We start from the raw sequence: 144,179 nt of genomic DNA, 5'->3' as shown, positions 1-144,179 counted from the left end.
ACACACACACACACACACACACACTTGGAAGTTAAACCACTTGGGCTAATAGTACTTCCCAAAAAAATCATAGGCTAACAAAAACTTCTTTTTGCAGGGTTAGTCAGGGTAGTTCAAATGACTTCCAAAACAATGTAGATTATCAGCAATCAATGTAGCCTTTGGTTGCCTCTTTGAGGTTGAAGGCAGGTCCTTATTGCTAAAAACACTGCACATTTAGCACCACACAGGACTCTAATGACTTGAGCTGGATCTGACCTGAAAGCCTCTTCCCTGTGGTCTAGCTTCTATGGTTCCTGAAAATACTATGCAAGCTGCCAAGGGAGGGAAGCAATTAAACAGTCCTACCCAAATGCAACACCTATGAACCATGACAATTTCCAGCATGGCAAGAGATGCACAACAGTGTAAGAAGCAACAATTGTATATTGTTGGCAACCAACAGCTATATAATTGGATTAAAGGCCAATTTAACAGGAGGGAAATCATTTCTGGTACTGGAAATCTAGCCAGATTCCCCAGGTTCGTGAGTCCATGGACTTAGAAACCAATCCAACTTTGCTAGACCAGATTAATTACTTACCACTTTCTAAATCTTACCTGTATACTCACAGATAAGTGTAGCTGTCACCCCTTCATCAAAGAAGCTTCTCTTTACAGCAAATGGAGATCGTTGTAGAAAGCCAAAACTGGACACAACACAGAGTGTAGGGAGCCCACCCCCAATGGACACCTATACATTATGGTTCCTGTATTTTTGATTTAGGGAACATCACAGAAGAGTGGGTGGAACGATTGTGAGATCCAGACTACCAGGAAGTCTGCTGTGGAACAGTCTCTCCTAGAAATGGCTGTGTAAACAAGACTGAGAAACTAGCAATATCAAAGGACATGTTAGCACATAAGAGAGAAATTTTCATTGGGTCCCACCTTTAGACAAGGAACTACAGGCAACTACTGACTTCTGGGAGGAGAGTTTCCTCTCTCAGGAATGAGCATCCTTATTAGTTGTCCAATGCAGAATGGTCAGACTTGAAACCAAATACACACAAAGAAGAAAAAATGGACTTAGCAAACAGGCAGACACACAGACACACAGACACAGACACACACACAGACACACAGACACACACACACACACACACACACACACACACACACACACACACACAAACTACTGCCACCACCACCAAACACATATGTTACAAATATAATCAAAGAAAATGTGGCCATCAACTTGAGAGTAGAGGGCATGGAGGGGCTTGGGGTTTGAGGGAGAGTATCGGGGAAGGGCTAGAGGGAGGAAGTGATGCAGTCTTATTTCAGTTAAAAACATAAAACATATTGCCTCTCTAGTATTCTACATGTAGGCTGGTCCCGACAAGCTCCTGATCCCAACTTGGGTCTTACCTGAATGTGGCATATCAGAGAGCTTCCTAAACTACTATTTCAAAGTCCCTAGAAGACTACTCCAGGGACTGCTCTCTACCCATGTTATACTTATTAACTTTGTGTTTGAATATTTAGTTAATGAAACTCCAGATTCTATCTAAACCATTACTCTTCTTCCATGCATAGAACAGTGTATGCCAGCCATATAGGATGATGTTGGATGAAAAGTATCTGCCTTCCATGCCAAAGTGTGCTAGAAACTGCAAGCAAAATATGATCTGAGCCTGAGGCTGAATTGGGCAGACAAAGAGAAGGACAGACAAATTCATGTTTTCTCACTGCCAGTGTGGACCTTCTTGTCCATGCAAGAGATTGTCTGCATTTATTTAAAAAGTGGATGAGGTCTATAATCCCCCAGGCATTTGGACTGACTCCACACATGTATATTCATTCTTCTTTGTCTTTCCATTCATATTTTAAAACATTGTACTAAAGCAAGATCAATAGAACAAAAATGAAAGAAGAGAAGTTTGGAGCCAGTTTTAGTTTTATATGAATTTTTAGCATTTTTGTTAATGTGCTATTTCAGTTCATGAATAACAGGTTGGCTATTCAACAAATGATGCCAAGAAAACTAGTTAGCCTTTGGTGGTCGGGGGGATCATAATGAAAATCCATACTTCACTGAAATCAATTGCAGCGAGATCAATGCATTTCATATTAAAAAGTAAAATTGCAACAACAGTTGAAGAAAATAGAAGGGAATATTTTAGAATCTTTGATAGATGACAGCTTTTCTATGCATGATATAACCCCCCCCCCCAAAAAAAAAAACTATGAAGAAAAAGGTTGGCAGAGTTTTCAAAGAAAACTAAAACACCCAAAAAATAGCTTAGAGAAGTCTAGGGAGATGGCTCAGTAGTAAGGGCCCTTGTTAGTCTCACAGAGGACCTGAGTCCAGTTCCCAGCACCCACATGGTGGGCCAACTGTCTATAATTCCAGTTCCAGGGGATCTGACACCTTTCTGTGCCCTCCATGAGCACCAGATACCACTTGGTGTGCATACATATATTCAGGAAAAGTATTCATACACATAACATAAAAAATAAAGCTTAGAAAAGAAAACCAAAATACCCTCGGTATTTTTATGAATATTTTATATACACGTACAGCACACACACACTCATCATCCTTTACAATTCCAGCTCTCCTGAAGTAGTTTATCCTGGTGACTCATTCATTAGTCATTCACCTTTTCCCTCCCATTTCCTCTTTAACACTATCACCAAGTTCCCTGTACAAAGGCAGAGTTGTCCCCAGAAACATGCCTGAAGCATCCTTGAGGCAAGGGCAACAGCATGTGACTCAATCATGGTCACTGAGATCTGACTCTCAGCCTGCTGAGTCTCCTGGGAAGTACCTTCCCCTCTAATTAAAAGAGGCTTTGTTGTAAGAAATACTACATTTTAGACCATATTTCATGATACTTATCTGGGAGCAGCATTTTGCTATGGTTGAACACTAAGCCCAAAGCTGGAAGCTTTCAGACCAAGCTTACATGCCAAAAGTTCAACTCTGTATTTAAATTAATCATGCATAAAGAGAATATAATCCCATACTTTTATTTCTTTGAAATCCATGTACCTGCTTTCTTTTCTACCCCTGACGTCTAGGTAGATCAAATACAGTTGATCATCATCCAGAAAGCTTAGTAAATGAGTCCATCATTTGTGTTCTAATAGGCCCTATGGAATGTGCATTTGATGGTGTCTGAGTTTCCATAAACAAACCATATGATATGTAGTGTCCTAGACATCTAGGATGCTTATCAACCATGCCAAATGATAAAAAAAACAAGTACACACCTGAGCAAGACTATTATTTTTACTACTGAACACTGCCAATTATGTTTTCATAAGCTAAAGATCTTTCTGTCTGCTCCCTGGCCATCTCAGACCCCATGGTCTCAGACCCCATGTCCTCCAGGCTGATCTGCACTGAATGCCTAGGCTACACTACTACTCTAATAAACCATTTACTGTAAATCTGCTTCTCTATCCTTGGCAGCCTCTACTTTGAGTTCAACCTTTTGATCCAGAGTTTCTTCAGCCTTGTTTGAATCAACAACTGCCTCCTTCCTGGGACACCACTGGTACCCACGTCTCCTTTTTCTCTCCTGACATAACTGAAGACCAGGAGTCAATATCCCCTTTACTTTTTCATGTTCTCTTAACAAACATTAACCATCTCAGCTCAAACTGATTTGTTGGGGACTTGCTGCTTGATACTCTCCTGTCATTTGTGCATCTTCAGAGCTCATGGAAGGGACAACTCTGGGGTACCCTGACTTCTCACACTGTACCCTGCATTTCTCCTGATGCCCTCCTGCACTTTAAAAGACAGTTTGTAACATCATGCCATCGATTGTAATTTCTTTTTCCGCCAGAAATGTATACATCAAGCCTCGGACTCCACCACATCTTTTGTGTGTTCAGCTTACTCAATCACCTTTTTTGCAGCTGTCCAATACCATTTGTGTCAGTTCTCATTCTCTGTCCATCCAACTTGTTGTCGACAGCTACCTTTGACTCCTCTTTTAGTGAAATTAATTCCATATCCATCATTGCAAGGGCATTCCTGCCAATATCTTAAATTTCCTTTCTTTTTGCTTTCCTCTATTATAGTAACTCAAGTGTGTCCTAAACGCAGATCAACTGTCAGTATAATTTGCTTTTTTCCTTAACTGTGTCAGCCCTTGCCCCTTCCTAGACTCCTGCCATCTTGCTTAACTCTGTCTTAACTTACCAACATGATTGTCTGAAATTCTCCATCTTATTGTTCCCAATTTACTCATCAATTTGGTCCCGTCAGGATTCTGACTTCATCTTTCCACTGAAACAATAACAGCAAAACTGTAAATGTCCCTTGTCTTCCTAAATACTTTAAACAGTTAGCAGTGGTTTTCTTGAAATTTGGGGAGGATGCTGTCCCTACTGAACCTTCTTGGTTCCTGCATCATTACATTCTTCTCTGGCCACTTGTTCTTGGTCACTTTCTTGGGATTTGCTATTCCCTCCCTACCTGATAAACACTGGCTTGAATTGAAGTAATTTTCTTTTCTTGTTTTATACTACATACACTGCCCTGCATCCACATCTGCTGATTAAATTACTCTCGTTATGCAAATGAGCCAGGTTTATATGTTTTCCAGGGTCCAGATCAGTATATACAACTTAAACTTGATGCTTGCCTTCAGGGACTGGGAAAAAGCATCATAAAGTAAATAAAGCCAATAAAATAAATGATTTCTAGTCATTTCCCCAAGAAAATTAAAAAAATATAACATCACACACAGCAGCTCAGGATGGAGATGATGGACGTGGGGACAGGCAATGCGAAGAGATTTCACAAATGTCTTGGGGTGAAAACTTAGCCTATTGCTTGGAGAGTTTCTTCTTCCTAGAAGGAAAAGGAAACTCCTAGTCAGAATATGCTCTCTTGATATGTGTGGTGATGGAGAGCCAACCCAAGGCTACACAAATTCTGAGAACTTCTTCTAATAGTACTTATTTGAGGAAGCTCAAATACGGTCAGACTTATGCACCTCTATTCCATGGATATCTGTTGAACTGAGTAGGACTCCTGAAGGAGAAAGGAGTTTGGAACAGGAGATGAGAGAGAGAGAGAGAGAGAGAGAGAGAGAGAGAGAGAGAGAGAGAGAGAGAGAGAGAGAGAGAGAGAGAGAAAGGCGGGGGATATGATGTAGGTAAAAACAGTGGCACAGATCTTCTATTAGGATATATGAACTAGTGTCAGCTCCTAATTTTTAGAACAAGGAAGAGTTATTACAACATGAAGGATACTTTTGTTCTGGGCCTTGAGTAGGTCTGTGTGCCGTAAATACTGTCGTATGATCTGGGTAGGAAAATTCTACTTTTTACTCTTTGCTGTAACATGGTTTCCAGAAAACCCCAAGAACAGTGATTATACTGCATTGGAGAATTAGATTCTGACGTGCTCCCCCAAGAGTACTCTCAGCTGTGATCCTGAGACATGTTTTTATGAACTCCCAGCAATGGATGTGGACAGAAGAAACCAGACAGGCAATGGAGAACTGGACAGACAGCACCGTGACTTTGCTTTAAATTATTTTGCTTTGTATTTCCAGTTTCTGCCATTTTCAGAAGTGTCTATGGAGACCTAGGGAGACTTGTGACAGCTTGAAATCAGGGGTGCAGAGTGGAGATGGAGCTTAGAGACACTGCCATGGGGGCTTCCTATGTGAGTGAACTTTCATTTGTACTCACTGGTTCATAAGGCAATCGGAAGTTAATCACTCTCTCACGTGGAGTAGTGTGTGGTGTTGAGTTCTAGAGACACATACAGCATACCTATTGGGGGCTAGTTAGTCAACTCGTATCTTGTCATAAGACAATTTCAGTTGGTGGTGATTGGAAGCCCACTTCCTTTGTACTCCATGCATATAATCTGAGTACTAGCCAACGTGTTTTCCCAAGGTCCATTAATGGAAACACAGTCCATTTTACTGCACTGCTAAAGCACATCTCGAAAGCACATCCCATAGTCCTATCTGAGGAGTTAATGCTGCTCAGGGTTACCGTGTCCTCGGAATGTCTGTGTGGACTCCCATTAGCGTTTAATAGAAGCTGGGCATGTGTATCAAGGAGATAACACGAAGAGCACCTGAGACTGTGAAAAGAACTCATAATATTAGGGCTTTCTTGTGGAATGGACATAAAAATGATTGAAATCCTGGTTTAAGGGGTAAAAAATCCCTGTATTCATTTTAACTGTCTTCTTTGGTGGTATTTATAGAAACAGTTTTTATTCCTTTTTCCAGCAGTTTCTTTAACCGTGGAAAAAAATAAATGATCTCAGTATGATTTACTGTAATATATGAGCGCCCGCTCTGCAGCTGTTCCCAGTGCTCCTCAGCTATAATAATATTCCCTGGAATCCGGAAGACTGGTTATAGTGGACTACCAAAACTTGCTTTGAGTTGACAGGACTAAAAGATTCCTGTATATGTCTTTGTACATATATTAGTACATATAATGATTCCTCTGTATGTCTCTGTACAGGTATTGGTATATATAAGTGCAAAATACTCTTGTAGAATATTCAGATATGTACATAAAATAAATTGCCTAATTCAGTTAGAAAATGTTGAATATTCTACATTCTGGTTTGTTCTCTTTTCAAGGTTGGCTTAGAAAAATGCCTTGTGTTTTTTTCTTTTTTAAATTTCATCTTCTGGTTCCAGTGACATTACAAAAATAGTTTAATTTTCAGGAAACATTCTAATAAATCTGCAGAGGACTAAAGAAATTATTTTAAAATTCTGTCTCTCTGCAGTTATGGAACCCACTGTGATGAAACCTAATGGCTTCCGTTTCGTTTTTAAAGGCACATACCCCCAAACCTCACATTCAAATTCAGTGAAGAATCCCTTGAAGAACTCTTACTAGAGGCTGTTTCTCTGAGTGAGATCTGTGAAAACTGCAAGGATTTCCTTTCTTTTGACTCCAAAAAGGCCCTATGTACGAGGCCCGGCCTGGCTGTGGACCCAGGTGTTGAGCCATGTTTCAGAGAGTTGGGAACACTCACCTGAGGAACCAGCCTTTCAGAATTCAGGTCTTTAGAGACTCCAGGCACTCTGTTGGAAGCTGTCTTGTTAAGTTCAGATAAATCAACACTTGCTTCTTGTGAGGATTTTGTCTTTTCATTTTATTCTGTACTGAGCTCAAGGTAATTAAAATTTTAAAATTTAATTTTCTTTTTCAAACACCATATGTGCTGTTTTGAATGTGTTTCTGAGATGGAATTTCATTTCTAAAAGTCAACCCTATTATTATTTAAATCTATTTAAATTGCACATCTCTTGCTCCTCATATTGGAGTCCCTTTTAGTGAATCCTGAATCAATGTGACATTGGCTACTTACATCTTCTGGAATTTTGAAGTAATCTATTTTTTTTTTTTTTTTTTTTTGGTTTTTCGAGACAGGGTTTCTCTGTGTAGCTTTGCGCCTTTCCTGGAGCTCACTTGGTAGCCAGCTGCCTCGAACTCACAGCGATCCACCTGGCTCTGCTTCCCGAGTGCTGGGATTAAAGGTGTGCGCCACCAACGCCCGGCTCAATCTATCTTAACTCATGATTTAATTTTCATGTAAAGTTATCTCGGGAGGATTTTTATTTTAAAGATTTCCCACAAAACATGCTAAAAGTGCCTAAATTTTAAGTATCTCACGCACACAAAAAAAGTCATATCAGTCTAAATCCTATTTATTCCTGTCTTGACCCATTTTCCCTCTTTCGTTCATTTTTTAACCAAACTCCAAAATATGAAAACTTTCTTTTCTTTGGATGGGTTTCTTGTTTGTTCCAATTATTAGAAAATTAATTAATTATTTGATTGATTTATTGTACGTGTTATTAAAATCTCCAGGTAATTGTTTCTGAGTTTAGGAAAGAAGAGTAAGTTCGATTTCTTCACCTCTTGCTTTCAAAGACTTTTCCAGGAGGTGGCAGTAAAGCATCATATAAAGGTTGTGTCATGCTTATCAATTTTAAAATTACACCCACCTGGAAGAAAAAAAAAAAACCATTTCAGCAAGGTCAAGAGGCTGTGGTATGCAAAGAAGGTCTGTTTGCAAACAAACAAACTACCAAAAATAAAAAACACTTTTCACTTGGAAAATCTTAACACCTTAACATTAGGTGAACAGATTAAAAATGGTTCCGATATTTAAGTAAACCTTTTCTTCTGAATAAAAGAAATGAATATTATACAGAAACGAGGATTTTGTAAAAATATGTGTCTCCTCTGGTAGGAATTAATAGAGGCAATCTTTGTCTGCAAAGAGTTTGCTAAGTGTTGTATAAAATATCACATGAAATCTGCATAAAATTGGAATTAAAAATGTATTTATTAGTATCCATATGGTTATGGACTCATTTCAACACAAGGGAATTGGCGCACACACTCCAACTCCTATTAGTGTTAATGGGAATTATATGTGTGAATCCCCAACTCCCAGTACTCGGAGACCGAAGTCTCCAAAAGGATTTTTAAAGTCTGTATTTGTATTGCTTTTGGTTATGGTGAAACTAAAACCAAGGTAGGTGTTTTTAACATCTCTAAACTTAGTAGGGATGGCTTGCACCTGAAGCAACAGCCCCAGAGTGTTATTTATTCCAGTTGAACATTCAGTCTCCTGATGATCAGTTCAGAGCCAAAAGCTAGAGCAGTTTCTTGGATTGCCAGGCCTGAGTTCTGGAACAGAGCCATCCTCAAAGAGCTACCACAGCTGTTCCCTCAGTAGCCAAGGTTGCTCCGGGTTTAGCTTCCAAGAAAAGACATCTTTTCGAAGCAAATGGGAGAGAGCAAAGCGGTTTCTTCCCTCCTGACCCTTTCTTCTGCACCATCTTCGTTTCACACAGCAGGACTGCCGGGCATTACTGATTGCTTTCTGGTCCTTCTTACTCTACTTGGACCTGAAGCTGGTAGGCAGTGGCCCCGTGGAAATAGGTTCTTCCTAGAATGCCCCAGTCCCAGAAGCCAAAGGTGGATGAGAACTATACTATAGCAAGGAGCAGGTTCTGACTGACATTTCTGGTTTGCACGTACCCAGGAAAGCCAAGAAAGAGTTTTGACAGCTGGAAGATCCCCTGCCATACAGACCTAGAAGATTCTTGTGTGGGTAAAGAACCCTTCTACCTAGGACTGCAATAAGCTAGCCAGTCAGTCTTTCCCTCAACCAAGGTGTCTTCTGGGCCTGCTTCTCTGAGCTCTGCCATCCTAGATGACTAATAAATATGGAAGGCTGGGAGACTGCGTGTGGCCTCCACGCAGTGGCATCTCCTGCCTCACTGGGTCCCATAGGCTTTCTGGCCACAGGTAAAAGCCTATCTGCTCTTGAGTATGTATGTCCAGTAGCCAGTCTTCAGCTTTCTGTCGCTAGATCAGACAATTAACCAGTGTTTACTGAGCAGTTCCAGGATGGCCGCTGTTGGTGCCGCTAATATACCGGCTGGGTTAAAAAAGTCCCACTCCTTTCCATTTTTTCTTCTTCTCCTCAAGCCTCTTGGTTTTATTTGGCTTTGAAATAAAATTTAAAAAAAGAAAATTTATTTCTTCTCTTCTAGGTGGGTTGTATCAACCGCTTTGAACACTACTGGTTATAATTGCCAAAATGATTACCTTCGGTTTTTGGATTTCATAAGTAGGTTTCAGAAGGGTACGACTGAGTACATTCTATAGAGACAGAGTTCTCTTTGGTTTTAGGAAATGAGTTTTTTAAGTCCTTTGTGTTAACTCAAAGATTCACTCTCCTTTATCTCTTTCAGGTTTTTTTAATTTCTAAAGAAAAGAAAATAGCTGCCTGCCTGCTTGTCTGTCTATCTATCTATCTATCTATCTATCTATCTATCTATCTATCTATCTATCTACCTACCTACCTAGCTATCTATCTATCTAATCACCTAACTATCATCTACCTTCCTACCTGTTTGTAGGTATCTATCTTATATCGATGTCTATCTGCTGTCCTTTTTTTCACTTCATATTCAAGGTGGGAGTGAAAGCTGCAGGCCTGTATTATGTGTGCAGTGATGATTTGCTTCACTGATAGAGCAAGTGACCTGTTGACAGTGTTGACTGCAGCTGACATTGCCTAATAAAGGATGGAGGCTTTTTATTGATCACAGCCTAAAAATACCCAAACTGAGCTTTGTCCCTTTACATTTATTGACCCTGTAAAATGGAGAACTTGTGCCTCTTCAGTTTAAATTTACTCTGATATTACAATTACTTTTTACTATCTCTCTATTCACACTCTCTGAAAGGACATACACATTTATTCAAAGAAAGAAAGAGACAATACTATTCCTTAGCAGGCTCTTTGCTTAGGAACACAGTCCCCCAAGCAGAGAAAATCCAAAGAAAAAGATGAATATATTTTAAGTTTAAGGGACATTTTAAGGTCCTTGCTGAAATGTTTTGATTTAATGTCATTTTTTACAAGTTGAATATAAAATAGTATTTCTGTAGCAAAGGATCTGCAATCCATATCTCATTTACCACATTTAAATACCTAATCCTCTAATACCAATTCAAATAGCAGTCCACTTACTAAATGCCAGCTTTGGGTCACCATTCAATGAGAAATGACAGGCAGTGAGATCAGAAGAACTCACTACCAAGTAGATAACAGGTATCAAAGAAAGCCTGGATGACTCACAAATGGCCAGAGTTTATAAATTACCCAATAAATAAGAATTTTCCAATCATTGTGCTAGGCAGTGACCGAGGCAGTCACCATTCTCAAGAAAGCCTTGCTGTTTCCAGGGGTGTCTGGGCTTTGGGGAGGGAAGGTGTGGGATGGCTGCAGGTACAAATAACAGTATAACCCTCCTTACTCTTAATGCCTCATGCCCGCTAAGCACCCAACATCTGCCATCTCCCTAACCTTCAGAACCACCTCAGGAAATATACATCCCCATCTCCATTTTACCAATGAGGTAATTAAGGCTTAGAGAGGTTACATTGCATGGCTAAGGAGTCCCTTAGTAAGTGACAAAGGCATCATTGTAACCAGAGATCGTCAGACATCTGAGATGGAGACCTTTCTCCACACCTTGCTAGCTCCTGCCCTTGGAAACGCAAATGAATAAATGAGATTTCCCTCCAGGAACACTGAACACTGTGAAACGGGTGAGGCTTCACAGAGCAGGTATCACTCGGGACTGAGGAATACATTTTCATTTTCTTGGCACATTTCAATAGCTAATTAAAAAAAAAAGAAGTGCTAGAGTAGTTATATTTTATTCCATTTCAAGTTGGGAAAATACCTTGCTTAAAAGCTTTGTTTTTTTTGTGTTGTGTTGTGTTGTGTGTGTGTGTGTGTGTGTGTGTGTGTGTGTGTGTGTGTATTTAGAGGGGTAGATCATATTGTTGGCAATTTGAAGGAAATGTTTGTAGATATACAGGCTGGGAGTCTGGTCTTTCCCCAACACATATTTTAACATACAGCAAAACACAGCCACAATATAGTCCTGCTGTTCAGAGCTTGATTCTGGGCCATATAAACTGGAATGTGACTTTGGGAGGCAGGAGTTAATTCTCTGTCTTTGGCATTTGTAAAGTCTTTATCAGAGCTTCACGCTGACCAGCTGAAGCAATTTAAACAAGATATGTAGACCCTAAGAAAACCCAGAGGGGAGGGGGAGGACTAAACAAGTCTTTCATCAACTTCATTTGAAAGATTTTATTCATCAAATATTTCAGCATCTGGGAATCTCCAGAAAGACACAGCCCCAAGGGCTGGGTCCAGATCTGGTTTACCGATTGAAACTACTATAGTTGTGAGCCTTGCTGTGGATACAAAGACTACTCAGGTCTACACATAGGAGAAGAAAGGGATTCAACAAATTCACAAAGGAAAAAGTGGTTCATTCTATTGTTCCCTGAGCAGCCATGGATGATTCTGGTAGGGTTGAACTCTTGCGGGAGTTTTCTCTAGGTTAGTGGGAGAATTTCTTGTGGGGTTAGTCTATAAAAGCAGACCAGGACTCTATGCTGTGTTCATGGGAGGCAGATGGAACAATAGCAATGTGAAGCTCAGGAAGTGAGCCTGGAGGAAGAGGGTCAAAATTGAAGGTGATCTCAAGCATGGAAGGTTTGAATGTTATGCTAAGAAGTTCTTGGGCTTTCTTTTCTTTAATCTGTGAAAAACAGAACTAAAATTTACTAAACTGTGATAGGATCACAGTTCATAAGAAGAAATATGTAACTTATAAAAATATTCTTTCTTAATCCTTAAAACTGTGCAGAGTCATAGGAAGTTTAAGCAATATTCTTGTTACCTATCATGAAAAGAACATGTCTGTCTGAATCTGTGTCTGCTTGCCCTGGGTCCGGGCAGGGCAGCAACTGTTAAGTCAGAATGCTTTGTTATCAGTCAGTGCTGGGGAAAGAACTCATGCTATTGGAATCATATTATCAATCTGAAGGATGCCTTAGAAATACAGAAAAGCAGAGATAGTAAAATCAATAAGATCATTGCAATAGTCCAAGGAAGCATCATTTAAAGATGCAGACATAGAAACAGTGGCTGAAATGAAGATTTGACTGAGATACAAAGGTAATCTAATAAGACTCAGTTGGATGATAGAGTATTTCTAATGCTATTAGGAAAATAGTTTTAATCTTCTCTTAACATTGGAGGTACGCTGTCTTTTTGTGATTGGATGGGGTCATGCAATTAATTTGCAATAAGAAGTAGGAAGAAGTAAAGTGTCTTAACTCTTACCTGCATGTTTAACCTCCAGTGCATGGCTTTTTAAGAGTCCATATCCCCTCTTTCTCTTTAATATTGGAGAAGGTGAATTTACTTTCAGCCTAGTCCTTCAGTGCCTATAGGGAGTAGAGCCCTGCTGGCCCACAAGAGACTTAAATGACATAAAAACGACCAACCAACCAACCAACAAACAAATCCCCCCATATCAATGCCTGAGGTATGTGGGAGAGCTAGCCCTGAGGTCATAAGAGTGGGAGAGCTGTCCCTGTCCTCTACCAGCTACAACATTCTGGAGAGCAGGCCTTACACCTTGCCTGGGTATCACAATAGAGCTGTCCCCGTAGGTATAGATATGGGAGAATGACCCTGAGGACATGGAAGCTGGAGAACTGGTCCTATCCCTTGTTGACCTCTGCAAGAGGTGAACTAGCCAGGGCAATGCTGAAGAGCTCACCCTGGTGGGGAAGACAGGGGAGAGCTGGTGGGCTGACCAACCCTGCAACTAACCAGATCCAGAACCAGGGTTATGTGTTGGCCCACCCCAACACCCACCCTATCTGTGATCTGTGATCTGCTGGAGCACAGGGCATGGGGGCCAGTTTTTTGGACTCTGGGCTACAGGATCTCCACAACACACAGCAGCAAGAGGATGTCCAGGAAGAGTCCCAGTGAGGGCCCGGCATCAAGCCAGACCAGTGATACATTGTGGTAAACACCTGCATGTAAAAATTTATGGATAAAGCAGTTTACTGTGTAACTGACTCACTGTGTCACACTGAGGCTTCCATGATGAGATTTTCTCCTTCCATTTTTTTCTTTCTTCCCCACCCCATTTATTCTCTCAAATTTTGTTTTATTTTTTTGGGGGAGGGAGATGGGCAGGATTGGGAGGCATGATGTGAAAGACACAAAGAATAAATAATAAATAAATAGAAAGAAAAAAGAAAAACAAAGAACAACAACAAAAACAAAAACCCACCCTCCAACCAGACAAAATCTGTTACAACACACTCCAGTGCTTATTTGTTTCTATGGCAAACCTAACATGTTGTGTCATATAGAAAATGAGGACAATAGCTACAAGTTATTAAATACTCACTGTGTCCCTCCCAAAGGCAACTGGTATCATTATTACTCCTATGTTAAGATGAGGATCTGAGATGTGCTGTTGTTAAAAGAACTTGGCTAGTGGATACTTAAATACATAGCCCAGAATATGGACCTAGATAATTTACCCCAAAGGCTCACTTTTTTGAACACTGTCTTCTCTGTGTATCACATGTCCTTGTCTTGAAGACTGGGGTAATGGCCATGCATATTTACTTGAAATAGAAAGAGCAGGACTCCTCACTGTGTGTGCAGAGGTGTATTTTAAATGTTTTTAAGTAAGGTTGAAAATTGAAGCCACAGAATCTTGGACAACTTTATATAATTTACTACTTGGGAGAAAAATTAAGATTAGTTTGTTAGACAGAATAATGCTTTTCAAAGGTATTCCACTGTAATCACAAGATCTGTATATTTATTTAAATGACACAATAATTTGTAGGTGTGATTAAGTTAAAAACTTGATAGATTTTCTTAGATTATTTGAACATTTCCAGAAATCAACTGAAGAGTCTCTATAAGGGAAAGAAAGAAGAAAGAAACACAAAGATCAAAAAAGGCAGAATGTTGAAAGTCAGAGGGAAACCTGAGGAAGCTCTCCCGCTGACTTTGAAGGTAGAGGACAGGGTCATGAGCCAAGGGAAGCAGACAGCCTCCAAGTTCTCCTCTATAGTCTGAGAAAAGAATACAGCTATGTCAACCTACTTCTGACTTCAGACCCTAAACTCAAACAATTCACTCTTGTTGCTTTAAGCCATTTACTTTAGAGATGGTTTATAGTTATCGAACAACAGTAGATTTGGGTGGTTTTCCTAAGGAGACAGATACTGAAACTGATTGCTGGTGAGACTGTCTGGAGAGGAATGCAAAGGGAAATGGGAAGTGCCGAAGGTTGGGCCAAGGTCAACTATAAATATTTTCAAGAAGAAATCTATAGAGGCAGACTCAGGCCATGACAAAGATAGGCCACCACATCTATGTGAGATGTGTATCCAGCTACCTACACATCTGCTGTAAAGTAAGTACTGCTTACCCCTCTATGGATGGATTTTCTATGGGTGCTGGAGGTGGAACTCAGTCTTTATGCTTTCAAGGATGGCACTTGATGGAATACCATCTCCTCAGCCCCTAAAATAAGCTGTTAATAATACTCCAATAGATGTAGCCACCACAGGTGCACTCTTATTGATCTTGATGGTTTCAGACAATACAAAGCAAACCCAAAAAGTGTGACCGACCAACCTCATTGCACTACAAGAGAAAAGGCAGACTCACTAGAAGTGTGGTGGTGTTTCTCAGTGTAGAAACAAGCGAGAGAATTCTGGGAAAGTACAGAAACCAAAGACTGTCTGGAAATCCCAGCCAAGTGAGTGCCATCAACACGCACTCAGGATCTGGCTCTTTTATGTCTCTGTTAGCATGTATTTGCCATCTCCTACAGTGGAAGGACCGCCTCCACTCACTACTGATCAGGTTGTTTGGACTTTGTCAGTGCTTCCCGCCACCTCACGAGTGCACACTCATCACATGGGCAGCCTAGCAATGTTTCTCAAAACTCACTTCCTTCCAGTCTTCCAAATGCTCCTCCAGGCAGCCACAGTGCTCGGTCGGTTCTTCATTGTACCTTCCAGGAACACTCCTACAACAGGCTCCTGGCCCATCACCCCACCCCCAGATGAAAACATCAGCAGCCAAGTATTATCCATTACATTCAGACATTGTTCTGTAGACTTTACTGACTAACTCCTTTCATATTCATCCACAAAACTCAAAAAAAGACAGTGTTTTAAATCCAACATCATAACTAATTCAAGGAAAGGTATTTCACCACCCCCCAAAATCACATAATTAATCAATTTCATAGACAGATTCAAGTCATAGCTTGAACATGGCTGTAGGGTCTGAGATTTTAGATCTTACTTTCTATTTTTATCAACTCTTTTTAACTACTCTTTTCTTCAATACCAGACCAGCTTACCTAAACTACAGTCTTCACCAATCTCTATCTTCTTCCCATACTCTGGTATTTCTAAATATTTGGAATTATAGTGTGTGTTTACTGGTTACTGCCTGTACTCTGCAAGGCCCATGGAAACATAGCCTTGATCTATTTGTCTAACAACCTGGTATGTAGTGACATACACAGCTTTGATTGACTCAATGATTAAATTATTGGGTACTTACTGCAGATACTTGTCAGAGGATTTGAAGGGAAGGGAGAGGACAGTAATTATGACATCATAAGAAAATGTTTTAGTATGGTCCATGATGATAAATTATATGAGATCACCAGGCTTTAGAGTAATGAAGAGACTATCAGAAAATGAAGGAAAGAGCCCCCTATGGATGAATGTGGGCTGAGGTCATGCAGCAAGGCTAAGGCCCTGATGCTGTGCTCAGCTGCAGAGTGATTTTCTACTACGATCAAGGGAAGGGAAGAGGATGTTAGAGTGAAAAGCTGAGTGAGGAGATAGAAGGGAAAGAGAAGAAAAATGGGTCATCAAGAGCCTTGGTATTGTAAATTAGCAGGGTTTGCTTAGGGAGGTGACTTGAGTATGGTGGATGAATAAATGAATCAATGATGATTTAAGAAGTCCCAAGTCTCCATTGTTGATGGTCATGTTTAAAAACATGCAAGAGTGACTAAGTATCTGGACCCGTCGCTATTTGTGAACCAATCCATACTTATTTCTGGGGGAACAAGAGTAGATCAAATGTGCTCAGTTCTTGTCCTCAAATTTTGTTTTGTCTATTTAGATAATTTTTTAATAGTTTTATTTGTACCATTTGACTATTTTGGAAAAGAACAGTTATTTCCTCAATGGTCAGAAGACAATTTCAGGTATGGTCTAGGATAATAAATTTTAACAAGGGACTACTAGGCAAACAGTGGATTCTAATTACATTATCACACTCTTTTATCTCTTTTAGTCAGTGGGAAACATTCCTTTGGCACTTGTGGCCTCAGCCTTAGATTATCTTTCATTAAAGTCACTGTTCCAGGCATTGGGAACATAAAATTAATTGACCAAGACATGCCCTCAAGAAGCTCATAGTCTAGTCAAACAAAATATAAACAAATCACATTAATACGACGTGCTGTTTGGCATAGTGGAGACACACTGCTTGCTATGGGGGCATGCTGGCTGGATCACTTAGCTCATTTTCACGACTCAGAGCATCCCACAGCCTTGTTCACAGACTGCCTTTACCATACTCTCCATAAAAATGTGTGTGTGTGTGTGTGTGTGTGTGTGTGTGTGTGTGTGTGTGTGTACACGTGTGTGCTAACGTACAGACGCCCAGCCCAGGCCAGGTCTGTGCATTCGGCATCTCTACAGATCAGGTTCAGGGCGCTCTTTAACAAGACTCCAAAGGACTTCCACCCACACTAGCATTGTTGAACTACTGCCATTGTTTTCTCTCTCCTCAGGTGCTGCCTGGTAACAGGGCTGAGCACTGCACCTGTTGAAATGAGCTGGTTTTTCAGCTCAGCTGAGTCAGGGGAGTTCAGAAGGTAGTCAGTCTGCTGCAAGCTGCACAGACCTGAAACTCTAGAACTGAAAACAGGATAACACAGGCCCCCAAGCTACTCTTCAGACCAAGCCATTGCTGTGGTTACCCGTGTGGAGAGCCCAAATAAGTGCTGTGGATGATGTTCTTGCCCATTGTGACTTAATTATTTTGGAAAAATAATTGGTGTTTGAGAAAGTCCTTCTCTGACCACTGATACGCTGAATGCAGTTTTCCTTAGGGTCAAATAGATGCATTTATCAGAGTTAACCTGATGATCTGATTAGGGACAGAGAGGTTGATAATTTAGCTGATACATTTTGTGCAATCTGCCTGGGAAGAAAGGCAATCAATAGCTCTACTTAGCTGCAAAGCCTCTGAACCACAACAATGACCAGCATGGCAAGATATACCCAACAGTGGAATAGTAGCCTTTGCATTTTCAGTGGTAACCAACGGCTGTCTGACTGGACTCAAGGACTGCTCAATAGGAGGGAATTCATACCAGTACTGCCAACCTCACCAACGACCTGTGGTTGGAATGGTCATAGCCCATAACACAGAATCTGCTTCTGCTATTTCTACATCAATATGGTTTCTAATTACTTTCCAAATGCTTATTCTTATGCCTACAGATAAGTGTAGCGTGTAGCTCCCATTTCCTCATAAAAAGCTTCCCCCCCCCCAGAGGCTATTCCAGAGAGCCATAACTGATCAAAATATATAGAACAAGTGATTATGGGGTGCCCAGCCCCTGGTGATACATCTGCAGTGCAACCCCTGTAACCTAAGACTCAGAGCATCACAGGAGAAGGGTTGAACAGACTGACTGTAAGGCTTGAGGAACAGGCTGCCTCCTATGAGGTAGTGTCTTCTAGACATGAGAGGGATGATACACCCATGAAACAGCAATGTGTTTTACTAAATAAGACCCACATCATGACTGCACCACTGACATGCCAGGTCTGGATGGGGGAAAGCTCACAAGCTCCCATTCGTCAATGAAGAGCTGCAGGAAATCAATGGATGCTGAAAGAGGAGGAATCGGTTTTGTCCAGCAATAAGTTACAACTGGTCACCTCTAAACACGGGCACACATGAGCTACACTAAACAGACTCAGTAGGCTTGGGGTATGTGTGCATGCATGTATGTGTGTGTAGTGTATGAACACAGACATATAAGCATTTGCTCAGAGGTCAGGGGAAGATGCATGATATCTTATTCTTTTTAGTCATGGTCTCTGGCTGAACTGGCAGTCAGCAAGCCCTAGTTGGCCCGTGTGTCTCAGTCCACACAGTGTTGGAATTGCAAGCTTATACGATTGTGTGTGTGTGTGTGTGGGGGCACTAGGGAATTGAACTCGGGGTGTCATGATTGTGTAGCAATCACTCTGTCCTACTGAACCACTTCCTTAGCCCCTAGAAGGTTTCTTGAAGCAGAGAATTTAGCTGAAGAAAAGAAGTAGGAAGGAAGAAGCATATGAGGAGGAAATAAAGTTCAAACAAAACTGTGACAATGAGACTATCTATGATTTGATCCTAAGCTCACTCTCATTGTATTAGAGCTTTTACCGATGCCAGGCACTCCCACCTCCTTACCAGGAAGCTAAGAACTGATTTCTTCATGACTGTTTTATCTCTAATAGCAATGGCTTTTATTATGTCCTCATTAGACATTTGAAGAAGCTCAGGCTAAATAGAAAATAGTAGTTTTTTTTTTATTTTTTATTTTTTTATAGACGTCCTTCTTCAGAGTATCTTAAAGAAAGCCAAATACTCATAGGAATACATGCATAAAAAATAAAATGTGTGTATGTGCATGTGTGTGTGTGTGTGTGTGTGTGTGTGTGTGTGTATGTGTGTGTTGTTGTTTAATGGTCTAGCTATACCATCTAGTAAGTGGGTTACTAGCGGACAAAAAATTTCAAAGACTTAGTGGTGAAGGCAAAATAAGGTCAAATGTGACTTCCTTACTTGAGCCACAAATAAATTGATCTTATTTTACCTTCCTTGACAAGACTCCTTACCACGTGAGAGAATGGTAACACCTAATGTACCCTGCTAAATTACATTCTGGTCGCCTTAGGGACTTATTCCAGGTTATCTGCATAAAAGTTTCTGTCATTCCAGGGAGCTCATCATATTTCTTGCCTTCTGGACTTCCTTGATTGCATGCTATCCCTCAATACACATTTTCTTTCAAGTCTTACTGTGCTAATGTGACAAAGTTAGGTGGACTTTACCACGTCAGAGGACTTCACTATGCTGATGGAAACTCAAGCCTGATCACCACTCCTCAATGTGGACCACTTGTCTTGGATATCTTGCAAGTAAGAACAGATCTTGTTTCAAGAGCTTTAGAAGCTGAGGCTATAATCATATCACCAGCTATTTTTCTTCCTCACTTGATACTGCTTTGTGAGGTATATCCATTTAATTTTTTTCTCCCCTGCATTAGTTTATCATATTTATAGGCAGAGTTTTCCAAGTCCAATTACCAAGTAGCAAAATTATGTGCTGATACCTAGATATTCATTATGTACCTAGGAGCCACAAAGTAAGAAGCTCATGCTACATCCTTTGTCTACATAGAGATACTCTGTTTATAGTCCTGGGCAACCCAGGGTTGAACAATCCCTGGTACCAGCCATGGGAAGACATAAGCTATTCTAGAAGTATACTCTGTAGCCTCAGTTTTTGCAACCTGATCAGCTGTGTGGCTGATATATGAGACTCTGGGCATAAAAAGAAGACAAGTTTCACTACCAGGCCCTACTAGAACTTCTGGATCCCAATGGTGGCAACTTTGAAATAGAAGTGGCTATATGCTACTAAGTTTAAGTCATTTTCCTATGGATCAAGAGAAAGCCACAGCATACTCTGTGCTCCAAGTTCTCAGCATGTATTCTTACACACGGCAAAGAATGTTTTCTCTGTCATCTAAAATACAATTACTCCAAGTGAGAAACAGATACCCTGAAAATAATATTTTAAAATAATGTATTACCTTTTCTCCACTGTCCTCAATAACACTGTTAATGGTATTTTAAAATAATGAATTTGGAAGTTCTAACATGGGTAAAACAATATGAATCAATGCAAAACAAAATCTAGATGCAAAGAGCTCAGCAATGAGTTCAAATATCGAAGAACAAGAAGAAATTTGGTTGATCATGACACATGAGAAATAATAGAGAAGGATTTTAGTGCAGCAGCAAAGTAGTGGGGGTCCTAGCTTGCTCTCTGCTGCAGTGGTAAAGTGCAGACCAAAGCTACCTAGGAGATGAAACATATCCACATCACAGTCCATTACTGGAGGAAGTCAGGGCAGGAATTCAAGCAAGGACCTAGAAGCAGGAACTGAAGTAGAGAGTTCAAAGGATGTTGATTATTGGCTGACTCCCTCTGATTTGCTCTTCTCACAAAACCTAGCACCACATGTCCAGGAATGGGACCTTCCAGAGTGGGCTGGGGCTGTCTCAATTAATTAGCAATCAAGAAAGTGTCCGTAGACATGTCCACAGATCCGTCTGATGGAGGCAATTTCTCACCAGAGGTTCTTTCTTGCTTGTTGTTGACAACAAAAGCTACCATGAGATAGGGTCTAAGTTTATGACTAAATAATAACTAATAAAGTGAGTACTTATTTTGTTGTTGTTGTCAGGGAAGTTAGGTATCAGGTGCTGCAAACATGGCCAACAGGAAAGAAGCAATAAAAGGAACCATCACATCTTGCAGTGATCAGTGTCCACTAGAACAAAGGCCATTGGATAAATGTAGAAATGTTAGAAGCATGAGACAATTTTGTAGTCAACTGTACTTAAAGATTAATAACACAGTTTTTTCTCCTACAGACAAATAATTTCCACATTCATTCCAAGCACCTCAATTGTTAAGGAAGAACAACCAGAAAAACAAGGTTATGCTGAGGAACTTTCAAGAACTAGTTGCAAGAAATTTTGTTGTCAAAACTAGTTAGAGACATAAAGATACTTTCACATGACTTTTAAAAATGAATTTTGCTTTCCCCCATTAATCACAGTTCTCAAACAGATTAATAGAATGTTTTCTACCTGATGTAGCAGAATGTTGGTTTAGGGCTTCAAATTTCCAGTTAATATCATATGATTAGCAGCTGCTAGCATGGTATGAACTCAGTCTCATGTAAGGTAACCACTATTTCACTATATTTATGGGAGAATGTGATGAGTAAACAGAATGTTTGGCATACTGTAAAGTGGTGTGAAGACAGAATAGCATCACTATGAAACTACTCAGTCAGCTTTGGGGGATTCAGAAGAATTTATCAGAACTTTTCAGTTAAATCAAGGGGATGGCTATGGGAAAGGGGACATCAAAACTGGTCTGGCTTCCAGATTTTACATGTAGTGATTAAGAGAGGCATGTTTCAGCATAGCTTGAATATTGGGAATTCTATCAAGTATTACAATAGAGCAGACCAACAGCTATACAGGAGCCAATGATGGGCATAAAGATTTCAAGCTATAGGTAGAAATTATGTTGAACTCAATGGTGAGAATTAGTGAGTCAGTGAAGAACAGTTAGTAAACCTGACTTACATAATTGAAAGGAAATTCAGAGAAACCTGTGAGTGCCAGAAACTGAGAAACACTGGTACAGTTAATTTGTTTTATCTGTGTTCTGCTGATGTGAGCATTCATCCAGGAGTTTAGTGCAAAATTTACTTAAAGTTAAGATTTATGTAACGTTTCTTTAGTGGTTTTAATTCTCAAGATTGCTGTGTCTGATACTTTGTAATAGTTACAGTCTAGTCAATGTAGTCAAATGTGGGGCTGTATTCTAAGATCCTTCAATTTCCTAAATAATCTTTAATTTTGAATGCATTACTGTTTGCTCTGCATAATCATTTTTTTATGGGTTTTAACATATAGTCTTGTAGCCATTATTACAACATAATACAGAATAGTCAGTGAATTAACAATCCCTCATGTTTCACCTAGTCCTAGACCCATCTCCCCACTGCTGTCCTCTGGGAACTGCTGAACTATTTTTGGTCTTTGAAGGCTTGCATTTTGCAGAATGCAATATGAAGGAACTTGACAGTATGTATTTTTCTCTAGAGCAGATTCATCCACTTAGCAATATGTTCTGAAGGGTCACCTATGTCTTTTCTGGCTCCATAACACATTAATTGCAGACATCAAATATCCATCATGTGGCTGTACTGCAGTTGTTCACCCATCCACCTATTGAGGGACATTTTTGTGATTATGAATAAAGCCTATATAAACATTCATGAGCAGGTCTGTGTAGACATTAATTTTCAAATCAGTTGGATAAATACTTAGGAACAGAATGGCTGGATCATACGGTAAGACTGTATTTAGCTTTGTAAAAAGCTGCCAGGATTTCTCAGAGTAGAAGCTTAGTATTTCCACCAGCATGGGGTGAAAATTGATGAATTTCATTCCTGAAATATTGTTGTTTAGCTTTAATATTTGGCCCTATAATCTATTGTGAGTTACTTTTTTATGTATGAGATAGCACGTGCTTCTAGTTTCTTTCTGTTGTTGTCTTTTACCTCCAATTGTTCAGTAACATTTGTTGAAACTGTTGTCTTCTCTCTCTTGAATTATCTTTGAACCTTTGTCAAGGATTAGTTCAATATATTTATGTGGGTCTATCTGTACTTTAACCAATTATGTAGTAAGTGAACATGATCCTCACAAGACCTTTCTTACTAGCTACAAGTTCCAGACCTCGCTTTCTCAGCTCAGATGTCTACTGTGATTATCAGGATTTTTAAAACTAAAAGTATTGGTTATGTATACATGTGTATCTGTGTATGGTTATGTGCAAATGACTGTTGGTGCTTGTAGAGGCTCAGCATCTGATCCCTCTGAAGCTAGAGTTATGGGCGATTGTGAACCAACAGAATTAGGTGGAGGTCCAAACTTGTGTCCAGTCTTAACCACTGAGCCATCTCTTCAGCCTTGTGACTATTAGTTTTATGTATCATCTTGTCTAGGCTAGAGTACTCAGATATTTAATCAAATGCAAGTCTGGATGTTACCATGAGGGCATTTTGTAGAGGAGGTTGATCTCTCCAATAAAGTGACTTTGAAGAGAGATTGCCCTATCTAATGTGGCTAAAATACTACCAATCTGTTTAAGACTCCAGAGCAAACACTGAATTCTCTCCTTGAGGAAAAGAAACATCTGCTGAAGACTGAAACACCAGCACTTTTTGAATTTCTAGTTTGCTGGACTCTTCTACAGATTCAGGCTTCTAATCCACCTTATAAATTTAGCTTTATCAGATGCTGCATTGTGTTATAGAATTCTTTAAAATGAGTATCATATTTGAATGCATTTATATGATCACATATTATATATAATCTCTTTATCATATACATAGAGTTACAATGTTAGTGTTCTCGAGAAATATATCATATAATAATATATCATTTATGTATATGATAGACAGATAAAAATATCCAGAAAGAGTCCACTCTGCACCTGGTCCTCGGTCTCAGGGGTGGTATGCAGATCTTTGTGAAGACCCTGACAGGCAAGACCATCACCCTGGAGGTGGAACCCAGTGACACCAAGGAAGTCAAACAGGAAGATGGATGCACCTTTCTCACTACAGTGTCTAGAAAGAGCCCTCCTTGTGCTTGTTCTTGGGCTTGAGGGGAGGTGTCTTAGTTTCCTGTCTCTTAAGCTGTTAACAGGTTTCATTGCACTTTGAATAAAATTCTTGCATTCCCCCCAAAAAATACCCTTAAGTTTAATAATGCAATAGAAAAACTACAGTTGAGGAACACAGTATACTTAACATTGTTTATTCTCATTGTTATTATTATTAATTATTTGAAACAGGCTCTACTATATATTCTGTGAAGGCCTTGAACTTGCATTCTTCTCTTCCTGCCTTAGATTCCTGAGAGCTGGAATCACAGGTTTTTGCCATTGTGTCTGGAATGTTTTCAGATTTATTATGGTGAAACTGTAGGGATTAAAATTAGCCAGAAAAAGCACCATCTATGTGATGAAGCCCAAGATGGGCCTTCAGTGCAATGCTAGCCAGCCTGTTCCTGTAGTATCAGAGTACCCCAAAAGATATAGAACATGTGGACTATTAGGGAAACTCCCATGATCGATTAGTACATACAGCTTCAATAAGGGTATGCAATCTCCTGTCTCTCTCAGAGGTTGTTAGGTCAATGTTCTTAGCTTCTAGTTCCTTTGGTGATCAAAACCAATATGGCCTGGCCAAATTTTCAAATGCAAATCACGTTGTTTGATTGTTTCATGGCCAAAGACCCAATGCCATCAAAGACCTTCTAGTCAGAGAAGAAACACCTTCAACAAGTTGCTGGCAAAAGTTAGACTCTTACTTGAACCAGTTTAATTCTTCATTAAACATCATTTAATGTAAGAAAAATATACAATTTTGAAATGTTAGGAAACTGAATTTAATTATGTATGGTATCTATGATATTTACTAGTATTCAAAAAACATATTTTGAGCCTTAATTTTTCTACCTTTCCACCAGAAAGAAAGCCAAAAATTATGTAGGATAAGAAAGACCTCCATGCCTACTCTATTATTTTGACAGATGTATAATGAACATTAACTACTAGACTTTGTTTATAAAGTGATTATTGGTGTGCGTGTGTGTGTGTGTGTGTGTGTGTGTGTGCGCGCGCGTGTGTGTGTGCGCGTGTGCGTGTGCGTTTGTGTGTGTGTGTGTGTTTTATACAGTGATTGGACTATCATAATGTGTAAAGATCTTTCATTGGTTCATTGGGGTAAATTCTGAAAGATCAGAGAGACAGAACAAGCCACAGCCAACCTCAAGAGTAGCTGTCTGTCTTCATTTCATCAGGTTCACACCTGTAGTGTTACCACTTGCCATCAGCTGTTACGTTGAGATCCAACATTATGAGAAAGTGAGTTAGCCTAATTAGCCTAAATTAAATGGGTTAAGTTATTGTAGTGTTTTATTTTCCCTTCAAGTGAGAGACATAAGCTCCAGCTAAGGCTGTGTGATATGAGGGGCAGTGCTCACAATCGGTGTTGTTTGGGAGGTTTCAGAGGAAAACATTTTGAACATGTAATTTCTCACTCTTCCTCTATTCTCTCCAGCTACCCCTGCTGGGTGCATGGTATGATTACATCTGATTCAGTAGTCTGTAATGCTCTCATTTCACTTGGAAGTGTTGCATACAAATCATCCATTAAAAGGACAAGCTGGAAGACATTACTGAATGCTGTTTTAAGATTCCAAAGATACCACTTCCATTTTGTGTGGCTTTAGGGGAGGCATCCCTATAAAGGACTTTTGTTTAAAACTCATTGGTATCATCACTAATTCATAAAATCACTTTTCTGTAAATGCCTCTTCATCAGCTTTTTTCCTGTTTTGTGCAAAGTAATAATGAGAGAGGGATCTGAGAGCTCTTTATGTCAGGAGCAATATATGTGTTTTTCAGATTACTGTTCTATCTAGCCTTAGTGTTTAACTTTTAGGTTACAACCTTGGACACATTAGTTATGGAACAAAAAGAGAATGACATAAATTAAGTTACAGTCTTATTTTTTGTCTCAATCAATATATTGAAATGTGAAATCCATTCCTACATGTATAAGCTTTTCTCATATTAAATGTTTGCATTCTGATTTCTCTTGTTTCTAGTCAGACAAGTATTTTGAAAATATTATTTTATAAGAAGCACCTGCTTCCCAGAGCAGTGTCAGAATGGTATGTGATTATATAATACTTAAATGTGCTTATAATGAATATTAGTTAACTCAGAGTAGAATATATGTATATACATATATATGTATATATATAATTTGTGTATTCAATTAGGTGTATTCAATTCAAAAGGTAAAGTGTTCATATTTTTACTAGTTTTAACCTTTATTTTATTATAGCACTGATTTTTTCATTAGCTCAGCTTATGTCATAGAATCTAGTTACTCACCTTTATAAATGCCTAGATCTCATTTGTAATGCAATACTTAAAAAATGATTTTTGTCTTCTTATTCTTTTGTTCCTATGTGTATGTGTGTATAGTATGTATGCATGTGTGTACACATTTTTCCTGTGTATGTAGGCATACATGTGTGCAGTTGTACATGTGTGTGAGAATGTGTGTGGAGGCCTCAAGTTGTAGTCGGGAGTCTTCCTGGATTTCATTCTACCTTATTCAATGAGTCAAAGCCTCTCAATCAAGCCTGGAACTCACTGATAGGGGCTGTGTACTATTAGTTGACCCAGAGCTCATTGATAGATACTGTAGGGATTCCTTATCTCTGCCTTCAGAGTTCAGGCATAACAGAGAAGCCTTCATGCACACTGGCATTATGTAGGTGCTAGGGATTTCTAGCTCTAGTCTTCTGAAGTGAGAGTTAGTTCTTTCAATGATATATCTAATCTTGAATGATGCTGTGTTTTCTCCAATGTTTTAAGTGACCTACTTCTTACAACAACACTATGCCATAGGTTCTATTGTCAATATTCCATAGACCACTGAGACACTGGACTGTGACTTGCTAACAGTTGCAGAAAGGAGATGCCAATGGGGCTGTTTGACCACAGTCCTGGCTGGATCCAAAGCACTGAGACACCTTGAGGAAAGAGAAGTTCTAAGATGCGCAAGGCTATTGTTTATTTTCACCGTCCTTCAGGAAAATCTGTGAAACTGACCTGAGTGTGAAGATGGACTTGGGGAGCATTCAGTGGCTCTGCAGAGAAGCCTTCACTGGAAGAGCAAGCAGCAAGACTATTTTGAATAATTACTTCCCTTGGGTCACACAAGGTCTCTCTGAAAAGCCTTCTGCATTAGACTGAGTGAAAGATGTAGTTGTCATGATTGCCGAGTGGGTTGAAGTGACAGAATAAATGACCTCCTCAGCACAGTGCCTCTCTCCGGGAGCCAAGATGCACACAAAAACAGGGGAATTTTAGGGTAATTTGAGCAATATTTGCAGTAGTTGCAACACATGACTGTTTCCTCACAGCAGGCTGTGGTAGCAGGGAGTCTTTTTCAGGGCTCTGTCTTATAGCCTAAAACCTCCAAAGCTTAACTGACTGCCAGGATAATTAACCCTCCTGCATCCCGAAGGTTCCTTTAGATCCACTTCCAATACATTAAGGAAAAGAAAGAAAACAATCATTTTCAGGTTGATCAGCCTGGCCCTTGGATGCTGATACATGGCAAATTGCAGCCCAACAGGAAACAAAACCATATTTCTCAAGGACAATATTGAAAGAAACCTATTATTTTTTCTCTTATTTTGAGTGCATGAAATTGTAATATACTTTATAGATTTTATTATTTGCAGTGCCTCTAGGTGGGTGGTTGAAACCAGAAGCATAGTATCCTGGCACCGAAGAGATCTGTTGTAGTTAGCCCTCTCATTTCATATTAATCATAGCTCTGCCACAAACCTACCATGTATACTCTCTGAATAAATACTAAGCAAAAGATCCACACCTTCAGATTTCCCACTGATCTTAATCCTTACACAAACCAACAATCCATGATGAATAACACCCATTTTTCCCTAAAATGAAAATGCCTATGAGCTTTGCAGGTCTCAACTCATAACAGTTTTCACGCAATAATTGCAAGAACAAGTGATCTTTGCTTAGGGGAGAGGGTTATTAGGTTAGTCAGTTTTCTGCTACTATATCAAAATACTGGACAGATAGTTAATGGTAAAAAGAAGAAAAGTTTATCTTGGTCCATTCTTTCAGATTTGGGCTACATGACCCACTGGCCCTGCTGTGTTGCTCCTGTGGTGAGGATGGCATTACATCATGGTTATGAATACATGGTGCATCTACCTGTTAACCTCATGACAGCCAGGGAGTAAATTTAAAAGAAAAGGGGGGAAATAGACTCCCACAATCTCCTTCGGTGGTGTCTCCAATGGACTAACTTCCTTCCATTTGGATGTACTGTCTGAAGGCTTTGCTTCCTTCTGATAATTCAGACCCACCAAGGAAATAAATTGTTAGCTTAGTATTTTTAGCACCACTGCTGAGCCATATGGTATAGGTAATTTTATTTCTGAAAAATACTGGAGTCCTGCAAATGTATTATTGCACAATTCCAGACTGGATACCAGCTGTGTGGGTTTATGGTTCAACCTTAATATGGAATATGATTCAGCCACTAAAAAGAATGAATGAGCTATTAGGTAATAAAAACAAGCCATATAGATAATTTTATATCAAGAGCTCATATGAATGAGTTCAGTATGATGATGTGAATAGGATAGGAAATATGGCAGAATAAAACAGTCTGTTAAAATGAAGTGCTGTCTGATGTGTGAGTGGGTGACAGAAAGTGTGGGAAAAGACAAAGAGAAAAGCAAATACTTCCTCTGAGGCTTATGCTGTGCACTGGTTTCAAGTTGAAAGAGTGTTGGAATCCTGTTGGGGAGAAAGGGATGTGATGCTTCTGCCAATGGAGACACAAGTTTACAGCTGTGGCTGGAAGGTGCTCTGGGAAGGCAGGAAGCAATGAGTGGCCTGGGTCCAGCCTTTTTAGTTCACTGCCCAAGCACTCTGTCTCCTTCCACTTCACTCAAACAGGTAAGGGAGAGCTTGAGTGGGAAGGTAAAATTTTCCGGGCTTAGGGTCCAAACACAACAGTGACTTTCTGCATTGTGAACAGCAATAGGACACACCCAGGTTACTGTGAAAATTAAACATGGTGGCAGAATCTAGCAAAAAATTGTCCATGTCCCTTTCAGTGACAAAGTGATTTTTCTATAAACACCATTATTAGATCCAGTCTCTAACTTCTGTCATCTAATACTTATGGGTTTTAGGCTTGAGCACTGACTACTTCACAATGAATCTCAGAAGTGCTGTATTATTATGCACAGTACGTACAGTCATACATTTGTAACTCAGAACCGGGAGGTGGAGGCAGAGCGTCCTTTGAGATACAATGGGTTCACGCCCAGGCTTGGATGCAAGAGATCCTGTCTTAAAAGATAATTACAAACTAAAGCTGTAATGACTGTGGAAATAAATAAGAACCAACTTGAGGCTTTGTAGAAGTTGGCCTTGAGTGATAGATGTACTTTGCTTGCTAGAAAGCATTCCAGGTTGAAGAAAACCCTGCCCCAAAGGGGTGCTCTTTTTGGCCATTCTGAATTCATAATTCATGACTTCCTCAAAGGTTCCGTGCTAGGGAGAGTAGACAAGTTGAGGTAAGGTTCTGGGGGCATAGGCAGTGCTAGAGTGTTTGTCCAGTGTACACAAAGCCTGGGCTCAAAAAGTGCATATAGAGGATCATAGTTGGTAAGGAGTTTAAGATGAGCTCAGGCAGTTTTCAAATACAGTTATTGATTACTTGTAAGTGTTTTAATTGGCTGGCATTGATTGACAAGGCTACAGAAATAGCGCTCTCATAAAGTTAACATGTGAAGCTTGCTGGCCATACTTCCTTGGGGGACAACGAAGTGTTTGCTTCCTGACTGCTGTATACTTTTCACACTGCATATGAACACATTTTTCCTAAACACGTTGTAACATTAAGCAAAGATGTGTATAAGGGATATTATTTGCTATTTATAGCAGGTTTCCACAGTCAGAGGATTTCCTGACACATCTTTGTTATCTTATTATTTGAGGCCAGGAGCAAATATTGTCTGACTCTTGAGCTCCTCCAAGCCCCGTGGCCATTTGTTTATGGAGGGAAATGAGTGTATATGTCAGTCTTTATCAGTGACTATGTGCTGTGGGATGTCTTTCTGTATGCTGTGAATATGTGTTGCCCTCATTGGTTGATAAATGAAGCTGTTTGGCCAATAGCAAAGCAGCATAAGGTTAGGTGGTACATTCAAACTGAAGATGGAGATGAAGAAGTGCTGTGGGACGGTCTATATGTCAAATTGCTCTGATTGGTCAATAAATAAAACACTGGTTGGCCAGTGGCAAGGCAGGAAGTAGGTGGGACAAGGAGAGAGGAGAATGCTGGGAAGCAGAAGGCGGAGGCAGAGAGACACTGCAGCCGCCGCCATGACCAGCAGCATGTGAAGATGCCGGTAAGCCACCAGCCACGTGGCAAGGTATAGATTTATGGAAATGGATTAATTTAAGCTATAAGCACAGTTAGCAAGAAGCCTGCCACGGCCATACAGTTTGTAAGCTATATAAGTCTCTGTGTTTACTTGGCTGGGTCTGAGCGGCTGTGGGACTGGCGGGTGACAAAGATTTGTCCTGACTGTGGGCAAGCGGAAAACTCTAGCTACAAAGAAGGATAGAGTCATAGGAGATGCCAGGCCACCACTGAAGGAGCAACATGCCAACAGACTGGTAATGCCATGGCCATGTGGCAATACATAGATTAATAGGAATGGGTTAATTTAAGATAAGTGAGCTAGCTAGCAATAAGTCTGAGCCAATGACCAAACAGCTTGTCATTAATATAAGCCTCTGTGTGTTTATTTTGGACCAAATGGCTATGAGACACAGGAAAACTTCCTTCTAAAACTATGTGCTATGTAGTAGGGGTTAAAAGGTTGTGTTTAAGCCAGGCGGTGGTGGCACACAGATTTAATCCCAGCACTCAGGAGGCAGAGCCAGGTGGATCTCTGTGAGTTCAAGGCCAGCCTGGTTTACAGAGCGAGATCCAGGACAGGCACGAAAACTACAAAGAGAAACACTGCTCGAAACCAACCCCCTCCCCATCCCTGGAGCTCTGTCCTGGAAAACCTGAGTCCCAGCACAGCATAACCTTACAGCTGTTTGGTGGCCTGATTCTGATGACTGTCCACACTCTTTTGAAATTGCATGGGAAAATTTCTAAACCGACTTCCAGTATGTGATATTTGACACAAGGACCTGGAACAGCGGGACAGTGTAGTGTTCAGTACTGTTACCATATCAGCCCCATGGCCAGGAAGCAGTGCATAAGTAGCGAAGAGACAGAGAACCTGGACAATCATGAAAATGTTTTTACCCTTGATATAAATAGTAACTTGATTTGAAGATGTTAGTCTATAAATATTCCCAGTCTTAGTTCCCTATAGCTACCTCATAAATGGAATGCAGTGAAATAAAATAAAATAAATAAAAGATCACAAATTTAGTGGCTTCAATAATAGAATTTTATTGTCTTGCAGCTGTGGAAATAGGAGGCCAAAATGGGTGACCGAGACTAAGATAACAGCATCTTCATGCTGACTTCCTCGGGGGTAGCAGGATCCTTTTCCAGCTGAGATGAGCTGAGCCAACTGCCGGCTTACTTCCCCCTTCTCCCCACCATGCGCCGGGTTCTGACGAGCAGTGCATGGATATCTGGGGATGGATATTCTGTCTGCCACATGGGATAGCTTTGTGTCTATTGAACAAACGATTAGGTTTTGATACCCCGCCAATGGCAGTCTTGGGTCATAGATTTAACATGTAAGAAATTGGGAGATGAAATGAAAGTGTATTGTCTAACAGACTCTAGAAATGCAAAGTCTTTCTTAGCAGGTGAGTGGTCTTCTTGAGACCACATCCCAGCCAAACAGTGGCAGGACTGTTTCACAAGCTGACTTTTTATTTTCAGGAGAGGACATGTCAGGCTTCACCCAAAAACCATAGATATTAAAATCATAGTGTCCCGTGAGTCATATCCTCAGGAAGGTATACAGAACAATGACTTTCTGAAAGGAAATCTGTTCTTCATTTGAATAAGAGACTAGACAGGAGCCACACATCGAAACAAATAGACTTTGATAGGTAGTAAGTAGCAAACGGTCAGCAAATAGATCCACTATGAATCTCCTACAGTACACAGTGACTTCATTACAAATAATGCTTTAATGGTGCATTTTCCTGATCAGAAAAAAATTACAATTTACTTTATGAATACTTTAAATTTACAATGCCCTCTTAAAAACTGTCAATTAAAAGGAATTGTTGCAACATGAATTATACTAGTTGTAAGATTAAAAACAATGAAGTATTCAAGTATATTGCTCTAATATGAAAAGATAATTTTCACAACAGTAAAATATTGTAGACAAAATACTTCACACTCTATTTCTGCAGTACAGGCATAAACAGTATTATAGCTTGACAAATTTGCACTTTACTGACTATACATTTGAAGTCTCAATCTGAAGAATAAAAAAAAAACATTTTACACTCAAATCTAATGTTAATGTAAGAACATACATTCTGTATATTTTATTGTAGGGATTTTTCTTTGTTTTCTTTTAGAATAGTAAAAATGAACATGGATACAGTAAATTTAGGTCTGGGTTTTTTAAGTTCCGGCCAATTCCCAAACTGCTAGGTTGTATTTTTTTCCATTATTTTATCTTGAAATTTTCTCATCAAGTTGAGAGAAAGCCAAGTTTATTGGGATGACAATTCCTCGTCAGAAAGGCTCTCTTCCACGCTTTGTATTCTCCCCTCCAACTCTCTTATGTTCTCCTTTCTGCAACAGAACTCATTACTAAGGTGGTAGGGGACTCGTTTGAAAGGCAACATGAGTCACAAAGATATCAAGGCAGTGGTTTCCTTCAGGACATTCATATATTTCTTATGTTAGAAAGAAATCTTTCCTTGGGCACAGTGATATCACTCCAGAGAAACCAATTACTTTCCAAATATCTGCAGTACTATTTTTGACATATCTAACTATGTCATGTAGGAAAACACACTGTAGCTCTCTGGTCCATAATTTTATCTCACATTAACGATATCCTTTTTACTGTGAACAGAAACATGAATTTGAAATTAATTACTAACAATGAAAGAACGGGTTGCCTTTTCCACATGGGTTATCTGAAGCTTGAGTTTTCATTTCATTGGAGCTATAATTATCAGGAATTCTCTTTGTTTACCTTAAACAGCCAAAACAACAGGGGACATTTTTGAACAATCTATAATATTCTTCTTGAATCTTGATGAAAGAGAAAAGAAAAAACACTACATTATTAAGACAATCTCATAGCATTACTTTCAAATCACAATATTTGCTTTACTGAAGTCTTATTGCTGTTTTAATATAAGAATATACTCAAGTGAATATAAGCTATATAGCTTATATTATATTACAATTTTTATATTTATATATATTTAGTAACAAAGCTTTTTGCAAGGCATATTTGGATATGGACAGCTATATTCTGTTATTTTAAAGTAAAATTATTTTAGTCATTATTGTATATTTAAAATGGACTACAATTAGGCAATAAAAGATAGAAATCAAAAATCTTCAAGGCTAAACATTTTCTGGCAGTTTGGTAACATGCTATACAAATATAATCTAGTTTTGACCAAAATTTTTAGAATCCTTACCTTTCTAGATAAAACACATAGGAACAAGAAAATGAACATCCCTTGGAAGGCATTGCTGACTGTGAAGAGGTAAGCTGTCACCACAGAAGCATGTACCACGTGCAGAACCCCAAAGATCCAGGTGGTACCCAGAAGGAAGAGGAGGGCAAGGGCGCCTCTGGCACAAGACCTGGAGTGTGTTTGAAGAGCTTCTGTCAGAACCCCTGCAAGCCCATGGAATGCCCAGTTGCCACACATGTCTAACATATCCCCCAGTTTTTATAAGGATTTCTAGAGTAAGTATTTTTTTATTTTTATTTATTTATTTTTTTTTTTGTTTTTCGAGACAGGGTTTCTCTGCGTAGCTTTGCACCTTTCCTGGAGCTCACTTGGTAGCCCAGGCTGGCCTCGAACTCACAGAGATCCACCTGGCTCTGCCTCCCGAGTGCTGGGATTAAAGGCGTGCACCACCACCGCCTGTCTAGAGTAAGTATTTTATGACCAGAAAAGTCATAAATGACTTAGATGCTGACAGCTGGCTTGTGGTTTGATGTGATAGCCTTCAGGGTAAATATCTTCCTGTTCAACCTGGAATCTGCTTCAAAAATTAAGGTCTCATTATTAAAATGTACCATTTTTGAAGGAAATACTTAATTTTAAAATATTTTCAACTGGCATACTGCAGTATGCAGGCTTTGGTTTCATGTCTGCTGTGACAGTGGTCCTCAAAGAGCATCCTGTGTGGACTCACATCAGCTGGCACTTATGTCTTCTAAAGTGGCTTCTGGTTTATTTTTAAGTTCAATAGTGATGGAAGAATAGAGTATAAATCTAGAATTTTGTCACTGTTGCTGCATTTGCAAGGTAGTAACCTCAAAACAAATTCATGTCAGAATATCAATGTCTTAAAATTTAAGGGAAATATGCATATGTATATTAAGCTATTGATATTTTCAACCAACTGTCAGTGACTTCAGGTAAAACAATATTAAATCTTTCTCACTGGGGACATGGCTTTGAAAATGAAGCTGCTAGGTGCCAGGTGGTGGTGGCTTTAATCCCAGTACTTGGGAGGTAGAGGCAGGTGGATCTCTTTGAGTTCGAGGCCAGCCTGGTCTACAGAGTGAATTCCAGGACAGCCAGAGTTACATAGAGAAGTCCTGTTTTTAAAGACCTAAACAAACAAACAAACAAATAGATAAAAGAAAAACAGACAAAAACAAAAAACAAACAAAAGAAGAAAACAAGAAGAAGAAGCAAGAAAATGAAGCAACTGACGTTTACTGGCTCACTCTCTGATTCAAATGAGCAGAGCCATTAATGCATTACTGCATTGCTGCATTGCTGCATTACTGCATTGATGCATTACTGCGGGTGTGCTAGTAATGCACCTCAGAAAATGCACCATTTCTTACTTTATTGAAGTAAGGACACACATGAAACTCGTACTATTGAGAACTGAAAGAAAATAATCGCTCAAACACTTGCTAAATCCCAACTGTGAATCTTCCTGGAGGTCTCAGGACGGCAGGATGCAGAGTGTTCCCAAGCAACACAAGCTGCAGCTGCTTCCTACACTCCTACCTCGGTTTCTCCTAAACAAAGCATTTCCAAGGTCTTCATAGATCAGTCTTAGAGAGGGAGTTAAAGGAAAAATCACAGCAACATATAAACTCTGAATCAGAAGAAAGATTTGCCAAGTTCTGAGAAATGTCTTACAAAAGACAGTCATTAAGATCTATTTTTAGCTTAAAACAATTATCATCTTTTCTTTTTCAAATGGGAGTACATTTTTGAAGATGGATTCACTTACCATTCAATCTGTGATATTTATAATTTTATTAAATGCTTTTCCCTAATATGTATTTTAAATATGGTGAAACAACTAATTCTTTTGAAAACATAGTCTTCCAGATTATTTTTTGTCTGGGTGATTAAGGGGCTGAGAGTGTTGCAGGGTGAGTGAACATTTGCCTACCACATGGGATACCCTGTGACTGAGTCTGTTATAACCCCAGACCTACAAGAAAGAAAGAAAGAAAGAAAGAAAGAAAGAAAGAAAGAAAGAAAGAAAGAAAGAAAGAAAGAAAGAAAGAAAGAGAGAAAAGAAAGGAGAAAAGCAGGGAAGCAAGCAAGAAAGAAAAATAAGTTGCTAAAACTTTTAAGTGAACTTTAAGGACTACGTACCTTATGTTCTCATAGCAACTAACTTCTGGTTTCAACCCCGCAGTGTGGCGAAAAACTTTGTATATGATAACTCCAAAAGCCAAGAGATTAACCTGGGGAGATGCAGTAATGTCAAAAGGAGGTCATTTTCATAGTATGCTCTGATTTACCTACATACAATAAATAAGCAGTAAGGTTTTCAGTAACAGATATCCCAAAGACTCATGTGGCACACACATTTGTGTGTATGTGTACATACACATGCAGATGTAGGCAAATACCAAAAAACTTCATGGCTGATTTTGACAGTGTCAAGAAATTTCATTAGTACACATTGTAAGCAGTGTAAGCGCCGTTTTGCTCATTGTTTCTTTGAAAAGAAGTTTGGGAAACAATTTCTACAACCATTTGGAAATTTACCTGGGAAGAATTCACAGGAATTTAGTAACTCAGCAAAACACCACACCCCTGACTCTAGAAAAGCCTTGAATACACTTTGTTTAACACAGTTCATCTTTTCATCTTGTCCTGACATCATTTTAAGATTTATTTTCCTCATGTTTAACTTCAGAAGCTTTGAAAATACCAACAAATGAAAAATGTTGGTTGAAAAATTCTTCTTTTATTAGACTTATTCTTTTTTTTTTTATATTTTGTACTTTCTAAGTACAGTATTCACTTTGTTATCTTACTGTCAAAAGACTGTGAAAGTGCATTTTCTTCTTCTTTCCCTGTGGTTTTAAAGAAAATGTATTCATTTTATTTTATGTTCAGGAGTGTTTGCCTGCGTATATGGCATTGCATCACATGCATGTGGTACCCAGGGAGGCCAGAAGAGGACATCCAATTCCCAAACTGTAGTTAACAATTAGGCATTACCATATAGGTGTTAGAAAATCAATCGAGATCCTCTGAAAGAGCAATGGGAGCTCTTAACCACTGAACCATCTCCCAGCCCTATTTTCATGTATTTTTGAGATCTTACAAGTGAGACGTGCAATGTCCAAATGTTCAATGCAATCCATCCTAATACAAATATATGAATTACAAAATATTAAACGTTATATATGCAATTAACACATTAATATTTTATTGGATATGTTAGCTTAAATGGATTTTTCAAAATACATTTTGGAGTGATAATACCAAATGCCATAATTTTAGATAGCTCTTATATTAATAATTTAGGAACTTAGCATTACAGGAGGTTCTCCCCTATTGTAAGGTTATCTCTTTATCTATTGTTCATGATTCTGTAGATGGGGATCAGGACCTTGCACACACTGGAAGAGTGTTCTATCTCTGAGTGACATCTCTTATATCCTAAGGAGTTTTGTAGATGTTTTCTGAATTCAGTTGAATAATTCTATTAAAATAAGTATAAAGAAATGGGTCAGAGAATTTCATATTGCCATTTACCCATTGAAAGGTCTTTGAGATGAAATCTGAAAGGAATAAGGGTTCTACCCATTTTTCTGCTTCCAACTGTTCATTACTTCTAATTATATGATTAATTAATTCCAATTACAGTAATACTTCCATTAAAAGACCTTAGCAATTGCAGAGGCGAGATAAAGTATTTTTAAATTGATTTAGTTGACAGTTTCACCCTATTTGGATGTTCAAATAATGAACTGAAATGTCTATTTAATAATATTTAATAAATATGATTTAATATTTAAAAATGAATATGTAACATTTTATACCTTTGAAAAACCATAGTTTTGCACGAAATTAGACACCACAATGGTTAATGCCATAAATACATGAATATGTATTTTATGTAATAAAAATGCTTCAAAAATTGGTTGGTATAAATGATTTATGCCACAATTGCTTTGAAACTCTGCATTTAATGATATATTAATAGTGAACTATTGTTGTCCACAAAGAGCTATAAGATAAAGTAAGTGATTAAGAATTTATTCTAGATCCATAATTTTTACCTTCATGAATAGGTTGTTTAAAATATGTGGTGCTAGACACATGAGAGGTTAATTATTATACCATAAGCTCACATTTCTTCAAATGTAAAGAAAAAAGTTTAAGATATCTCTACCAAAAGGTATAGTAAACATAGAGAAGTTAATGAAAAGTGTCAAGAACACTTCAAATATTTTATTTTTATGTGTTGATAGCACAAATGTCTGGGCGTTAAATTTTTATTTATTTTAGGAATTTTCCCAAGGGTCTGAATTATCCAGTGTCAGACACCAGTGAGAGCTTGGTACGTATAAATTCCTGAATAAAACTGACATGATCTTTTGTTGTTGTGGATTTACTAAGAGAAGAGAAGGTAAGTAGGTAACCTGAAGATGCTCATCAACCCAATGTCAGGAGAGCAAAATGCCATAGGTTAGAATGAGGGGTTAGGCATCGTCCTTTCTAGATCTTCCAGAACCTCATCAATTATAGGTCACAAGAGAATCAAAAAAGGAGGAAGGAGAGAAAGATGCACCTTTGTACTACCAGCTCTCAGAAAGGACATGGAGACTTATTAACTGTAAAAGTTCCGCCTACAGCTTAGGCTTGTCCCACTAGCTCTTATAATTTAAATCAACCCATTTCTATTCATCTATGTGTCACCACATGACTCGTGGCTTTACCTCTCCTCTTTGTCTTGCTCCCTTTGTCCAGTTGGCGACTCTGCCTTTCTTCTTCCCCAAGACCTCTCTGTCCTCAGAAATCCTGCCTAACTTTTTCCCCGCCTAGCTCTTGGCGATTCAGCTCTTTATTAAACCAATCATAGTGACACATCTTCACACAGTGTAAAAACATATTCCACAACTGGTGGCTGTTCTGTGAACACAGTGGTGTCATGTGTGCTGTATGGGTGAAATAAAAAGGGAATTTTTTTCTCCTCTTTTGCCATAGATTTATTTTGTTTTGAGTCAGGGTCATACTGTGTAGACCAAGCCAGCCTTGAAATCATGATCCTCATATCTCAGCTCTCAAATACTGCATTGCAGATATGTTAAATGTAAAGGTAAAATTGCAGTAAAGTTAAAATGATTTTTAAAAATTAATAATTCTAGTTAGAGTGTTAGTATTTTGAAATAATTTGAATTTTTCTTCAGATAGTCAAGTTTACCATATCAACATTACAGAATCATATGGTGCATCAGCATAACCCCAGGAGCAACACCTACATTTGTTTCTTAACATTACTTGTACAGTTTTTGGCCCATTAATATATAAATATCTTTAAATGATTTTTTATTGATTAATAAGCAGTATATAAATAATCAATGTTATCTAAAGGTGTTCCAAGGCATGTGGCTTTATGTATGTAGGGAAGGAAGTAAAGTTTAATCTCTGCAGTTTACACAGAAGGGGAAAATATTTTATAAGTATACATTGTAAATCCGTGTAAAGGATCTGAACTAAAGTAGCAAAGAGTACCTTAAAACAACTTGATGTAGAATTCAAAACTTCTGATAATGAGACTCTTTGTGATTAACCTACCTTGAGATTAGATGATAAGTAGACACTTGCATTTTGGGTTAAATAGTTGGCACTACATTATTAGCATTATGATTATGTGGTGATATCTATATGATTATTATAGGATTAAAAGCATGAGTAATCTTTAAATACAAGAGAAGCATTCATGTTAATGTTAATTAATAATTTCATTTTCTCATTAGCATCTACCTAAACTGTTTGAAGGTTATGTAAGCTATGATTCTGATACAATCATAAAGGACATAGTTTTCATAATTTTGTTAGTTGTAATTCCTTTGTCATTTATAACTAAGTGTTAGCTTCACAAATGCACAAGGGCTCAGGACTTATAAATGGACTTTCATTGTTGAGTTTTTGCCTGAAAGTTTAGACTTCTGTCCCAGAATCCAATATACCTATATAGAAATAAACAAGCAACAAGCCCTAGAAGGCAAACCAAATAACTCTAGGGTTTATTGCTGTGTGTTGGAGCACAGAAGAGAATTAAGAAAGCCATGTGTAATCAGTGTCATGAACAATTAACACTGAAGAGAAAGTGTTAGTTTAAATTTAACATCATTTGCCCTTGTAAAGTGGTCTTTGTCTACACCATGATCTATTTTTAACAACAGTATTTCAATGCTTGAAACATATATTTTATTTGACAGTCTATTTAAAAAACTCTTTAAGTAGTCTTTCTATCCTTTTAAAATTTTTCCTAAAATGAAATTTAAATAGATGAGCAGACAAGAGAGCAAGAGAGAACTCTGAAGGACTTGGACCTTCAGATACCTTCAACCAAGGGCTTCAAATCCACAATTCAACATGCAGCATCTCAATCAGTCATTTTTCTTTTCTTAGTCTTTCCTCAATAATTGATGAAGCCATTTATATGCTGATGTCGGATCTCACAGAAAAGAATGGAAAAATATCTTTTGCAGTACTTTTAGACTCACAGTTTAATTTTTCATTATATCAAATAAAATCAGGTTCATTTAAGACTGTGTCATGATTACAACTTACATGTCCTTTCAAATAGTTTTAATACCTTTAAAATAACTGGCACCAGACAAACATGCTTCTGTCTTGAATAAACACCAGGTTTCTATTCGACTACTGAGTGTCCATATAAAGCATTTATTCCTTTCCAAACCATAGACCACTTTCTAAATAATGAAGCAGTTCAGTTTGAGAACAAAGAGAGTATGCTCCATTAATTGTATATTAGCAAAATTAGAATCAAAGGGTTGTAATCTTGTCTTCTGTTCAATTTTATGTTTATTATTTATTCCCAGTTGGAATAATCTCTGAAAATGCTTCAGTTAAATTGTAAATCATACACTGTCTCAGAAAAACTGGGGTATGTGGTAAGCAGAATGCCTTTCCAAGATTTTTCATACTGTAGTACTAGTATCTGTGAGTATGGCACAGACACACAGACACACACCCACACACACAGACACACACACACACACACACACACACACACACACACAGACACATACACACACAGACACACACACACACACACAATGATGCTTCAGGTAGAAGGAAGGTTGTAGACTCTCGGATGAAGAGATGACATTGAATAATGCCATTATGCCCCACCTAATCATGTGAGCCTTGATGACAAAGGCGGTCTAGAGAAGAGAAAGCAAAAAAGAGGAAACCTCCGAAGAGAAATGGAGGTAGAGATGCCCACTCCGAAGACAAACTGGCTGCATGTGAGGGTCTCTGTGAAGCCCCTACAAGCAGAGAGCAGGCCCTTCACCCAGCCAGGGACCTGGGTCTTCAGTCCTGCACTCACATGGAACTGAGTTTGGTCAAGAACATGAAGGACCATAGAAACAAGTTCTCCCCTGGAGCCTCTGGTAGGGTTGAATTCAGGACAGAGAGCTTCTTAGAACTGAGGCAGTTCTTCTGACCTGTGTACCTGTGAGACACATGTGCATTATGCATGCTGAAAAACTCTGGTCATTTTTATGGCAATGAAGACAAAGAAATGTGGAAATCTACAGGTGTATGTGTAATGTATACATACATATATATATATGTATGTGTACATATATATGTACAGTTAGCATATATAATGAAAGTCCCTATGGATGATGATTGATTATGCATAAGTAAAAATTAACCCTTATACAATCATTTATCATTAGCTCTTGTTTATTATTAACGTTCTATGTATTTAATGAAAAATCAATTATATAAGGTTGTCTTTGTTTATTATTTGTGGATTATGCTCCTGTTTCTTAAATCAAATGACTAAGATTAATTATGCTAACAGCTGACCTCCTTTGAACTGTCACCCATGCAACTTGTTCCTTCCAGTTCCTCTCAATCTCTTTTGCGCTGTACTCCATTCTCAGCATTGCCTGGTATGCTAAATATACATGTTACTTGCCAGTTTAAATCTCAGAAACACAATGAGTATTTTGTTGTGTGTGCTCCATACAATATTTGGGACACACACAACTCATTATTTATCTAAAATTCAATTGGCCTGACACAGTTTATTTTGTAGGTTAAGCCTCATTTTTACAGGCTTTCATGTGTTCACACTCAAATTCCTGCATCATTGAGGACAAGACATCTTAGAGGGAATTCCAAGGCTGTCTTCCTCTCTACAGAGACCAATTTCTAACAGCGTAAAAAGAGCATGTCAAAGTTTGAGGGGGTAAAATTTCAGATCCTGTCATAGAACCTAAACATGTATGTATGTGCAAAGACTGCTCACATGCTTCAAAATTAGAAAGTGGGTAAAAGCACATAAAGCCCAGAGTGCAGGAAAGAATGCACATACATTTGACAGCATGCTTTCTCTTTGGAAATGCCTCACGGTGCATAGGATAGCTGTGCCAGGAAGCAAGGAATTGGACTGATGAACATCTTTGTTAAAGTCTTCATTAGGGTCTGTGATGCAGTTGGTAGAGTATTTGCCTAACATACACAAAATCCTGGGTTCCATAGCTAGCACCACATAAAGTGGGTAGTGTGCACACTTGTAACATCAACACAAGAGTCATGGAGGCAGGAAGATTAGACACTGAAGTCATCCTCAGTTACATAATGAGGCTGGGATACATGAGATCTTGTCTCTAAATAAGTAAAGTAATGGAAAGACATAAAATCTGCAAATCTTACTATAAAAAGAGGTAAAAGTTTACTGAAAGTTCACAGAAACTATGACATCTCAGTATATGTTGACCTATTCTCAACACTATGAAGTCAGCTGAGTAACTTCTCTCCCACAGAGGCCAAGACAACACCATGTGCTCCATCTGGTTTAGCACTTGCCTCAGAATAGCTACCACGGGAATATCTACAGAGTTAAAAGCCATTCCTCTGCTGAGATTCCACACTAGCCCAAGAGAGAGTAGACAACAGAGAAATGGAAGGACAGTATACGATTATATGACAAAACAACTGTTGAGTTCCAAACATTGAAACACCTGAAGCTGTCTGAAAACATAATAGGTGCATTCAAGAGGGCTCTAAACAACATCACAAGAGAAGATCACCAATAGACCTCTCTGGGACAGTGCATGCATTCTGATGTTATACTAATCTCTTGAGGGTTTTTTTTAAATTTTTTAATTTTTTGAGACAGGGTTTCTCTGTGTAGTTTCACACCTTTCCTGGAACTCCCTCTTGTAGTCCAGGCTGGCCTCGAACTCACAGAGATCTGCCTGCCTCTACCTCCCAAGTGCTGGGATTAAAGGCGTGTGCCACCTCTGTCTGGCTCTCTTAAGGTTTACATGTTAGTAGGCAGCAAAGTTTTCCCAGCAGGCAATGCTTGTTGGGAAACGCACTTGGATAAAGAGTTGATCTGCCATAATGTATATTTTCACAAGTACTTATAAGTTGCTGAAACACTGACATTCACCAACTCTGACAAAAATACCTTTTAACACCAATATTCATTGAGTGAATAAATATTATTAATGATCTATGTGGTACTGTTCATGACTTCTTATTTCTCCTTCTATTATAATTACAGAATTGTAACTGGTGATGCTTTTATTAAATTTGTTTTCTGCTTAGGACACCAGAATTACAAAGACATTAAATAATTCACCTGAGATTATGGGTAGGAAGGACCAGAGGCCAGAGTCATTCCTAATAGGTTACAGAGTTTATACTACCAAATATTTTATAAAACTATCAAACTGCAGATGAAAACCAGCAAGGAGACACTAGAGTGATATTAAGACTTGAAGACATCCATCATACAAGCATTGACTTGTAGAACTGGCCAACAGTCAGTTCATTATTGGTTTACTCTTATTCAAATTGGTCAAAACATCAATGATGGAGCCTGCTCGTGGAGACTAGGACAATGTGCAGAGAGAGAAGTCCTCTCCTGAAGGCAGGCATCCTCTCAGTTTTCCAGGGATCAGAGAATGTGACGCTAGTCAACAAGGCTTTCCACCCGGCACACTCTGAATATGTTTTGCTTGTTCTACTGGTGTAGGGATGTGGATGTATGATGTGAAAATAGTCTAAACAGAATTTTAGCATGGCAGCTGGTAATTTTCTAAGGATTATTAAGTGTTCACATTTAAGCTGGGAGTGTCTCTGTTGCCTTTACATGATCCTGGCTGTATGAAGTCACAGGTCACACAAGAGTGTTGCAGAGTTTTGTTTCTCCAAGTAGTAGGTTCACCCTCTGCTGCTTTTCTCTCTACTGTAATAGATTATAAGGTATGTACATGGGTGCTCAGGTCACATTATCTACCTTTAACAAGGGATCTCCATAACACATACAGTTGAGCTTCACATGTCTACAAGGGCATTGTGGTCAAACAGCACCAATAATAAATATACACTTGAGAAAATATCAAATGAACATTTTTTCTACTTCTAGAGTAAAAATTTTGCCAGCCAGGTTGAAAGAGTCTGCACAAACCAATCAGTTTGATCTCCATAAAGATCTGATCACATTTGATACAATGAGTTTAATTGTTGTGAAGACAATACACGGTATAGATTTAGATGCATTTTCCAGATACCTTCTCTTATGTCATTTGTCTAGTAATGTCTTTATATGTGTCCTCCTAATTAGTCATTTGAAACATCATGTTCTACTGGAGAAAAGTGCTGGTCTTCATGAGGTAGTAAACTAACTTAAATAGTACATGGAAGCAAAACAGGTGGCAAATTTAAGTGTATTTTTCCTATAAATTTAAGTAATGCCAGTAAATTTGGTAAATATCATTTCAAATGCTAAAAGAGAATCACTGAAGACATTAAGGAGTATTGGAATAGTCTTATGTGATGGAGTCTGGTACACAGTCACCTGAACATGAACAATAAATGCATGTGTGTGAGACTGGAGCTAAGGGAGTCTTCTGAACAAAGTAGAGATAGGAATGCATCTCAGAGGCTTGTCTAGGTAAGCACAAAACTCTGGGTTCAATTTCCAGCACAAAATAAAAAGCAGACAAACACATTCTACTTACATAATTTAATTACTGTATTTATAACAAAATAAAATTTTAATTTCAGATAATGAAATTTAAATATCTTAGTGGAGTATATATCAAATGCATGAAGTATTTTTATTTCATGTTTAATTCTTTAATCTTTTCAAGAATGTTTTATAATCTATGTACTCTACATAGTGTTAGGCAGTGTGCATAAACCAGTAACTGTACACAGTTTTCTATGTGTGAAGACACGTTCAATAAAGTGTACACTTTCTTATGGATGACTCAACTTCTAAATAGAATACATGGCTCCTAGAGCAGCACTAAGTTCAGTTCCAGGCCTGATATTAACTAGATGGCTTGTTGAGCTGCCTTCAGTTTGCTTTCTAATACATAAACCTGAGCAATATTAATGTTTACCTTAGAGATTTTTGTCTGAATAAAATTATACAGTTATTGTAAGGTTCTCTGAATTATACTCAGTATGTAAGTGTCCAACAAATAGTGAATCAATAATGGCTCTTGGTCTATAATCCATGACCCATAAGAATAGAGCTACTTTTAAGTTTTGTTTTTGGAGTCTCAATGTCAGGAATAATGACTTGTATCTAACAGGCTCAATATTCACATGTTATGTGAATATAAAAAACTAAAATTCTAATTAATTAAAAAATTAGTATTCTATACTCAAGTTACCTTAATCGTCTGTATAAAGAAGCCATCAACTGATCAGCCGTTAACTGAACAAATGTGTAAAATGACCATAATTTGTCTCACATCTTGATGATTTTACTACAAAAGTTTCTCATTAACACTAAATTATTTGAAGACAAAAGTAACTGCTGAAACAGAGACATAAATCATCAAAATGTAATGATGCTGGAGTGTAGTAAAGTAATGGAGTACTTGCAGAAGGTTCTCTAGACTCTAAATACCAGAGTGAAAGAAAACAGAAACAAGTACATTGCCAGTTGTCAGAAGACGGTGCCCCCCTAGTAAGAACTGAGCAGAGGAAGGTTGTGCCAAGTGGCTGCAAAGACTGCAGTTCCACTTCCTGGACTTTATGGACAGACTAGGGGTGTCTCCATGTTGACACCTGTCAGGAATCACAGGTGTGTCGTCCTGTGGTGTGTGCTCATCAAAACACGGCCTAGATACAAGGATTAAAGCTTTTGTACTGCAGTTGTCCATTAGGATATATCCCCTTCCCACCCCAGCCAATTTCCTATGACGGCTAATGAAGGGCTCTCTTTTCTTTGCTATGGCAAAAATTCTGTTCTAACAATGGTGATCTTTGACAACAAAAGAACTATTTATAATTCATATTTTAGCATGTTTCCATTAGAAATATTTTATACTACAAGGTTTTTGGTGTTTAAAAATATTTTACTAAAAATAAAAAGAGGGAGAAGAGAATGGAATACTTATAAACTAGAGGATAAAGTGACCTCTGTGACTGTAAGTAATGTCATGGGCTCTTTTTTTATAGCTGGTTTTAACTGTACTTAGTCACAGTCCATGGAAGCAGAGGTGAAGGAGAAAAGCTGTGTGCAAAAAGCATTTACCACAGTTGTTCATTTCAACGTCACAGCAGAAGAGAAGCTGTACAATGAATTCTTTTTTGTTACAGTTTCAGAAATGAAACATTCTCCTTTTATACCCACTTGCAGAGTAAAATGTGGCTGGAGGTTAGCAGAAGCAACAGCACCTTACATAAACGTACAGTGACTTTTTATTAGACTTTAAGGCAGACTTTGCATAGTTTAATTCAAAGATACAACATTCAAATCATTGCTAAGTTAAAATTTTAAAGTTGTTTTTGTTATTTTTAATCATGTGTATGGCTGCATACATAAATGTAGGTGCTCTTGAACACCCAAGATGTCAGATCTGCTGGAACTGGAGTTACAGGTGGTTGGGAATTATCTGACTTGGGTGCTGGGACCCAAACTCTGGTCCTCTGCAAGAGCAGTACACATTCTTAACCACTGAGCCATTTCTCTGGCATCCCACCCCTGGAAAGCTAGGTTTTTATCTAAAGGGTAAAATCAAAGTCATATAAAATTGTTTCCCCAAACATTTAATTTTCTCCTCCTTTATTTTTTAAAGGATATTCATATTCTTCTAACGCCATTTGCAGTAATTCTGTTGTAGAGTTTCTGTCGTTATCCTCATCTTCGTACTAGAGATACAGAGCACAGAAAGGACTCCCTGAGTGTTCCCTTTACTAATTATGCTGCCTTTAAGACCTCTGGCACTGCCTAGCCAGGATTTTATTTTGTTCAGATGAATTTAAAATACCACATTACATGTTTTAGTGGAAACACACTGCAGACAGGCTCGCTGGCCAGAGACATTAATCCTTCCTGAGAAGAAAACAAAGTAAACATGACAGATTTTAGGGAAAGCTTCCAAGTTTTATGCTTGATTTCTTTCCTTACATTTCCTCTGTGGGAAAGGAAAGAGTGCTTTTGAACAAATTCATCTTGGTGCATCACTCATTTATTTCCTCAACAGTATGACTTGAGTGATTACTGCACATTGAGCCTTAAGAAAAATATAGTGAAGGAAAATCCATAATATTTTCTTCTCACAGACCTTAAAGCCACCCAAAGAAGATAAATACTGACCAGTCATAAAATCATATGTTTAAAGAACTTACACACATTGTAAACTGGGGAAAGAATTCACAAGAAGAAAGTATAGACTTCTAATTCTAAAAGCATGAGCCAAATATTTATTATAGTCCAATGAGTTAGACAAGACTTCCCTTAGCTATGTTTGAATTGAATTATATAAGGTAAGTGGGACTTAACTAGGAGAAAAGATGAGAAGGGGTTGAGACAAAATGGTTCCATATATAGAAAGAGGTTGCAGAGAAAGGTACAGAGAGGGCATGCCCAACAACCAGCGTGGTTAAACACTGAGAGGCACTGTAAGAAAGCTGACCAGGTGGGTTACAAGATACAACATGTCCTATGGGAAGGGTCTGCATGTCATTGTTGGCCTGGACTGTTGAGCAGTGTCCTTTTCAGGTTAGCATTCAGTGGACATCACATTAAGGTAAGCTAAGAGATACCCAGGTAGTCTAGACCCTCCAGCTTCTGACATATCTGCTGGGGTACCCTGTTCAAGTCATACAAGCAAATTACATTCATTTGCATGTGGTTCAACATGCATGGAAGGGCATGAGCAACACCCCACTTCTATTTCCTTATTCTGTGTCTATATAGGGTGGTTACCAAGTTCACAGAAACATACCCAGACACTGGAGTAGTAGAGACTTGTGAAGGCCATTATGGTCAGCCACATAGAATTTTACTACAAGTAAGTTTTGGTTTGTATAAAAAGTCCTAATGTAAAAAAACAAAACAAAACAAAAAACCACAAAAAAAAAAACAAGTTTGGCATGGAGGTGTTTTATAGATTCCCTACACAGAAGTACTAACTTGAAGTATTTTTATACTCTCAAACATTTCTATGGTTTGAAGATAAATAAACTAACAGGGCACTCTTAGAATAAATTGTATGCAGAGTTATAGACTTGATCCCAAGAACACTGTGAAGCCAAGAAAGATGGTAATAGAGCACATAAGGCTGGAGGGGGCATCACTTAGCTGCAGATGACTTGTGCAAGTGCCCTGTGCTACTCTCAGAGAATGATCAGAATATGTACTTGCCTCTTGATTAAATTAAACAATTTCAAAAATTCATCATGAACAAATTCTTGAAGGTTTTATGACTTAGATTCAAGATAATATAAATGATTTGCTTTATTGTAATCAATCCACTTACAGAAATTTATGTGCTTCTTAAATTATAAATAGTAGAGAACCCCTCTAGGCACTTCTAAACAGATAAGTCTAGATTATAGTACCAGAGTGCAAAAATCTTGTGAAATCTGATCTACCAAATGCTGTTCCTATTTTTATTTTTATGCATTGCAGAAACTTCTGTGAGGATCAACTGAGACATATTAAAAGGTTTTGTGAAGATTAAAAGATTATGCAAATGTACACCAAGTACTAATTCTAATGACTGTGTGGACCTACCAACACCATCAGTGCCTTCCTCTCCTGGGCTCCCCTGTAGAACCGGACTGCAGAAGGATGCTCACAAGGGAGCATTTGCAATCAGCATCATTTTAGACACCTCTTTATAATTGGGTTCGAGAGACTTAAGGTACTTTTAAGAAACATTTTTATTTTATCTCTAATTTTTACAAGTTTATCCAACTCTTATGAAATTCTCTAGTGAGTCCCCAAAGATTATCTCTGAAAGTATTTTCAGTAACAATACCGCTCCTGTGTATGAGAACATATTGAAAATCAGCAATGCATCATTTATATTGCTTTTTTTCCCTCTCAAAAAACAACCCCTTTACTTCATGTCTTTAAAAAATTCTAGCTATCTGTTGTTCAAGAAGTTTAGAATAATATGAAAAACAAAAACTGAACTACTTATTCATATATAGTTTAGAGAAAGGCTGGGATATTAAAATGCTTTAAATCCCAGATATCACTGGAAGATAGAACAAAAAGCATGCTGGCATTAAATTGAAACTCTCAATGAAAATGGTGGTCTGATCTTCACAAGATTAAACTTAAAAACCAGTAGCATTTCTTAGTATAGCTTTAATGTGGTTATCCTATGTACAGTGCCTACTCCTTGACTGTAATTTCTCATGTCTGTGCTCTTTGTACAAGAATACAGCTAATGTTAGTAGTACAGTCTAGACTAGAGGCAGTTCCCAGTGAAGGGAGCATGGGATATGGCCCACAGGAGACTTTTGACTCTAGAGATGTCTTTGGTTGTCTTCTGAAAGTTGTATTGCTCCTGGAATCTAGGGAGTAGGAGCTGCAGGTGATGTGAACTTCCTCAATGTCTTGAGCAGAGTTACAGTGAAGGCTTTGCCCAGTGTCAGCAAACCTGTGCTACAGTAAAGAGTGGAATCTCACTGTGTGTGGATCCAAGCCACTGCCTCCTCCCTTAAGAGTTAATCCAGTTTGGCAGGGCAATCACCTGCCCAAAGGAGCACCAATTAGGAGGACAAGTCTACCTCACGGTGTGCTAAAGAGAGAGGAGGAATAGCTCATCCTTGAATGAGATGATGTTCTTTTCCTTCTGAGAATTATACTCTTGTCACTCTCTCTCTCTCATCACTCCTCCTCCCCTACCCCTCTGCCCCTCTCCCTCTCCTCTGTTCTCTTTTCTCTTCCTTTTCCTGTCTTCCTTTCCCTTTCTAACTCTATTCTTTCCCCCCAGGTAGCTGCTGAGATTCACAACTTGATTGTCCTGCAGTATTTCTTTTAAATTCTAATAAAATTTTCCTTGAGCTTCTGTTTGAGTCCATTCTTGAATTCTTTAACACTGAGACTAAGAACCCTAAGTGTGAACCGAAGTTTCTACAGTACTATCTTACAAGTACAAAGAGACTCCCTTGAAATTCCGGTAATACTTGGTCTATTTTAATTCTCTCTTTTGTCCTTATTTATTCTAACATGTTGATACCACAGTAGGTAATAATACCAAATATTGGCATAGATATTAAAATAAAGACTTTCTCATATATTCTTGGCAGAATAAAAAATCAATTCATATAATTGTTTTACAGGATAATTATGTAAATTTAAAAACCTGCACATACTTGCATTTCTACCTCCAAGATATACTGCCTAAGACTGTCTTAATGGATATGCAGCTGTGGTGGGACCTGGATTTTTTTATGCAACACTGTTTTTTAATAAGGAAGTGCTAGAAACAAATATTCATCCTTAGGGAAGTTTTAAATACACACTCATAATAAGCAAGGGTAGAAATGGTAAAATTGTAGGTTCTAATGAGGAAAGACAGATATAATATATTGTAGGCTATAGGTAATTCAAGTTTTTTTTTCTAAGTTTGTAATTGGGTGTGTATACACATACAACAGAAATATCTACTAAAATACAGAGTAAATATGAAGAAGGAAGTATAAATGACTTGGCAGAAGTGTGTGTGTGTGTGTGTGTGTGTGTGTGTGTGTGTGTGTAGTACAACACACACATGTGTGTGTATGTACATGTATATGGATATACATATATATTTTTAAAGAGATATTTTAAGTATAAAATTATCAATACAAAGGCAACCAATAAATTGGAATTTCCCCAGCAGTCTCATGATGAGCAAAGAGAATCCTGGACCAGCCTGTGTGAAAACTCTCCTCTCCAGGAAAAGATTTACAGCTATACGGAGACAAGGCTGGGTTAGTGAAGGAGTGACCCCAACTTGACAGGGACTGCTGTGGTGTGCATATCCTTGGCCTTCTATGTAAACTTCAATCTCACTTCAGGACGTCAGTCATTGGATCTCTTCATTCTTCCCAGTGACCACAGTGAATAAATCTCCTTTATTTGCTTTCTATACACTAACTTGGCTGTTTTAATTGGTTTCTCAAGAATAGGTGAACAAGTGTGTCTTCTTGGGGCATAGATAGTGACCCTAAGTTCTGTAACAGGAGTGATCCACTGCAGGAAGTGCAAGTGTAGGGTGGAATATACAGTCTTACAGCATTTATATGTTTCTCAATCTTGGACAATCATGAAAATCAAAATGTAATGATATCTCAAAACCTATGCGTGCACACAGGCACACGTGCACACACACACCCACACTCAAATGTTCACAAGTCCTACCTCATGTGAGCTATATGAATAATTCATTTTCAGTAGTTTTAATTGGCATTTCTTGGAAAGGAGCTAGAAGATTAGACACAGAAGGAGAAGTCAGAGGGCATGCTGTAACACCTGAGTGGTACACTGCTGGGTGATTGCTCACTGCAATGCTCTAGTACATCAGTTTTGGTTTAAATCCTAATGAAAGATCACAGCTTTCAAGAAAATTGAAGGTCTCCATCAGGTCCTTCCCTTCGGCTTGGGGAACCCTGTGGAAGAGGGGAGGAAAGACTGTAGGAGTCAGAAGATGGAGAATATCACAAGAACATGGGCCACAGAATCAGCTAAGCAGGGCTCACAGGGGCTCACAGAGACTGAAGCAGCCACCATGGAGCCTGCACAAGACCTCTGTGTATACATTATAGCTGTAGCTTGGTGTTCTTGTGAGACTCCTAACTGTGGGAGTGGGTGTTTCTCTGACTCATTGGCCTGCTCTTGAGACTCTTTCTCTCCTATTGGTTGGCCTGTTCAGCCTCACTATGAGGGTTTTCACCTTGTATTATTGTATCTTGTTTTGCTGTGTTTGGCTATTGTCTCTTGAAGGCTTGCTCTTTTCTGAAGGGAAACATAAAGAAGAGTAGAACTTGGGGAGAAGATAGGTGGGGGAGGTTGGAAGGAGTAGAGGGAGGGGAAATTGTGGTTTAGATGCATTGTATGGGAGAACACTCTATTTTCGGAGAAAGAAAGAAAGAAAGAAAGAAAGAAAGAAAGAAAGAAAGAAAGAAAGAAAGAAAAGAAAGAAAAGAAAGAAAGAAAAAGAAAGAAAGAAAGAAAATTCCTTATGTGGACTAGTTTAATTAGCATTTGGTTCAATCAAGAAAATCCTAGCTGAGTGGTGGTAGCTCACACCTTTAATCCCAATCCTAGGGAGGCAGAAGCAGGCCAATCTTTGTGAGTTCAAGGGTAAGCTGGTCTACAGAGCTAGTTCCAGTACAGTCAGAGCTACACAGAGAAATCATGTCTCAAAAAAAAAAAAAAAAAAAAACAAAAACCTAATGAGAGAGTGAGAGTGGGGGAGAGAGAGAGAGAGAGATATTCTATTTTATTTTCTCTATTTTAGTTAGCTTTTTTTTAGCAGCATGTACTTTAAACCACAAATTCTAGGTAATAGCAGGAACATATATTATATTTTGCCATAATTAAATGCTATGACATATTCATTAACATTTTAAAAGCTAGGATCAGCACAGGCACACATATGCACATGTGTTATATTTGATCACACATATTCTAATGCATATGATTTGGGGCTTTGGAAATTCTGTTTCCAAATTTGTCTTTTTGTTTGACTTTTTAGCACAAAAGGTAAAAATAAGAGAGTCATAACATAAGATTTTCTTCTGAATAATTTGGAATTTTCCTTTTTTAATTGCTAAAGAATGGATACTTTATAAAGTGTGGTGTTTATTATTGCATTGCTGAGTTATTTTTAGCATCATTTATCTTTTAGGTTTCTAAGACACAGAGCCATCAACTACCCAAAGAAAGACCACATGGCCCTTCTTGTGGCCTTATGTGTTACTAGGTTTTTATTAGCAAATCGATTAAAAATTCAAAAATGATTACTAAGGACTCATTAGGCACTTCTAGGGTTGCCCAAAAATATACACAGAAAGTTACCACATGCAATAATGAAGTGTTAAAGGTACAACAGAGGATTAGAATCCAAACTTTATGGGAGCACATTACAATAGTTTCAAGTCTGTGAAGTGTCCTGTGAGTCTTTGCACTAGTTAATACTTCTTGGAAGAAGAACTTCCCAGAAGATAACAAGATTATTGAAGGAAAAGACTCCCAATTTTTTTTTCAAGCAAGTGTCCTGACAAGGATAAAGGCTGTTGTGTGAAGAGATACGGTAAGATAAGGCTGAAAACAGGAAGAGAGAAGTGTATTCCCAAGGAATCCATCATTACTCCCTGGTCGTGGCTTGTCTAGGCAAGGAGAACTGTCAGCACTAAGGCCAAGGCAGTAGGCAATGAATTTACTTTGGCTCAGACTATCCCAAAATGAGATCTAATGGCAGGAAAACAGATCAGAGGTAATTACAGAAGAGTCAAAAAAATGAAAGCTGTGGTTTAAATAAAGGCAAGAAATAGTCATGCCCTACTTATGGAGCTGTAGCTTAAGCCAGTCACCATTTTCAAACCTTATTTTCAAATGCTCCAATGGGATAGTAAAACCATAGGCTAGTGAAGGACACAGAGTGTTAAGTACTAGCCACGTGTATCAGAGTAGTGTGTAGTAACTTGTAAAACAAATACTTATTATTAACACTAGAATTTTAGTGGGGGATAGAAAAGGCCTGATTGTTAAGGTGGAGTACGAGATAAGTTTAACCAGTAACTGGTTAGTTTAGTTTGTTGGTTAGAAATGACACTCTAGACCAGCGTGACAGCTGTGGGAAAGGTAATTCTTGAATACTCGGAAGAAAAAGCCTATGGTGGTGCCTGGTTTCAGTGATATTTCTTGCTCTGCTCTTTCCTCATTTTCCAGAAGAATCTCCCAGGCTGAAAGGTTTACATTTACACCCTGTCCTGCTTCACATAAATGCACAACCTGCTCTTGCTGCCCTCCATCCTGGTCAGGGCTATCGGGAGGCTATGACGGCCTCCTGGTCTCTCCGAGGCCACTGATGTTATTGTGCAGTCCTCTGCTGTGTTTTGTCTGCTTTCTCGTTGGAGCTCCTACTGCATGCAGGGGAGTCACTGTCACATTGTCACAGAGCTGCTCGTGCTGAATCGCTCTTCCACTATCTGGGACTTTGTTACATGGCTCAGCATGCTTCCCCACCACAACATTCCCAGTGATTTTCCAAGGAATAGGTGTTCGCTGTCCCCCAGTGACAAATGATAAGATTTGAATATCTGAACTCCATACATAAGGAAATCTCTACTCTGTGTGTTCACAAGCTTTATCTCCCTGTAGAGGACTGGGGAGGTTGCATGACTGGGTCTTGGATTCTGTGTGTTCCTTGTCTAGGTCCAGTGACTCCCCATTTGGGACAGGATGATCTGCTCACCTACTGGTAGGGGGAAACTTTATGACATCACCTTAGTTTTGTCCTTTGGTTCTTTTCTTACTTATTGTTTTTGGTTTATATGATGATCTCCATGTAGATTTTATACATAGGCATTTATAGTACCCCGTTTCTACACTGGTCCTATTTAATCGTCAGAGAGAAGCAGCCATATTTCCATCCAACAATTTCTCTTAATTGTTTGCAGCATCATTTGGCCTGGGGAGCCTGTGACCCTTTCTCTTGTTTCTCTTTTCCTCTTGCCTTTTCTTTCTCTCCTTTTCCCCCTTCCTTCCTTCCTTCCTTCCTTCCTTCCTTCCTTCCTTCCTTCCTTCCTTCCTTCCTTCCTCTCCCTTTTCTTTCGTAGTGTTTTATTTTGAAACAGGGTCTTCTTTTTTAGCCCAGACTGGTCTGAAGTTGCTGCGTAGCTGAGGATGACTGTGGAGTCCTGATATTCTTGCATTAGTGTCTCAAATTCTAAGATTAGAGTTATGTACCAGTATGCCTACATATATCTCTCTGTAGAAGAGCTGAGGTTTTTGTGTGTTCCCTCTTCTTTCATTTCTAGGAACACAGCATGATAACTCTTTTCCTTCTGCTCTGTTAGATACTCTAGGAAGTGTGAAGCCTGCAGGAAACCCTGATCAGAAGTGGGTGATGGTCTCTGCGCTCACAAGTGGCCTCCAACCAGGAGACATATTTCAGTGAGCTCATAAAAGTGTGTTCACCATGCCCTGCTGTTCTTGGGTGATCACTGCCTTTCCTTAACACTGGCAGCAAAAACAAAAAGGTCTAGAAACATTGCCCTCTATTGTGGCCAAGGACTCCTAACTGTGAACTATCTGGGTTGAGACATCAACTGCCCTACTGTCTCTTTATAAAAAATATGTGGAGACTCAGTCCAAGAAAAAAAAATGGCTGGCACACAGTTTCTCTGACTTTATCATTGAACAAGGAATGTGGCAAGAGGAAGCAGTTCAATTGATAGCACATTATACCATTGCACCACAAGATATGTAAGTGTGGCTGCAGAGTCAGGATGACTAGAATTAACTAATTCACTTTGATACAGTAATTAACAGTTTGGGGTATTTCATAAGACACAATAATTAGAATGTTATGTTATAGAGACAGCTGAGGCCTTGCACCTGTTTCTTTAGGAACTCCACCTTCTGGTTAATCTGGGAAAGATTAGCATGATAAAACTGCATGGAGGTGAACTGATTTGCTCATTCCAAACTAGAACATTGTGATGGAGTTACCTTACACTTTTGGAAAGTTTTCAGGATTCCGTTTTAGACAGTCCATCCAGAGTCTGAGTAATTCACTCTGAGGTATGTATCTTCATGTGTATGCAACTTTAAAACATGATTTCATAGAAAAATACTACCATTTTGCTTTAGAGAAACATGGTCCCATTTCTTCCTGTTTTCAGTATAATTCCTAGATTTCCATGTTCATCTAAGCATGAAGAACTATTGTTCACCAAACATTCACTTGCTTTGATGAGAAGAAATCAGTAGAACAGAACACATAAAATGTTTTCACATGAAATACTCATATAAAAACCACCAGTGAAGCTGTATGAATTGGACACCATTTGATCTGTACTATAGTATGGACTGTAACACTGGAGCTATAATAAATTATATTAGCTCAAATAATTGCAGGAGATATTTACCCAGTAGTTTTAAAAACATTTGCCTGATTAATTCTGAGAATAATAAACAGTTATCTGTCGTCATCAGGAAGCATAATTTTTTTTAATATACTTGATTTTATCCACATCACTAGCAAAAAAAAGCTTGATGAGAATTCTCTGCTTTACATATGAAGTCATTTCTACTTAACAGTTCCCTCGCAGCCATAAAAGATTCAAGAGAAAAGAGAGAAAAAGGAAAAGGAGATCAGTTTATGGCCAAATCATATGGGACAAAGTTGTCCAAAATATTGTCACAGTTTTTGTTCTGACAACACGTTCCATTCTTGCATCTTGTCAGGCCTCCCTGACTCATTGACAGACTGTTATATTCAGAATGGCCGCTGCAAACTTTCAGCACTCAGAAATGCTCGGGAGACATATAAAAATGTCTTTATTTAGAATGGACCATATAATACCTGCCAAATTTGTAGGTTTGAAAACACTTTCAGTAAGAATTAAAAGGCCTTCTTCCTTGTTGAAATAGGACTATCAATAGTTGACTTGTCTGCTTGTGAGAAATAGTGGGTTCTTGTCTCTGATGTTGCAATTTAGTTTAAAATCACTTTGTGATGACAGGGTACATAAAGACGACAAAACACTAAAGATGACAGTCTAATTTTCAAAGATGACCGATCATCGATAAAAGATTAAATAACGTAAACATTTGAAATGCCAGATTATCAGGTGGTTGGCACACTTTCAGTATTTCAGATGCAGAGACGCTACTGAGGAGACAGAATGATACATCTGTCATCGTTATTTTATACTATGCAAAAAAACCTATCCTTCCCCAAGAAAATAAATGAATGGCAATTGCTTTTCACTTATAAGTTATGTATTTTTCTCCATCTTAGTTCAATATGTTAAATGGTACCAAATGACAGACACAAATGTTCGTAATCAGTTTTTACAAAGCAGAATGTCTAGTTTGGGAAATTTCTTCTCAACCATAGCTAACCCTTAAGCTTTAAAAGCAGTTTTTATATACATACAAGAATGATTAGACATGCTGGTCCTATGAAGCTCCAAATGAAGTTGTTTTCAGTGCTCAGCCAACATCTGAAAAGTGAGAGATAAAATCAGTAAATACATTGCCTAGACTATAGCAAAACAACATTCTCAAATATATGCAGAGTATTCAGTGGTGTCTTTCAAATGCTCACAAAGTCCATTTTACTTACACTTTGGTGGTACCATAATACTTATATCCTAAGGATGCTGAGAATCCAACAACTACAGCTGGGCTGAGATAGCCAAAGATATAAAAGTTCTTGTGCAAAAACCCTTTGTTGTAGATGATTCCCACAACGATGAGATACAGGTGTATGCCTTCAATGCACATCCAGGCAAAGGCAGCTAAGAAGAAGTAGTGAAGCAGGCCAGCAGTAATAGAGCAGACCAACTACAATGCAAAAGAAGGAAGAAACGATAAGTAAAATTTTCTGTAGCATGAATCTTAACTGGTCTTATTAATAAAATCAAACCTGAGGCCAGTTATTGGGGTGAATGCTGGAAGATCAGAGAAGAAGAACAAGCCACAGCTACCTTACCTTGCCAGATCCTCAGCTGCCTAAAAGCTTAACCTGCCAAATGTTTCTAGTTTCTGCTCTTCATGCCTTATATATCTTTCTGCTTTCTGCCATCACTTCCTGGGATTAAAGGCTCACTTTCTTGGAATTAAATGCATGAGTCACCATGCCTGGCTGTTTCCAATGTGGCCTTGAACTCACAGAGATCCAGACAGATTTCTGCCTCTGGAATGCTAGGATTAAAGGCGTGTGCTGCCACCGCTTATCCTCTATGTTTAATATTGTGGCTGTTCTGTTCTGTGACCCCAGATAAGTTTATTAGGGTGCACAATATTTTGGGGAACACAATACCACCACAATTTTCTTTAAAATTATCATATCCCTCAAATTTCTTCATGAATGTCACTTTATATCATGACTAATCACACTAAAATACTCATTTCTCAAAAGTTTTGTTTTTAAGATGTGCTACTTTGTAGTTGATTTAAAAGAACTACACTCCATCCATGGAAGTGTTAATGGACCCTGTGATAAAATTACACTATTGTCTAGTCCAAAGATTTGTCATTTTTATGCATTGATCTTCTAGCATAAATTGGGAACTCTTCAGACCTAAACTATTTGTTTCTCAGTGGCTGTATGATGGTTTAAATTGACTACTGTCTGGACATAATTCTCCTTTCCATATTGATAAAGTCCAAAGAATATAAATTATTGTTAAACCATACAAAAGAAAGGGAGCATCTTGATAAAGCACAATACTTCAGATGTACAAATAGTACATTTTACCAAAATACCCATTGTAGAATTGCTTCTAGTTGTAAGATTACTACATACATTTGAAATATATTTTAGTTAAACATTTTTCATGAGTATTTACTTATTATTACTGGAATTAGATTTAAATTTACTTTTAAAAGAATGTGTGTGCTTGTGTATCTACTTATATGTCTGTGTACTATATGCAGGTGGTATCCTTGGAGGTCAGAAGAGAGTGTTAAATTCCTTGAGACTGGACTTAACAGATGGTTTGAGTCACCAGATGTGGGTATGGGGAAGTGAACTATGGTCTTTGGCAAGAGCAGCAAGGTCTTTTAAGCACTGAGCCATCTCTCTAGCCCCTGTAGTTAGGTTTATAAAAACTAATAGAAAAGGTAGCAAGCCATACCTTGATTAGTAATTTTAGGAAATAGTATTTTAGTAATTTAATTTAATTTAGTAATTACTAAAATTAATAGTATCTATTGCTGGAGAGACCACACAACATACATACTTATTCCCTTCTTAAAAAAATATAGGCAGTGGAGAAATGGCTAGGTGGTTATGAACACTGGTTCTTGCAGAACACAAGGTATGGTTGCCAGCACCCATGATGGCATACAACCATCTGTAACTACAATTCTAAGGGATCCAATGGCCTTTTTTGAACTCCTTGGGCTCCAGGCATGCAAGTGGTACATATACATACATACAGGTAAAACACTTATACATATAAAATAAATAAACATAAAAAGTTAAAATAGTATCATTCAAGAATAAGGAGATTACATGTCAAAATATGTTGGAGACATTTGTATAAAGTTGGGAAACAGAAAGATTTCTAGAAGTTGAAATTTGGAAGCCACTTAGGAAATTGGTATTGAGATAGAGCTTAAAAATGGGTCGATAAAATAGAGAAGAGTAGACAAAAATACTCTATGTAATAGTTGTAAGGGGGGAAGAGGAAATACACGCTGGAGGGCTGAGAGGTGCATACAATCCAGAGGTGTCATGAATCCTGCTGCACAGCATAGTAAAATTTGTGTAAACTAATTAGATGGATGTTCCATGGTACCTAAGTCAGAAGGAAAAGGTAATGACTAGTTACTAGCTTCAGTCCTGGGAAGATTTCCTGGAGGAACAGAAAGGCACAGGCACTTTCCTGGTCTGTGGTCCCAAGAATTCATTTCTAGAATCAGTGCATGGAAGGTGCTATTGTGTCAACTTCAGTGTTGCTCACACCCTAACCTAGGGCTGCTGTCAGCCATTGGGTTACAGACATCCCAGTTGCCTAGAGACCAAGGATGCATGCTGTGATCAGTAAAGGATTCCTCAAAGGACTCCATGGCAACCATGATGAACTGTCTTAGAAGTGCACTGTTCTTCCTTTTTCCCTTCACTTAGGGTCAGACCTTGTCTGCTCCCTCTTCCAGCCAGCAATCCTAATGTTTTCTCATGAACACAACCTTTAATAAATGTGTTATATGTCTAACCCCATTATAGGACCTGCTTCTGTGCAAATACAGATTAATGAATTATGAAACTCTTTGGTGAGGCCCCAGGTCACTCCACCTGTTTTATGCTTACTCTCAATCCTAAAAGCAACTTCATTTCGATTTCTCTTTAGTCTTTGCTTAATGCCCATACAAAACCAGGTATTTCTTTGGTACACAATTTTGGTTTTCCCAACAATTCACATAATGAAGGATTTTTTTGTCTAATGAATTTGACGAGTATGTCCTTTAGATATGTTAGCATTATAAAAACCTATTAGAGATAACTTAATTATCTAGCATGTCTGACCCACTAAGACCTTTATTATAGTTCATGTTTATGTGATTTGTTCAGTGAGAAAATACTATGGAAAATAAGAATTAAGCACAGTGGCGGGAGGGTTGCCTACCTTATTTGTATTGATGTTGATCCCAACAAGAAAAACAAGTTCAGCAAGAAAAAGGCTGCAACAGAGGTTCTTATGAATCGTGGTCCTGGTGCTTTGGATTTCACTGAAGAACCAGAAGGTGAAAATACATATGGCAAGGCAAACCAGTGAGATAATTATTCCAAGCTGAGTGATCCTTGTCAGGATATTATAATCTTTAATTCCCTAAGGGCAAATAATAACAGCGTGTTAAGAGAAAGACTTAGTGACTTATCAAAGGGGCTACAATCCCTAATGAACTTCTCAGGGAAGCATTAATCAAAATGTTCATAAAATGTAAAAATAAAAATGTACATTTAGATGAGAAAAACTTGTACTTGGTGCCCAGAGAACTCTGATATAAATCATGTAGCAGGCTAACAGTACTATAATTAGTGATTTTTTTTCTCTAAGCATAGTATATATTAGTACATGCCTGAATAATGTTATCACCATCAGTTGCATGATGTTGGAAAGGTAATTCATCATTGTAATGGGAAAATGGTTAATTAAAGCAGATTTATCAGTGGTAAGTCCAAGGCTTATGTCTATGAGGTGATTCATCTAAAACACATTAAACAAAGGTAAAAGAGAAATGGGATATGTGGAAGACCAAAATAGTGTAGTTGAGACTGAAATGGAGATGAGTTGTTTATTTTTTACATAAAGAATAGAAGCTTTTCCCCCTTAATACACAGGAAAAAAAAATCACCATTATGATTGATACTACTTTAAACAATTGTATGCGATGCTTAGTAAACTTCATGGATTGTAAGTACTAATGGAAGCAAATCAATGACAATGATGAAGAAACTTAGAATCAGCAACCTGATGAAGAATACAACACAGAGATACAGAGAAAGAAATTATATACTACTAATAATAATGCAGTCTAAGGAAATAATGAGAAAAAATATGATTTACAAGGATGCTTATCTTACTTTTTTATGTTTGAAAATCTTTGTGGTTTTATGTTCTTAAAGATATAAGGGGTAAAAAAGTGCTAAATTTTATCAAGCATCAAAATGACTCCATTATAAAGGAAAAGGTCTCTAGATATCATGACACTAAAATGGGTGGATAGCTATTGAAACATCATGTAAATTCCAGGGACATGGAAAGATATTAGCTTTAACATGCAACCTAGTAGATGTTATGGACTAGACAAGTCCTTGATAGGAAATAAACTAAAAATTATTATGCATATTTTAGAAGGGAAGAAAAGAAACAGACAAAACTAGACCAAAACAGATTTAAAGCCCAGGCTTTTCAATTACAGTAAGCATACAGTTGGTCTCCAATAAAATATAAAAGTATCATTCTTTTGATGACACCAGGTAAGAAGAGAGAGAATGAGGACGATGAAGGATGGTGGGCAGCTTTGGGAACACAAAGTACAAACTTGGCTTACAATGGAGGTACTAGAAGACATCAAAATTGCAAAGTGTGTCAGGTGACTACAGCGGCATGAGGTGTGGGTGTCATTTGAGTACGTCCGTTCACAGCCCTCAGATGACCAACTGCCGTTGTTCATGGCATCGGCTGAATAGTTCCAAAAGGCACAGCGTGTCCTGTACTTATCTGAGACCTGAAAAACAGACACTCCACTCATGAGACTAGACATCAGAACTGCTCTGGTTGTATTTAAAACATCACTGGTAGGATAGCATAATACTTAACATGTGAACACAGGATCAATGCTGACAAGTGACATCTGTTATTTTGTAGTGGATTTGAAATTTATATTGCAGCAATGCTACATTGTTTTTCAATTTTGTAGAGTTGTGATAATTTTTATTAAGTGAAATCATGTATATTTCAAATAGAAAGAGCATTACAGGTATTCATATCTGTCTTGATTCAGCAAATGCTTATTTTTTAATGATTCATTTATTTTGCATTGTTGTTTTGCCTGTGTGTATGTCTGTGTAAGGGTGCCAGGTCCTCTGGAAGTTGAGTTACAGACACTTGTGAGCTGCCATGTGAGTTCTGGGAATTGAAGCTGAGTCCTTAGGGATAGCTGAGTCATCTCTCCAGCCCTCAAATGCTTATTTTTATCAAACAATTGTCAGTTATACGTTAAAAAGATAATGTTGACCAAAACAATGTGTTTACTGTTGATCTTACATTCTACTTGTAAATAAAAAATTATGAAATGAGAAAAGCAAAGGAGAAAGAAGAAGAAAATGGAATAGAAAGTAGTTAAAGACTTTTCCTAGGAGATGATGTCTGGTCATGCAGATACATCATATTTGTGTGTGTGTGTGTGTGTGTGTGTGTGTGTGTGTGTGTGTGTGTGTGTGTATGAGAGAGAGAGAGAGAGAGAGAGAGAGAGAGAGAGAGAGAGAGAGAGAGAGAAAGAGAATGCCTCAGTACCCACCTTCTGTCATGTGCATGTGGTTCTGAAGGACTAATTCAAGTTGTCAGGCTTTGCTCACTGAACCATTTCACAAGCTCTTAAATAACATCTTTACATCCTTAAAGATATGGGCTTGGAAATTGCCAAAATTAATAATATACTTAAAGTAAAACTAGGAGATAGCTTAATTTTAGGACATTAAGCATATGACTAATTGGCATTGACAAGAAGCTTTGGGAAGAACTAGAAATGCAAAATATTTTATAGAAAAACTAATGAGTATTGGTGTTGGAGTTCATTGGCAGAGGGCAAACACAGAACAGAAGGACTTGGGTTCTAATCCTATCACTGAAAACGAAGGATCAAAACTATATTACCTTTTTTTGTTTGATTTCCAATATACTTTCTCTCTAAACTTTACATGTAATTTAAGTAATGCCGCCCAAACACATTCCAGTTCACTGGATACATAGCAATTGTAACTGTCGTTAGACAACAGCTTACCTTTACATGACTTAGTGTAAATGTAATTTTTTCAAGTTCATACAGGGTGGGTGGATTTGAGCTAACTGAGGCAGAAATCACTGAAGAAACGACTTTTTCCTTTTCTCCAGGATTATCATTCTTCTGAGGGTCCGGTAAGAAGTCCTCAGATGGGGAAAGCAAGGGGCCGATGCTCTCATAGCACAGGAAAGCAATGGCAACACTGCCTGTCAATCACAGAGATGCAGTCAGCGGACACATAAGCTGAAAGAGTAGTGAAGTTCTTAAGCACACAAACTGAGCGGACAAAAGTTAGACTCCACAGAAACCATGAAGTACACTATCTCATATGCATCATCATATTACATTCGTGTCTTATATTCTTTTCCTCTGTGAACTATTTTGGCATCACCTTTTCACAAACTTTGGTATTCCTGTATAAACTGAAAGCCTGGTCCTGACAGAGAACCAGATTTTGAGATATATTCACCCCTAAAGAAGCGAGCTTTAATTCATGTTCAGATGAATTGGACTACAGAGGATTGAGAACTGATTAAGCTGTGACATGCCACTGAGGTCAGCCTTGTAATTACTGTACTGCTCCCTCCTAATCCTGAAAACATTCAGTTCTGTGGAGTCAGAGGATCCATGTTTTACCTTAGTGCTGTTGATGTGTAGTATCAGAATACAACCCATTGCTGCAGAATCACAAATACGTATATTGATATTATATTCAGAAAGTACTGTGGTAACAAAACTGGGCTCCTCCAAACCACGCTGAAAAGTCACATTCCTTTCATATAATCATGTGAGTTAGACCTTCCAAATTACATTCTTGTTCATTTTAATTGATACAATGCCTTATCTAACCTAGATACATCACATGATCTTTCATTGACCTACTAGCTAGCTTGCAAGACATCTACCCATAAAACATATAGATATTAACTTATGTGGTGATTAAACTTGCTGGTCAACACCTGTGGAAGAGGGAACCTCAACTGAAGAACTGCTTCAATTAGACTGACCCATGACCATGTTTCTGAGGAATTGTCTTGAATGCTAATTAATGCAGATGGGCCAAGCCATGGTGGGCAGTGCTGTCACTGGTAAGGTATGTCTGGGCTGTGTGAGGAAGGCAGGCTGAGGAGCAGCCAATAGTTCCTCCACAGTTTCTGTTTAGTTCCAGCCACCAAGTTCTCCCTTGGCTTCTCTTCATGGTGGACTGTGACCTGGAAGTCAAATAAACTCTTTCCTTGCCCCATTTTCTTTTGGCCAGTGTTACAGAACTATAACTAGAACAGTCTGATGTATTTGGGCTAGTGATATCAAGACTCTTAGAAATGACCATGATGCTAATGTTTTCTGTGGATTGGCCAGAGCTTGGAGGAAGAACTGTAACTATAGGAAGCATCAAGTCCACTTAGAGGGATGGTTACTTCTTAGGAGTCATAGTAAGAAGTGGTCCCAATTCAAATGAAAAGTTGGTTTAAAAAAGTATCTTTAAATTATTTTATCAATTACTGATATCTAAAATGATACTTTTTAAGTATCAAATTGTGATTTTGGATAAGGGGTGTCATAGAAATCCCTCAAATCCCCATAGTATTTCCTTAGTGGACATTCTTTCAGAATTTTTCCCTTTCCAGTTCTGATGATTCCTTGCTAACTTTATGACTAATTGACCTTTGAGCTTCCTTACAAGATGTTGGTTTGAGTGTGAATTGTTTCCTAATCAGTTGTGTTTTGAATGCTTGCTCTCTAGCTGGTAGGGATATCTTGAAGGCTAGAGAGCTTTTAGTAGATACTGTCTGCCTTGGAAGAGGGAGCTCACTAGGCCTGAAGCTTTGAAGGTTACTCTTACTTCCAGTTCCATCATGCTTTCTCTACTTCTTGGTCTTTGGGATTACGACATTTTCCATCCCTCCACTTCCCTCTGCCATGTACTCCTCCATGCCTTCCCCACCATGGTGGACAGACTTAGCATGGACCCTCCCAAATTGTGAGCCAAATAAATCTTTCCTCTTCGAAGTTTCCCTACCAGATAGTCTGTAACTAACACAAAAAGTCTGTACTTTCTACTAAATAATAAGGCTCTCACCAACAAAAGAAATTGCAAATGTAGACTATTTGAGAAGAGTACATCATTTCATACTGAATTCCATCGGCTTTTTTTTTTTGCTTATGATGTTTATGCTTTTTTCTGTCCTGTACTTTCTATATTCTATTAGCATTAGCATATCTTTTTTTCTAAGAATAAAAATCACCCTTTCATTCAATGTCTGGAACAAATGTGTATTTATTTAGTGCAAATGACTGTGTTAAAGTTCTGGAGACATTTAGTAGCTATTTTCCCTTAGATTCATTTGTTTTGTTTCTTTCTTTGTTTTCTGTTGGAATGCTACCAGTCAATTCTTCCCCAGCAATGCAATAGTGCTTTGCAACCTGGAAAGCGCTGGAAAACCATCAGGGCGAAAAAGTTAAGAATTCCCTTTAAATTTCAAGAGTAAGTTTTTCAAGAGTAACTTCTTAGAGACTATTGTTCCCAAAAGTGTCATGCTCTTTTTTTTCTTTTTTTTTTTTTTTTGAGTATGCTAAATGATCTTCTCAGCAGGATATTCTTCAGTGGTCTGTTTGGGCATCTGATTATTGTCCCAATTTCACAAATACTTAAAAGAAAATATGTAGAATTCCTTAGCAGAAGTCTGTTATGTTTTTATTGTAAAGCCACGGTTCAGAGCACTGCATTTTGTTTTGTCACCCCACCCCATCACACTTCTAAATTCAGCTCACAAAATAATATAAAACCCATCTGTACCTCTTGATCCCTCTGCATTCCTATCAATGGCACCGTGTGTCTTTTCTAATGAAGTTTACAAGAAAAATCTCATGCAGACATTATTGGAAGGCGAGATAAGTTTGCACATTTGCCCTTTCCTTTAAGATTCAACCTTGAGGAAAAGACATTTTTTTCATTCTGCCTTATTGAGATGTGGTATTATCATCTTTTTCAACTGTCCATTTATGTGTGCCATCATTAAGCATAACAAAGCTACCATACAATCAGTCAGCATGGCTCTGAGATTTTAATTCTGTGACAATTTCAACATTTGTCACCATAATGGGTATTTTCAATGTGCTTTCCACAACTTCTAAACACTATTCAAATTGTCTTTGAATTTCAACTGTTTACCAGGTTCTGTGGATATGTTCACAAATATTATATGTATGCTTCATTGATTGCAGTATGGCTTAGTAGCATACGAACTAAGGGTTCAGTGGTAATACATCTTGGTTATTTGTTTTTTTGTTTTTTTTTTCTTTTCTTTTTTTTTCTTTTGGTTTTTCGAGACAGGGTTTCTCTGTGTAGCTTTGCGCCTTTCCTGGAGCTCACTTGGTAGCCCAGGTTGGCCTCGAACTCACAGAGATCCGCCTGGCTCTGCCTCCCGAGTGCTGGGATTAAAGGCATGCGCCACCACCGCCCGGCTGGTTATTTGTTTTGTAACCATATGTTTCTCACTTTGATCAGAAAATAAATAATGGTGAGGACAAAGAATAGAGGAAAAAAAACTTCCTAAGCAATGGAAAACAAAATGAAATGAAGCAAAACTGAGAAGATATCAGGAGGTTAGCTTGTAAGATGGTCATCAAAAAGAAATTCTAACTGTGTATAAAGCAGTTTCTAGGTGTATTTACTGTACTTTTCATCTACATTTATAGGTTATCCACATACTCTTTGAAAAAAGGTTCCAATTCATGTTTACCCTCAATACTATGCTTTTACCTATCAGAGAACAATGACAGCAGGAGTTAGGCTACAATAGGGAGAATTTTCTGTGCACATTACTCCAAGAGGAGATAAATATAAATTAAAACAGTAACTACTTGCTTGGCTCCAGTTAGGTGACAAGGAAAAGCTTGTTGAATTGATTTCTTTATTAACTTCTTCCTTTCTAGGATTGCTCTAAACTATTTGCTGATAAACATGAAGACAAATCCATTAACTTTGCACCTTAGTTCCATTATCTACCAAATGAGATTGTTAAATTAGATAACCACTAAACTGCTTGCTACTAGAATTCTGTCTTAATTTTTTTTAAAGTTTTATTTGACTTAGAGTTTACTATACAAAAGCCAAGGGATGACGAATCCAAAGGAAAGTTTAAGTCTGTGCAATAACTGAGCACTTTAAAAAGCATATCCCTTCATGTAACCACAAATTTGTTTTCATGATGGAGAATCAAGATACTATTGGTTAAAATTTTTCTCAGATAGTCTTGCCAAAATGAATCTCAAATATAAACATGGATATTCTGTATGTGAACTTAAAGTATTTCCGTAGGAAATTATATGTATATCTATGACATAGCCAAGTGCATATTAATATTTATTAAAAATACATGAATATGCATAAGATGCTAAAGTCCTACCAGTTGAATCATATGAAGTTTTTCTCTTTGGGAATATCTTTACATAGCCTCTGTCCACATTCATATGGGGATGAGCATACTTCACATGATTTGAATCAAAAACGAAAACCTTGAGAGCTGAAATAAGATAGTGGGAATAAGAAATATTCTAAAATTAGTTTAACCAATGTAATTTTTAAGTTTAGAGACAATTGAAACAAATACCATTTCATTTAGGCTTTTGGCAGTACAGTGCATAGCCAAAAAGCTGAGAACACCAGGGAATTTTGTTTTCTTTTTCTTTTCACTCACCATTGCATTCATGGTTTTATCTTTACTGAGTTGAAGTAAAAACTAAAATCTCTACACATGCAAAAGCATCCATGCACTATTACTAAAGCAGTAAGGACTACAGTGTCTTATAAGTCTGTCTAACATACAGCCTATAGGCTACATTCACCCAAGAAAGCTATGGATATGGCATCACATGAAATACTAAACTTAGTTAAAACCTCATGATTCTTTGAGACTGTTTCTCTAACTCAATTGCTTGTTTCTCAAGTGTGAACTTTGTAGATGACAATGTCCTGCCTCAATGTCAAAATGTTGGATGTGCCTGTTAGACTATCTGTAATGCAAATATAACTTACTATCTAAACATTGAGAGAATTAAAATTTTAAGTAATAATTCCCTTTTGGGGTACATTAGCATTTCTTTTATGCAGAGACATAGAAATATAGTGTGCCTACATTTCAATCTCATCATTTTCACTCTTAATTTGGGTAACTGGTGAATATCAATGAGACAATCATTCTGTCACTATACTACCGCATGGCAGGATATTAGTCAGAGATGCAATATAAACATATATAATGATTACTTAATTAAACATACTTAGTTTCTTCAGGACAATTTTATATCCATCCTCAACTTTATCTATAATTTTGTTTTTTGTTTTCCCAGGAAACTGCATGAAGCAGGAAACCGTACCTCATTATTGTAATGGCCTCATGTTACCACAAGGCTAAGCATTCCTAAAGAGAAATTTAAATATACTATATCTATAATTTCTGATGTAAATATTATAGGTTAAATTCAGGAGACCACTGAGTGTATAAGATAAGGTAGTGATGTCTTCTGCAAACTTTCATGCTACACAGTTTATGAATAGAAAAAAAGAAGGCAATATAAGATAGGAGGAACATCTATATAGTCAATCTTTCTACTAGCATGCTTCTTCATTCATATTGCTCTGGTAATATGAACCAACATTCATTTCTGCATTGATAAAACTATGTACAATTTAGTAGTATTTCAAGAACCACATCTTACTGTCTTACTTGGTAAACGCTGTTGCTTTGAAGCAAACCATTTACCTTCACACCTTACCCACATCAGTAGAATTCGTATCAAACTGAGTAGTCTTTTGGAAGTTCTGAGATATTCTTAAGGTGATATGCTCAACAGTGTGCATCAGTTTTGTGAGATGAAGTCGTCTATGATTTGTAGGTAATTGGTCCCAAATTTTAAGTGTATTCTTTTGAACAAAATTATTGATGGTTTTTACAAATTCCTATTTAAGGAAAAACATGTTTTTAAAAATACTGTTATATCACACTGAACAGAAATATAGGAAACAATTTAAAGATCAACTACACTATGGATTAAATATCAACATACTTACAGTAAGGGTTGAATTGAAACGATCATCCTTGGATGAAGTGGTGCTGTTCACATAGTCTAGTCGTGGGGATAATTCAGCAAGTACCTCTATGTATGTGACTATGTCTATTGGTGAGAGCTCGCCCTCAGAATTTCTGTAAATTTCTTGTAGTAAAGCCATCTGCTCCTTTATGGGTTCAATCTGAGAAAAAAATGAGTTCAGAAAAAGAGAATCAGATTTCTATTGGAGGATTTTAAGAAGAAGATTTATGGGGTGGGGAATATGGTTTAGTGAGAAAAACACTTGGCATGTAAGTTTGAGGACCAACCTTCAGATATACAGACTCGTTGTAAATATATTGTGTGTGGCAGCCTGCCTGTAATCAATGCTTTGGAAGTGGAGACAGAGGATACCTGGGTCAAGCTGTCTAGATAGCCTATGAGCTCTGGGAGAGAGGGAGGGGGAGGGAGAGGGAGGAGGGAAAGGGGAGGGAAGGGGAGGGGGAAGGGGAGGGAGAGCGGAAGCAGGAGTGGGAGCAGGAGCAGGAGCGATCCTATCTCAATAACTAAGGTGAAAAGTGATTGGGGAGGTCATCCAACATCAGCTTCTGGCCATCACCTGCACATGGCAGCCATATATATGAACACATGTACATGTATGTCCACCAGACACAAGTCCACTTGCAATAAAATGCAGAATAAGACATATTTCAAATTTACCCAGGGTTTGATTTTCTTGTGTTATTTGGATAATAAATTATCAGATTAGCCTGAAATCATTACAAGTAGCAATGAAAACAGAATTTATTTAGAAAGGATTCACAAGCAACTGGGAATACTTTAGTATACTTCAGAAACACACAGAACATGTTTGAATGAATAAATTAAAAAAAAAACCTTCCTTTTCTCCAGTATAGAATTATATACTAGCCAGTGAGGCTATCTCAATATTTAAATTCATTAGTTTGTATAAGTTTTGATATCATAAGTCAGAAATTTTGACTCAATAACCTGAATCAGATTGTTTTTCAGCAAAGCATTTCTCATATGTGATGAAATGGAAAAATGCCTTGGCTGAAAGTTCACTCCTCATAGTTTGATTCACCCATTCAATCACATAACAATTTTATGAATGTCCTACTTTATTTGCTCTTTGAAGTGTTCACTTTGAAGTACAAAATCTAGTTGCATTTAACTACATCTCTTTAGAATGAGGGACTGGGTTTGAGCCAATGTGTGTTTTTACCATTTTACTCAATAACTTCCTTTCATGTTGAAAATAATTTTCCAATACACCAAATAATGAAAAATAACACAAATTAAACAGGATAAAGTCTTCCACAATGCTCTGGAAAGTTTCAAATTAGTCCTATATGCAATGTTAATAATACTTACATGGTTGTATGCAAAGAGTTTCACTTCTACATGAGGTTCAGCTGCTAATGTTTTCCAATAGAACCTTGGTAGCACTTCTGAGATCAAAATGTCAAAATAAAACATACGTTAACCTAGAGTGTCTACTTACTCTTTTTAAGGTTTTGTTAACATTTGCAGCAATGCAGGCAGGCTCCAAGTGGCAATTTGAACTCACGCTTTCTGTAGAAAAAGAAAACATTCCATAGTGAGTCTACAAACCATTTTTTCCTAAGTTCATGGTGTTGACTTGAATAATTTTGTGTGCTTAAACATTAAAGTGCATTCTTTAACATTTGAGATTCCATTTTAGTTCCAGAATATATAATGTATGACAGAAATTGGAAGAAAGTAGTTTAAGGCAGAGGGAATGAATGCGAACTACATTAAACACGCTGCTTCCATTTCCTACTAAGTGAAACAATACACCTTTCTTAATTTATTTTGTCAATCTTAGAGAATCCTGGCACAGATCTTAGAAATGCAGCTCTTTGATACTTCACAAATGTGTGGTAAATATTTTATATAGTTTAAGGTTGAAGTCGATAAATCACCTTGGCAGGAAGAGCCATCGTTAGGCGTGAACTGCGACTTCCCGGTGGAGGTCTGGTAACCTTCCCTGCAGAAGCAGTTAAATCCTCCGTTCACATTTTCACATACAGCATGATCACCGCAGACAGCCGACTCACTGCACTCATCTATATCTGCAAATTTTTCAAAAAGTAATTTCTTAAATTACTGTTCTTTTACTTTCTTGTTTCCTGATAACAATATTACATATGGTTAGTGATTTCATATCAACTGATGCAAGAAAGCAGGGGAAATCCCATCATTTGGGAAAAGAGAGAACAAACTCAGCTGCATGTATTTCTTAACTCTAATTTGGCCAATCCATTTTGACAGAGTATTGAAAATGTTATTCATGGGCCACACTCTCAAATTGTTTTCTGAGTAGCATGATTCATCAACAAAGTCAGTAAATCTATTCCCATCATCTAAGATGTAACAGTTAGTCCTAATTTAATAAAGACTCATTTTTCAAAGTGCACTTAAAATTATTTGCCTGCTAGTCTTAGGCTAAACTGATGATAACTCAGTTTAAAGCAATCTGGAGGATAAAGATGGACTCACTTTCTCTTTAAAGCCTCATTTCTGCATGTGACTTAACTGAAAACTAAGGTCCAGCACATTATGTTACTCAACTCTCTTAAGATTTATCATGATTGATTACTTTTGTTCATATTACATTTGGACCATGATTCTAATATGCAATCATCATAGTTGAGTATGGATGAAAAAATAAATTGCACAGAATTAAGTCTGAGGTTCTCAGTAGCTATATATTGACACTGTAATAAAGGTGCTGGGTTTTTAGGTTCACATCATTTATATTCTTAATTTAAAATTTTACACACTGCAGTGAAATGTGCCTTAAAGTTATAAATACAATTTAAATATGCTGCCAGGTTGGGGAATGATTCCAAGGAACTGAATAGTCCAGATCATTACCTTAAACTAATGCAAAGATTTTTTGTGTGTGTGTGTGTGTGTGTGTGTGTGTGTGTGTGTGTGTGTGTGCTGAGCCCAGTTCTGGCATCTTAGAAACACTTTCTATTAGATTAATGAATGAACCTGCAATTTTAATTTACAATTTGATTATTAAAATAACAAGATGGCATGTTACCATTTACCATTATAAAAAGGAAGGGAGCTATTAAAGTCTAATTTAAAATGTCATCAGGCTGTTGTCTTAAATTCAGCTGTTCCCAGTTTTTCATTTAAAAATGCAGTGAATGCACAGAAAAACATGTGACTCAAGCCACAGAAAAGAAAGTCAGCACAGAGTCCTTTGTCAGGTTCCTAATGAACTTTACATTAGCTAGAAAGGTGATGATACTAGGTTATAAAGGACATTATCAGAGTGAAAGGCTAGAAACCCCTGTGCTGATGACTCTACCTACCTATGATGTGTGTTACCTAGAAAGCTGGGTATACAGTCTATAAAGGAGCACCCTTCTTGCTTATTTTAATTTGTATATATGTTCAAAAACTATCATCCAACCCAAATGAACGCTTACTAACTAAAACAGGAAAAGCTATAGGATGTTGACTCCTGTATGGAAGAACCATCCACCCACCCTTTCTAAGCTGAGTGGAAAGTGGAAAGAATGAGGCCTGGGTGCAGGCAAAGTCAATAAAGTGCAGAATGTGGGGTACAAGCCCAAGAGCCTTTCACTCTTGTGTTGACACAGGGTTCTTTCTCACAGTGCTGGTCGGGAGCTCACTATGCAGCCCTTGAATTCATGACACTCTGACAGTCTTCTAAGTCCAGTGATTGCTGCCTGCCAGTCACCAAAGAGCCCTCCTCTCCCAGGGCTGTTTTAGAAACATAGGTTGCACTCCAATGGGAAAACAGCCCAAATAAGACTGTGTGCAGACCCATTAAGTATCACAAATGGAATTATGTAGACAAGTTGCTAAACGGTCTTATTAATAAAAACAAACAAACAAACAAACAAAACCACAGAGCCAGAAATTGGGGCTAAACCTGAGAGATCAAAGACATAGGACAAGCCACAAGCCAACCTCACCTCACCAATCCTCTGCTTCCAAAGAGACCTACTTCCTCTATACCCACACATATTTTTCTTTCAGTTCTGCTAACTCATTTCTTCTCCGCTCAGGTACATCACTTCCTCTTCCAGTCCAGGTCTGTCACTTCCTGTCTGTCTGTGCAGACCTCCAGACCTTTATGGTCAGTGCTGGGATTTAAGACATGTGCCACCATGCCTAGCTCTGTTCCCAGTGTGGCCTTAAACTCACAGAGATCCAGACAGATCCCTGACTCCTGAGTGATAGGATTAAAGGCATGTGCTACCATTGCCTGACTTCTATGTTTAATATAGTGGCTGGCTTTTTCCCTATGATCCTCAGATAAATTTTATTGGGGGACACAGATAAAATATCACCAAAGAATTATTTCATGGGTGGGGCAGTTAAGACATTCTTTGTATATCCCTAGTTTGTCATGTCAGAGGCTTGTATGAATTGCTTTCTTAAATGTGTAGCATTATCACGAATTCTATGTAACACCATATGAGCAATATTTAAAAACATTCCTCTGTAAAAACCACTTTCTCTATAGTCTGCACAATGGGTTTAAACACACTTGGTGATTATACCTTACTATTACATTTTTCCCCCATGTCTCTTCTATGTTGGTTTGGTTCTACATTGGTTTGGGTTTCTCTCTTTAAAAAAAAAAATCCATTCTTTGCATATATTTATATTCTATACCTTGATCATGTCCACTCCACTCCACTTCTCACTGAGACTCTCCTCTGTCACATTTCTCTCTCAACTGTCTTCTCTCTGCCTGTCTTTGTCTCTGATTCTCCTCTCTTTCTCCCTCTCCTTTTCCTGCTTCTTTTTACATGTTTTATCCCACTGAATCCAATTAGTGCTGCTATATCTGTATGGGTGTGGGTCATCCACTGGCCTTGAGGAAGCTACCTGGGACCAAACTCCTAAAGAAAAGTGACTCTTCCTCATCCAGTAACCACGAACTACCAATATCTCCTCAGACAGGGGCCAAGTCTCTGGAGGCCCTCCCCATTTCATGGTGGAATTTTAAACTGGCTTAATCTTGCAGGGATCTTATGAAGGTCACCACAGCTGCTGTGAGTTGGTGTGGGCAATAGCTGTATCGCGTCCAGAGGGCAGCATTTCACAGTGCTACAGTTCATCCTTTGATGCTTTCATGCATGCCCAGCATACCTGATCACTCATCCTCTCCTCTCCGGATTCCACTATGTAATCTCTTCCCCCAAACAAGTCGTTTTTTTTTTTTTTTTCTTGATTTTGTTTTGTGACTTCAGCTTGTTTAACCTTGGGAATGTAGTTCAACTTCGGCTTGTTTAACCTTGGGAATGTAGTTCATTGATACTTCACAAATGTGTAGTAAGTATTTTCATATAGTTTAATATTGAAAGATTATATATATGTATATATATATATATATATATATATATATATGGCAATTAAAGCCATCATTAGGCGTGAACTGCATCTTTCCTGTGGAGGTCTGGTAATCTTCCCCACAGAAGCAGTTAAATCATTCCTTCACATTTTCCCATAAAGGGTGATTATCACAGATAGAAAACTCACTTGCACTCATCTATATCTGCAAATATTTCAAAAAGTATCTTCTTAAATTAATGTTCTTTTACTTGCTTCCGGATAACATTATTATATATGGTTAGTGATTTCATATTAAGTGATACAAGAAAGAAGAATGCTGTTGTTGGATTTTTTTCTCTTTTGGGGGGCCCACCACCACCCAACTCCCAAATTAATCACACACAGAGGCTTATTCTTAATTATGAATGCCTAGCTTTAGCTTGACATATTTCTTGCCAGCTTTCCTAACTTAAATTATCCAGGCTACCTTTTACCTCTGGTCTTCTCCAGTTCTCTTACTTCTGTAACTCTTACTCTTACTCCACGACTTGCCGTGTAGCTGAGTGGCTGGCTCTTGGCAGCTTCCTCCTTCTCTGGCTACTTCTAGATCCCCCCTTTCCCAGATTTCTCCTTTTATATATTCTATCTGCCTGCTGGCCCCACCTATCCTTTCTCCTGCCTTGCCATTGATTGGCCATTTAGTTCTTTATTAGACCATCATGTATTTTAGATAGACAAAATAACACAGCTTCACAGAGTTAAACAAATGCAACATAAAAAAAGTAACACACCTTAAAATAATATTTCTCAACAGAAGAGAGCTATCCCTTGGAGCTCACTGAGAAGCAAGTCCCCAGTCACTACACCCATGAGTACAATGACCCCCCTTCCCTCAATATCCTTCAGAAGCAACAGCTTCCTGAGGAGGGGCTGGAGCCCACGAGCATTCCCTCTGTTCATAGCTGAATGTTGATGAGTCTGGTCTTATGCAGCCTCTAAGCAGGAAACCAAGCTTATCTGAGTTCATGAGTGTCATGGCCACTAGGGTCCTTGCTCTACTTGATGGCTTCCTACTGCTGTTCCCTCAGATGGTGGCCATCCCATCATCATGGACCAAATAAGGCATTTCAGCTTCTGAATTTATTCAATGGCAATGTGATGATCTAATAATGGTAAGAATGGTAGTAGTGTTTTGGGATGTTAGTGTTCAAGATTAAGCTCAAGCAAAGTTTTTATATTTAACATCTACTTTTTTTATAGATAATATCAATTATCCTATCGAACTAATGCTTCTTAAACTTTAGTCTGATCTTTACATTCACTTCTATGTCATGTAGAGAGGACATTAGCTAGTAGCAGACATTCTGTTCCTATGGCTCTTACAATCACACACAAATCATTGCACACACACACACATACATAATGTGTAACATACATATAAACACAATCATATATATACAATTTTCACTAAGAATGAGGAGGCCATGAATTTTGATGGGAGTCAGGGTGGTGATGCAAGAAGACTTAGGATGGGACTGAGGGAGAAGTGTATTTTCCTGAATTTGATATTGTTGCTCTGGGCTGTCCTGGTAGAAGTGCTCGAGTTTAACCCAGTAATGGTAGGTGATAGTCCAAGTGGATTGTCTGAGCATTCAGAAGTACTTCCTTTGTCTTTGGGACATCACTCTGTGTCCCTCTTTTACCTGATAGTTTTTATCTATTTATTGTAGCAAGGTCCATGCTAATGTTGCTCGCACTCTCTTATGAGGCCCAAATGTCTTAAACCTACTACATCTACACTGTTTCTATTTTCCTACAGTTATACTCATGGGGATGGCTGGTTTATATCCTAACCCGCTAACACTGTAGCTGTAATACAGTAGACAAATATACCCAGTGCAGAAGAGGTGTGTATCATAACACCCGAGGGAGTGCATTGAAGTTAATGGTAGTGCCAAGGCTACAACTGATACCTGATCTTACGATTGGAAAATCAGAGTCAGTGATTGATTCTGTTCCTATCTTCAGTGCCCCTCATTGCAGGAGCCCTGAGAGTATGTATACTCAGGATGCAGAGGAATGTGTTGTTAGGTTGTCATGTCTTGGTAATTATCAAAGTTGTCTAAGAGAAAACGAACACTGGCCTCCATCCTACGGGAAACTAAATTGTAGCTATGTCTGGCTAAGATTGACTGAGAAAGTTTAATAACTGGCCCAATTTCCCTGCTATTAACAGCTCTTGCCTTTGTACTAAAAATTCAATATTACCCTGAAAGAAGCACAACCTTTACAACCTCAAGTTATCCACTAATTTTAATTTAAAAGGCCATCTATGACTGGCAAACCCAGCAACATTTTTACTATAATATTCTTTCCAAGTGTGATTATATGATGTTTTTGATCATATACTATTTACAATAATTGTTAATAATGTAGTTTTCTAATGTTGTGTTATAGAATGTAGAAGGCAAATGTTTAATTATTGGAGATAATTCACAAAGGTAAGATTCAATTTTAGTATTGTTCAGTTTCAAGAAAACAAAAACCACTACAGTTACATGGAAAATCCAAGATAAGTAGAACATGAAAATGTGTATGTGGTAAGCATGGCCCCAAAGAGAGGGGTAAAGGGAGAAATGATGCTTTCTACTCTCCAGCCTTTAGTCACTTTGGCTTCTGGGTACTTAAGTTTTCCCATCTGTGAAATGCTAGCCTTCAAAGAGTTTTTTCAGGGTTGAGTAGCTGATATTCTGTTTTACTTTGACTCCAAGAGGAAAAAAGTAATGCATTGTACTCTAAACCTATACCTGCCTGAAAAAAAAAAATACCTTACATGTGCAGAACTGCATTTAAGTGTGTACTAAAGTTAAAGAAGTTTTCTTCAATCATTTCTTCCTCTGAATAGGAAACTTCATTTTCTTTTTATTGATGTTTAATGATGTTTCTATATATTGATGTTTAATGACCATAATCACTGCATACATCTCATTTAAGAATTAACTGAATTCCAGACCAGAAGCTCTACATTAAAAGGTGATAATAAGACTAAGAGGGAATAGATTTATGGTTCTGTATGAACTCCCCGAGGATTATCAGAGTGAACAATGAAAATTACTATAGAAGCAGAGAAAATGGAAGGGGCTGCGCAATAGCTCCTCAGAAAAGCATAATCCTTACGGACAACAAAATTGGTGAGAAATAACATTTTTCCAGCGAATGAGTTTTTCACTGAATAATCCATCATACGAAACAGGTGAAAAATAGGACTCAGGACTGGGGATTGGGTTTTGATACAGTTATTTTGTTTACAAGCCTTTTAAAAGAGCTACAAGGGAGTTAGCTAAGGCTTAGGGCTGTTCTGCAAAGTCTCAGTAGAAATGAAGATTGGAAGAAAGAGTTTTAAATTACAGTGATTACAATGATCACTCCTCTTTCAATGTTGACAATCATCCTTCTGTGAGTGTGTGCGTGCGTGTGTGTGTGTGTGTGTGTGTGTGCGTGCGTGCGTGCGTGTCGTGTGTGTGTGTGTTGTGTGTGTGTGTGTGTGTTTTCTCTGGTGTCTGTGAAGTAGAGCCTTCTTTGAACTGAAGAATAGTTAAAATAAACCTGATCCAATGAGAAGATAGATGTCTTCTGAAGACTGGAGGCTACAGAAAACTAGAACACAATTGAAGTTTACTTTAATTATAGTGTTACCTGTTAGGCCTCCCTCCCCACTCTACTCATGTTTAGTGAGGTACATAATCAGTAATCAACTCTTCACAATGAAACATGTTATGTGACATTCTAAGGAAATCAGCAACTGGAAAGTAGGCTTGAGAAATTCAGTCAGCATTTGAGAAGAATAACATTGTTTTATAGCCTTTGTACCTGGGTAGGGTTTGATCCACCACATAGTAGAGCAGAGTAACAATGAAATGTTGCACCCCATTGAGTCTCAGGTGGAAACAATAGTTTCTGGGTATAAGACTGTGAGTGTACTTCTCTCTTTGTCTGAAATGTGTCCATGTAGAAGAATCTTTCACTGTTCTTGGGCATAAGCTAATACTTTGCCCATCTATTTAATTATTCTATATAAATCAATTATGATGCAACTATATATACATACTTAGAAAGCAGAAATATGTACATTGCTGTACCTACATAATAGAAATAAAGGCATGCATCTATCTATCTATCATCTGTCTATATCTATCTATCTATCTATCTATCTATCTATCTATCTACCTATCTATGCATGTATATAACAAAAATTAAACTACTTCATGAAAATTAAGTGAGAGGAGTTCATAAATTGCATGCAATGCATCTAAATTAGGTTAAAGAAAAATATTTCACCCACATTGGGTTTGAGTCATTTAGTTACTCAAATATTTATGGAGTCATCCAGTTCCCAAATGTGAATGTCTATATTGGGAAATAAGTAAAAATTAATCAAAAAGTCAGGATCTGTGCCCTCCTGTCAGAGTTCACATTCTGAAGGTAACTTACCACACAAGCAGATAATTGAGTTTTTATTAAAATAAAAGTTTTCATTTATATCTCTAAATTTGAATCCTGTCGTGGAATGTTGGGGGAAGTTTATATTAAACTTTAAAATAAATTGTGTTTTCATATCAGTTATTGGTGATATAAAAAATGATGAGGATTGAATCCCATGTGGGCAACCACTATGAAAATAATATGCAAACGTGCACAGGAAAGGGTTCTCTAGATCTGAGGTCCCAGCCGAAGTCTGTGCAGTTGAGCCCCTTACATTGCTCAAATGAGTAGTTTTGAAAATAAATTAACATATTAATGTGCTATTTAATTCCAACACATCTTTATTAATATTGTACAACATAGTCACAGAAAAAAGTTGATATTTAATTTTGTATTGTTACTTGAGCATAGCTTTGGACACTTGACCTTTTAGCTTTCTTATCAAAAATTAGGAAATTAAAATATGCACTATGTTCAAGTCTTGCAAACTGGATATATAATATAGACAAATTCCCCAAAGTTCCTATTCAAATCTTGTTCAATAAAATACCATTTATCTGAAATAACCTCCAGATAGTGGATATATAAGAAATTATTTTTTAGAAGTAATATATAAGTATGAATTATTTAAATACCCTTAAACTTTTCAGTGGCAGTGACTAGTTTTATATTAATTAACCATTAAAGAGAAATATCCTTTAGATGGGTAGACTGTAGAAATATAAAAGCTTCTTCTTGGGCTGGAAGGATTGCTCAGTGGTTAGGGGTGTATGCTGTTCTTGCAGAGGGCACCCATATAAAATTGCCCACGGACATCTGTTTCTCCAGCTCTGTACAAACCTGGTATTCTCTTTCAGCATCCATGGGTACCTACACGCATACCAACACATGTCCACATATAGAAATATGCACGCACAAATTTAAAGCAGTAATACAAATACATGTTTAAAACCTGTTTCTTTTGTTCTCTCTTAATACTCTAAATTACAGATATTTGCAGTGATTCAATGTTGAATTTATCTCTATGCTAATTCTTCATATTTATATATACATATGTGTACTGATATTCTTTTAAATCTCTCATAAACAGTTTAATTAGAGAAGACTTTAGAATTAAAAACTATTAATAGGGAGACATATTTAGCATCCTTTCAGTAATACTTGTTGGCCCATCCTTAACATAATGAACTGAGTATGGCAAGTTCCAAGACACACATAGTCCCCAATAAAGGTACCATAGCCATTGGAAAAGATGTATCAAAGACCCAAATTACCAGAGTGAAGTGTTTTATCAGCTGTTGGGGTTTTTAGCAAACAATGGTATTACTGGGTTGCAATGCAGAAAAGGGAATGACTTCCCTAGGCCAACGTCTGGATATAAGGATTTATGTTATTTGCAAAGACTTCAAAGAGAAAGTGAAGCTGGAACCAGGTATTGCAATGTAATTAAGAGTTTAGGGAAAGAAAAGTCACTGTGACAATACACTCAACCAAAGAAAAGAGTTTTCATGAATAGCTGGCAGCATAAAATAAGGAAAATTATATTATTGAAACATGAAATATGGAGAGGCATCATCAACACTGGGGAAAGACATGCTAAGCATTTGGAACTAGGTCAAAGATGGTCTTCAGTAGATTTTATGTAGTAAAAGAATAAGTTTGAATTTGAGTATCAAAGCAGTTTTGAAATATAGGAAGTACCAATGAAGATCTTTGTGGAACCTAATGCTTGAGGATGACACCAAACCAGAGTGAAGAAAGAGGCACACACACTATGTTTTATAATTACTTAGAAGTTGAAGTCGATGGCTTAGAAAAAAGAAAGTGGGTGGAGCCAGAGCAGAGTAAATATGAATTGAAAATTGTTTCATCTGGATGATGGGTAAATGCAGATATTTAGTTTTGACTAAGGTTTTTTCATAGTGAAATAACATATAAGATATATTTTTGTTGTGATTCGTTAGTTACTTTTCTTCAGGTCAGATTAAACATTGGATCAGCAAGATTTACACCAATAATTCAAAAGCAGGAAAGGAACATGTGTTTTAGTTACTCTTGACTGCGACATTTTAATGACTTAATTATCATGATAACAAAATGCCTAGTTTTACTAGGAAACTACAGCTGGGATAGTTTAAATGATGCCAGTACAGAGGCAGAATCAGGTCGATGTAGCTTTTATCCCCAACTTCAAAAACAATGTGTTTTCATTGTTGAGAAAGGTATTTTTGTCATAAACAATGTTTCTAAATAAGGCACAAGCAACAAACATCTAAACCTCCAAACCCAAGAGTCCCAAGTACCTTAGTGACTGCAAACTTGAGGCCTCAAGCCATGTGACTATAGTGGTTCCATATGTAATAAAACAGAATTTTACTGCTTTTATAGGACATGGATACTCTGAAATACTAACAGGATTTTATTGTGGTGGTATTGTGTTACCCAAAATATTGTGTACTCTAATAAATTTATCTGGGGTCAGAGAACAGACAGCCACTAGATACAAAGGCTAGAAAATGGTGGCACTCACACCTTTAATCCTGGCATTCCAGAGATAGAAATCCCTCTGGATCTCTGTGAGTTCAAGGCCACATTGGAAACAGCCAAGCATGGTGACATGCCTTTAATCCCAGAAAGCCAACCTTTAATCCCAGAGAGTGGTGGTAGAAAGCAGAAAGGTATATAAGGCGTGAGGACCAGAAACTAGAAGCATTTTGGCCTGGTTAAGCATTTGACTGGTTAAGCTTTCAGGCTATGGAGCAATACAGTTCAGCTGAGATTCATTCTGGATGAGGACTCAGAGGCTTCCAACCTGAGGAAACAGGACCAGCTAAGGAATCCAGCAAGGTGAGATATCTGTGGCTTATTCTGTCTCTCTGACCTTCCAGTATTCACCCCAATAACTGGCCTCAGGTTTGATTTTATTAATAAGAACTTTTAAGATTCCTGCTACATTTTATTTTGCATCCTAATTTCAAATGTAGCTACCAAAGATGAGGAAGACTGACTTTAAAAATTGAGATACTATTGGCAAGTCTCAAAATTGATGATAACAACTTAAAAGTCACAGACTTTGAACAGCAGCTTCATCTTGGAAGCATCTTCCCTCTGGTCAAGACTGCTAGTATTACTCAGCGAATTGGAACACTAAAATGACCATGACCATTTTGTGATTCTGTATGACACAGGTCCTGTGTGTCTAAGTTAGAGCAACACAAAAAGCTTTATCTGCCCTTCATCCCAGTGCAGCTGCTCAGCTCATTTTTTTTCTTTCTAGTGGCACCAGAAAATCTCTTACACCTGGTCCTCTAAGGAACTTAGAAAAATCACCATCACTCAATGCCTCAATTTTGTACATTCCTTGGACTGTGTTTTCCTGGTGATCATCAAGGCAAAGATGTAGGTAAAGAGGTGAGCAGGATGGAAAAGACAGCTAAGAGGGGGGAGGGAGGGAGAGCCGCAGTGAAAACAGAGTGAGTTCAATCAGGCAAAGGAACCAGTAGACTCACTGTGTGCACACCACAGCTGATGTCCCTACAATGTGCACACCACAGCTGATGTCCTGACGATGAGCACACCACAGCTGATGTCCCTACAATGTGCACACCACAGCTGATGTCCTGACAATGAGCACACCACAGCTGATGTCCTGACAATGTGCACACCACAGCTGATGTCCTTACAATGTGCACACCACAGCTGATGTCAATATCCTGGTCTATGAAAGGCCAGGGAAGGAGAGGAAAGACATAAACTTACATCCTTTTTCCTTTTCCTCTGGGACTTCTTTGACCTCTCAATATTCCAGGGAAGGAAATAATTCAATACAATGCACACATAATCCAACTCTGCATGTGTATGTACTAGCACCTGCAAGATGATTGATTGACAAGACACATGAAACCATAAATCCAGTACTGAAGGCGATGTGCCCCTCTTTCCTATTGTTGAAATGAAGGATTAGTGTAAGCTCACATTTCCTTGACCATGGATTTTAGTAAGTCCAATTTACTAAAGAAAAAGTCAGGAGCATCAAGTGAAAAAAGTTACAATTTGCAAGGTAAACAAAGTAGAGTTACACAAAAATAAAATGTTTGTGCTGGGTGTTTGTTCAGATCTTTTAGTTTCTTTAATGGAAATGTGATTTTTAACCTGTTCAAAACAGCAACTATTATTCCAAGATCTTTTGAAAAGAAAAATATGCCTTTGACGATGGATCAGCTTTTGAATGGAATGCAGAAGCTGGGGCGGGGAGGGCCATGACAAATAATACATGCACAAACGTTCTCTGAGGCTGTTTTTGCAATTACTTTTTTTTTTTTTTTAAGGAAAATGTAGCACTTAAGAAAATACTCCCATTTTCTACTACTATCATTTTTGGTCTTCTCTTTGTCAGAACTATTAATGCACACATATTATAAAAACAAGCACACTGAATACAAGAAGAGGAGGAAAGTGGAAAGGAAAAAAAGCTCTATTTTTCTACACACTAGAAACCATTTCTCTTGCTCATTGGATACAAGGCTGGGACAAAATTCTGACACATTTCTTTCAAACTATCAATCAATGTTTCTGCAACATTTTCATTCCCTTGTACCCATCAGCTCTGATAGTAAAGATGAGTAGTATTCTCATAATCTCCCTGGGACTCAAATGATGGTTATGAAGTCAATTCTGTGAAACTCATTTTATTGACTTTTGTTTCTAATCATTGAAGTGATACATATGCAATGGGGGAATCAAATCATTGATAGAAGGTCTTACAAGCCCTCAATGCAAAAACCTTGATGGTTTACAAAGGGGAGTTTCAGATTATGCAGCTTGGAGAAAGTAGAGTAGTATGTGCAAGTTACTGAGATAAAATGATTCCATTATTCTCTAATCAGCTAAAAAAGTTTCATCTTGCTGAAAGATACAGGGTCACACAGCAACTCACATATGAATTATGTTAGGAAATGTTAAAGAAGGCATTGTAAGGAAATGCCAATCATTTCAGAAGACAGACCTCCACATAAAGGTTAGATAGTGTGGTATAAGTCATAGGTAACAAACCTTAAATGTATAATCTCACAGGGTTGATGACTGTGTGATTATAAAGACAAAATCCATCCATCCCTCCTTGTCTACAGGGGGTATGCTCCCACTGAGGCCCTTGCTTGACATCTGAAATTTTAGAGTACTATACATGCTTTGCTTTGTCCTATATGAGATGAGAAAGCTTCACTTAAAAATTAGGCACAATGGGATGTGAAAAAAAGTCATAGTAATAAAACAAGACAGTTACAATATTCTGCAGTGGAAGCTATGGGGATATTTTTTCTGTCAGAATATCTTATTGTACAATAGTTCTTGGCAACTTCATAATAAAATATTTTATATGAACATATGTGATTATTTTTTCTTCCTAAAGTTGTAAATTTTCTCTTTTCCACTTAAAGAAAGTGCTCTATGGCTTCTCCTTGAATACCTAGCATCACTATTTTACATTTTGCAATCACCATGAAGTAAAATAAGGGATTTTTGAACACAAGATCTCAGATGCCCCTGTACTGTTGACCAAGATTGCTAGTGAGTGACAGGGTACACTCAAGGAAAGGCTGGATGCAGGGATGATGCCCATCTAAATGGAGATGCTTGAAATATTTCATCAAACTACCCAGACTCCTGCTCAGTTTGAAATTTGTGTTACTAGTCTCTGAGGTTTCGCATTTATTATCGCAATACCACTGTTAACCAGTATTAACTAATCACAGAAAGAGAAGTTCCTTCCCCAAGGGAACTTCTTACAGGTACTAATTAGCATGCTAATGCATTCCTAGAGGAGAGAGTACTAAATACTCTGGATACTATAGGTTCCATGGGCTCATATGACTTTGGTCACTGGTCAGCATGGGCATATATATTATATCTATTATAGGTAGAACTGCATTTTCTATCTTAACTTTTGAGTCTCTACTAGCTTTTTTACTTCTAAGAATGAACAGCTATTGAATACAATATTTTGAAAAATATTGGCTGACTTCATATGTAGTTTAATGGGTGAAACATCTGAAGAGCAAAGATGAGCCCACCTCCTACTGCTTATTGATTGCTTGAGGGGATTGCCCACATCTTTCTTCAGTGACACTTAGGGGCATGTTGTCTTGTCACATAGACTAATTCTTCCAAGTGCAAATGTGGCATTTGTTTTTGAAGAATAACTGTGTATCATGATTTCTCTAAAACACGACATATTTCAGAAGACTTGATATCTTAGCTGAATCCATGATATTTTAACTATCTCCATGTTGATTTACACTATAAGTGATGTGAATAATATTTATCATTTAAAATTACCATCTAGCCGGGCGGTGGTGGCGTACGCCTTTAATCCCAGCACTCGGGAGGCAGAGCCAGGTGGATCTCTGTGAGTTCGAGGCCAACCTGGGCTACCAAGTGAGCTCCAGGAAAGGCGCAAAGCTACACAGAGAAACCCTGTCTCGAAAAACCAAAAAAAAAAAAAAAAAAAAAAAAAAAAAAAATACCATCTAACCACCAGAAAAAAACACTTAGCTTCTTAATAATTATAAGACTTTAGAACATCCCATAGGTATATAAAAAACTATGGTTCTTTCCTTTTGAACAATACATATGGCTTTGGCCACTTAACATAATTATTAAAATTATCCGCTGTCTTAGACCATGAACACAACAGGGAAAACTGTTTCTGTGACATGGTGTAAGGAAACCAAATATATTATTTTAATTGTTATCTTTAATCTTTCCCTTTTGGATAATATTTCATAATTTTTCACAGTCCCATAATTACTAACTGCTTAATACACTTGTACACTACTTCAATCTCTGCAAAATTCATCTGTGGAAATTCACTTCTACCCTCAGTGTTTTATGGAACTGAACATGGCAAGTTGTAATGTAGAGTATTCTTCTTCATGAAGGCAGTAGGTTGCCTTATTCTTGTTCTCTTGTTCACGCCATAGTTCTACCAGCCTGCTCTGGGTCTGTGCTCACGATGTCTCTGTTCTTCTCTCATCCTGTGCTCTCCATACAAACAGAAATTTATTTATTTCTTTAGATACTTCCCACAAATACTTAATCAACCTTCAGAATGGTAGTACAATGCCATCTGTGTATTATGTTTTCTAATTGTATTTAGGTAGAGATATGTTATATCTATTGTTCAAAGAAATATGTTCAAAGAAAATAATATAGAAGTTAGAATTTAGTGATTCTTTTCTGTCTCTGCCTGAATTGGAATATTAGATAGCTTTATACCTGTAATAAATGCCACCCAACAATGATCTCTCTATCCACAAAATGAAGTATAATAATAGTGACATCATATTTAAATTCTGTGGCTGTGTAAAATTAATAAAACACTCAACCCTGATTAGTATAAAATGAAGTTGCCAATCTACTTAGGAGAAATGGCCAAGGAAGTTTAGAAAGATTATATGTAAGCTATGCTGCTATAAAGGGTCTTCTTGTTTCTTTATTATTGACAAATGTTTTGTCAATTTATGCTATGTGGAACTGAGATTCTCAATTAAAAAGGCCATACAATATCTGTTTGTCAGGAATGTGTACATAGCTGTCACATCAAGATACAACAAATTCTAGCCCACTGAGGGAATCCTGATGTTGAGTTTTCTTGCTTAGGTATAGATCTGGACATGTCAGGTATCTCTTGCCACCAAGCTGTTTTACCTGAGTATCAGTCCATCATGTGTTTCACCCACAGGGCAGCCAGGCTGTGTTGCTCAGTAAGCAGTCACAGTTCATCTTCCCGTTGCCTCAAACACCCTTTACTGACTTTGTTACCTGAAACCAGTTCCATGGAAGCCCAGAAGAAGCTGAGGAGAGATACAGGGATGGGAGCATTCTCACTCCAGAGTGCAGTCTAGGTTGTCTTTCATTGTCTTTGAAAACTTCATTGATAGAACTATCTCATCAAATTTGTCCATTTTAAAACTACTCTGGGACTACATTAAATGAGTTTTGCATCTAAAATTTCTCATATGCATAGGATGAAGTATAACACTTGTTTGTTAAGACAAGTGTGCTTTATCCTTAAACTGTGCCAAAAAAACTATTGTTTCATTATTTATGTCTGGCTGGTCTCAAACTATCAGTCCTATGATAGTCCTATCTGACTCCTTCATAGAATCGGTTGAAAGTAAATTTTTACATAAAACCAAAGCCTAAGAAGAAATTAAAGCATGCAAAAAAGCCCTGCCTTGCTTTCAAGGCTGTGGACATTCCTTCCATTTTTAGAAGACTTCATTGATTTCAAAATTGTTACTTTTCAAAAAAGGCATTAGTAATTTATAGCTATTTAAATAGAAAACGGTACTGAGTATAGACAAATTTTAGGTTTCCAAGCCTGGAAATAATTGCCTCAAGGGTCAGTTGGAAATTGTTTTCCTCCAACAGTTTTGCAGCCTGAACCACTGGCAAGGGAGGCCCAGCCTTGCGGAGATGATTCAACTAATACCTCAGACCCTGGGAACAGACATGAGGCCTTATTTTCTGGACCAGTGATCTGGACCCAACATGGGGTGGTAAAACCGATCCTATACCTTGAGATATGAATTCTTAAGTGCAAAGGGGACTGATTCAGAAACACTGTACAACTAGGAGATGATTGCTCAGGATCAGAGTGATTATGATAGTACCCGTGAAATGTACACTTCTTTATCACACTCTGGTGCTTTTCTACCTTGGAGTGTGCAGTTACTGCATGTTTTAATGTTCAATAACAGCATTCTATGGCAATCCACTGAAGTTTTAAAGGTATCTTATTCTTATTCTACATGTTATTTTTGATCAAAGTACACAGCAGGAAAGGTTGCAGAACAGCCTGAGAATTAAGTGGTTTCCATCCCTGTTTATGATGGAAAAGCAAGTGAAAAGAAGGACATTGGAAGCAATTCATGAGTCTGAGTTCCTACTATCTGCTGAAGATGTCTTTATGCTTGTTTTTCCCCTAGCACTATTGTTAGGGATGTCGATTCAGAACCTAATAAAATCCTTCCACTTAAGCTCTTTCCTCCTGCGGCTCCTCATCAATCACAACAGAACTGTGCTCTGTCATGGAGTAATTGCAAGTTGGCAAGCTAAAAAGGGCATCTTCATGTCCCATCCCCTTATCTTTATGCAGGACAAGGATGACAGCCAATTTATTAGTTGAGATACTGTTAAACTCATCAAATACAATAGTGTGTTCCCCCTTTGTGATGTTTTTTCGTTATGGAATCAAGGTCCTTCCTTTGAAATGCTTGTTAAAAGATGGCTGCAATAGCAGTTAGCTATGCATAATGATTCCTTGGGTACTGACTTATTGCAAGTGAGCACTTCTAATTAAGGGGCCCATATTAGGGACTTTAGAAGAGGAAAGGTGTGTGATCCAAATGCAGCTTTGCTTACTGGTGTGATGTCTTTGAGTTGAGATCAACCCCAGCCTTGGTTTCTTTACAACATGTTCTTTTCTTTATTTGCCCCAAATCTGTTAGTTCTATGTTGTATCTGTTTTTTAAATCCTCTACAAAGTTAGGAAATAAATTCTGTATCTTTAAGTTTCTGAAGTGTTGCTTTCAGAATTAAGTGAGATAGAGATTAAAAATGGACCTGGAAAATATAAATCTGTGAAACTAAAATATTACTAGCATTTTGTTATCTAAATACTTAGGTGACCAAGGCAGGTAGATCTAGGAGTTCAAAAATAGCCTGGTCAACACAAGAAGTTTCAGGCAAGCCAGGGCTACATAGTGAGACTCTTCTTAAAATAAATATTGATCTCTAAAAATGAGAAATTGATTAAATCATAAAATAGAAATCCACTTGTTGCTTGTCATTATCAAGTTTTCTAGTTTGATGCACATATTTATTTTCAGAGTTGTTTTTAAACTTAAAGAATAAAATATTATAGCTTAGTATTATTTAAAAGGACAATTGTCTGTACCAGGCTTTCTTTTTTTTGGGCCATCAACCAGCTCCCAAATCATGATACACACTTACTATTAGTCATGAATGCTCGGCCTCAGCTTAGCTCTTATCTTAATCTATTTGTCTTTATCTACATTTTGCTTCAGGGCTTTTTACCTTTCTTTCTGTATGTCCTACTTTCCCATTTCTCATGTCTGTCTGTCTGTCTGCAGGTGCTTGGCTTCTGGCCCCCATCATATCCCTCTCTTTCTATCTTGTTTTCTTCATTCTCTCTCTCTCTCTCTCTCTCTCTCTCTCTCTCTCTCTCTCTCTCTCTCTCTCTCTCTCTCTCTCTCCTAGATTTCTCCTTCTGCTTATTTTCTCTGCCCACCAGCCCTGCCTATCCCTCTTCTGCCCTGCTCTTGGTCATTCAGCTTTTTATTAGACCAATCAGGTGCTTAGGCAGGCAAGGTGAAACAAATGCAACACATCTTTACATAATTAAACAAATGCAACACAAACAAATGTAGCACATCTTTACATAGTTAACAAAGGGAGCAGAAACAAATGTAACCTCCCTCTCACATAGTTAAAGTAATATTCCTTAGCATGAACAAATGTAACATATCTTTGCTTAGTTAAAATAATGTTTCCCAACAATTGTCCTTAAAAATGACTCTATAAAACCATTTTGTAGTGAGAACAGAAAGGTGGATCATCATCCTATGTTTCCTATGATAGAACAAAAACTATTTCGAGCATTGCCTCTTTGTTCAGGCTTGTTTATCCCATGCAAACCTGGCAGGCTAATAGAAAAGTAAATATTAGAGATCAACATGTCAACATTTCAGTTGCTCTAAGTGTCCCAGGGACACTAGAGCAATTAAGTGTTAAGAAAACAGTAAGGTCTGCTGCTTACATCACAAATCTATGACTTTGTAGCAAGCAACACAAATGCCTACAAAAAGAAAATATAATTAGAGTCTTCATTACAATAAAGATACCTAAAAACCTAAAGTTTGAAACAGCCAGGGAACATGTGTATCAAACCTTGCTGAATCAATTCCTACCCGTCACATATAAGGCAAGAGTTGATACTGATGGAGCACTTAAGTCCTAGGCCAAACTTTTGTTTAAACATGCAAACAAACCTCCTCAGTACTAAACACATAAATGAGATACTGTGTACCTCAGGGCACAGCATTAGACTGTTGGAGAAAGCTTTTAAATCTGACCCCTAATCTGTGTAGACACTAGAAAATGTTTGGTAAGATTTCCCTCAAATATACATATTTCTAAAAGAAATATTCTTCAACAGGAAAATAATAATTATTTTGTTTTAATATGACTAGCAACACAGAAACATGCTCAAATAATTAAACAACACACATTTATATTTCTGGTTGATAAAGGTCATCCTGAGCAAATGTGGTTCTCCAGATTTCTTTGTCTCCAAGGTGGATCTCTACAGTAAGATGATCTGAAGAACTAAAAAGCATTGCAAGTCCTTAGGTAGTACCAGGCAAACCATAGGAGCTGCATCAATGCAATGATGATAAACCTGGCCAGCTGCTGAGTCTTTGTGTGAGAAATTTCACCATCACTTTTAATTTACAGCTGGGTTACCAAATCCAACTCAGTTGATGGAACTGTGTTATTCATTCCATTTCACCATCATGGTACATTGTGACTGGACTTGATGACAGTATGAATGTTTACATTCAGGAGGGACTCTTGACTGAGGCAGTCAATTAAGAGTTACAAGTTTTGAGGTAGTTCTAAGATTCCAGTTAATTAATCTTACTCATCATCAGCATTCTATTATATAGTTAGCACAAATGAAAATTACAAATAGGTGAAAAGGGATAAAATCCAAAAACATGAAAAAAGATTAAAGAAGAGAGAGAATATAAGAGGCAGTAAGCCTTATTCCTATAGTTAGAATCTGAAGTTTAATTATAGTATATATTCACTACTAGTGTGTTGACACACATTTATCAAACATAAAAATATACAGGTTGGGAAACAATTTTTTTTTGAAAATGTGAGAAATGTTGTAGACTATTTGGTCTCATAAGTGGAATCTGTTCATCATCAAAGCACTCCTCGGCTCCTTGCTATTCTATTTCCTGATTCAGCAGTGGTTCTATTCTATGATTAATTTCTTAAATTATAAAACTTTCCACATAACTTCGTGGCCAGCATACATCTGTGTCTGGTTCCCAGCAAATGTTTTTTGTTGCAGCAGGACTCCATCTGTTGTTGCCGTCTATCAGGGTGCAGAAAAGCATGGGAAGCTGGGTTGAGGAACATGATTGCCAGTGGACCCAGAGCTTGCCAGGTGCAGGCCCCTCAGCTAGGGACATCAGACAGCATTCGGCTGCAGAGCACATATTTCTGTGTTTTTTAAGGGAAGCCAGACAGGTGGTCCCCTCAGGTTTTAGCATTTGCATTTTCTCTTAAATGTCATTTCCTCTGCTTTATTTCTCTGTTTTCCTCCTGATTTAGCCATCCCTTTCCCCCCATGAGCCAAAACATTGGAAAAATGGCTACTTAATTTTGATTCCTAGTTTAGAATTAAACAACAGCAAAAACCAACAAAACAAAAAACAAACAAAAAAAAAACCCATTTATTTTTCTGTCCAACCTATGTGTCTTTTTATTTATATTTAAGAATTTTTTCTGTATGGATTTATTTTTGATTTGACTTTGAAAGAGGGTGTGGGTGGTGAAGCATGAACCCATGGAGGCCAGCAGAGGGCATTGAACCCCCTAAGGTTAGAGTTACAGGCAGTTGTGAGCTATCTGATGAGGGTACTGGGAACAGAACTCTGAACTTGGTTCTTGACAATGCTGCAAGTGTTTTTAAATGCCGAACTTCCTCTCCAGCCCCTTTGTGTTTTATTTTATTTGTGTATATTAATTTTATGCATCAGTTTATTTTATCTCTAAATGACAGGTTAAATATCTTTTAACTCCATGTGTATTTTAATGTATCTAAACTTATGTGTTACTTATAGAGATGTGTGTATGAGCATTAACCATGCTTGCATATGTCCACATATACGAGACAGAGAGACTACCTTTAGTTCTGTTTAATTATTTTTTACTGTTTTCCCACACATAAATCAAAATGTTATTTAAAACATATAAATATAAACAGAAACTAAAATTGGAACCCTTCATGACAAATCCAGGTATATAGCTAAGTGATAGACTTTGCCCTATGTACACAGGTTCTTGGGTTTGGTCTGCATCACTTCCCTATTCCAAACGTTGAACCAAACATGTAGAACAAATAGATTTCTCCCACTTGCCTGTTGGAAAGCAAAATGATTCAGCTATTTGTCTCTATGCTATACAGTGGAATAGGTAGTTATCCATGAACTGGCAGTTCTACATCTCAGCATTTGCTTAAGAGGAGCACCCATATAGGCCTACACTGAGCCATGTATTCAAATGCTCATAGTGTGTCCTTCATAAGAGTCCCAAACTATAAATAATTGGGATGTGTATCTACAGTATGATTAAATCACATAATAATTGTGCTAAGAAGAAGTTATTGGGTCATAGAAATAAGATTTTGTGTATTTGATATAAATGCAGACTACTAGAGTTAGAAACTCTCAGAGCTGGTTTGGAGTTTTGGAAAAGACTGATATAGAGATATAGGAAGGTTTTGAGGTGATGAGACAATCCAGACATTGATATTGAATCAATGATTTAAAAATTTTATAGAAGCCCATTAAATAATGAATTAATGCCAGTTACACTTAGTAAAAAATTAAAATACAAAGAGATGCTTTGATAATATACTCATGAATATAGGAAAATAAATTAGATGACTTCAGTAGTGGCAAGACAATATTGAGTTCCATTAACTAAGACAGTGTGACACTGTTACAAAGGCAGATGCAATAGAAGAGGAACCCAGACAAAAATTCACATGCAAAAGTGAGGTGTGTTTGTTGGGATAGTGTGGAGATTCTGTACTGAGTTTGAACTGGCATTATCAGACCCTAGCTGTAATCACCCATACACACAAGCAGATAGTGTTTTGTATTAACCATCAGCTTAATATTAAGTCTATTAATAGGAAAAAAGTCCTTTCCAGCCCGGTAGGTTCTCATCCCACTGTGTAACTGTGGTAGCTAGTGCTCACAACTAAATGTAGGATGGCAGATGTGGAAAGAAACTCATTAAGCAACGAAGTATGCTTTTCTAAATCACAATTCAAAACTTTAGTACTCTAAACTAAATTTTCTTCTGTATAATTTATCTATATGCACCTCCAGTATTTACCATGAGCATGTAGTAAAGATTTGGGACCCGCTTTTTGGTATGCAGTGCTGTGAAGTTTGGAGACTTAGTGTGAGGACTCTGTCTCCTGTATCAAATCTTTCATCATTCCAATCTCCTCTCCATTGGAAACACCTCTGAACATATGGTGTCTGGCATCTACTTTAAGGCTCTAGAGTTCTGGTGATTGTAGGACTATCAAGGGACTGTCCAGCCCTCTGGAATTGAATATGTAATAGAACATTTTACTCACAATGCTATTTTTATTTTAAAAAACTTGTTGCCTACCACATAGGTGGAACTGTGAAAATGAAGCATGTGTCTTGGCCCAGAGCACAGGAGATGAAAAGCTACAGTTGACAAGTAAAAACATACAACATTCAACACTTCATTCCATCTCTTGTGTAATTATCTAGGCAATCATTGGACATTTACATTTCTAATTACTATATGTTCTTCACAACCATACTCATCAACATACATGATACACACTTTTCTTTGAGGGTCTCCTACACAACCTCAATGTATGTTACAAACACAGAAGAGAGGGTTATTGCAATGGCACCCCAGTCTTAGGGTCTGTGCAGGCTTTACACTCACTCCTTCAAACAGTCCTCATGAAAACTCTTGTCCTTTATATTTTATGAATTGTTTCACTACTTGGAAAATTGGAGTCAAAGTCATAAACTTTAGGCCAAAAATGTATTCTTATTTCTTTATTCATATTATAGTATTTATAGTAGATTGATGATCTAATGTCAGTGTTCCACAATTTATTAATTTTAAACTAAGAGTTCAACTGGTCCCTCTGATACAGGCCTGTAATTCCAGCTACTCTGCAGAGTAAGATAGGAAGATTTCAAATTCCAGACCTTCCTAGGCTACAGCCCACCCTCAAGGCTAGCTTGGGACACCTAGTTATAACGTGTATCAGAATTTTCAAAGCGTAAGAAGTGGCTGGGGATACAGCTCCGTAGCCAGTCACACATCCTGAGTTTGTAGCACCACTACATTCACTTTGTAGACAGCCACATTAGTTTGTAGAATTGTTTACAGGTTACAAGTGCAATCACCTCTCCACGTACAGCTAAATAAGGACACAGGAACTCTAGACTCGATGACTGTCCTGCACACACTTCCTAAGCAAAGCAATCCTGTTTACAAGGACAGCTGCTGAATGAGGAATCAAACCCTCAAAAATAAGCACTGTTCATGAAAGCAACAATGAATCATGCCTTTTTCTGACATAAACAAGCTATGTTTCAAAATATATATATTCAACAACAACACTCTTCTATCTATCTCTCTATCCTTCTGGTTAATCTTCTAGGAATGATTGAGAATCTCCAAACATCTCATGTACCTCATCTTTATAACAATTAAATATGGTATTTAAGTCATAAAGAGTGCCAAATTGTTGGTCTAACTTCTTATCTGTACACACACACAAACACATAAACACAGCACACAGACACACACACACGTAGTAGAATATTATTTTAAGATGTGTTACTTTTGTTTATTTTGCATTTGTTTAACTCTGTGTAGCTTTGTTACTGTGCCTATGTAAAACACCTGATGGTTTAATAAAGAACTGGCCAATAGCAAGGCAGGAGAAGGGATAGGCAGGGCTGGCAGGCAGAGAGTATATATAGAAGGAGATAACTGGGAAGAGGGATATAAGTTTGAACAGCCAGAGAAGGAGGAGGACTCCAGGGGCCAGCCACCCAGCTACACAATCCATGGGGTAAGAATAAGATTTACTGATGTTAGGGAAGGGGGAAAGCCCAGAGGCTAAAGGTAGTCAGAATAAGTTGAAGAAAGCTGGCTAGAATCTAAGCCAAGATAAGGCCAGACATTCATAATTAAGAAAAAAATTCCATGTGTGATTTATTTTGGAGCTAGGCGGCGGCAGCCACACAAAAGAGTAAAACACTAACATCAACACACACACACACACACACACACACACACACACACACACACAGAGAGAGAGAGAGAGAGAGAGAGAGAGAGAGAGAGAGAGAGAGAGAGAGAGAGAAAGCTTTCCCTCCCTCATGTGTTACCTTGCCTCACTATGCTTACTCATGCTGAGTTCCAGACATTTTTATTTACACTTGAAATTGCCATTAGTTTGGAACACACATGTAAAGATTTGTAAAGCAAAACACAAAACGCTGCTGTTTATAGTATCCCCTTTGACTGAGAGCTAAAAATCAAGTTAGTATTAGAGTCTTATTTTAAAACAGTGCTAACTTCTACAACTAGAACAGTTTTACTTAATACTTGTGAAAGAGGAAATTTTACAGCCACTGAGGATTTGAAGTTTATAAAGTCAGAAAATTTAGAAGAAATCCTTTGCCACAGCTTACTATTGAGAATGCTAACTGAAGTTTAATGGAATTTATGAGCAGTTTTTAGGGAATATTTTATTTCTTTACAGAATTGCAAAGTTGGGAATGACATGGGAAGGCCATGCGATGCATCTCTAGTGTTTAAGTCACTGCACAGAGATGAGAAACCGTGCTATTTATAAACACCTCTAGAAGGTGTAGGAGAGGCCTTTTCCCTCCACTGTTTCAGCACTTTACGCCATTCATACCCAGACTCTTTCCTTGAACTTTACCTGAACTGCTCATGCTATACTTTCATCCTGTTGCCTTTGGCATAGCCATCACCCAGGCTCTGAGGCCAGCAGGGTGGTTAACCGCTCATGGTGCAGGTACCGCTCTTACACACTGTCTCCTTCACTGCATTCACCAGTAAGTCCTTGTCTCAGGCTGAATGGTCATTTCCCAATATGGTATTAATCTTGTCGACATCTGGGTGTTCTCACGAAAGCCCTCAGCTTCCCTGTGAAGTAGCTTTCTGATTTTCACTCTTTTCTCTACATCATAAACCTCTCCACAGAGCAGTTTTGTCCTCATGTCATTGGGCAAAGCTAAAGGACACAGGAAAAAAAAAAGACCAACTGGCCAATAAGCTGGGAAAAAAATCACCAGGTCAAAGGAAATCAAAAGTGCAGTGTTTTAAGTACTAAGATGGATTAGTATGAAGTGCTTGCTTCCCAGGATGAAGAAGACTGGAAAAAACACTAGTTGTTATGAAGTCATGATTTTTAATATGCCAATTTGCTTTATATTTCTAATTATTTTGTGTCAATTTATCACAACCAATTCATATGGAGAAAAGTTACACTTATTTTTCTCAACTACAGAACACTAAAACCTTCTGGTCACAGAGCTGATGGCAGTATTGTGAGCATGGGTAGTAGAGCTATTGTATTCAATAGGTGCTCAGTAAATATTGTGTGGTTTTATTTATAATAATTCTTTTAATTTTTACACTAATAATAATTCTTTTAACTTTTACACTGCAAATTTATGAGCATCCTTCTATTTTTATTTGTTATTTTTTTGGACAGGCTCTCATGTAGTTCAAGCTCACCTTGAGGTTCCTAAACAGCAGACAGTGGCTTTGAACTTCTAATTCTCTTGCTTCTGTGTTCCAAGTGTGCCATCAAACTGTGTTTAAAGCATACTAAACTCAGTCCTAGGGTTTAAGGAAAGCTGGGCAAGCACCCTACCAATTGAGCTGCATTCCTAGGCCACATTGTTTAATTTTAATTTTAAATCAAAACATAACAAAAAGGAGTATGAAGTGACGAGGAAATGCACATAGCAGAAAAAAGTCTACTTGATATCCTAGTTTTCTTCAGTTTTACAAAAGTACAACCTAAGCATAATTAAAATATCTGTTTTGTATTTTGAATAAAGTTTGATAAATTATTAATGCAAAATAGAGTTTAAATACAAATTAGATGATTTGCATTATTACATTTCTTCTCTCTTGCCCTTCATCCAACTACAGAACATTTTATCATTTTCAGTTTATGTTCAATATATAATGTAATTATTAACTTTACTATTACACCCATTTTTGTAGTCTTCTTAAAAATCAGACTCATTTTGCCTGTCTTTCATTTCCAGTTGTGTTAAACCCTTAAGATCTTTTCAATAGTATGTGGTAAATTGAGATAAACATAATTTTTCATTGAAATATTTAAGTATTTTTTAAGGTAGCTGATTCATTATTATGATTTTAATTTTGATTATGAACTTAAATTTGATCTCAATAACCAAAATAGATTTATAGCAAAACCCCATTCATATTTCCTATACTTTCAAGCAAGCAGCTTGAAAATCTGTGCACCGGTTTTTATTTGTCCTGGTAGAACCTTTGTTTTAACATTCTGCATGAAGGGTAAGTCAGCAGTTTCCAGCGCTATGGTCCTGAGTTTAACATGGAAGTGGGAAGAGTCAGTGACATAAACAAAAAAGCTCCTTAGTGGGCCATGAAAAATGCTGTTCACTTAATGTAATGGAAAAGACGTTGCTTTTAAAAAGTATTATTAGTTATTTGAGAGTGTCATGCAATGTATTTGGATCACATTTGCCCCCTCCCATCAGCTCGCCAATCTACTCCACCCTCTACTTTCCTACTATCCAACAATGTGTCTTCACTTTAAAATAACAACAAACAGTTCGTTTTTTGTGCTGTACATATACTCTTGGGTGTGTGCACATCCACCCAAGCTTAGTTGACCTAACACGGTTCACATTCTTAAAGAAAATGGACTTTTCCAGCTGTTATCATTTGTCAATAGCTCCTCAGCTAGGGGTGGGACTTCCTGCCCACCTCCCTTCCCCAACAATGCCAGGAAAGCCTATTTCAAAGTGGCCTAAACGTAAAACAATCCTATAAATCAACTATGGGGTTGATTAGCAGGACATTCAGATCATCAAGTTTTTTCTACTGTCTTTTCTGTCATTTGGAGATTGGTATTTTCCCCTGGACTAGCTAAATGTATTCCTGGTTATAACATGATTTATAATGAATTTTGATTTCATAGTCTAACAATGTGAGAGAAAATCTTAAGAGAAAGTTAAAACTAGGCAGTAAAACAAAGCGTCAAAGACTTTCAGGACAATGATGATTTTAGTGGCCCTTTGGAACTTGGACTGAGGCATCTGCCAAAAACCAAAACATCAAAGGGCAGCACATCCAACCACAGCAAGGCCAGGAAAGAGATCAGCACCTGGGAGAGGAGATAAAATTATTTGGCATGACCCAGGCTGTGTGCGAATGGGTGTGGGCTAGACATTTAAGACTTCACAATTCCATAAGTGTTGCTGTGTGAACTCCAAGCTTACAAAGAGCAGAAACAGACCTGTAGGTGTTAGGATGGATGGAGCAGCCACTGAGCAAACACAAATGTATCCTTATCCTGCACAGAATATCTTGGGTATCAGCATCACAGTTCCCCCAGATACAAAATCTAGAGTCAATCTTTTTAATCGAAATTAAACAGGCCCATAAAAATTCTACCACTTGTCAAGAAGGACAGAAACAACAAATAGTAAATTTAGAGAATTTTAATAGTAATAATAGTAATAATAATAATAATATATAGTATAAGCTATGTTTAAACATCAATGAGGTAATGGATGGATCTTAAAATATGTGAGAGTTTTCCATTAAGAAGTACACTAGGATTTTAAAGAATCAAGTAGTGCTTGAGTGAAAATACCTAATAATTAATTAATTTCATTTAAATTAAAATTAATTATTTAAGTGGTTACATGATAAGAGACAGCTCCAAAAATGTTTGAAGTGAAAGACATGGAGCCAAGTAGTGAAAACAGTGAAAAACTTAACAGAACAACAGGAAGCCCACAAAGAACATTTGCTTGTGTCCTAGGCTGGGTAAACAAGGGTTAGTTTAAGGAACTAAGGAGGAGTAAACTGGCATAAGCTGAGCCCCTGGGAATGTGAAGCAGAAAAATTGCCTTGAGTTTGAGGATATCCTGGGCAACAGAGGGAGATCCAGTTTTGTATAACTGAAGAATATAGATTTGATAACAATAATATTAAAATTCGGGGAACATAATTCTTAGCAAAATTAAAAGAAATCTAAACATGGAGGTAACAATGAACAATTTCAATGTATCCTTCAGCTGGTGCTATAAGCAGCTATGGAGAAATGGCAGTAGAGGGTATTCTTAAACAACAGCATCTAGACTGTGATGTACCACATGCCGTCAAAGTTTCAGGAAATGCATCTATGAACTAAGGGTATGTTCTAAGGAACAAGAAAAATTAGAATTTCAGATTGACAAACATTGACAATTCATGGTTAAATTTAGGACAAAGGTATGTTGAGCTCAGATGGAAGCAAAGGTGAACGTTAAGGGCTGGTGGGCATAAGTGTGTAATGACCCAGGTCGTGGTTTTGGCAGCACTATTAAGCCACCACAACGTCACTAATCTTAGGAAATACAACAGTTTCTGTAACTGAAAGCAGACTCTGTGAATTATATAAGTGAGATGCCAGACACAGAGTAAGCAGCTTTTCCTAATTCTTAATGTTATTATTTCTTCGTGTGTGTGCGCGCGCGTGTGTGTGTGTGTGTGTGTGTGTGTGTGTGTGTGTGTGTGTGTGTGTGTTCATGTATATATACAAGTGAATGTGTGGGTGCATGGAGACCAGAGGTCAACCTACAGTGTTTTCCCTCAGGATCCATCAACCTTTTTTTTGAAAAAGGGTCTCTTACTGGGATCCTGCTTTGCTGATTAAATAAGACTGGCTGGCCACTGAGTCCTAGGGCCCCTCCTGTCTCAGCCTCCAGAGTCCTGGGCTTGCAAGTGGACTACCACACCACTTTCCACACAGATCCTGGATCTAGAATGCATGGCAAACACTCCATTGACTGAGTCCTTCCCTAAGTCTCTATAGTTAGTTATTTAAAAAATAATGTTAGAGGAAAGAAGAATAAAGCATGTTTCTAGATCACAATAGCAAAACGGGGGTTACAGTTCTTGGATTTTGAGGTGCACAAAAGTACTAATTCTTTTTTTTAACTGTTACTTAAGCAAACTAAAAATTGAGAATGTTATTAAATGACATGGCAAAGGAAAATACCTAGCAAGACCTTATCTGCATCAGATCTGGATGTACCCATGTCGGCAGAAATGGTGTGTCACTGATGAGAAACAATGCCAGGCAGACCTCAAACTTTGACAGGATAACTGTCAGTGCTCAAATCTACAAATTATGGTTTACAAAAATTAATTTGACTTGAAATGATGTATCCTGACAATGTCTCCAGGTATAAAGGGTAAGACACTTGTAAATATAGATAAAAATAGAGTGAGAATACAGTTAGGCAAAGATAAAATACATTTAGTGGAGGAATTCCTAGATGCTGGAGTGTAGGTCAGATGTAGAGCAATTGCCTACTGTGTATTGGGTTCTGAGCTTTATCTCTAGCTCCACCCAAAAGATAACATTAAAGAATTTAATAGATGTAATTTATTCACAAAAAATTTCCATAGTGAAAATGGCTCAAAAGAAACATTGATACCCTTTAAATGTAAAATTGAAATAAAACTACAGAGTAGAGCAGAATATCATCAATACTATGACCCTCATCACATACAAACATACAGGAAAACGTGTGACACCAGTATAGACAATTCAAAGAGAAAAGAGACTAAAGCAGAAAATACAAACATAATGAACAATAATTCCCGCTTGTATCAACTCACCAAATAGTAATGTCTGAAATCAAAATGGGTGCTTAAAATCATATAGCTATTCTACCTATTTTGCTTAGTTATTTTGGAATTATTTTTTATTATGGATAAAAATAGAAATCTTCAATCATAATTCTTTTCAATTTAATTTTCTCTTTCTTCTGGTAAAATTTAAGTGGCCACCTTTCAGTGAAAGATGGTTTGAGTAACAATTCAATTTTTATAGTAACATCTGCCTATCTATCTTTCTGTCTATCTATCTATCTATCTATCTATCTATCATTTATCTATCATCTACATTACCCAGAATTTCTGTTTATCGGTTTCTATGCATGGAAATGAAACTAGCATGATTTATTTAATTTTTAAACTGAATAGAGGGATTGGAGGTTCTTGTGATGGTTTGCAGCTTCACTTTTTAAAAGGTATGTATTTTCTATGATAAATAAATGTTACTCTTATAAATACATTTTATAAAGTAAATTATAAGCAAAAGAATATAGCTCATTCTTAATTTCATCAATCTAAAAATAACATCATAGTTCTGCCTTGTAATAGCTGTTGCACAATGAGAAAAATATTCTTCCTTCGATAGAATTTGTAGGCAATTGACAGATACCATGTGATCTCTTGGTTCCTATCTACATTGATTTCCTTTCTGACTTTATTTTTTGTATAAATTATTAAAAATTAAAGAGATTGTGGGGAAATGACCAAAAACCAAAACAAGTCCAACCTAACCACAAACAAATAAACAAATAGAAACAAAATCAAACCCACACAACTGACATGTGCCTTTAAACAGCAAGTATGAGACAGCAATTGTAAATTTTTTTCCGATTACTAATCTGGTCTTGCAAACTAGCTACAGTCATGGAAGGCTAAATTTAGAGGTAAAACAAGACAAAATGTTTATTTAGAAACTGGATTCTTCAAGTCAGAATACAGAGAGCAAAACAAAGGTTAAGCAATATATGAAAAGCGTGATTCACATTTCTTACTCGGCAGAACTATGAGTCCTTGTCTCTGTCATTTGTGTGACATGATCTGCAGTGAAGGTGCCAGTTTAAAAATCATATGCATTCATTTCTTTTCTCCAATTCAGAGTTTTCAAAGTTTGGATAAGCAATAATATTTTGTAGCTAATAAAAAATGAAATCCAATGCAAACTGTGTTTCTGCTCAAATTCAAATGTTTTCCAAGTTGTTGAGTCATCACATCTGAGAGCATCTGGTGTCCTATCTGAAATTACCGCAAACAATCCAATCCAGAACTCCCAAAGATGGAAAAATACATCTTAGAAAAGAGATCGGATAAGGAGTCTAAAATTGAATTCAACCATAAGGGAAGTGTTTTAAAAATAAGATGTTTCAAAGGCACTTTAATATTAACATGTATACCATGCTACAAAAATAGATAAAGATATTTTGCAAAGTGATATTAGTGCTGTTTTCAAATTCCAGGTTTTTATGATGTGTTAGCAATCAAGAACATTAATTAAGAGGAGCTGCAATATCAATACCTAAATCCTAGTCTGGCAGGGAGCATAATAATTACCATTTTAATACAATTCAATACAGGATTCATTTATTTAAACCTTATCTGAATCTCAGAAATGTAGCACGAATCTTAAAAGGTCTTATTAATAAAAACAAACCTGGAGCCAGGTATTAGGGTGAATGCTGGAAGATCAGAGAAGCAGAACAAGACACAGCCATCTCACCTTGCCAATTTCTCAGCTGATCCTGTTTCCTCAGACTGGAAGCCTCTGAGTTCTCATCCAGAATGAATCTCAGCTGAACTGTTTGTTGCTCAAAAGCCTAAAAGCTTAACCAGGCTAGTTCCTTGTTTTCACGCCTTATATACCTTTCTGCTTTCTGCCATTACTTCCTGGGATTAAAGGCATGAGTCACCATGCCTGGCTATTTCCAGTGTGACTTTGAACTTACAAAGATCTGGAAGGATCTCTGCCTCCAGAAGGCTAGGATTAAAGGTGTGAGTGCCACCATTTTCTGGCCTCTATGTCTGTCTAGTGGCTGTTCTGTTCTCTGACCCCAGATAAATTTATTAGGGTGCACGATATATTGGGGAACACAATATCACCACACAGAAAGGATATACTGTTGTCTCCACAGCCTTACGAAATCATGACATTCTAAACTGTACTTACCATTTCTCTCCACATACATTTTCTTTTGCATTAAAATGGTGTCATTTTATCCACCCAGTTGTTCACATTATAAGCAAGCCTAAGGCCTTTTTGTCACATCTATTTTTCTCATACTCATAATCTACAACTCCTTATGACAATCTTGGGAGCCCTTTATTTTATAGCTCCCTCCTGTTTGTCTCCTGTCTTCTTGCAAAGCAACCCTGATAGAGCTACATTGATCCAAGGCAGGCATGGCGACTTACACATGTAACAACAATGTTTGAAGGCTGTTGCATTGGACCTTGAGTTTCCTGTCATTTGGGGCTACCTAGTGAGCTTGAGAGCTACTTGGGTTGTAATGAGATCCTGTCTCAAAATAGTCAGCCAACCAACCAATTAAATATACTATTGTTTCTTTCTGGACTGTAAAATAGACATGTACCTAATCAGCCAGCATCAACACTTCACTAGTTTCCAAATAATTTTCTTTCTGTAAAAACTAATGTAACCTTGAGAAATGTAAAAGTATGTAAAGATATCTAGCTTGCCTGTGGATAATACAAGTATGCTATATAGTATGCTATATAATATAGCAGCTGGTTAACATAGATATACCAAAGATGTAATCATCAAAAGCAATTACAACACAAACTTACTGTATTTTTTATTTTATTAAAGCGTATATAATGACCACTATCCCTCCCTTTACTCCACAAATACATGGTTTATGGATGCAATTCACAGCTCAACTTTCATGATATTTTTTTCTTGTGAACATTTTCTACTCACTCAGATCACTCAAATGTGTACTTCTGTAAGCAAGTTTTCATTGGTCTTCATCATTCTAGAATCAGTGGCAGAGGAGGCCTCATAGCTTGCTTCTTGATTTAACTTACTTAGCTAACTTAACTTAGCAAAGCGTCAGATATATTGTAGATGCTATACAAATATTTATTGAGTGAGTGAGGCATGAGTTAATGAATGATAAATTATCCATGGGAGTTTCTAGTTTGATTCAGCTTTATTATTTTAAAAAATGCAATATCATTAACTAAAGAATGGACTTTTTGATTTATGGTAGAGCATTATTTATCATAGTTCTGTTAAAAAAAATTCTATAAAAACCACAGTTACTATTGCTATAATTTAAGAGTATTGACAAATTAGAATAAAATCTAATATAATTATAGTTAACATTTAAAAGCAATGGTATTTCAACCATAACAGTTCTTTTTTTGACAAAATTGGAAATGAAAGTAATGAAGTACAAATGTTGTCATGTCAAGAGTTTAAATACTTTGTTTCAGAACATTTAAGGAAGTCAATTTGATCATCAGCATCATGACAATCATTTTGAAAAGACAAATTGGAACTGATGATGGGAAATTTAGGCCTAGAGGATGTTGGTGGCAGATTCTATTAATGGCCAAGTGCTTAGCTAGCTATTTTAACAATTTAAAAGTATGTAATTGATCTGGGTGTGGAAGTAAAATTGTGGAATACAAGGACTTCAGAGGCAGAGGCAGGGCAATCAGGAATTGAAAGAGAGTCTGAGCTACATAGAGAGATCCATGTTAAACAAAACAAGACAATACACAACACAACAAAACAGAAAGAAAACAAGTAACAAAAAGTAAATATTCTGCTTACAAAGATACTTTGCAGTCTTAACTGGATTTATATTTTACATCCAGGGATTTATTAAAAAGGTTTCTATGTTATTAGTTGGCTTTTCCTTAGTACAAAATTCCTGAAACAGTTGGTTTTACAGAGAGGACAGTTTTTCTGAGCTCACAGTTTTGGGGGCTGATGAGCATGGTGCCTGCTACAGCACACTTCTGCTCCAATTCCCTCACTGCAGTCAAATCAAGACACACAGGAAGTGAGTGAGAGAATGGAGTTTCCAGGCCTCTTCCAAGGACATGACCCAATGGCTAAAGACCTCCCATCAGATCCCACCTCCCTCACTGACACTCTGAGGACAAATCAAGCCTCAAGTCACCACAGACCCTCAGGGAACACCAACTAATCACGAAAGAACACCCAATCCATGGCAGTTTCTAACAAATTACGTTAGGTTCAAATGCCATGGTTAAATGTTTGGTCATCTTGAACTGATGTTTAAACCATAACTCAGAAATGGTGCTGAAGTGGAAGTGTTTTAGCATGTTTTGGCTCAGATCTGTCTTTCCCAGGGATAAGAAATCACACTGAAAAAGTCAGACTGATTCTAATCATTCCTCTGTCAAGTTCATGTCAAGGCCTTTGAGTCATTTCAAACACTGAAGACCCTATGAATGTGGTCTAATCACACTGTCTTGTGCTTCTGTGATGTTTCTCTCCACATTTAAAAGTGTGACAGGGGATTTTATACACCATTGGGGAAGCACAATTGTGGCTAGTAATTAATCCTTCCACTGTACAAAAAAATTACCTCTCATTTTTCAAGAATCATCTTGATACACACACACACACACACACACACACACACATACACACACACATACACTCATATATTCTAATGCCATTTGTGTGAGCATATGCTGAGGCTTTGTCCAACTTTCAAAGTAATGCTTTAAAAAGGTTTCATAAACAGACATCCATATCATCTCTCTATCCATCATTTATCTTCATTTTTAATTTTTGGGTGTTTTTCAAGACAGGATTTCTCTGTGTAGTTTTGGTGCCTGTCTTGGATCTCTCTCTGTAGACCAGGCTGGCCTCAAACTCACAGAGATATGCCTGGCTCTGCCTCCCGACTGCTGGGATTAAAGGCATGTGCCACCACTGCCTGGCATCATTCTTAAATTTTTATATTTGTATTAATTTTTCATGTGTGTATTTGAACACATATGAACACCCTATAGATATAGAGGTCAGAGGGCAATTTGTGGGAGTTAGTTCTCTACCATGTATATCCTGGGTATTGAATTCAGGCTGTTAAGCTTGTTGACAAGCACCTTTACTCATGGAGCCCTTTAGTTAGGCTTCCTCCTGTATTTCTATTAAAGACTTGCTTTATTTTCGTGTGTGTGCGCACATATGCAAGCTTTGAATTCCTTGGGACTGAAATTTTGGGTGATTGTGAGCTGCCCCGCATGAGTTCTGGAAATCAAACTTGAATCTTCTGTAAGAGCAGCGAATGCTTTTAAGCACTGAGCCATGTCTCCAACTGCAAACCTTCCTTCATGTATTTTCTACTAGATAACTTCCATTAGAGATTTTTGGGCACTAAACACAAATATTTAGAATTTTTAAACAGGTTTTTTTTTAAGTTTTCATGTAATCTTATTTATTTCAATCAACAAAACATGTAAAGAGTATTAGTATGTGTAGTAGTTAATTTTAATAAATAATCATTACAAATTAACTAATTGCTGCAAATTCACACTTGTTCTTTAAGATTTATTTTTATTTTTAGTATGTGCGTCTGTTATGGGTCGAAGCTCATTAATGCTGGTGCCTGCGGAGGTGAGACTTGCCAGGTGCCCTGGAGCTAGGGTTAGGTTACCTTTGTCTGACTCCCAACACGGTGCTGGAATCTGAACTTGAGTACAGTGGCAGAGTAGTATGTGCTCTTAACGACTGAGCTATCTCTCCAGTCACAAATTTATACTCTTTAAACATGCATTTCACTGTAGTTTAGATCTCTCATTAAGGATCAGGCCTTCAATGCTACAGCATTGTTTTTCCTGATTCTTTAACTAATTGATATGTATACACACATACACGCACACACATATAAAATTTGGGGTAACATTATATATATTTAATGTAATTATATAATACATTATAATATGTAATATAGCAGATGATTATTGACATCAATGCAATTATATATGATTTAGGAGAAATTAGTTTCCAGATATTTCTCTGTAAAATTGTTTAGCCTTCAAATGCAGGCTTCCACCATACACATAATCAGGTAATCCATACAGAGAAAATGTAAAGAAACTCACTCTTCAGAGAAAGGTAACTAATAGTCAAATAGCTTTCTTAAATTGCCTTTGGCCTATAAGAAGCATAAACTGTAACTTGAGAATTGACAGGTTGTCACTGTACATAAATGGAAGTGAACATGTGTGTTGTTTTTTTGGGGACGGCAGGGAAATGTCTCCTTGCTGTGTGATGACATTAACTTTCAAAGCTTATGGCCCAGTCTACTTAGCTCAGTGGAGAAAGAAGACAAAGCATATGTTTAAAAACGGAGAAGCAGAGTGCTAGGGAGGTCCCCAGGAATCCACAAAGATGACTCCACCATAGACTACTGGCAATGGTCGAGAGCGTGCCTGAGCTGACCTACTCTGGTGATTGGATGGCTGAATGCGCTAACTGTCATCATAGAATCCTCATCCAGTGACTGATGGAAACAGATGCAGAGATCCATGGCCAGGTCCCAGGTAGAGTTCCAGGATTCCAATCGAAGAAAGAGAGGAGGGATTCTATGAGCAAGAGATATCGAGACCATGACTGGAAAAAGTACAGAGACAACTAGCCAAACTAGTGGAGACACATGAACTGTGGACCAATAGCTCAGGAGCCCCCATGGAACTGGACTAGGCCATCTGGATAAGCAAGATAGTTGTTTGGCTTGAACTGTTTGGGGGGCCCCCAGGCAGTAGGACCGGGACCTGTCCCTGGCTTATGAGCTGGCTTTTTGGAGCCTGGTGCCTATGGTGAGACACTTTGCTCAGCCTTGGTGCAGGGAGAATGGGCCTGGACCTGCCTCAGTGGAGTATACTGTGCTCTGCTGACTCCCCATGGGAGACCTTGTCTTGGAGGAGGTGGGAATGGGGGTGGGTTGGGTGGGAAGGCTGGGGGCTGGGAGGAGGGAGGATGGGGGAATCTGTAGTTGATATGTAAAATAAATAGAAAATCTCTTAATTAAAAAAAAACACTTTTGACAGTAAGTGACTGGCAAACTTACATGAACAACAGTCTTAATTTATTGAGATCTTTCCATAGGACCATTTTAATTAAGTGTCTAATTTGTATTATCTTCTTTAATCTTCAAAAAACGACTTTGATATTGACAAAATTGTGTATATTCAATAGATGTAGGCACTGAAAAATTCTAGGATGAGGATTCAATCCCACAGATGGCTTCCTTAGAGGTTCTGCTTTTCACAGTGCACCGTAATTCATCTTTTTACAGATTAGAGGGCAGTTTCATCAGGCTTCAATCAAATTGGGCTGTAATCATCCTTTCTAAGTCTAAAGTACTGAAGCCCGTATTTCAGTGGAGTGTCTCACCATGGAATTCACCATTTTAAACCTGCCATGTCTATACAGTAGCCATTGTTTCTTTTTTATGTTATTGTCTGCCCTTGATGTCCTGCTTCTGAACACTGATCATAACTCAAACCTTAGTTTTAAATGCCAATGAATGGACAATTTCATTAATAAAGGAATGAATATCAAGATACTAGAAGCAGTTGCTAGGAATCAATAGCTGCTGGTGAAATTATTTCACTAAAATTTGATAAGATGTAGGCTTTATTATTATTTTTTAGCATGATAATGCAGTTTGTACTATGCATTAGGAATAGAATAACAAATTGGGAATTCTGGTGATATTCTGTTCCCCAAAATATTGTGCACCCTAATAAACTTATGGGTCAGAGAACAGAACAGCCACTAGATACAGAGGCCAGAAATTGGTGGCACACACACCCTTAATCCTAGCATTCCTAAAGCAGAGATCCATCTGGATCTCTGTGAGTTTTAAGCCACACTGGAAACAGCCAGGCATGGTGACTCATGCCTTTAATCCCAGGAAGTGAGCCTTTAATCCCAGGAAATGATGGCAGAAAGCAGAAAGGTATATAAGGCGTGAAAACCAGGAACTAACCTGGTTAAGCTTTTAGGCTTTTGAGCAGCAGTTCAGCTGAGATTCATTCTGAATGAGGACTCCAACCAGTCTGAAGAAACAGGATCAGCCAAGGAGTTGGCGAGGTGAGGTACCTGTGGCTTGTTCTGCTTCTCTGATCTTTCAGCATTCACTCCAATGACTGGCATTGGGTTTGGTTTTATTAATAAGACTCTTTAAGATTCATTCTACAAGGAACCCTTAATAGCTTCTACTGCAATTATTTCACTGAAATTTGGTCATATTTGGGCCTTTTGTGTTTTTTTTTTCCAGCATAATAATGCGGTTTGTTCTATGGTTACTCTCTGAAACTCTCCCTCTCTTTCTTCCCCCTTCTCTCCTTCAATCTCTTCCTTCTTTCCATTTATTTTTAGTGTGATTATGCAAGTGTGTGTGTGTGTGTGTGTGTGTGTGTGTGTGTGTGTGTGTGTGCAGTGTACATACTTGGGTGCATGCATGCCATGGTGGGCAAGTGTAGAAATCATTAACAAGCTCACAGAGTTTTTCTGCATTGACCTGGGTTCAGGTAGTCAGGAATACAGAGCAAGCACTGTTATTGGGTGAATCATTTTGGTAGTCCTTTTCTTCCTTTTTTGAGACAGGGTCCCACACTGTAGCTCAGGCTGCTTTGGAACTTACTGTGTGTTCCAGGCTGGCCTCAAACTCACAGTAATCCCCCTGCCTCAGTGTCCTGAGTGCTGAGATTACAAGCATGATTTATCATGCCCACAGTGTCTAAAGCTTTTCTTAAATTCAGATTCACTCTGTGCTTGTTTATTCATCAGGCAGACATCTGAATTTTTCCAAAGGATAAGTATAAAGGGATTGTTGACTATAAAACAACAATTAATGTATCTACTGAAAAATTTCAGACATGCTTGTGTCCTAATGAACTGAAATTCAAAGTCCAAAACACACTTTACAGATCATTTTCCTCCACATGGTGTTCCATTATAAAGCTGCTGCAATGAACATAACGTTAGTTGAACAAACATCTCAGCCTAATCAAGCATCTGCCCGCCATCCCACATTGCATAGTTGCAGAGATCTGCTGCACTTTCTTTAGTATTCTCAATGGGTTTCTGTGTTTATAAAGGTCCAGAAATAATCTCAGAATTCCTTCTCCATATGGTGCCAGGAAAATTGGCATAAGATTCTTTCTGACAGAAAGCATATATGGCTCTCTTATTTCAGAATATCAAAAGTTTGCCACAAAGGCAAAACTATCAAACCAATGTTAAAAACCACCCTCTGCTTAATCTTATTACACTGATTTAGGTCCCGCATGTGTCAATTTCAGGGCAATGGAAACAAACAAAAGTTTGTGTGTCCTTCTCTGCTTTAAGGCCTACTTGCTAAGCATGACTTCAGTTGAAATTTTTGTATTAATTTCGTCAAGACACAGGCTGTGTTCTTGTTTGGCAGGGGGCCAGAACATGAAGTCATTCTGTGGACATGATCTGTGTTTTGGTACTGATTACATTCACAAAAGAGACAAAGAGAATAGACGTGGATGGTTATTGAACAGATAACTGGCTCAGTCATTTAGCCTAAAGAATCTCATGGATAATATGTGTTACAGTTTCACAACTGCCTCAAACTTCTGAAATGATTTTACCCTGTGTAAGTGAAACCAGAATCAAAACCTGTTGAAGCATCTAGTACACAAAGAACATAGACAAGTACATACTAAATTCTACATCTCAAACTTGCAACTACACACACACTCTATCATCTTTAAAAGTGTATTATGAAAGTGAATGACTAAAACTGATGTCACTTTTACTATGTCTGAATACAGTCATCAGCAAATACATCTGTGTATGACTTAATGAACAGAAGATTTAAGAATGTTGAGCCAGGCATAGTAGTGAGCACCTCTAATTCTGGGATCTAGGAGGCTGAAGTAGAACTATATGTTTGAGACAAGCCTGGAATACACAATGAGTTCTAGTTCAGCCTGAGTTACAGTGTGAAACTGTCTCAAAAACAAACAAGAAGCAAGCAAGCAAAAAATCAAGAACATATATTAAAGCTAAGATATTAGAAAATATAAAATAGTATAACCTTTGATGATGCCATTCTTAAGTTTCAGTATTGATTGGAAACTAGACAGAATGCACATTGCATAAAAAAAATCCAGACGGCATTAGGCAGTAGTGAGCATTGGCTTGGGCAGTGTCCTGGTAGTAAAGTTTGCTTCCTTATATGGTAATGAAGAGATTTAACTTCGGAGCTCAATGTGAAGCAATAATATGGTTCCAAGTACATATGGTCCCTTTAACCTGGTCGAGACACATTGCCAGATACTTCAATTAATGTGCACCAGGGTCACAAAATCCATTTCTTATCAGCCAAAAACACTCGTGCAGTAAATTTTATTTTCAAACCCCAATCTCTAAATTGAATCTGTGTACCTAAAAACTAGAGCACAGAAGCCTAGTCATTGGGTTTTCTTCCTGATAGCATCTTCAGAAATGGCACACGGCTTTGTATGCTATATTTAGCTACAATATTTGGTTAGATTCTCATCGTCCCAGAAAAAGTCACCATCTCTGTTCATGACAATAACAGACCCAAGCATTAATTTCCTCCTGAGTCTAGGGACAAGGTTTGAACTCTCCTGACATTCTGTCTCACAGCAATGGTAATTTATTTGGGAATTTTAAAACAATTGTAACATGGATCTATGAGTCTGTATACTAATTCACATTTCTTGGTGGTATAAATTATGTATCTGAACACAAGATTGTAGAAAAAAATCTTGTTAATATGGAAAATAGCATTACCATGCAGTAAATCCCAGGAGAAGTGATGTTTCAGGAGTTGGGCTTGTCTGACCAACGCCACTCAAGATAATCACATTTTTAATGAAAATTCTTTGACTTGAATATAAAATACTATCGTCTATTACATCCAGGTGCTGGAACACTCTCCCTGTATCCCAGTTGTTTTAACACAGTTTTTTGGTTTTTTGGTTTTCTTTTCCTTATAGCCTCATTCTCAACGTGGTGGTTTCAAATCAGTGCCTCTACCTATGGCCAGCGGGAATGGACCAAATATTTAATTAGCCAGTCAAAACATTGAACCAGTCTTGCTTAAGGATTTAATTTTCAGAAAAATCACAATCTCCACACTAAACAAGTATGCTTTTATCAATTTTTAAGAGCAGCCCAAATGTTATGCATATTTATATCCCTGTTATATAATATGTGATATACAGTGGAATCTTCTCATGAGACCAACTAGAAAATTATTAAAATCCAATATAATGTCCGATCAAGAATTGGATGTTTCATAAAAAGTAGAACATAAAATTGTTTGACAAACAATCATAAAAAATTTCAGAGATATCTACAATTTTTAAACTTATCCCTTGCCATTCTCCTGAACCAGTAACCTTGTAGTTGATTATATCTCTGCTAAATAGAATGGAATAAAATCATTTTTAGAGGAAAGGAGTCTGAGGTGGAATACTTATGGAGTATACAAATACAACTTTGTATTTAAATAACTTTTGAGGATGGCAATAGAAGTTCTTTTTATAAGTTTTATGTTTTGTCAAGAATCACATAAAATGACTTGAAGTTGTAGAGAGAAAGAATGTCTCACTTCTCCCCAACATATTTTGTGTTCATTTTTTCCATTTAGTCAAACTTATAATTGGGTAGGAACATAAAATATTTTAATAACTAATTATAACAAAATAAAGTTTTCCACACTGCACATATTAATGTAAAAAGGTAAAACCTGATCTTTGGTAGTTTCTTAGAAATAAACAAAGCTATATGTTAAGTTGTATTTATAAAAGGTTGGTTATAGAAAAGAGGGAAGGGTGTTAGCTCCATGAACAATACAGGAAGTTCTTTTTATAACTAAAGAAAAAACTCTCAAAACTATTTGCAAATTAGAAACAAAAGGCTCATTTTTTTAAGTGCCAATGATTTCGTGCTTCTTAGAACTGTGAAAAAAATCAGGTTGATAACAGAAAATCAAGCAAGAAAAAAATAGTGATTTTGATCCTTGGGCTTCTCAAAAGACAAAGACCAGGGCTCCCTTCTTCAAATACAAGATCCTAGCAAGACCTGAGTGTCAACAGTGCAGCTGCCTGTGCCAGTGCTAACTGGTCACTAACCTCTGAAGAAGTTTACAAAGCAACAAATTAAAACTCAGGCTTGCCTGATTGATCACTCATAATGAAACAGGAAAACAAAGAAATAGGGAACAAATCAACCTGAAATTTTGTGCTTCCTTTGATTATTTTTTATATATAATCTTCAGTTGACTATACTGAGTATTTCTTTCTAGTCAAATATTTGTGTTGAAATTATATATCAGAGACTCTCTAGTTATACAACTATTAGATAGTGAATAAAATTTAACAAAGGTAAGTACTGGACTAAAATAGAAATGCCATTCATGGTGCTCCATGGTACTCTTTTGTTTTTTAGTGTATGTGTGTATGTGTGTGTGTGTGTGTGTGTGTGTGTGTGTGTGTGTGTGTGTGTTCAAATCCATACTAGGATATGTGTGCATCTGTGTGTCAGCATACACAGGATAGAGGCTTACATGGAGTCTCTTTCTTGATAGCCCTCCACCTTATTTGATATCTCTTCCTTCCTCATTCTTTTTCATGCTTCCATGACGACTCATGAGGGTGCTGGGATTCAAGTTCCCATGCTTGTGCAGCAGGCACATTACCCTGTGAGCCATCCCTCCAGCTCACTATTCACAATGTCTTAGTAAATTCCATGTGTGAAAGGCACCAGGTCCTCTGCATATATGTTATGGCTGCCAGCTTGGTGTCTTTGTGGGACTCCTAACAGTGGGAGCAGGTGTAAAGCTGACTCTTTTGCCTGCTCTTGGGACTCTTTTCCTCCTATTGGGTTGCCTTGCCCAGCCGTGATATGAGGTATTCACCTTCTGTTATTGTATCCTGTTTTGTCCTGTTTGGCTGTCATCTCTTGGAAGCCTGCTCTTTTCTGAAGAGAAAAAGGGTGGGGAGAGTGCATCTGGGGGGAGAGGAGGGGAAGGGAGCTAAGAGAAGTGAGTGGGGGTAATAGTGCTTGGGATGTATTATATGAGAAAAGAATCTATTTTCAATTAAAAAAAAAGAGAAAGGAATAGCAATATGGGAAGGCATTGTTTACAGGTGAAGCATGTTATAGATTGACAAGACATTTTGTTAGTTTCTAAGAACACAAACAAGAATAAGAAAAAGTCACCAGCATTTTCAGTCACTACTGAAATGCACAGACATTCTGGAAACGCACTTCAAAAATATATTGATCTAAAAATAAAATTGCTATGACATGAAAAAAACTGTAATTCATAATAAATAGAATATTTTAGTCTTACAAAGAAATTGACTTATGAGTTGTGCCTTAGACAATGAATATTAGTTTATTCTGTTCCCAATATTGAAATTACTCGGTTTCTACCATGAATGATAACTGATCAATCTGTCTCATTCACTGTGCCTGATACAAAGATATGTGTATGTGAGACAATGCCTATTGCCCTACATATACACACATTCCACAAAGGGTAAACTCACAATTACAGGTGATGATAACTAAATTTCCATAAGTAAGTAGACAAATACAAAAATCTGCTTTACTCACTTATTTGTTTTTATTATTCAGAGATGCTAATGCAGTACTTGTTTCAGTTATCTTATTATATTTAGTAGCTTACATTTTAGTATTGTAACTGTAATATATACAGGAAGAATCTCTGAAGACTGACTCAAAAAGAAGGCAAAGAGTTATCAGCTATATGCCAGCCTCGGCTGATTTACAGCACCTGCCTGGTGATGTTGAGAGATGGTATGAGGTTACATATGGCTGATCAGAAAGTAGCATCTGTACCTGGGGCCTTAAGTGAGGAGGACATGGTACAAGAAGATGAAAATGTCTTTTGCATTGGCCATGCCAGCTCCAAAGTTTAGCTAAAACAACACTCAGTGATATATGCATGAATTTTATATTTCTGTCTTCTCTATTCTAATGCTGGCTATTTTCATGGGACAAGAAACCCAGGAATGGGAGACTGTAGTTTTAATATTCTGGTATTTACTGTTATCACTATACAGTATGGTGCAGTGTGCATGTGAAGGTCAGAAGACAGAACTGGTTCTCTCCTTCAGTCATGGGTTCTGGAGTTTTAACTCAGGTTGTTAGTCATCCATGGAAGACATTTTCCCACTGTTCTACCTCCCAAAGCCTCTTTACTGTTTCTAAACACAGGGTGCAATACTGAAATTTCACCAGCTGATTGCCTTGACATCCTTGATACTGCAGAGGGATACGAAGAGAATCTAGATGCAAGAAAGCGAGAGAAATGCCAAGTTTAGGACATATCACCTAAGGATGTGTTTGGTATGCCCACTCTTTCATATTTTGACACCTATTCCATTTTTTGCAGTTTAGATGCAAAATTGGTTAAGATTTTCTTGAGCATATTTATATTTCACATTTTCCCTTGAAACTGTTCCCATTTTATTTCTCAGGCTGTTTTCCTATTTATTTCCTCTTACATTCACAGTATTGTCTTTTCTTCAGTGACTGGTTATGGTTCAATGATGTTTGCACGTTCAATTATAGAGTAATGTGATATTACATATAACTTGGCTCAGATCTTTTTCTATGAGCCATGATAGCCTGTTTAATATAAGAAAATTCACAGTTTTCTGTGTACATGATGGGGGAATAGCTTTCATTTCTATGCATTATTTCAGTATTATAGATGGTAAGAAAGAACAAATTTGGCATCAATTTCCACCAACAAGGGCTCCAACCATCATCAGAAGATGATTAAGCTTCCTTTGGGATCATTCATTTGGTTTTATCTGGGCTAATCAATGGTAGATGACAGTCTCCAATGTATGTAGCCTTTGGAAAATAGTGTATTATCCGATCTAGACACCTAGATTTCCATTGTATTTACTGAAAAGTAAAGAGTACCATTACTACAAGGGCAGTTTATCATCTTAAGGCACTAATCTTCGTGTGCAGCCAGTGGGCCCTTCAGAGCTTCCGTGAGTTGAGTCTTAGTTTTGGACATCTCATGTTCCCCTGTGAGTTCCCTAGTGTGAAGCTCCTGGACTTCCAGGAGTGCATGGAAAATAGGTAAACACTTACACTTCATTTATGACTTTTACTAATGCAGTAAAAGTTATAAATATTGTTTAGTTCCATTAACTTATGCTGTCAGTTTATACTTCAATTCCACTGAGACTATTGTGGGTGGGATAAAGAAGGTGAGGGCTATGCTAGAATTAAAACTATTTATTTTTACTTCAGTGAGATTTAATTTCCTTATTTGTGAGCCTACCTCACTCAGTAGTTTGAAGATTGTCTAAAGTGATTGTTTGAATATGTTTTCCCTATCAAATAACTTATAAATTGGGATAATACTAGCTCATATTTCTGAGAGTTATTTTAAGAATTGAATCCATGAATATGTGTGAAGTCTATAGAGTAGTGTATAACTTGTTGAAAACATTAACGTTAACATCAGTGTATCACCAGTTTTGTTAAGCTGTGATCCTGAAACAATTTGAGCATTATAAAGTTAACTCATGTAGAAGAGAAAATATATAGGAAAATAAAAAATAAAATATGTGTAGCCCTTTAAGTGGGCTACAGGTAACTGACATTCACAGAACAAAGGAAATGTCACCAATTATCTAAAATAAAGTGGAATCATTAAAGGATCCAAGAACAATAGAACTGTGACAAAAAGTAGAAATCTGGATGCAGTGCTTATTTGATGATATTGGAGGTATTATATTTTTTAAAAAAATGTATTTACATCTGACAGAGGGCTAGTATCCAAAATATATAAAGAACTAAGGAAACTAGACATGAAAAAATAAATAACGCAATTAGAAAATGGGATACAGATCTATACAGCTAATTCCTAGAAGAGAAAACCTGAATTGTTGAGAAACACAAAAATATTTAGCATTCTTAGTCACCAGGAAATGCAAATCAAAACTATTTTGAGATTTAACCTTATACCTCAAGAATGGCTAAGATCAATAAACCAAGTGACAGCTCATGTAAGGATGTGGAGCAAGAGGAACACTCATCTATTGCTGATGGGACTGAAAACTTGTACAGCCACTATGGAAATCCCTGTGTTTCCCAGAAAACTGGGAATAGATCTACTTCAATATCTAGCTAATCCATTCTTAGGCATATACTCAAAGGATGCTTTATCCTACCACAGTGACGCTCCATTGCGTTCCTATTCATAATAGACAGAAATTGGAAACACCCTAGGTGTTTCTCAGAAGAATGGATAAAAAAACATTCTTCATTTATAAATGGAGTATTATTACTCAGCCATCAAAATAAAATCATAAAAATTTCAAGTAAATGGATGGTACCAGAAAAAAATCAGCCTGAGTAGGGTAATCCATATTCAGAAAAAAAAAATGTGGTTTGTATTTGCTTTTATGTGGATATTAGCAGTTAAGTCAATGATAAGCAAGCTATAATTTATAGAATCATAGAGGTTATGTATGTGAAATGTGTAATTACATTACATGTGTAATGTAATGTGTAATCACAGACTAATGGAATAGGGGAGGGGCAGATAGATCTCATTAGGAAAGGGACATAGAATAGGTAGGGATGAATGAGAGAGGCATGGAACAGGAGGATCAAATGGGGAGAGGTGGGCGAGGGAGGGAACACAGGGAGAGGCAGCTAAAATTAAGAGCTATTGGAGGGATACTATGGAAACTTAACACATAGTAGAATATTACTAAAATATATACCCATATGAAGGCAATTTAACTGAAATCACCAAATAATGAGGAAGACACTGTAGCTAGAATTTTCCTGCCTGGCCCACAGTCAGGACAAGTTTTTGTCACCCGCCAGTCCCACAGCCACTCAGACCCAACCAAGTAAACACAAAGACTTCTATTGCTTACAGACTGTATGGCCGTGGCAGGCTTCTTGCTAACTGTCCTTATAGCTTAAGTTAATCCATTTCCATAAATCTATACCTTGCCACGTTGCTCGTGGCTTACTGGCATCTTCACATGCTGCTTGTCCTGGTGGTGGCTGGCAGTGACTCCTTCTGCCTTCCTGTTCTTTTTTTTTCTCCTCTCTGTTAGTCCTGCCTATACTTCCTGTCTAGCCACTGGCCAATCAGTGTTTTATTTATTGACCAATCAGAGCAACACATTTGCCATACAAAACATCCCATAGCAAGACACAGCTCCAACTGGCCACTTTTTGTCACTAAATGAAGCTTCTGGTCCTAGGACTACATAACATCCAATTGAGTTGTTGGCCAAAGGAGTCCAATGAAAATCCCCAAACAATCCAAGCTGTTGTCAAAACTATAGGTTGCTCTCCACAAACTGATTGCAAGGCCCCTTTGATGAAGATAACACCTATACAATACATTAAACATAAAGAAATTGAACTGATGCCCACATAGAGCCTTTACCCCTACATGCTAGCACCATTGATGTAGGAAGGTACTCCACAGTCTCCAAAAGAGAAATGTAAACATCAAGCCAGCCACAAACTCTTTAATCTACAATGGTGTCCTGGCTACAAGATATGCTGTGGCAATGATGGCACAAATCTTGTGGGAATAAGAAATCAATATTTGATTTTACTTAAGGCATATTCTAAGGGAAGGAACCTATACCTAATGCTGCTGGGTTGACCAAGAATTTGAGACTATATAGCGCAAGGTCTTTGTTTTAAAAAATTAGCAATAAAATAACTCCTTTGACATTCTGTTATACCCATAGATCAGGGCTGTGCTCATTCAGCATCAGAGAAACTTCCTCTTACAGCAGATGGGAACCAATGCAGATACCCACAGGCAAACATTACCCCAAAAGTGAGAGAACTTGGAACACTTAGATCTTAAAGGGGTGTCTCCACCTAATCCTTCCCCTCAGAGCCCAAGGAATCATCCATAAAAGGGGGCAAAAAGAGTGTAAGAGTCAGAGGGGATGGAAGACAACAAGAAAACAAGACCCTCTAAATCAATACGCTCAAAGCACATTTGAACTCACAGAGGCAGAGGCAGTGTGCACAGCCTGCATATTTCTGTACTGGATTCTTTATGTATATATTATAGCTTCCAGTTTAGTGCTTCTACAGGATTCATGAGTGTGCTAATGAGTAGGTCTCCATTTCTTGTGTCTTCTCTTGAACGTTTTTCCTTCTGCTAGTTTGTTTTGTACACTTTTCATGTATTATTTTTGTTTTATCATATTATTATATATTATATTATATTATATTATATTATATTATATTATAATCCCTTAATAACTTATTTGTTTTGAAATGAGAGACTAAAAATAAGTGGATCTGGATGGGAGGGGAAGAGGGGAGGAACTAAGTGGACTAGATGGAGGGGAAACTGTTCAGGATATATTATGTGAGAAAAATATGTATTTTCAATAAAAGGGGGGAAAGAGTATGGATATTTGCCTACATATATGTGTGTTCCACCTGTGTGCCATGGACTGGGGAGATGGGTCAGCAGTCAAGAGCATTTCTTGCTCTTGCTTAGGACTTGGGTTCAGTTCCCAGTACTCACATGACAACTCACAGTCTGTAACTCTAGTTCCAGTGTCTTGGACACCCTCCTCTGGCTTCCTGAGGCACTGCAATCACACATGCACACACACAGAAGTAGACAAACTGTCACACACATTAAAAATATCTTTTTAAAGAAAAGAAAAAGGGAAGGTAGGACAAGAGAGTAGAAGAATGAAAAATGGGAAGATGGGGAGGAGGAAGATAAGAGGACTGAGGGAAGAATAGGTGTCAAGAACAGCTCAACTCTCTCCTGAAGAGCTGCTTCACACAAATACAATTAACATTACTTTCATTTTATTCCAGCAGGAATTATGCTTGTGCCTTGGACTGAATACTCCTTCCATATTCTGATTCCATGGATTATTTCATCTCAATCCTTAGAAAGCTCCTGTAACACCATTTGTGTGCCTTTGCTGGTGTCGTATTGCTCTTCACATTATGATAGCATTTGTCCAGTAGAGTTCTATAAGCAGCGGTGTGCTCCTTAGATAATGATGAAAACTCATTTTATAACTTACTTATTTTTTAATACATTTATTTGTTTTGCATGCATGTGTAGGAACAAGTGGCCACAGAGTCTGTGGGAAGGTCAGAAGACAACTTGCTGGAGATAGTAGGTTATTTCCTTACTTTGTCCACCACATGGGTCCTGGGGATGAAACTCATGTCACTGACCTTGGGTTTAGGCTCCTTTGCCAGTGGAGCCCTTTGCTTGCCATGAATGCTGCTTTGTGAAGTGCGTCACATTTATAGCATGAACCAGTACTTCCTTGTTTTCCCTGGGTGGTTTTGTGATAGACATGTTCCAAGCTATGAAAAGATGTTTATACATGTGCTCAAGCTGTCCACATTGCATCTTTCCTGACACTTCCTGTCTCCACCTGGGCCATTTGTTTGTCTCATTCAGATTCCATTCAAACCCCAAACATTGCTTTACTTAGTGAATGTTTCTGCCAGGAGGGAGCTAGTCTCTCACATTCATTTTCACACTTACACAAGCCCTGTGTTGTGTAAGTGTTGTCTAGACACATACAGAAAATCCATATGCACTAAACCTTCTCCCATTACTTGCTCTTCACACTTTCCTCCTTATTTCATGGTGAATATTCTCCTCTTTCCTATACCTACAATAGTTGTGCACCAAAGTGCAACATAAAGTGTGTTAAAATGCATAATTAATAGCAATATAGATAGCAAAACTAAGAAATTCTGTGTTAGCATAAAATAGTTTCAACAGTTTCATGAGCCTTTTTATTTTACATTAAAATTTGTATACATATTTCTTCCTTTCTGAAAGCAACCTCAAATGTCTAGGCACTGCTAAATTTCAAATAAACTATGACTATTATCTCCATATGTCCATTAAATATCTAATTTCTGCTCGAAGATATTGTTCTCTAGACCTGACTTTAAAGACTCTCCTGGCCTAATTACATCACCTGGTTAAGAATGTGTTTGTATTCGCTGTCACTGTTAGAAAGTCTCTGTCCCAGGGTCTGGGTACTGTCTCTACCAACTATTCTTAGATAATATGGAGATCACATTTCCATGGCTCTTGTTTTCTTGTGCACAAAAAGCTGTGGCATGGTGCTTAATAAATGCTAGTATGTTCCCTTATAGTGGAACGTGGAGGTCAAAATAGTACCTATTCTTTATGTTTTAAAAAAATCTACCTTAAATCTGAACATGGATGGGGTAGAAGTACATTACCTATGATGTGTTGTACAAACATATAGTTCTGATGTTTATACAGGTTTCTACAATGATGCATTGTCATACATTTGCTTACTCTACCATATGGGTTAATCTTTTTAATACACAAAATTTATTGTGTAACTCAGTTACTTTTAGAATTTGTAATGTCTCATCTTTGCTAATCAAATCATATTCATAGTATCAACATCCTGACTGGTCCTACAGTTAATGCATTCTGCCATCATGCATGAAGTACTTGGAGCTTCTGAAAAACTTCAGATATGTTAACTTCTAGTCTTGTTTACTGCTTTTTGTCATTTAGTTTATTCCAGTGAAAAAGAGAGTTACATTACAGAAATTGTCCAGACTCTTTATGGTCAATACTGTGCATTTGCCTGCTTTCTCATTGCTGCTTTGGACATCCTGACAAATAGAATTTACTTTTCTATTATTAGCCTCAATGTCATTTTGACTTGTCATACTTCTACATTCTACAGATTCACTTTATAGCACCACTTCACAACCATTTAACAGATATTTAACTGCCCCACTACATACTTTCTATGCCAAAGACAATCGCTTATTTATATTTTCAGTCTAGGGTCATGGGGATATTCCTAGCCATCTACCCATGACTAATGAAGTCATGGAACCTAGAGGAAAACCTACCATTGCTACTCCCTTATACAAGTAAAATTTCTCCCTACAGTCTAAATACTTATCCTTTTACCCACAGGTAAATATAGCTTGTAACCTTCATGAATGAAACTTCTTTTGAAGCATATGGAGACAATTATAGCCACAGGTGGTTAAAATGCAGAGAACAACTCACCATGGGGTACATAACTTAAGTGGATACACCTACAACAAAGCTCCTACACCCAAAGCTCAGATAAAACTCAAAAGAGCAAACAGAAAGCTTGTAAGAGCCAGAGGACTAGGATGTCTTCTGAGAGACTGTGTATTCCATATAGGACAGAAAGGCTGCATCTATGAAATTTCAGCAATATGGTAGACTATACAGAATTTGAAAAATGACAGTATCAGTTGACATGTCAATATGGATGAAAGAATACTCACAAGGCCCTATCCCTACATGGAGAGCTACAGTCGATTAATGACGACTGACAGAGGGACAATTAAACTTCCCTAGGTGGGAGTAAACTTAGTTGATTATACATTACCAAGTGGTCAACCCTAAAAACATGTACATGCAAGCAACACTAAAAGGGCTGAATTCAGGAAGATTATATGTATGTATATGTGATGGCATTCTAATTGTACTGAAATGTGATTTTGATTGTATGTTAATAAATAAAGTTGCCCGGGGGTCAGAGCTATTAAAGCCATAGCAAGAGTGTGGCGGTGGTGGCACACACCTTTAATCCCATAGATCTCTGTGTGTTCAGGGATACAGCCAGCATTGGAGACATATGCCTTTAAGACCTAGGGGGCTGTACATTCAGACAGTGACGAGGCAGTCACGTGTTTGGGTTTACAACCAATGAGAAGGCAGAATGACTGGAAAATCGACTTACACACAGGAAATAGCTCTCTTTCGGGAAGCTGGGACAACAGGAGGAAAGGTGAGATTTTAGCTCTGAGCTCTGACCTCTCAGCTTTCTCTTTTACATTGTTTCTGTGTTTCTTATTTAATAAGACGGTTGGTTACATCTACATGTATATATATGAATTATTATTTAAAGAAAAAGTTACAGCTGTAGAATAGGACAACATTGGTGAAGCAATTTTTTTCACCACTTCTTGGCTGCATCCCTTGATCTGTTCTCCAAAGATAAAAGAGATCTTTAACAGGGGAGGCACTGTGGTAATTCATGCCTTAGAATCAATGTGCAAGCCGGGCGGTGGTGTCACACACCTTTAATCCCAGCACTTGAGAGGAAGAGCTAGCCAGATCTCTGTGAGTTCAAGGCCAGCCTGGGCTACCAAGTGAGTCCCAGGAAAGGTGCAAAGCTACACAGAGAAACCCTGTCTCGAAAAAACCAAAAAAAAAAAAAAAAATCAACATGCAATAGTTATTATGTCTCAGTGATGATAGTGATGAGGATAATGATGATAAAGGTGACCAATGACTACCTGTCAAGTAACAAGTCGATTAGGTAAAATTAAGTTATTATTGCTAAATCTTGTTTGCTTAGAACCATGTAAGCAATATTCTATGTGACTTGTTTAAAATGGACTTTTGTCATACAGTTTGTGGGAGTGAGTTATTACCAAAACATGTATATGGTATTTTTAAAATAAAATAAAAATTCTGTATTGATTATGATGGGGATAGTTATGATACTGGAAAGAAAACAACTTCTAATTTTAAATCACTTGGCATCTTTATAGCTGAAATCTTATCCAGACATTTGCTGACATGGTGCCAAGCTTGCAAAGACACATAAGAAATATGAGATATATCTATTTAGAGATAAAAAATCCAACAAAACAATCTTCATATTCAACCTATAATCTACACTTTTCAGTAACTGAAATGTAATTCTTTAAGTTTTGTTCTAAAGAACATATTAGCATACCTGCTGAAAAGATGTTGAAAAGAGGAAAATCACTCTTTAGCACTTTTAGAAGACATTACAAACTCAGATGATGACTGCTGAATCAAGTGAATACAAAACTTTCTTTAAATAGAAATGGCATTTAACTTAACGAGTTTTTTAAAAAGAAATATTTTCCATTACCATTTGTGTTCAGAGTGAGAAAAAATTGTAAGTCACAGTTCCTTCTGGTTTTATTTTTTTCTTTCAACAGTAAATATTTTCTTTCTTTCAGGCAGTGGAAGCATAGACAACACTGTGTATCAGAACATGTCTTTTTCAAAGAAGTCCTGAAAGTCATGATTATCAGCTCATTGGTTGTCAAAGGCCCAAACCAAAAATCTGTTGACACTAATGATGATAATCATGACAGTAAAAGTATCTAAATCACAGAAAGGCAATGGTGTCTGTTAGTGCTACAGAACAATTTGTAATGATTAGTGGGAAAGCATGCTGATATATTGGAAGCAATATTTTGAAGGTCATTCAGCTATCAGCTTGCCTTCATGCTATTCAATTAAGTACACACTAAAAAAATCTATGATTATTTATGGAAAGTAGTTTGTAGTGCTTGTAGAATAGTATATTACAAATTCTGGCTTGATGTAGGAACAGAAACGGCTGATCTAATGCACCATTAAGCAAACTGCATCTTTGCTGTACATTTTTTAAGCATTAAACTAATTATGATGAGGTTTGAATTTTACTATATGCTGCATATTTAATCTTTTTAAGAGCCTATCAAGTTGAATCACGAGACACAACTTGTTTATGCTATAAGCAACAACATGCAATATTAACAAAGCACAATATCCTAGCTTAATTAGAAAAAGTCCATGTGTTCTTAAATACATTTAGAAGTATAACACCACATAGCTCTAATGCGAACTTAGTATTTAATTATATTTGAAACTAATTTATATGGTTTGCAACATTTTTTCCCCTTCTCCATCTCTCTGTACAGAATGTTTCACTAATGATCTACTTAAAAGTAGCCTCTGTTGAGGATCATGGGAAACAAGAAAGAGGAAGTGAGTCTTGTTGGCAGGGAGAAACACTGGCTGAGGTGATCACAGGGAGGAACTCTGCTCAGTTGGATTACTAGGTGGCACTCGTTCATCCTATCCAGTCAATTCTCTGTACTGCATCTTACAAAGACCTTGCCCACCAGGCTCCGTCTGGGCTCCACCATGACATTCTACAGCAGAATCTACTCAGAGAAGAATCTACTTTAAAATTCCCTTCTCTCCTCCTTCTTTCCTTCTTTCTATACTTCCATCCCTCTGTCTCCCCCTTTCTCTCTTTTTTGTACCCTTTCCTCTCTCTCTCTGTACCTCACTCTCCTTTTGTCTTTTCTTACGAGAGGATCTGTATTGGGCAGGCTGCCCCCAAACCTGCTATCTTTTGGTTGTCCTTCCACAAAGCATTCTGATTACAAGTGTGCACCACCACCACACAATTCTATTTCCTATGCTTAACATCAAACTTGAAATTAAGTAGTTAACTACTACAGAAAACACCCAAGGAACACACATGCTAATATCGACTGGGCTGTGGGAACTTTCAGGGCTATTAACTCTCTTTTTTGTGCTTGGATGTTCTGGCTTAATGACAGAGCAAGCTTTAACTTTCAAAATAAAAAATATGATGGGTAATCAATATCAATATTAAAAATGCATTTTGACATAGGAAATTCATGCTTGTTGAGCAGTTAACTTTCTTTTTTAGATTCATATGAGCTTCACAGCACAGGTGAAACAAGAGGAGAGAGAAGAGTCATGCAGAACTGAATCACATGAGCAGATCAAAAGAGATCAAGGCTATTTACCTTCACAAATCGTGACGCCATTTCCAGAAAACCCCACACTGCAGAAGCAGGCTTCCACACCATTGTGGATTTCACACTTGGCATTTGGGAGACACGGTGTCTTGGTGCAATTTTGTGTGTAGCAACAATTCAACAAAGTGGAGAAACCCACTAAATAAAATCAAGACATAGATCTTGTCAAAAACAAGAGACTTCCCATCCTTGTGTTAAAGATCAATACCCCACAAATGCGCTTATTTCTCTTCACCTAGAAAGGTGAATTATGAAAATTTCCCAGTGACTCACTAATTAAATCATAGAAGAAAAGTGACTAAGCCTAAAGATTAAGGAGAGTATCATGTAAATTTCATATAACTAAAACATAATGGGAAATCCAGCTTTGTAATAAAATCTATGAGGTTATCCAGTTCTGAAAACTCAGTATCTCTTTGTCACTGAAGTGAAGCGCTTACTTGCAAAGGTGTTTCCTGATTGCAAAGCAATTTTCCTTCTCCTGCTCTGGGAGTTACCTTTTCCCTCCAGAAATCAAGGTAAATTGAGTATCTGGATCTGCACAAACTAAAATCTTTTATTTTTAAGATGTTACTTGTCATATCTAGGAAGAGAAGAAATGCATGTCCCTTCCCATCTCCCAGTCTTCTGGCAATTGTTGTTCTGCCCTTTTTATGACAAAAATGCCTTTTCTGGTATCTTGTATTAAGAGAAATTAAAACAAAATTCAACATACTGTTCTACAATTGATCTTTCAGCCACAGAACACCTGCCCAACATGACAAACAAAACTATGTTTTGAGGACTGTTAGGAAACGATAAGCAAAATCATAGAGTGTTTCTTTTTATTGTCTTGTTCCAAGCCCACTTAAGAGCAAGCTTGGGCCGGAACAGGGATGAATCACAAAGCCATTGTTTCGAAAACAGTTATCTTGGATAAATTGTCCTTATCTGGTACCTAGAGATTTTTACACAGTCAATTCGAAATCCCAGCCCTTTATAAGACTATATGTACTTCTTAAACCTGGATTAATTTGTCTTCAAAGAAGTGATTTATTATCTCTCCCCATGCATCACCCAAACAGGGTTTTAAATGAACCCAAAGTCCAGGCAGTCAGTAGCCTTAAAATGTCAGGAAGCCTCTCTCTCAAGTATTTGTGGTTTAGATTTCCCAAGTTTCTTGGAGGCGATCACAAGAAAGGTCAAAGTCTGAGACTTCGAAGACTTTCGAGCTTTCTCCAGGAAGAATAAATAGGTAAAAGCCCTGGGTCGTGAATAGCAAGGTCCAGAGTGGAAAGGCCAAGCAGAAAAACATCCTGTGAAAGCCCAAGTCTGTTTTCCTTGGAGACGGTGCCAGACACACTTAACACTTGAACCCCAGCTAGTGAAAAGTCTCCTTCCCTGCTTCCCTGCAGGTGGGCGCTCTGCAGCCTCCCAGGCCCAGCCCATACTCACCTAGAAGCGGGAGGAGTCTCATTGGAAGCCACGGAGCTGGCGCTGAGGGCTGGAGGCTGGAGTGTGGGTCTGTCCTGGAGCTGGCCAGGCGCGGCCAGGGTCCTGCTCAGTGCCCTGTGACGCACAGCTTCCTCCTGTCACTTTCCGGCCTCTTTTGTGTGAATATGTACACAGCCCTGAGTCTGCAGGCCATGTCCGGCGCCAGGCCCCTTCACCCAAACAGCCTGGGCTCGATTCCCAGGCTGTGGCCACAAATTCCCTATAGGATTACAGCTGGGACTCTGATGTGGCTTCGCCTTGCTCCAGGAGCAGCCACCAGAGTGTCCTCAAAGCTTGTGCTCACAGATCTCACAGACCTATCTGGAACACTGTCTGGGATAGTGTCCAGAAGAGAGCACTCGCTTTGCAGAGGGCATCTGACTCCTCTTCTGTTCACTGATAGCTGTCCCAAGGTAAAGGGGCTTAGATGGCAACCAGAGGCCACCGTCTCTGCAGCACTTTGTCAGAGCTCAGTTTTTACCTGATGGGAGATCAAGGACCCAGGAGTAAAACTGTGGTTAAGGAAAGAGTGAAAAGTAAAAACACAAATAATAATAAAGGTCAAGTTTTCAGCTAAAAAATGTGGAAGCACAAAACGTTCTTTCCTCTTTTGGAACTAAATATGGAGTACAATTCACCATTGCACGCCCCAACTCATCACACCCCCAGGACAATTTGTGCATCGTACTCCACTTTGTTTTAATTGTTTGTACACGAGTCCATTATGTGAGTGACTGTCTGTCACGTTGGAGAATAGAAACGGAGGAAAGATAATAAGACCCAGAAATGGCCGATGACTCAAAGGAAAAAGCATCTTCCAGACGCTACAAGATTGACACACAGGTGAACTCACGTTTGTAACAGCATGCATAAGACCTGCACAGGTTCAAACCAAACTCTGGACGTTAAGTCCCACCCCTAAACAAAAAGCTATTTGCAATTGATTCCTGCTGGGAAAGGGAAAATCCGTTTTTTCCAATGAAGTATCATTAAGGTATATTAACCATAGTCCAAGGCAGGCCCCATACCCAAGAGCTGCCTACACAAAAGGACTATACACTATTTTATGGGCTTTTTGTTTAGCTTTGTTTTGGTATTTTTTGTCTTATGAGGTTTTAAATTTTTTTTGACATAAATTTTGTTCTTCTCTCATACATTATATCCTGACTAGAGTTTTCCCTCCCTGCATTCCTCCCGGTTCCCAACAACCTCTTCTCACCCTCCCTCTCCAACCACCCCTCCTCCATTCCTCTTGATTTTCATTTATTTGAACATGGAAGAGAGGAGAAAATTAAGTTGACTTAATCAGGGTAGAGAGATGGGGAGGATCTGTGAGGAGCTTGAGGAGGGGAACAGGATCAAAATTTCAAATAAATAAATAAATAAAGAATAAATAAGCATTGTTCCTGAGAATAATTCCACCACATGTTAAAAAAAGGAGGACCAGAAGGTCATGTGAATTCCCCACAGTCCCACAACCAGCCCAAGGGGCTGGCCCAGCTGAGGATATTTTGCTCCAAGCCCGTGTTGTCGGTGGTCCTGATTGATATATAGTCTTTCTCTCATGGTACTCCCCTTTGAAGATTGTGTCAAGAAGGTGGAGATGTCAGAGAATGCAGTCAAGGAGGATGAAGAGGTGATGTGGGTGCTTAAATTTCATGATAAAGATGTTTGTTAATTTAAAAAAATAGTTATTTTTTCTCTTTTGAAGCACTGGACAGCAATGTAACGGGGAAATTCCAGGACTGTCTGAATGATGAATCCCAAAGAACTTTGCAAGGCAAGGAGCAGTCTGCACGTAGTTGAGGAAACGGGGAGTGACTGGCTGGACAAGAACAACAAGATGGTTCTGGGGAGACATGGGCAGACTTCTGAAAGAGCTGGAAGAAGCCAGAATGACCCAGCTGATTCGTGTGGCCACGCATGGGTGGCCATGCATTCTAACCATAGCTTGGTTTGAATGCCTTTGAGACAGAGGGTATGGAGGTGTTCAATTTGTTTTAGGTGCGAGAGATTAGATTCTTTTACAAATGCAAGAAAGCTGGGAAGGTAAAAGGGAAGGAGCCTGCCTTCTTTGTGTTAAACTAGAAGCTTTCTAGTGATCGGAGTCAATCTGTGTAGTGTGAGTCTCTTAGGTTAAGTGAAGTTGAATTTCAGTGTACATTTACAGAGACTAACTTCAAAGGGCTTAAATATAGAACCTTATTATTTTATGAGAAAAATTATACACTGAGACACAATACCTATTTGAAAAAGCCATTAACCTAAAATCATTTACTCCACCTATCAGACACACACATTTAACCTTCGGTTTTTCACAAACATAACAGAAGATAGCAAAATCTTTGAAAAATGTTATTCTTGCTTTAAATATTAAGAAAAGCAAATTAACACTTGAATGTTGTATATAATATGTTTTCTCTGTTTTTATTAAAAGTGAGGCTTATTCATACTTCAAAAAATGATATCATACAGAAGACACAGAGTGTTTAATGGTGCTTCTGGTTTTCAGATCACTCATTGCAAGATCAGAATCATTTTAAAGTGCATTGTTTGAGAAAGTCTGTATTGTGTGATGGGTTAGATATCAGTTCATTGGATGGCTCGGAATCCATTGTCTTTATAGTACTTCAGAAAGACACTAAGAATTTTCAATAAAAATATTTTGTCAGTGAAGGAAAAATGTATTTTAGAAGCAGTGATTACAAAGGAATTGTGTGTGTGTGTGTGTGTGTGTGTCTGTCTGTCTGTCTGTCTGTTTGTCTGTGTGGTGTTATGTACACATGAGTGCAGTGTGGATGAGGGCAAGAAGAGGGTGCCTGATGATTGCTCTGTAGCTGGAGTTACAGGCAGTTGTGAGCTACCTGTGGTAGGTACTGGGAACTGAACCTCAGTCCTCTGCAAGAGCAGTATGTGCCTGTAACTTGAGTCATCTCTCCAGCTTCATGTTTAACTTTCAAAGACAGCAATCATATGAGACTTTACTTTGTTTGAAGTATAGCACATGGAAAGAAGTCACTATAAGCTTCCTGTCTGATCATGGCTCTAAAGATTAGTGCATTGGTGCATTCCACCTCGAATTGTGAGGTCTTAGTGCTTTATCTTACTTCTATCTGCAACAGGACGGCCTTGAGATGACCTTGGGAAGGTCAGACTGTGAAGGTCTTGGCTGAGCTCTTCATTTCATATAGAGTGAAATCTGGAAATATTGCTGATTGTCAGTTGATTCCATGTCATGGAAACAACACTACCCACCTGTTAGAAGACATGTACATAACACAGTATGTTACACACTACACACCAAACATACCACCTTGTAACATTCAACACACCTAAATATAAGACATCAGTACACAGTGGGTATGAAGACATACTCTGGAGCCATGTTTATTGTTTCCACAAAGGCCAGTGCTAGGAATCCTATGCCCTTTCCTCATGCCTTGGTTAGAGTAACCTTTTTCTTAGTGGAGACCTTGTGATTGGGTTCTTTTCTAGGCCTGTGATTATTGCTCACAACATTGGTTATTTTCTACCTTTCAAATTTGCTAACATAAGTGAATTTTTGTCCCCAGTTTATAAACTGAAGTAATTCATTATGATTTCACATCACCTATTTCTTTAGATGTTCAGTAGAATAAAAGTTTCTATGTAGAGTTTTCCAAAATGTTCAATTAGCTTCAAAGGCAGCATTAACAGGATCTGGGGGTGTGACTCAGTTGGTGGAAAGCTTCCCTAGTGTGCATGAAATCTTGGTTCAATTCCAAGCATTGCATAAGACAAATATGCTAGCACGGGTCTGTAATCCCAGAACTCTGGAGTTGGAGAGAGGATCAGAAATATAAGGTGTACCTGGCTACGTTGTAATTTTTGAGATTAGTTTGGATAAGTGATACTGTCTCAAATAGGAAACAAGACAAAGACCAAATTTACAATCTACACTTAGCAAACATGCTATAGAGAAGCAAAGAAAGGAGGAAAGTAAATTGTGTGTAAATGACTAATTTGATACAGGATGATTAATATTGAAAAGTTCGAAAGCTTTAGTTGTGTCAGCATGGACAGCATATGACAGTTCTCAAGAACAGATAAGGACTGGGGTGACACACAATGTACTTATCTGTTTAAGGTTGTTCTTAACCTGGTTTCTTGAAATGCTAAGGTCAGGACAATAGTTCTGTAGTTATTTCTTTCATACACTACATCAGTGGGATAGTTATGTAATTAAACAATGACTGATTGTTAGGTGCTCTGGCACATGGGAGGCTGAAGTAGGAATATTGCCTGGAGTTCTAGGTCAGTCTTGCCTACATCATTCCAGGGTAGCCCGGTAAGACACTGCTGTAGCACAACAATGACAATAAAACAGTGGTTCTCATTGACTGACTCAATAAGTAAATGCTTTTGTACAGTAAATGCAGAGTAAAATTTGTTCAAAATGCTACTTTGTTTTGAGAGACTAGTTGGAAATGCTTGCCTCAGATATCTTCAGTGTTCCATATGCATTTTATGGCATTGGAACTGCCAAGGCCTATATTTTTCCCAACTAATTAAAACAACAACAACAACAGTAACAAACACAAAAACTACAGATAAACTTAATTATTTGAACAGAAATTCATTGTTTCTAAACAGGTTGTGGGGGCACATCTTTCCCTTTTTGTCTTCTATTCAATTTATGAACTAACAAGAGAATGAGGAGATATTGCAGTGTTCAGACCTAGATATTGAAAGCAAATTTAAAAATGTGTATCCTTTAGAGGTTATAATATATCGGATCTTTATAAATATATTATATCAAAAATAGGGCTGGGGAGACAGCTGGGCTGATAAACCTCTTGTCATTCAAGAGTGGAGATAGGAATTCAGACTCCAACACTCATGTAAATGCAAAGTAGGAGTGGGGGGAGTGGGGAGGGCAACTAAAATCCAGCACTGGAGGAGAAAACAGGGTTCCCCAGGGCAAGTGGGCTAGGAGACTAGCTGAACTGGTGAGCTCTGGTTTCAAGGTGAGAGACCCTGCCTCCGTGTGTATGGTGAAGAACAAGTGAGAAAGACACCCAGTATCAAACTCTACTATCCACACATACAAACACATATGGCCTCCTGCACATGTAAACACATATACACATGCATACTACCCCTCCCCCACATGCGTAAAAAAAAATATTGTGTCTTAACATACATTTGTACTTAAGTATCAGTCATTTCTCCACCTAGTTATCAAGCACTTTGTATTTAAAAGAGCATTTTCAAAGCTGGCTTCCCAAATGTGAGCAGGAATACTTGCTTAGTTTTCTAGCTGGGGATTCTCTCAGTAGAAAGGGGTCAGAGCATCTGAAGATTTCAGTGTTTCATGGAATGGAGAGATCGAGAATTCTTTCCCAGGCTGGTCCTACCCTTGTTTTGTGACCTTCAGAAAAACCACTGATCTTTCGAATATTCTAAGTAATAGTTTCCTATTCTGCATGGCTGGTTCACACTTAAGGTTCTTGCTGTGGGATGTTCTGTATGCCAAATGTGTTGCTCTGATTGGTTAATAAATAAAACACTGATTGGCCAGTAGCCAGGCAGGAGGAAGTATAGGTGGGACAAGGAGGAGAAGAATTCTGGGAAGTGGAAGTCTGAGGCAGAGAGACACTGCCAGCCGCCGCCATGACAAGTGAGATGTAAAGTACTGGTAAGCCACGGGCTATGTGGCAGCTTATAGACTAATAGACATGGGTTAATTTAAGATAGAAGAATTAGATAACAAGAAGCCTGCCACGGCCATACAGTTTGTAAGCAATATAAGTCTCTGAGTGTTTACTCGGTTGAGTGCGGGACTGGTGGGTGAGAGAGATTTGTCCTGACCATGGGCCACGCAGGAAAACTCTAGCTACAGGTTCTACTTCTGAAGTTTATAAACTGGCACCCAGACTTAGGAATAGTGCCTTTTGAACTAGACATATAGAAGGAAGGGAAGGCAGAAAGAGACAGAGGGAGGGAGAAGGGATAATTGGAGAGAGAAACAGAGATAGAGAAACAGTGACAGAGAGAGAGAGAAAGACACACACACACACACACACACACACACACGTCACATCTATGCTAATTATTTGCCTTTTGTCAGATCTCCAAATTGTTTCATTAATTTATCTTCCTTTGTTTGAACCTTTCCCGTGTCATACAAATATTAAAGTGACCTCATCTTTTCAAAGGGCAGCACTTCTAAAACAGATATAACAGTGAAATAGCTTTCTATTTAATAGTGTTGCACATTTTAACTCTGCTTCCCACATGTCATAGTGCTGATTCATTCATAGTTGATTGCTCTGGTTCATCAAATTGCTCTGAATAACATCTCAAGAGGTTACCAAATCCATCAGGATGTATGAGTAATTTAAATCATTTCTTTAGGTTTGCAATGCAGTGTACGTTACATTAAACGTCCTCTACCTTTGGGCATTTCAATTGCTAGTTTATTTTATCTTCTTATAATTCCTCACAATTGATTACTTATTTCAGGAAAATTAAATATTATAATTGAGTAGTAAGAGCAACTAGCATCCACTGTTCATGATGAACACATGAAAGATACAAGTCTGAAGTTCAGAGCCCTGGGGAGCTTCCTTTAAAACATCCTGTCATGTTGGGAATTATCCTTTTAGACACACTCTTTCTGCTTTGTCACACAACTTTAATCTTGGCCAAGATTTAATTTTCCTTTATAACACGTTTTATTAATATCCTTCAGGAAGTGATATTGGCTTAAAAAGTGCTTTGGAAATCTAGTTGCATTAACTGATAATCCTTTGCACTTTATCTTATTTTTTATGTTTTTTTTAATAATGGACATCAAGTTCTTAATTTTCTTCATTTCCCAGTCTATATCATAAATAATCATAAACAATATCAACTCCATTGATTGCAAATATACTTTTACCCATAGTGAAATGATTAGACAAATTTGAAGGTCATCATCTAATATTTCAAAAATCCTGATACCACATGACATTATTGTCACATAACTCATAAATTAGCATCATCAACAAGAGGCTATCATGTAGTTTTATTTTACTGATGTATGTCTCATTTTATTTTATGAACAAGTTGTACCATTTCTCTAAAATGCTTTTATAATTTATAGCTTGTCATTTAATTATACTGCATAATCATTACGCTAGTAACTTACTCTAGATCATTATCCTAGTAACAGTATGTGGTGCAATTGTTTTAAAAGTTGTCACTACCTTTATGTTTCTTCTCTGTATGATTAACATTGTTGTAGTCACTCACTCACAAAGATGCTATCAGGATTTAGTAGTACTTCCAAGAGCATTTCCACAAATGAACTTCTGGGAGCCACAAACACAGTTAAAAACAGAATCTCTTGAAAGTGGGGCTATCCTTGTGGGATTCCTGGGAATTTCCCTAGCACCCTGTTTCTCCCTGTTCCTTTGATGTCTTCCTCTACCATGGTATCTCTTTCCTTGCTCTCTCACCCTGTCCCTGTTCCAGCTTGACCATCCCATTCCCTTATGTTCTCATCCCCCATCTCCTACCCTCCATCGCCCCTCTCACCCCCAGTTTGCTCATGGAGATCTCATCTAGTTCCCCTTCCCAGGGCAATCCTGCTTAGGGTTTTCCTTCTTCGTTAGATCTGCTTCAACTGAATATACCAGGCTCTGCTGACTCCCCATGGGAGTCCTTGCCTTGGAGGAGGTGGGAATGGGGTGTGGGTTGGGGAGGAAGGCTGGGGGGGAGGGAAGAGAGGGGCACCTGTGATTGGTATGTAAAATAAACAGAAAATTTCTTAATAATAAAAAAAGAAAAAAAGGAAGTGGGGCAGAGTTAAAGCTGCACCTTTTGAACTGAATCTTGTTTGTGAAATATAAGCAAAATTATTTAAGGTGTAGACGGTAATGAGGAGGAAGCAGGAATACATTACTTTACTTTTGTGGCTAAATATGATTGCTTAGCACAGAAATTCAGAAGAAAGGGATTTTTCTTTCATTTACTTATTGGAGTGTTCTGCTTCTATTCCATTCCAAGCTTGCTCATATCAGGCAAATACTCTACTACTGAGCTATATCCTCATTCCTAAGAGGTTTTTTTTTTTTAATGCAGATATTCAGATATTTACAAACTGGTTTCTTGATAAAATGCATAATTTTAAAACCGAAAGATTTCTAACTAACATTGGAAGTTAGTTATGAATTTCTTTTATTATAAAAGACTGAAGTTAGCCACTTACTGTCCATATAATTGACCATTCAGCTTGAGGCTGAGATTCCATTTGAGTGTGTTTATCATTTTGTCTAATTGAATTGGAAGATAATCAGATAATCCTGTTATAAATAAACATTTCATTAATCTAGGTATTTCATATTCTTTAAAAAAACTCTATAAAAACTATTTTAGTGTTTTCTAATTTCTAATAAGTAAAAATTGCTGATGCTCCTATTAAAATACTAACATTTTTACTATTGGCCAGATTTATTGTTGATTTTATTTCATTAATCTCACCATCCTATCAGTAGTAACATCTTCTCTTGCTTCTCCAAATGCCCATATTTTTTAGCATAAAAATATTTTGCTCATAGTTAAGGGAAAGGACATTTGAAAAGTTTATAAAAATGCCTGTTACTGAAGTTGTGAATCCTTTGTTCACGGACTTCCTTTTTTCGGAAAGCTGAAATTAATTTTATGCATCACTTTTACTGTTGAAGCTAAAGTTGATAAGGTTGATTTGTACAATAGTTAAGTGACACCTCTTGTTTACCATTTGCTGTGGTCCATTACTGTGCACTTGAGAGGCACCATGTTATTATGGTCTTAAAGGTTGTCCTGTAAATACACTAATTTTGTTCCATTTCCTCTTGTCCTTGTCAGTGGGTGGCTAAATCTCTTGTTTGTTTTGTTGTCTTCTGTTTTCTAAAGAACTTAGAAAGCTGTCAAGAGTAGGGATTAATTTTGTGCATATGTCAACATAAAATCCTCACACCTAACAAACAATGCTATTTGAATTTAAAGTGTGCTATACAACGATTGTATTGAGAGGTAATTCAGTTCACAAACAAATCTGTTCTTAGTGGAGTTTTTGTGACTCCATGGCTTTGTCAAAGGCTGCACAGTTTCGAACAAGGGTGTGTGGTAAAAGGACGTGCCTAAGGCAAGCTTCTTTTACAATAGTGTGCATGGCAGCAGCTTCACAGTGGAGAATGGGAGACATTGAAGGCTTCTATGACAACTCCCCACACCGACAAAACAAAAACAAACAAACAAAACAAAAATCCCAGCTGTCTAGACAGGAAGTCTTTGAAGAGTCCTTAAAAATTGTAATAGGGATGCTGAGCTGTAGCTGTTCACAGTTGATGGCTTCTGGATGGGTGTGGAGTGTGGGGACGGTCTCAGTTATCTTTAAGGGGCTGGTCACTAACAATTTGACTATGCTTTAATAAGTGTTTGGGCAATACAAATTGAATTAGGTATATTTTTTTCTCTTTTTCATGGAGGCACACAAGAGTGAGAGGGTGGGCCTGGAATGGGAAATGAGTTCGATAGGGGTACATTCTATGGAAATCCCAAATGATCAATAAAAATATCATATTGGAAAAAAACTAGACCCTGAAAAAAAAAGATTATTCAACTTCTTTCGTAATAATTCATTATTCAGATATCAAATCACTTCATCATTAAATCATATGCAAGTACTATTATTCAATTAAAGCAATAATTAAGATAAGGGAGCAATATAAATTCATATACTTCTTAATTTCCTGCATATTATATCTACTGCATCCTAGACTATATACATCATGCTTTGGTCATCTGTACCTTGAATCATTAGGTGAGTAACATGAAATTTGAATTTTCAGAGGACCCCCCAGGTGACTAGTGCTTTTTAAGACAACTATTGTCAACAACTGGCATTAAAAGTAAGATAATGCCTTCCTCTAAAACTGTCAAGATTGAACTTCTACTTAGCTTACCAGAAGGGAAAGTAAGACCTTGTCTCTCAGAAGTGACTATTCAACTTCTGGAGATCATAGAGGCCTCTGATGAGCACCTGGATGCCTGAGCCACCTTCTCTGTTCTTGACTCTTGCCTTGCATCTTGGGCCTTTTTCCACCGCTTATCGAACAGTAACGAAGACTCAGTAAGTTATGGCGAACATAGATTTATTTTCCTCATGGCTCTGGTGTAAGTTTGAAGGTACAGATCTGGTGATGAACTTCTTGTCTTCAAAGTCTCAGTGCATCCCAGAGCAACATGAGAGGCAGGGACTGCCTCAGGGACCTGGCCAACCTGGATTTATATTGGAATCACACAATCCTGAGCCATTAATCACATGGGTTAATTAGTTCTTTTCTGAACATAGAGCCCTTATCATCTCTTTAAGATCCTACCTGGACCTAGATCTTCAAATTGCGTAATGAGGATTCAATTTCAAATTGAGCTTCTAAGAGGACCTGCTATTTTAAGAACATAAGGACCTTGTATTAGCTCTCTTTCTTCTCTCTGTCTTCCTCCCTCTATCTTTATCTCTGTTTCTATCTATCTCTTTTCTCTCTCCCAATGTTTAGAGATTGGCCCTGGCTACATATCTCAGAACACCTTCCCAAGGGCTAAGAGTACAAACATGCTTAAACAGGCTTGCTCCAGAGCAAAATTTAAGTACATTTAGTTGGATACTTCCCAGGAAATTCTTATTGGATTTCCGTGGAAGGAATTTGTCTCTCTTCTCCTTTCTTGCAGGGATCATGTGAAACAACAGGCTTTTTAGAGGGCAGCAAATAAGTAAAGTTAGCAAAGTTGGCTTTAGACACTAGCAGTGGGGACAGCATGGCCCTTGGGAGATGACTAGTCTTCTGGTGTGTTGTAGGGTCGGGGAAAAGGCTGCCTCCTGTTGGGAAAAGGATGATTTCTTATTCAAGCTTTCTTTCTGGATGTGCATGATAAATTCAGGGGGTTACACTGAGCAAAGCCCCCATACTATGAAAATGTCATAATACAATGTAGTTCAGTGATATTAGAATTAGGAAAAAAATGATAAAAATTACAATGCCAGGACAATCAATAACGGTACAACGAACATAGTGTGCTCTGTTGGTTGCGTTCCTAAGAAATATTAATTTATTATTTTTTTTAATAATGATGCCCTGTACTTGAAGCTGTGAACCTAGTCTCCTCAAAGATGGCTGACACTTCCCATTCTACCCTGCAACTAGGCTAGCTGGTAATGAGTTCTGACTTTTGAAGTATTAGTATAAGCTTTGGATTTCAAATTTGGAAATCTTAGATGTTCCTTTGTCTCCTTGCCTGTTCCATCTGTTGCTTATGATACAAAATTGATATTTTCTAATCTAATAGCATCCCTGAGAAGTGCCAAGCCAAAAACAGTATCTGTAAATTTGCAGAAGTGGCCAGTCCTCCCAATCCTTCAATTAGTAGAAAATTTGCCTCACATCTTCTTTGAGTCATCATCGAACCGGGATTCACTTGTAAGTATGAAAAATCCTAACTCCAACTGAATAATTATTTCAGATATATCATTAGTTTGGAGCTGAGATAGCTGGGGACAAGGACAGGGTAAAGGTACACCAAGGCTGTGCTTTGTAGTTGTCCCTCTGCACAGATACACAGTTACCTCTCTCTTAATAAAATACACAACTTTGACTTGATTTATCTTTGGCTTCTAGTATAATCAGACTCTCAACAAAGAAAGTCAGAGGGCAAAGAAGGAAGCATAAAAATGAGAAAAAAAACTTAGGAAAACTAAAGTTTGATCACAGTTGCAATTTAGAAATTGCACACATCGCTACATACAAACACATATACTGGAAATGTGGATTTACAGACTGGGAAAGACAAAACAAACCAAAGCAAAAAAACAAAACACACACAAACACATATACCTATAAATAGACATAAATACATGTATAAATACGTACAGTTTTAGAAATAAAGTAAAAAGTTGAAATTATAATATTTTTACACTGAAATAAAAGTATCCAAAATTAGAATTTTTAAGAATTGATTTTTATTTTAATTATGTGTATGCATGTGTAGGGGGTACCTACACTTGAATGTGGGTACCTTCAGAGGCCAGAAAAGGATGTCCTATCTCCAGGAGCTGGAGACAAAGATGATTGTGGGTCTGGGCTCTGCAAGAGCAGCATTTAATCTTCAGCCCTCAAAAAATTACAATATTTAGATTCCTATGACTAGTCTAGTGATTAAAATTATATTCAGGAATATAAGCATTTTTTGAGTAGTTTCTATGGGATAATAGCTTAATGGTGTAGCCCTATTGTACAAATTCTTGGCAAAAGTTGAGCTTGTAATAGACCCTTTATTTGTGAATGAATGGCTATTATAGATAGCCCCTGATTGAAACATCAACTCTGTTTGATAGTTTCTTCATAAAGCATGCCATGTTCAAGTCACTTAACTACTCTTGATTCTCTTCTCTAAGTGTTCTACTTCATCTATTAAGAGAACTACAAACCTTGAGGATCTCAATGAAGTCCATCAGGATTCCACTCAAAAGGCTAAGGAAATATTTCCATAGAGTTGACATGGTGGCTTTGATGGATTATGAAGACAGTCATTAAAAACTAAGAAAGTATTTATTGAAGTCACAAGAAAAGCATCCCAGCATCCTGTATGTGATAACAGAATCTATTGCTTATAATAATCACATAGTGTTTTCTGTAACAGAATCCGGAGCTTTGAGTGCAGCAAATGTGGTTTATTGATAAAGTCTCACAGCCTCTAAGTAGTTGACATCTTAGGGCTAATAACATTACTAGTAAATTTCAGTTCTGGTTTTCATCTCAATTGCATCTTCAGATAATGAAAGCTTATAGATGTCAGTGGGTCTGCTTTCAGAGATGAGGTTTGCCCCTTTGCCTTTAAAAGAAGACTAAAAATAGGTTTTATTAGCTGCTACACTAATATTTTTGCTCTACACTAAACTTTTCTTTGAATAAATTATTTTTTGCATTGTCTAATACCCTAATTAATTAATAGTGATAAAATACATTTGAAAACAACAATCACTGACAAACATTAAGAAAAAATTTAAGGATCGTTTTCAGTCATAAATAAAATAGATCTTCAATATTAAGGTCTACAGAAAAGTTGAAGGAAATAATCAGAAAGAGTCTCACACTATGATTACACGATGGTTAGGAAAGATACTCTTTGCCCTCCAATTTGGAATTGCTTGTGTCTTTATTACAGAAGTACTGGTGGCTTAGTCTGTCCAGTCTGACATCTGTATTTACCACATCTTCAGATTCCACAACCATAACACGTACAGTCTTTTCTTTCTCATTATTGCCTAAAAATATATTTTACATTGTATTTACATGATACAGCAGGGATATTAGTAACCAACAAATGATTCATAATATATGGAGAAACATACATGAATTACCGGCAAACACTGTCCATGCCTTTTTTACCAAGGAACTTGAACATTCCTGAATTTTGACATCTGGGACACTCATGACACTGGCCCTCCAAGGACACAAAAGATGGTGGTATTGACTGTGTACTTGCAGTTAGCTGAAAGGGCAGATGTTAAGTATTCACAATATAAGCACACACATAAAAGGTTAATCACATGTACTGAAGGATGGTCACTTTCCTCCATAGAATTAATCAATCATGTGTATACAAATAATTTATACCTTAAATACACGCAGTTTTATCATTCAATTATAGCTCAATAGGACTGAAACATGAAGATGTACAGAAAGGATAAAAATTCTATTGAATAATGTCTACTAGTGAGGAATTTGATGGGATCTTGGGTTGACTACAAAACACATCTCTGGGTGGATCAGTGAGAACAGGTTCTTGCAAGGATTAGCTGCTTCAGGAGAGAAACCTTTTCCCCAGAGGAACAACATGTTCAAGATGCTGTCCTCATATACGGGTGTCTGAGGAGTCAGGGCTGCTTTCTGCTGCCTTTGCTTCCTGAGGAAGTGTGTCTGCCACTACTGTGGCTGCCATTCTCTGCTAACTTCGGGCTTTAGCTTGTTTTGGCATTTTTAACATGAACTGAAGGCAATAGACTCTAGGAATCCCCAGGCCTTCTGCACAATATTGGGACAGCTTCATCCCCAGAGCACTGCCAAGTTCCCTGTTGTGAAACAGTAAGTCCTCTATTCTATAGTATATATCCATTCTTCCAGTTCTGACTCTAGAGGACCCTGCCTAATATGACTCAGATAATAGATTGCTTAGTATTGAACACCCAATACACAGACACAAATGCATACCCTCAATACTGCTTTTTATTCACAGACATGTAAGTTTCAAGAATACAGTATGCTATCTTCTCCCTCTTCATTCTGTGTCCTAACAAGTTGTTGTGGTATTTTATGAAGTAGGTCCACCTCTTCCTGTCAGAGCAACAGGAAAACAAACTTCCTCTTTCCAGGAGTGGCCTGAAAAGGGAGCCAGATGCCTCAGCCAATTATTGTCAGGAAAACATGTGATTATCAATTAATGGAAAGATCAGAGTCCTTGTACACAAAATGACCTGATATTATAATAGGTAACCCTGAACTAGTTTGAGTCTTTGTCTGGAAACCTGTTTTCTTACTGACCTTCTCTAACTGACTCTCATGGTACTCACAGTACACAATCATGTGTGACAGAAACATGGGAGGCCAGATTAAATAGTTCTAGGGATGTGTTCTGAGGGAGTTCCTTCCTCTATCCACCCCCCACACGCACATGCACACATGCACACACAATTCAAAATAAAAGGAAACATAAATACTTTAGAATATGTAATGATTTAGAAGACAAACATGAAGAATGCTATGAAAACTTAACATTAAGTTCAGATAGATGTTGAAAATAAACATGTCATTTTCCCATAAACAAACGCACAAATCAGTAAGATGTCCAATGAAAGGAAAGTCTAAAATACAGCTGTCTGTCTCCATTTGTAGCTAGTACAGTGACACCATTGCTGATATGGATACAGGTAAAGTAAGATATTATATTTTCTATCTACTGAACACAATACCAGCCACTCAAGAGTTCTACTTTTTGTTCTATACACCAACAAGCCCTTGGATCTATGTTCTTAGTACAAATAAAAAGGTTCAAAGCAATTTACATTATAGTATGAAAAGCCAACAAAAATAAGTGATAAGAAATAAACATTTCTGGAAGCAAACCACAGGGAGGGGAATCTCATAAATAAATAGTTACTCCCATGTAATGTGACATTGCATGAAAATGAAAAAGAATGAAGCAAACCCCAACAAATGGAAATTTCCTTAACAATGTGTAGGGAGAAAAACAGTTACAAATGATAGCATCAAGTTCGATGTGATTTGTGTGCATTTCAGAGCATAAAACTATTGTCTTAGATATTTTGGATGGGACTCATCAGAAGCAAGAGGATTGATACTGGTCAGTGTGGTAGTTATTTATAGATGAGAGAAAAAAAATAAGCCACACTGGAAAACAGACAACACATATGATGGTAACTGGTTTATTATTTTCCTTTGTAGCTAGAAAGATTTATTCAAATGGCCTTTCTTCAGAATCAAACTTTTAAAACAAAATACTGGCATATAAGCAATGCAGTGCTAGGTACATAGTGCTCACAGTACATTTTAGAAGTATTACTATTCTCCTATGTAATGTTTTACCTGTGCTATTGACCCATGGTACTCTCTTTTGCTTTAAATATATGAAGCATCCATAGTTCTATCTACTCACAAGGGGGCCAACAAGTATTACACTGTCATGCTTCTGCTCACTTCTACTATGTGTTTTGGACTCTTTGTCCCATCACTTAACTATTCAAGCAAGGATGAGGTTCAGTGAGCAAGACTGTTGATCCGTTTACACATATGTAAGTGATGTGATAACTGCACATGAAGAACAATTTTCTATAAGTTCAATAAATTCCACACCTGACCTTTTTATTGGAATTCACACATTTGTTAAACTTAACACCTCTCACATAGGAATTGTAATATACTTTATGAAAATTAACTCTTTGGCTGCCATAAAATTTCAAAATATGTTAATATTACTAACTAGAGATACATTTTAAAAATATTAAGTTTTAAAAACTTATAGAAGGAAATTAGATATAAGTTGTAATTGGAGTATTTTCAGATAATCTGGAATACATTTTTAAGCCTTTAGAAAATAATATTACTTTTTCTTGACAAGGGAATTTGACACACTTATCTAGGAAAATTTAGAGACACTTCTGTCTTTGGTTATTATTTGGTATTACAATATTGTGGACTGAGTAAATTATTTTTTAAAATACAGCATTTATTTGGTTGATGGTTCTGGAGGCCAAGATTTCTGAGCCACAATTGGGAAGGGGCCTCATGCTGAGTAGTAACATGGCAAAAGGAAGCCCACTGAGAGCCGCTGGAAATGTGTAGAAAAAGGGCCAGACTTACATCTTCAGTTCTGACCCTTACAGTAAACTAATCTCACATTAAAAATACTAATCTGTTCATGAGCACAGTTGTTAAAGTTCATATCATCTTCATAGCTCCATCTATTTCTTCACAGGCCTACAAAGGCAATTAAGTTTCATACTGGAATTTGGAGAAGTCATTCAAAATATAGCAATTTCTATAGACTTTTTGGGCATTTAAAAATGGAGACTTGAGGTTCTTATTGCTAGGCACAGAGGAACCATAGCCTAACACGAATGATTGACAGTCTTTCTTAGGAGCCATGCATAGCTAACAAAGAAGGAACGGAGGCCTTGTCTTCAGAAAGTCCAACACAGGTCTCTCATTTCTACTCTCAAATTCTTGATTTAGGAGGAGAGAAACTCTATGAACCATGTAGTTTTGCTACAAGCCTTAAATGAGTTAGTGCCTAGCAAGCACAGTGTTGACCATGGTCATTTTCAAAATGATAGTGGTTTTAATTACTGATACTTACTGGTGCCACAGTGTTAATGTCGAGTACTTCTAATTGGTCCCCTTTGATAGTGGAACTTGCTTAAGGAAGGAATTAGGAAAAAATGAATTTTAGATGTAAAACTATCCTTCTGTAGAGACATAAAATTCAGCACAAAGACCAGAAATAGACAAAAGTATGAAGTAAGTAAA

The 144,179-nt window shown here is 37.6% G+C and overlaps 1 protein-coding gene across 2 annotated transcripts; it reads right to left on the bottom strand.

Moving 5' to 3' along the window:
* Nucleotides 1-31,435: 31,435 nt before the first annotated feature.
* Nucleotides 31,436-127,284, bottom strand: Adgrl4 (adhesion G protein-coupled receptor L4). Of its 2 annotated transcripts, XM_028879126.2 has the most exons (15): nt 127,036-127,282; nt 125,590-125,739; nt 71,192-71,341; nt 70,750-70,820; nt 69,247-69,426; nt 68,952-69,135; nt 67,583-67,699; nt 63,174-63,379; nt 61,722-61,898; nt 60,293-60,496; nt 57,283-57,503; nt 57,094-57,160; nt 35,813-35,904; nt 33,647-33,815; nt 31,436-33,248 (listed from the first exon to the last, which is right to left on the bottom strand). In XM_028879126.2, the coding sequence occupies exons 1-15, from the start codon at nt 127,055-127,057 to the stop codon at nt 33,186-33,188; spliced, it is 2,073 nt and encodes a 690-aa protein (XP_028734959.1). In that variant the 5' UTR covers nt 127,058-127,282; the 3' UTR covers nt 31,436-33,185. The 2 variants fall into 2 exon arrangements, with proteins under 2 accessions (XP_028734959.1, XP_037063111.1); XM_037207216.1 differs by lacking the exons at nt 31,436-33,248; nt 33,647-33,815; nt 35,813-35,904 and adding an exon at nt 46,072-46,849 and having other exon boundaries at nt 127,036-127,284.
* Between the last annotated feature and the right edge of the window lie 16,895 nt (nt 127,285-144,179).

Source organism: Peromyscus leucopus, chromosome 6 (genome assembly GCF_004664715.2).
Source record: "Peromyscus leucopus breed LL Stock chromosome 6, UCI_PerLeu_2.1, whole genome shotgun sequence".
Lineage (NCBI taxonomy): Eukaryota > Metazoa > Chordata > Mammalia > Rodentia > Cricetidae > Peromyscus > Peromyscus leucopus.
The sequence above is the reverse complement of the archived record's forward strand: the minus strand, read 5'-3'. Positions and strand labels throughout refer to the sequence as shown.

Bases quoted from the DNA above. Each gene is read 5' to 3' on its own strand.
- Adgrl4 (XM_028879126.2), bottom strand. From the start codon at position 127,057: ATGAGACTCCTCCCGCTTCTAG. The intron at 69,136-69,246 runs GTAAGTATGTTG...TTCCTTAAATAG, and splicing joins GTTTCAATTCAACCCTTACT to GAATTTGTAAAAACCATCAA. The intron at 63,380-67,582 runs GTAGGACTTTAG...TGTGATTGACAG, and splicing joins AACTTCATATGATTCAACTG to GCAGTGTTGCCATTGCTTTC.